The sequence below is a fragment of the Canis lupus genome, chromosome 9 (genome assembly GCF_048164855.1).
Source record: "Canis lupus baileyi chromosome 9, mCanLup2.hap1, whole genome shotgun sequence".
In the NCBI taxonomy this organism is placed as follows: domain Eukaryota; kingdom Metazoa; phylum Chordata; class Mammalia; order Carnivora; family Canidae; genus Canis; species Canis lupus.
The window spans coordinates 65,952,606-66,096,784 of NC_132846.1; the positions used below are offsets into that span (position 1 = coordinate 65,952,606).

Below are 144,179 nucleotides of genomic sequence, written 5' to 3' on the forward strand. Positions count from 1 at the left end.
CACCGTCCTGGTCCTGAACTGGCCCAGCTCCTCCTGCCCCTGCCCTGGGGTCTGCCTGTGCCTGCCCCCTGTGTTGGGCTGCCTCCCCCACCCCTGGGTGGGCTAGCCCCTTGTTGCCCGCCCCCCACCTGCAGCCCAGCCCACCCACCGGCCCCGCCCAGAGGGAATGGCCCCATTTAAGGCTGCCGGACACCAGGAGGCCTCACTTGTGTTTCGAGCCCCGCGTGGGATGAAGTCTTGCCATGGCCTCCGGGCCTTTTCCATGCCTTGGGTTGCCCCCACACCGTCTGTGGGCTCTGAGGCCTGGCGTCTATGAGGACGAGAGGGGGCGGACCTGGGTGATCGTGGTGGTGCGGCTCAGTCCCTCCTGGAGAGCTCAGGGCAGGGCCCCCCGCCACCATGCGGTGAGTTGTCGGGCATGGGGGTGGGGGGTGGGAGGACTGCGCATGGACCTCAGCCTGGATGCACCTGTCACATTCAGTGATAGGGCCCCGGACAGAGGTGAGAGGAGGCTGTTCTACTTGTTCTGAAAAACTCAGCCCATGCAGGGTCCAAGCACAGTGATGTCCATGCCTGATGCAGTCCCAGGAGGTCTTACCTGGAGGGGCCAGTGTCATGAGCTTATCTGCAGGAGAAGATGCGGCCCTCACTGGGAGGCTGAGGGGAAGGTAGGTCAGAGCCCAATCCTGCCCTCAGTACATGCTGGGAAGGCTTCACGGATGGGGCAGCTATTCAGCTGGGCCCTGCAGCATAAGTAAGAGTTTTCCAGGACCGCACAGGAGGCTTTGCAACCTAGAGGCAGCAGGTGAGACAATAGGGTAAAAGAAACGTTGGCATCCAGTTCCTTATCTGCGAAACAGGAATAATACAACTCTGTGGCAGGTGAGTCACAGATGCAGCTCCCCAGGTGAAAAGACTTGGAAGCGTTTGACAGATAACAACTCCTGGAATCCCACTTGGGAAACAGATTCCGGATTCCTTCGGAAACTAGGGTGGAGTCTAAGACCCTTTAGGATTTGAAAGCTCCTCAGGTGATAAAGATAATCACTCTGGTAGGAAACAGTGGCCACAGGTGGGGGGTTTAGATCCATCTTAGAGGGGTACAATAAATACCTCCGTGTAATATAGTAAAAGCTTGTCAAGGTATTGAAAATGCCATTATAAACAATTTGCTGACATTTTAAATGATACAAAATATTCTAGCAATCTTCAAAGAGATAATCCAGAAAATTTTTGGTGGAGAACACAAAGTATTTCCCACACCTGCACCAAATAAAGCTTGCAAAAAATTCTGGGCAAACTATTTTGGTAGGTTTTTTAAAAGCGTAAAATGCATTCAGTGGAGAAACTGAATTCAAATAATGTAGCTACGGATGCAGTGTGGGAACCTGGAGAATGAGCATTTCCCTCTATTTAAAATAATTACTACTTAGTAGCAGATCTGTATTTTCATATATAATCTTAGGATGGGAAGCAGCTTTCTGAGCCTGACCTAATATATAACGCCCAGCAAATTTTCTGTAAAGGGTCTAATAGTAAATGTTTTCAGCTTTGCAGGCCCAAAGGACCCTATAGTGACTGGTTGACTCTGTCTTGTCATGCAAAACCAGCCAAAGACAATATGTAAAGGAATGAGCATTTGCCTACAATAAAGCTTTATTTACCAAAAGAGCTAGCCGGCCAGATTCAGCCCACACTTGGCTGATACCTGATCTAAAGCCAGAATCTAAAGGGAAAGAGATTTTGCTGTGTAATTAAAAGACTTTCCTCTGTAAAATGAGCCCATAACAAAGTTAAGACAACAAATTGAGAAAAATTATTTGCCATATGTATGATTGATGAAAGACTAGGATCCTTACCTCTTAAAGATGCTCATCACAAAGAAAAGACAAATACTCAGATAAAAAAATGCTGTAAGGAGCTTTCCATTTTGTTGCATAACAAAGGGAGCTTTGATTATGGTTGATGGTGGTTTCCCCACTCACTTTTATACCTTTCTGTATTGGCCACATTTCATTTTATTGTATTTATTATGTTTGTAATAAGTATGTGAAGGCCAGAATCAAAACTACAATATACTGGGGATCCCTGGGTGGTCCAGGGCGTGATCCTAGAGACCCGGGACCAAGTCCTGCGTTGGGCTCCCTGCATGGAGCCTGCTTCTCCCTCTGCCTATGTCTCTGCCTACCTCTCTCTCTCTCTCTCTCTCTCTCTCTCTCTCTGTGTGTGTGTGTCTCACAAATGGATAAATAAAATCTTAAAAAATTACAATATATTTTGGGAGGAAACCCATCACTCCCAGGACCTAAGGTGTATAGGTACTTTATTTTTTACAAAGAAGATTAAAAATCTCTAGAAATGGCTAGGACAGAGAGGCCCAAGGCATAATCTGTGCAGGTCGAAGGTTGCTGATGGGTGGGAAGAGTGGCTACCTTTTCAGGGGTACAGTGGGGGTAAGGTGGGATGCAGATCAGTGAGAGGACCATACTTGGGGGAGCTGGGAGAGAATCAGTCATCCCAGGTCTAGACTAGACCCCCAAGAGATGGTGGGTCTGGGACTCTGAAAACATTCACATCTGAAGGGGCAGCTCCCCAGCGGGCCAGGCATCTAGGATGTTATGTGTTTGCATGCAGCCCAACTTTCATGGGAAGCCTGTCCCTGATGTGCCGCTTCCTCTCTGGTCCCTGCAGCATGAACCCAGCATCACAGTCCACATATGGCAGATGCCAGTGCACCCCCAGGTGCCCATGCTCCCCAGCGAGCTGACCCTCTCCCAGCTGCCCTTCACATGGCAGCTCCACCCTGGAGGAAGGTACAGAGCAATGGATTCCAGACTCTGGGAAATAGAGGACCACGGCCAGGCAAGTGTGTGGTGGTCCCAGGACAGGGTGATGAGGAGCAGGTGCTGATGGCATGTGTGCAAAGCAGAACAAGGGATGGAGTGGCTGGGCTACTGAACTCCACAGACCTGGGTTCCCATCTCCTTTGGGTGGATGGATATGCATTTCCTAGGAGCTCTGACTGCTGCCCCTCTCCTGCAGGTTGACTCCACAGAGCAGCTGATCCTGACACAGCTGCCACCGGGGAATGACTGACGATGGAGAGCCGCTCACAGGCTGGTATGGCAGGGTCTGTGTCCAGCAGTGTGGAGGTCAGACAAAAGTAGAGGGGCCTCCCCTCTTTACAGGGAGATGATACCGACTTCCTTTCCCTCCTGCTGTTCCCTGAGCTATTCTCACACAGCTACCCCATCAGCCTCCTTGGATGTGATTTTCACTGTGCATGAGAGCTCACCAAGTCCTAGTCATCATTTACTCTTTGCAAGGATTCTGTAAGGTGTATGTTTCAACATCCCACTTGACAGATGAGAAAGCTGAGGCTCTGTGGGTTGGAAGGATTGCCCCAAGATGTGGAGCCCAGACATAGTAGCAGTCCTGCTCACATCCGAGGAGGTCTGACCCTGGCACTAGGGTTCCTCAAGTCAAATCACTGGCAGTGGTCTTTGAGGACCGTGCATCCATCTGCAGATGCCTTCTCCCTGACACTGACCAGGGCAGGGCCCAGTGCATTGGGGGGACTTGAGCTAGGGTCTGCCCTCCCACCCCTTTGTCCTGCTTGGAGTAGGTGCCATGTTCCTCCATGGTGCTCTGTCTCCTTTTGCCTTCTCCTGGGTCTCGCTGGCCCTGTGGGTCCTCCTGAGGATCTTCGCACACCTACTCCTCTGTTTGCACACCCAGCATAGCCTCTGTGGCGGGGGGCGGGACGGGGGGAGGAGGCAGTGGGGCCCTTGCCAACTCTGCTTTCCTGTTGTCCTCAGGAGTCCTGCTGTACTCGGCTCTGCACTCAGAGTGACCTGCCTGGATGGGCCCCATCTGAGTGCTGGGCCCAGTTCCCCTGCTGGCCGCAAGCCAGGGTTTCTTTTTCCCTTTGGTGTCCCTGATCCCGATCTTCTGAGTACCCATCCCCAGATCCCTTCCAAGGCCCCCAGACCCTGCTCCAGCCAGACCCCTGGCCTCCATTACAGCCCGTGATCAAAACTTGTCATTGGCCTGCACCATATCAGGCAGGGAGTGGGTCACTTTAAGAGATGGCCTCAGAGGGAACCAGGTCTGGATTTGGGACTCTGACGGGCATCAGTTCTGCTGACCTGCTGGCCAGGAGGAGATGGAATGCTGGGCAGGCTGTCTGCTTTGGAGTCCCAGGCAGCCTGCCTGCATCAGGGGGGTGCGGTGGTGGCACAGGTGGACTTGGCCTGTGGTTCTCCTGCTGCTTCCATCCTTCAGCTTCTCAATGTGATGCTGGTCTGTGAAGGTTCCTCCAGGAACTGGTTAATTAAACTTTACTGCTTGTGGTCAACTCTTGTGCTGAATCAGTTTATTTTAAACTGGCTCTTAGTGCAGAAAAGCAGTGGCACTTAAGCTGGCACTTAAGGTTGAAGGTAAATTTTAATGACCCATCGAGAGTTTTCCACCCTGGGAGGAAGTTGTGATTGGCCCACTTCAGGAGCAGGATGCCAGGGGAAGGGAGGCAGGGGAGCCTCCTCTGGGGGCTCTGTGTGAAGCCTGGTGAAGGCACATAAGCCTGGCAGGAGCTGGGGGAGAGCCCTGTCTTGTGTCCAGATGACCCCTCCCCGCCGCGTGTCTTCATAGGATGGCAGAGGGAAGGGTCTGGAGCACCAGGCGGAGTCCAAGCTGCTAACCAGGACCACAAGGGAAGAAGAGGGCAGTGTGGACTCAGGGCAGGGTGACAGTTTAGTGGTGGGAAGAAGAGGGCAGTCCCTCCCCTACACCAGTCATGAGAAGAAATCACCAGTGGATTAAAGTCCTAATCTGAAGAAAGTGCAGGAAAATTTGTTTGTGATCTTGGGGTACGAGAAGCCTTAAGACACAGAAAACCAAAGATAGGGATGGATGGATGGATGGATGGCTCAGTGGTTGAGTGTCTGCCTTTGGCTCAGGTCATAATCCTGGGGTCCTGGGATTGAGTCCTGTATTGGGCTCCCTGCAAGGAGCCTGCTTCTCCCTCTGCCTGTGTCTCTGCCTCTCTCTGTGTGTCTCTCATGAATAAATTTTTAAAATCTAAAAAAAAAAAAAAAAAAGCCAAAGACAGTATAAACAGTTGTTCAAGTTAAACGTTTTCTGTAGGACAACATACCATACCAAAAGGCAAGGTGGAGGAGGCTGGGACTGTATACCTAAGCCCTACAATGTAGAATGGAGAGAGAACTTCTAGAAATCTCCAAGAAAAGAGGGAAATTGCCAGGAACTAGCAACTTAGAGAAGAGGATGTTGGAGGGAAGAGGTTCAGGTTTCAGGACTCAGAAATCTGCAACCTACAGAATGGGAGATTTTTGCAAATGACGTATCAGATAAAGGGCTAGTATCCAAGATCTATAAAGAACTTATTAAACTCAACACCAAAGAAGCAAACAATCCAATCATGAAATGGGCAAAATACATGAACAGAAATCTCACAGAGGAAGACATAGACATGGCCAACATGCACATGAGAAAATGCTCCGCATCACTTGCCATCAGGGAAATACAAATCAAAACCACGAGATACCACCTCACACTGGTGAGAATGGGGAACATTAACAAGGCAGGAAACCATAGATGTTGGAGAGGATGCGGAGAAAGGGGAACCCTCCTGCACTGTTGGTGGGAATGTGAATTGGTGCAGCCACTCTGGAAAACTGTGTGGAAGTTCCTCAAAGAGTTAAAAATAGACCTGCCCTATGACCCAGCAATTGCACTGTTGAGGATTTACTCCAAAGACACAGATGCAGTGAAACGCCGAGACACCTGCACCCCGATGTTGATAGCAGCAATGTCCATAATAGCCAAACTGTGGAAGGAGCCTCGGTGTCCATCGAAAGATGAATGGATAAAGAAGATGTGGTTTATGTATACAATGGAATATTACTCAGCCATTAGAAACGGCAAATACCCACCATTTGCTTCGACGTGGATGGAACTGGAGGGCATTATGCTGAGTGAAGTAAGTCCATTGGAGAAGGACAAACATTATGTGGTCTCATTCATTTGGGGAATATAAAAAAATAGTGAAAGGGAAAAAAGGGGAAGGGAGAGAAAATGAGTGGGAAATATCAGAGAGGGAGACAGAACATGAGAGACTCCTAACTCTGGGAAACGAACTAGGGGTGGTGGAAGGGGAGGTGGGCAGGGGGTGGGGGTGACTGGGTGACGGGCACTGAGGGGGGCACTTGATGGGATGAGCACTGGGTGTTATGCTATATGTTGGCAATTTGAACTCCAATAAAAACAACAACAAAAAAAAAAACAAAAAATAAGTCTGTATTCTTGGTGGAAGTAAAGGCTTGATGGGATCGTGTGGTGGGTGTGTCAATTGTTACAGCCACTTTGGAGGTTTGGGGACAATCATAAGATGGCATGTGGGGCCCTTACATGGAGTGCCTCCCTACAGCAGGGTTGCTGAGCTCCGTGCTGTGGACATTTGGGACCAGGTAATTCCTAACCACGAGGAGCCACCCTGAGCATGGCAGGGTGCTTGGCAAGCAGCATCCCTGGTCTCTACCCGCTAGGTGCCAGTGGCACCCTCTCTGCCCCTTCTAAGTTTTGACAACAGAAAAAGTTTTTCCAGGAAATGCCAACTGTCCCCCGGTGGGGGATGGTGCTGGCATGTGGAATATTGCCCCAGATGAGAACCACTGCCCAAGAAAATCGCTTGCCTGTGTGCAAGTCAGGAGAGGTCAGGAGAGCCAGGGTGACAACTGTGGTCCATCGAGGAACGGTTGAATGAAAGGAGACCCCATGAGCAGAGATTGGGCTGAGCCCCTTCCAATTAAAGGCTTCTGTGACCTGAGAAATAGGCTCTATAGAAAGCCCCCCTGCCCTCAGCATGCTCTCCCCTCCCACTGGCCTGAGATAGGGGCCCGGAGCGGGTATAGCCCGCATCCTGCATCCCAGTCACAAACCAGGAATGACCGCATGATGATACACAGGGCAAGAGTTAGGAAGCTGTCCTTTTAGTTGAGTGGAAAGTTTACAGAGCCAGGGACAGCAGGGAAAGGAGGCAGGCCAGGGGGTGTGGGGCTCTCCTGGACACCCGGTGCGTGTGTGATCCAGGGCAGGGGACTCAGCCTCCATACCTTCGCCTCTCCTACCTGGCAGCCATGAGAATGAGTGTAATGATCAAGAAATACACCTCTTGGGTGCCAGGCAGGCTGGTTTGGGGTGCCAGCTCTTTACAGATGCCAGGAGTGCCAGCTGTCCAGCCCCTGGACGCACCCCCAGGATGGGGGAAGGAAGCCACTAGTCTCGTAGGTAGCTGGGCTTGGGGGCAGCCTCTCCTCCTGAGAAACAGGGCCTCCAGTCGTTGCCCCCTGCAGGAAGTCTCCAGTGTCAGGTTGGGGTGGCTCTGCCGCTTGTGTCCCAGGGCCTGCTTGTCCTATGGCATTGGGAGGCTCCCTGTGCGCAGGCTGGTCCCTGGGGATGCGCCATTGGGATCTGCCGCCTTCTGGGCACCGCCCATGGTCTGCATGCCTGCACGGCCCCCACTGCACTGCCACATGTGTTCTGTGCCTGTGACGGCTTCACCTGAACTCCCATTGCCTGCTATGCCAAGGGTCCCCTGTGACTCCCCCTGCAGTTTCTGTCTGGGTGGTCTGTCCTTGGTATCTGGTGTGGGCTCAGCTTGCCCTGGCACCTGGCTGGTGCCACACGGGATATGGTGGTGGCTCATAGATGCTCCAAGAGCCCTCACCTCACCTCACCGTACTGTGCCTTTTGCTTTGGCTAGGCCCCCCAAATCACCAATCTGAACTCAGGAAGGGGGGAAGTGGGCCTGCTTGATTTTTCTCCTCCCTCCCTCCTTCACTCTGTCCACACTTCTCCTTTCTGAAGCAGGAAGAGCAGCAGACTCTCCTTTCACCTCCCTGAGGCCTTTGGGCTCAGTTGTTGATACGCTTAAGGACAAGAAGAGAGGGGGACCTGGTGGCTCTGTGGTTGAGCATCTGTCTTTGGCACAGGTCACAATCCCCTGGGCTCGAGTCCCATATCAGTTTCCCTGCATGGAGCCCGCTTCTCCCTCTGCCTATGTCTCTGCCTCTTTCTCTATGTCTCTCATGAATAAATAAATCTTAAAAAAAAAAAAAAAAAAAGGACCAGAAGAGAAATCTGGAAATCTTTTCACAGGATGGCAGCCTGGCTGGGAAGGGTGCTGTCCTGCCCAGTCCAGCTGCAAATGTCAAAAGCCTCTGATCCCGCCCTGCTTCCTCTTCCTCAGAATAAAGACCGAGCCTGTCCTTTCTGCTGGGATGTGACATCTAAGCTGGTCCAGGACAGAGGCTTGAGCAGGAGAGGGCAAAGAGAAAAGGACATCAAAATGTTTAAAATAATTCCCAGTGCATACCCAGGGTTGCCACAACGTGCTTACGCATGTGAGCTGGAGGTCATCCTGTGGCCGCCTTTGTCTTCTGGTTTCTAAATGTTTGCTCCAGGTGGACGGGGCGTGCATGTGCGGTGTGGCCTCCTCAAAGGCTGGACCTAAAAATTCATGATGGTTGGCTTCAGGGTACGGTGAGAAACCCTGCCTAAGCTCCACCTAACAGGTGCTGAAGACTTAAGACCAGTGACCAGGGACTGTGTTCATGATTTCTAATGAGGAACACAGGAAAGGTTGTCCAAGAAGATAGGGAAAATTAAGTTTTTTGTAAAGAATTATGGGTGGCACACAGGTGGTTTAATTATTTCACCTGGGAACCTTGGGGCCACTCTACATGGTGAAATCAGTGGCCACAAGCACGGTAAGTGTCCCTCCTCTGGGCCAGAATTAGGGCCAGTGTTTGAAACTCTGCACTCCCCATGTGGCCGGGGCCCTGGTCAATGGCAACAGACGTGGGTCACGCATCCCTGGAAGTCTGCATCCCAGGTGAGCCCAGCCCTGCTCTTTCCAGTTGGTATCACCCACTAGACATCTTCCTCCACGGGATCCAGCTCTCTTCTCCACGACAGCTCTGTCTGAACCATATCACTCATTTGTGTATTTGTTTTTCCTCAAGTATGGGAGCTTCCTGAGGGCATTTGGCCAGGTTCTACAAACATTTACAGAACCTCAACATTGTGCCAGGCCCGAAGCCGAGTGTCAGGGGAAGGGAGGTGAGTAGGAATCGCTCCCTACCTTCTTGGGGCTCAATCTGATCACAGAGCCAGGGGCTGTGATCAGGGCTGGATGCAACTGAGGCCAAAGTGCAGCAAGAGAGGGGGGTTGTCATTGCACCCGGGGGATCCAGGGAGGCTCCATGGAGGAAGAATCAGGGTAGAAGAATCCTCATCTTCACATGACACACGGCCATCTTCGCAGCACTTTATACTCAGACCATAAATGAAATACACCATCTGATGTAAAACTTTGACCCTGAAAGCAAGCCTGGGATGAAGGCAGGTCTGGGACTTCTGTCTCTGTCACCCCAGGTGAGGATCTGGGGCCCCAGCACGTGCGCTGGTCTGTAGTCAGAAGGGGCAAAGGCAAGTCCAGAGCCTGTGTCCCCCCCCGGGGTCTCCATTCCCACTCCCCTCCTCTGCGCAGCCAGACAGAGGCTGTGGGGTGGGAGAAATGAACAGGTGTGAGAGTGGCTGAGGAGAGACAATAGAGCTTAGTGACGAGCAAACATCAGCAGGATGGAGAGGTGGAGGCAATGGTGCTTCTCAGAGCCTTGGTTTGGCCAACTGGTCCTGAGTTGGGAGCATGCAGGGAGGCCAAGATCTAGGGTAAATAGAGTGACGAGTTTGATTTTTTAAAAAAGATTTTTATCTGTTTATTCATGATACACAGAGAGGCAAAGACATAGGCATTGGGAGAAGCAGGCTCCCTGCAGGGAGTCCCATGTGGACTTCACATTCCAGGACCCCGAGATCACACCCTGAGCCAAAGGCTCAACCACTGAGCCACTCAGGTGCCCTGATGAGTCTGATTTTGAGTGGCTTTTTGGATGCATGTGGAACATCTGAGCAGAGGCCTCCCATAAGCAGAGGGTCTAAAGAAACATCTGGGCTGAATTCATAGATGGGGAAAGTCAGCAGAGAAGTGGTCACTGCAGCCAGTGGAGTAGAGAGAACTATTTCAGCCTTTGCACTTCTGTAGAGGGCATAGAGTAAACCTTGGCTCTGCAGGCCATATGGTTTTGTGTTTTTTTTTAAGATTTTACTTATTTATTCATGAGACACACACACACACACACACACACACACACACACACACACACACACACAGAGGTAGAGACACAGGCAGAGGGAGAAGCAAGTCAGGAGAGGCTCCCATGCAGGGAGTCCAATGCGGAACTCGATCCTGGGTCTCCAGGATCATGCCCTGGGCTGAAGGCAGTGCTAAACCGCCGAGCCACCCGGGCTGCCCACCGTATAGTCTTTATTTATTTATTTTATTATTATTATTTTTTAATAATAAATTTATTTTTTATTGGTGTTCAATTTACCAACATACAGAATAACACCCAGTGCTCATCCCGTCAAGTGCCCCCCCTCAGTGCCCATCACCCATTCACCCCCACCCCCCGCCCTCCTCCCCTTCCACCACCCCTAGTTCGTTTCCCAGAGTTAGGAGTCTCTCATGTTCTGTCTCCCTTTCTGATATTTATAAGCAGCTGTGCTGTTGGAGCAGAAAGCAACCATGCCCAACATGTAACGATGGGCATGGCTGTGTCCCAATAAAACTCTGCTTAAAAAGAGTCAGTAGGCCAGACCTGGCTCACTGGCCATAGCTTACTGACCCCTGCTCAGGAGAACGGGGACAGAGCAGAAAGGAAAATGGCAGATTTTGAGCATGACAACAAACGAATCAGCAAAGGAAACAAAGTCAAAAAGATCTAGTTGGCAATGGCCACGATAGCCAAACTGTGGAAGGAGCCTCGGTGTCCAACGAAAGATGAATGGATAAAGAAGATGTGGTTTATGTATACAATGGAATATTACTCAGCTATTAGAAATGACAAATACCCACCATTTGCTTCAACGTGGATGGAACTGGAGGGTATTATGCTGAGTGAAGTAAGTCAGTCGGAGAAGGACAAACATTATATGTTCTCATTCATTTGGGGAATATAAATAATAGTGAAAGGGAATATAAGGGAAGGGAGAAGAAATGTGTGGGGAATATCAGAAAGGGAGACAGAACGTAAAGACTGCTAACTCTGGGAAACGAACTAGGGGTGGTAGAAGGGGAGGAGGGCGGGGGGTGGGAGTGAATGGGTGACGGGCACTGGGTGTTATTCTGTATGTTAGTAAATTGAACACCAATAAAAAATAAATTAAAAAAAAAAAAAAAGATCTAGTTGGAAAAACCCCAAGACAGAAGATGGCTAGTTGAAAGAGAGAGAGAGAAAAAAAAAAAAGAAAGAAAGAGAAAAAAATCTGATGTATGTGGAGAATGAGCGAGAGCTAAAAAAAGAAAAAGAAAAAAATATATATAATCTTTAATGATGGCAAGTGGCTGAGAAAACAAGGCATCACTTGTGGCTGCGGTCTGCACAAGCCCGGGGGCACCATCCATGCAGCCAGGACAGGCTGGTAGGCCAGAGCTGTGCATCATCCCGGCCACGATCCCCTCTGGTGATTAATAACCACACAGACTACAGAAAATAAAAGGCAAAGTCCACGCACTAGAAAACACCATCACAGACAGCTGAAAACCTGAGTGAATACTTCTCTCTGAAATCAAATACAGAACACAGAGTGTTGCCATCAGAGCCCACAGAGTCAGACAACAGAGAGAGAGAAACATTGGCTGGTGGAGCCTTGGGGAAAAGAAGAGAGAAAAGCCACTACAGATGCAAAAATCACTTTAGAAGCACTTGTAAAAAGAAGACCTTGCTGAACCAGTCAAGGTTATGGAGGATGGGCTTGATAAAATGGAGGCAGCTCTTTGGGGGGAAAAATAGAGGTTTACAAAGGATTAAAAGGAAAAAATGACAAGAGCAGAAGATGCTCCAAGTTTCAATTCTCTGCTTTTAAGAAATGATGCTAACTTTCTTATGAGATATTTGATACTAGTGATAGAAAAGTTATTAGGGGATATTGAAGCAACAAAGTTTTACTTAAGATTTGTTTAACCCCCATGCAAATAATAAGAAAATGCTGGTACCTATGTTATATTCAATAGCATTATCTCATTTTGGGAAAGGCAACTCCATGACACTTTGTAACATTGGAAATTATTAAATTATTATTGGTTTTTTTTTTTTTTTAAAGAAGAAGATGCTCCAAGGAGGTCCAACATTCATGGAAATCGTATCCTTAAAGAGGACTAAAACAGTGAAGTGTGAGGTGCCTGGCTGGCTCAGTCGGAGGAGCGTGTGACTCTTGATCTCGGGGTTGTGAGTTCGAGCCCCACGTTGGGTGCAGAGATTACTTAAAAGTAAATAAATAAGCTTTAAAAAAGAAAGGGAGATAAGATTTGAAACAGTTAACTGAAGAAAAATTGCCTGAAATAAATAAGGCGTCTTATTCTACAGCTGGGAGGGTACTGCTGTGTTGCAGGAAAAGCTGCTGTAGAATAGGTAATGCTGAGACCTAGCCTGGTTTAAAACTAGGGAGGTGGGCAGCGCGGGTGGCTCAGTGGTTTAGCACCCCCCTTCAGCCCAGGGCTGAAGACCCAGGATCAAGTCGCACGTCAGGCTTCCTGCATGGAGCCTGCTTCTCCCTCTGCCTATGCCTCTGCCTCTCTCCCTCTGTCTCTCATTAATAAATAAATAAAATCTTTAAAAAAATAAAAATAAAAAAAAAATAAAACCAGGGAGGCAAGATAAAGGAAGCCCACGGTGAGCATCCAGGCCTCCGGCACCTCCCATCCCCAAGCCAGGCCTTTCAGAGGGACACAAGACCAGCCTGATCTCTGACTTCTCCACAGAGGTTAGTGCAGTGCAGGAAGGCAGGGGAGCCCCAGGAAAAGAAAGTGAGACACAGTAATTTGATATCCAGAAGGTCTGTGAGCAAATATAAAGGCAAGACACATTTCCAAACATGTGACATTGAAGGGTATATGGCTCTCATGAGCCCGTCTTGAAAATGATTGCTAGTAAACCATGAACAGAGAAGTCATGGTAAAGAACAGACAGCGTTGGTGGGGTTGTGGGGATGAATGAGCTCCTGGGCGCTGGGCAGTTCTGCTGCTGATCGAGGTTGTGGTCACCTGGGCATATTTGCTTTGTCAAATTTGCCAATCTATCAACTTAGGATTTTTGTACATTTCTGTTTATATGTTGTATTTTAAAAAAAAAGTCTGGTGGAGAGTTGGAGAGTATTGAATTTACTTAGGACATCAGTCACTGTTTTAGGAATTCTTATGGCACAGAATATTAAACTTCTAAAGCATGACAATATAAAAATAATAACAGTGTTTGTTGGCGAACACTAGGAAGGGGAACAAGAGGGCAGCATAGAATAAGAACATAGGGGTCATGGAAAGGGCTTCAGAAAATATTGTTGAAAGGCCAAGTAACAGAGCTAGGATCATACTACATAAAGGGTAAAAGTAATTGCTAGAAAGAAATAAGACTCAAAAGCAGCCAAATGTGGTGGTGGAAGGCAAGAATGGGCAGTGGGAAGAAGCCCAAGGGCATAACTTCATCATCCTTCTTGGTGGAGGGCTGAGTTCTTACCTCAATCTCTCAATGGACCATATAGACTTTCCACATTATCATAAAGCAAACAGGTACCGCCCCAATATATTTGAACCAGTTAAGAGAAGTCAGGAAGGCAAAGGGTTATACATTTAACACACAAAACCAGTCTTCTGGGTGGCTCAGTCAGTTGAGTATCTGCCTTCAGCTCAGGTCATGATCTTGGGGTCTTGGGATCAAGGCCTGCATCAGGCTCTCTGCTAAAAGCCTGCTTCTCCCTCTCCCTCTGCTTGCTACTCTGCCTACTTATGCGTTCTCTCTCTCTCTCTCTCTCTCTGTCAAATAAATAAATAAATAAATAAGATCTTTGAAAAGAAAAAAAAAAGTTTTCTATGTGCAGGCATGAATCAGACCAAAATAATGAAATATTTTAACGTGACGTTAAAAATACCCATATAAAGCAGATTTTAAAATTCTACTGGAGGACAGTAGAACAGTCTTAAACACACGAAAAGGCATGCTCATTGTTAGAACCGTTCAGTGAGTTGAGCAATTGACCCATGTGCCTCCTTTTCCTTATCTGTAAGATGGAAATAATAAGAGCAGCCACCTCGTAGAGCTGCTGTGAGGATTAAAGTAAAGCTCTTGAGCACATAGGGCCACATAAATGTTGGTAAGCTAAATGGGAAGACCCAGTATTGTAAAGATGTAATATCTCCCCCAACTAACTTATAATAAATGAGATGTAATCACGGTTAGAAATATTTAAGGAAGAATTTTGTACCTGGTCAACTTGGTTCTAAAGTCTACATGGAAAATGGAACATGTCAGAGATGCTGGGGGACATCTGAGAGAGGAGGGTGGTCGGGGGCTCTCAGGATAGCTGTGTGAATAACCAGTGGGGGTCTCAGTGTTAGAGCCATGGAATGGACCAGGCTTTGGGAAGAGAGGAAGACACATCAGGGGGTTTAGTATATAATCAGGCTGGCATTTCAAAGTACCGGCAAAGCCAACAATAGCCAACTGGCTAGCCGTTTAGAAAAGAAATTTTTGGTTAGGTTGCTACCTCTTTTCTCATATGAAAATAAGTTTCAGTTGGATTAATGAGGTAAGCAGATTTTTTTTAAAAAAGATTATCTATTTATTTATTCATAAGAGATGGAGAGAGGGGCAGAGACACAGACAGAGGGAGAAGCAGGCTCCCCAAGGGGTATTGGATGTGGGACTCAATCCTAAGACCCATCATTAAGACCTGAGCCAAAGGCAGACGCTCAGCTACTGAGCCACCCAGGTGTCTTGTAAGCAGATTACAAGATGCCAGAAGAACACATGAGAAAATATGTGATTGTAGGGTAGAGAAGTCCTTTCTAAGAAAAACACATACCCCTGAATTCACAAAAGAAAAAAACAATAAATGCAATGACATAAAAAATGAAAAATTTCTGCATAGCAGAAACAAAAAACCTAAACCCTGAAACAACTTAGCAGGATAAAGACCAGCGTGGAGGGGAAATTTGGCAAAGGACCTATTTTCTGAATATATAAAGATCCCTTGTTACTGTTTCCTCTCTACTAATGCCTCACCAGCTTAGATTCCATGTCCCACCAAACACTCGTCTGCAAACTCACGACTCCTTGCCCCCTTCTGAATTATTTTCCAGGTAAAATGCCAAAGTTGGTTGAACCTGATTTGCCTCCTTCTCTTCTAAACCCAATACAAAAATATGCTGGACAAAATAATACTCATGCAAACAGGCTAAGTGTTCATTTTCTGTTCCTGGCCACAAACTTCAAAAGCTCAGAGGTCTACTCGGCCATTCTGTGAAATTTCTCTGGTACATCTGACTTCACTGGGTCTGAGATGGATTGTTTCATTGCAATTTTTTTCTTAAACTTAGGACTCCTTCCTCTCCTACTCTCAGCTCATGGCCTGGCCTCACACTTCCTGGAAAAACAGAAGACTTTAACTGGGAGTTCCACCTTCCTGCCCATTAAAATCCCATGGTCTCCTTCACAGGTCTTCTTCCTTTAAGTAGTTGTCCCATTGATACATATTTAATATACAGAACACTATATATACAGACATTGCAGTAACCATCAGTGCTAGACACTGTCCTAAGCCTCAGCGAGGTCCTTATTCTTTCAACCCCAGTAGGATCCCCCCAGAGTCCGTGATTTCCATGCTCTCTGAATTAGTTTACTGGGGCTCCCAAAACTGGGTGGCTTATATGACTGAAATTTATTTGCCTCATGGTTCTGGAGGCTGGAGGTCTGAGATCAAGGTGTCGGCAGGGTTGGTTTCTTCTGAGGTCTCTCTCCCGGGCTTGTAGATGGCCGTCTTCCCCTGTGTCCTCATGTGTTCTCCCCTTGGTACGTTTGTGTCCTCTCCTTGTATAGACACCAGGCACATTGGATTAGGGATATCCTGATGGCCTCATTGTTAACTTCTTTACCTCTTTAAAGGCATCCCATCTCCCAGTGTAGTCATATTCTGAGGTGCTGGAGGTGAGGACTTCAGCATGTGAATTTGATGAGGACACAATTCAGCTCATAACATTTTCTCTGATGACTGCATCAGACTTTGCCTCTCTCAACTCTACAATGACTCTATTTCCTCTTCCATCTTGGTAATAATCTCATCCCATAAATGACTGAGAAAACAGAAGTTCTCAAACTCTTCCACCTTCCCCCACCAGATCTCCAGTCTTGCCCATATCAGCAACATCTTCCCTTTTGTCCCTTCTATCACAATGGAATTGCAAGGTGCCCCCCCATCAAAGGCCATTCCTTCTCTTCTTCTGACTCCCCAGTACCACCTCATCCCCATTAACACATAACCTCCAGTAGCTCCAGTCTTAAGAATGCTCCACTGACACACATCTGCCCCTCCCACCATGCCCACTTCTTTGGCTTACCTTCAGCATCTACTCCCTGTAAGACCATCTATGCATATTCCCTGCCCCTACTGTTCTCTTCCACTCACTCCTAGGGGCTTTCATCCCCACAACTCTGAAATTGCTCTTGTCAAGGTCACCCTTGGCCTCTATGGGGACAAAGCCAATGCTCATTCTCTTTCCACTCCTTATTCAATGTCTCAATGCATCTGGTCTAATTGCTCATCCCCTTGTCCTTGCCACTTGACTTCCATGACATCACACACTCCTGAGTTTCCTTTTACTTTACCACCACTTCTCAGGGGCCTTGGCTGCTTCTTATCTGATCTCTAAATGTTGGAGCAGCCCAGGACTCTGTGTTGGGCATGCTTCCTCCCTCCCCTGACTTATCTCTCTCTAAGTCAACTCATCTAGTTGGGTAATGATTCCCAAATTCCTGTCTCTACTCCAGACCTTGCCTCTGAGTTTCAGGCTCCTTATATGATTGCCTTATTGGGGTGTGCAGGTAGGAAGGCAGAGCCCACACCAGTTAGTTCCAACAGAGGAACAATGGCACAGGGAATCAGTCCAGAGGTGCTGGGAGGACTAAAGACAAGTAACACAGAGAATAACAACTGCTGGAAGGTAGTACCTCCCCCAGCCTGGAGTGATGGAAGAAGGAGCCAATGTTGGCAGAACTCAGGGACCAGGACCATCTGGTAGGAGCTGGATCTAGAAAAAAAAATCAGTATCTCTAATATCTAGGAGGCCTCTCAAACATAACACATTTCTCTCCCAATACCACCAGCCCCTGCCTGGGCTTCCACATCTTGGCACTTGAAAGTACCATCTGTTAAGTTACCCAAGCCAGACACCCAGGTGTCCCTCTGACTGCTCTCCTTCCCTCCACACCATGCCATGCCAACCCAAAGTGACCGTGAAGTAGCCTGATCAGACATGCACCTGGAATCCTCCTAAATTCCTTGTCTTGTCAGTTCCATGCCATTCCCTAGACTACACCACTATCATCTCACCTGGAATCCAGAATTGTCAACTAACTGGACTCTGAGATTCCACTCTTGCCTAATCTGCTCCCTTTCCCACACAGTAGTCAGGTTGAACATTTAATGAAATCAGTCAAGACATGCTCCTGCTTAAGACTCTTCAATGGCTTTCTTTTGCTCCTAGACTAAAATGCAAACACTGGGCTGTAGCCCTAAATACGCTACCTAATCAGCCCCTGCTGTCCTTGCAAATGTCAGTGCTCACGACTGTGGTGAGGAAACACCATGCCTGAACTGGGAAGAGGTACTTTACATGGGGGAACACATCCCACAGTGATGGCCCCAAGGAAGGGCAATGGCATATAAAACAGAATAAAGGATAATATTGGTATGGAGACCCTAACCTGTGATTCTGAACTCAGTATTTTGCTAGGGACACCAGGAGTTGCTCCTAATGTTCTCTTAAAGGCTCCTTGAACTTGAATGTGCCAATGGCCTATGATCAATGAAACAGATGCTGGCACTTCCTTGCCATAGTGTAGAGGAAGCAGCCAGAGGCTCTATGAGGCCTAGAAGCCTCCCTTCACTAAGGCACAAATAACACACTGATGGAGGCTGCCCATGCCTTTGAAAGCTCTGGGTGGGCTTGTCCCTCCCTGTAGGCCATAACTCACTGAGGGATGCTGCAATGGAATTATCTGTGGGCAGGATGGGATTCTGAAATAGCAGAGGCCTATTGACAGGACCAAACTAGATGGATGTAGTTTCCACAGTAGGAAATCCAGGGACTTGATGGAAGGAGATATATGGCTATGGCTAATAGACCAGGATGCTTCTAGAAATGAGATCAATGAACAGCTGACTAGAGTGTTGCTAGACTTTTTTTTTTTAGAGTGTTGCTAGACTTAAAAAGAAGGAGGAGGAAGAGGAGGAGAGGAAGAAGAAGATGATGATGACAACGACAGGGATGAAGAGGAGAAGGAAAGAGGAGGAAGATGCTGGAGGAGATGGAAGAAAGAAGAAGAATCACCATTGAGCTGAAGTCTGACCTCAGTGCTCACAAAGGGAAATCATGATCCCTCACCCAGTTTCCAGACTGTTCATGGATCCAGAGCCCATTGACTAAAGGCCAAGTCCCCCGAGTCAAAGCCATTGCAAGTATATATTCTCCAGAATCTCTCCTAAGGGACCTTTACCCATTTCCAAGAGGAACTCTGCACCAGAGAAGGGAAATAAATACCCAGCCTTCTGGAAGACCACTGGGCATGGGATCCTAGCTGACATGGATGGCAGGGGATGTAAGACACCATCATGGCTCTTTAGTTGGAGCAGACACTTAGGGAAGCCAAGGGTCAAATGGAACCCTGGCCAAGTCTGTCTAGCTCTAAGAGTAAAATGGATCCTCCCTGTGGCTGTTTCTGATCCCTGAATGTAGAATTGGGAAATCGTTAACAGCTGGAAGAACCCTTGTGCTGGTGCCATGACCTGTGGAGTAGGAGCCACCATGGGAAGAAGGGCTGAGTGGAACCCCCTGAAGCAGTCCCTCCTATTCCTCCTCTCACCCTTACGCTCAGTTTAGATAATATAACAGAAGCAATGCTGTGTCTTGGGAGGTTTTGTTGAGATTCATGCCAGAAAATAAGATTTCAAGGAATGGTGGTTTCCATCCATAAGTGGTTCCTGGTCAATCCACCAGTTTGACTCTTGGGGTGGGGGGTGGGGGTGGGGTGAATGGCTGTCTTAACAAGATCCAACAGACCAGGTAGCTTAAACATTTATTTCTCATGGTTGTGGAGGCTGGGAAGTCCAAGACCAAGGCACAGCAGATCCAATGTTGGTACAAACCCCCCTCCTGGTTTGCAGATGACTCTCTTCTTGCTGTATCCCCACAAGGCAGAGACGGGAGAGAGGAAGCCAGCTCTATTGAGTTTCTTCTTATAAGAGCACTAATCCCAACACGAGGGCTCCACCCTCATGTCCTAAGTACCTCCAGAAGGCCCCACCTCCAAATGCCACCACACTGGGGACTGGGGTTTCAACAAATGAATTTCGGGGGGACACATTCAGTCCATGGTGGTGGCAGATGATGGTGGACTTCAACATGTAATCAGATGGTAGCCCAATCACAACTATCATACCATTATTTTCACTGGCACCAATCGGTTTCTCATTCTTGGTATATGCTCACTGGTCTGCTCAATGCATTCTTACTCTCCATGTGTAGAGAGGATGAAAAGTTTGCCTTTATCAGAAAGGCAAGCAGCACACATTCATTGTTTTGCCCCAGACCCCTCTCCTGGACCTTGAGCCTTGGCGTTTCACGGGGCATGATGCTGGGCCACCATATCTAGACTTCATGCTATTTGACCTGTTGAACAGGAAGTGGCAGGTCCCACGGCTGCCCCCGTGAGATACGTGTGTGTCAGAGAAGGGGAGACAACTCCCCCATGAAGGTTCAGGGCTGCCACTGGAGGGAAGTAGTTGGGGTCCTGTGGCTTGTGGCATGCCAAAACATCTCCTCTCAGCTGAAACACTGTTTGGAGTGGGGCCCAGAGGAAGTTTGGGATCTGCAACAAATCTGTCCTGCCCTTAGGGCCAAATGATTGGGCACATCTGAAAGGGGCCTTTCACATTACCCACTGCGTAGCTCAGAGCGGCTTTCCACGGGCAGCATGTGGAAAGCTAAGGAAGCCTATCGAGTGCCACATCTCCTTCGTGGCAGGAGGTGAAGGGCTGTGGAGGTAGGGGGGAAGGGGAGCAACCCTCCTGGGTTCAGCAGGCTGCAGTTTTTATATACCTCACCACCCCGCCAAAACTCATCAAATGGCACAACACAGCTCATCGGATTTTTACAAACACAGAAAACAAAGCCTATGATGACATGCTCTCAGAAATAAAAAAATAATAAATTTATTTTTATTGGTGTTCAATTTGCCAACATACAGAAAAAAAAGAGATATATTTGACAAGATATTCTTAGCTGATATATTAGCTGATATATGCATGGATTTATATCCAGGCTCCCATATCTGTCCCCTTGGTCTAGGTGTCTGTGTTTAGGCCAGTGCCATATTGTTTTGATTACTGTAGTTTTGTAATCTATTTTGAAATAAGGAAGTGTGGTATCTCCTGCTTTGTTCTCCTCATTGAAGATTGCTTTGGCTGTTGGTTGCTATGCCACAACCTTTATGAAAGGGAGCGTGACAATAATGAGCAAGATTACATGTATTTTCACCCTTTATTCAGCAATAGTGCATTTAGGGATCAATTTCAAAGATATATTGATAAATATTGCTAAAGATTATGTCACAATTTTATTCATTGTGGCTGTATTCGTAATAGCCAGAATAGAAACAACCAAAGTGTGCATCAATAGAAGAACTAGCTGACTAAATTATGGTACCTTCACACAATGGCATACTCTATAACTGTTGAAAGGAGTGGGAGATGTCTCTACATTGCACTATGGAGTGGTCTCATGGATACTGGGGTTTTTTTTTTTTTTCAGATTTACTGAGGTATAATTTGTACAAAAAAAAAAAACAAAACAAAACAAACCCTGCACATAGTAATGTATACGATTTCATGAGTTTGGGTATACGCACACATCCAGGTAACCATCTCCATGATCAAGGTAATAAACATATCCATCACCTCCAGGAAAAAAAAAAAAGATATAAAAAAAATAGGAGCCAGTACCCCCCGCAATGGGCTTCAGGCTTGGGGTGTGGTTAAAGGGATTTTATTTGTAATGTTTTCTTTTCTTTTTGAATTTTTTTTTAAAGTTCTTATCTATCCATTCACGAGAGATACAGAGAGAGAGAGAGAGAGGCAGAGACATAGGCAGAGGGAGAAGCAGGCTCCATGCAGGGAGCCTGATGTGGGACTCGATCCTGGACCCTGGGATCATGACCCGAGCCAAAGGCAAACACTCAACCACTGAGCCATCCAGGTGTCCCATGTAATGTTTTATTTTATTATAAGGAAAATGTACTTACAGCTCACTTGGTGCAGTAAAAGTTGGTATCAAGGAATTGAAAAACAAATATGCCCTACCAAGAAAGCAAGCTATCACAAATGGTTCTCCGTCCACTTACCTAAATAGCTACATAGCCAGTACCTCATACCTTAGTCCTTACCATGTAGGACAGCGGCCAGCAAACTCTAGTCCCTGGGGCCCAGCTTGGCCAGCCACCTGTTTTTATAAATAAGGTTTTGTTAGAACAGAGCCACACTCATCATTTACATGCTGTACATGGTTGCCCTCCATACAACAGAGGCAGAGTGGCTACAACAGCGACTGGTAATGGCCCTTAGAGCCAAAATATTTACTATTGGGCCCTTTAGAAAAAGTCTGCTCACCTCCGACTAGACTCCTTAACTGGTTTCTCTGGCACCTTCTGCTGGCTCTGGGCTCAGCGTGAGTGTCACCTCCCAAGATGGGCTTGCCTGAGGTCGGCCTGGTCCGCAGCCAGCCCTGTCCATGCTCCTGATTGCTGCCCTCCATCTACCCCATCACGGTGCTTCTTTCCGTGCTGGAATGGCCACCAAACTCAGGGCCAAAGATTGAGTTGAATACAGGAATACTGGATGCCAGAAGCAGGACAGGTTCTGGGAACATCTGGGCCACACCTTGTACTACAGGTAGCCTGTTTCCGAGGCTGGGAATGGGGGATAATGGAGGTACCCACTTCCTTTGAGGCTAAAAGGAGATAATCCACACTAGTCACATTATCACAGTAACTAGTGCGTTGTCACTACTGGTTAGTCTAACTCCCTTTCCTGACCGAGCTGGTGGCCGAGGTGCAGAGAGAGGGCTGGTGTGTCTCATTCCTACAGCAAAGTGAGTCAGTAGCTGGGACAGAAACACAGCCTGGATGCTCCGCTGCGTTCCAGACCTTCTGACCCATGCTGCCAACCGGGGTGGGGGGGATCCCCTGGAGCCTCTAGGAATCAAAGGAGCTACGAACATTAGAAAAAACTGGGGGCACCTGTGTGGCTCAGTGGTTGTGCACCTGCCTTCAGCTCAGGGTGTGATCCCAGGGTCCTGGGATCGAGTCCCACATCGGGTTCCCTGCATGGAGCCTGCTTCTCCCTCTGCCTGTGTCTCTGCCTCCTCTGTGTGTCTCTCATGAATAAAAAAAATCTAAAAAAAAAAGGAAAACCCAGGAATAATGAACGAAGTTCAGGATACAGTATTTATACATTTCTGTTTTGAAGAAAAAGGACTGTGCAAAAATATGAGAATAAAAATACGTAATATACAGATTTCATTCTCTTCTTTAAATATGCAAAGACCTTTGTTTTAAGCAGCCACAAAGCAAATAGTGTGGTGTTATTTCAACTTTACCTTTTCCTCCTGTGGCAGTAACACCTGGATAAATTCATTCCTAGGTAGCCTGGAGCCAATGGGGGCTGGGGGTGCTTGTCAGCCTGTTCTACAGTCTCCAAAGAAAGCAGAAATGTTGAAAAAAGGCAGTTGTAACTTGGAGCAAAAATCGACCTAATTATTTGTGATTATATGTCATGTTTTTAAAGGCGAGCCCTTCAATACGCCAATTGTGTGATTTTTTTTTACAGAGCAAATTGCATTGTTCTTGCAACATTTCTTCATTTCTAGCTACAAACCAACATTCTTTCCTTCCTGTTTAAATTATATTAATCAAAATAAAAGAGCAGCCAGACATTTGGTTTGTCCCTCAATGCCTTTTATGACTCTTTACAAAGTAAAATAATCTTAGAAAGTTTTTGATCTTTTCCTCCTTAAAAGCACACTCAATGACCCTTCCCACCAAATACAGAAAATATCATAAAGAAGGAATACTGATTTTTATTGAATCTACTATGTGCAAGGCTTCCCATCTGCTGGCTGATTTTTAAAAAAAATTATTTATTTATTCATGAGAGACACAGTGAGAGAGGCAGAGACATAGGCAGAGGGAGAAGCAGGCTCCCTGTGGGGAACCTGGTGAGGGACTTGATCCCGGGATCACCCCCTGAGCCGAAGGCAGACTCTCAACCACTAAGCCACCCAGGAGCCCCTGCTGGCTGATTTAATCTTTAAAACAACATCATGAGATAGGTTTCAGTGCCCCGGTCTCATTGTGGGTAAGGAAACGGAGGCACTGTGAGGTGAAGCACTTTACTGTGGGTTTGAGTCAGAGGGCTGACTGGCATTCTATCTAAGTATGTTTGTCTTCTGAGTTCACAGTGGTAGCAGCACTGTGACTGAGAGCATGGACTAGAGCCAGGAGCCTGCTGTACTCCACGTCTGCTGCTGACCAGCTCTGTTAACTTGGAGCCAAGTGTGGAGTCTAAGACTCAATTCTCATGTGTGTAAAAGAAGCATCAGTATAATAATATCTCCCCTTAGGGTAGGTTCTTACAATGCTTCCTTTATGGCCAGGTGGGCTTGCTTCATCCCTGAGCCTGGCTCAGGCCCCTTTCCTGGCCTCTACTTGCTCCTAGAGGACCCCAGGACTTCCCACAGCAGACCCACATCCCACCTGATTTCCAGTAATTGTTCCTTAATGGGCTCTCTCTCGCCCTTCTTCCTTCTCAACACTCTCAGTGTGTCTACTAGGAAGAAAGGAGACAGAAAAAGAAAGGAGAGTAAAGAGAGAACAGGTAATTGGCCACAGCAGCTCTGGCTTCTAGGAGAGACACACAGTTTCTTTTTGGAATCGTCTTTTATGTAGCAATACACAGGGATGCAGCATTGAATCGCTGAAAAGCTAGCCCCAGGCAAACAGAACCAAGTTGTTCTGCACACACAAAGTAAGAATGTTAGTTTTTGCAGGATTAGCTATATGAAGGAAGGAAGGGTCTGGGAGGGAGGGGGGAGCCCAGAAAGATGAGGCAATGGGCTTAGTGGGGAGTGGAGGGATGATGCTGTAACCATGACTGAGAGATTTGTTTCAAAACAAGTGTCTAATATCCACTTTTGGGCATCGTCTGAAGATTAACCCACAAACCTCCCCAAACCCTCAAACTTCACTCCAGACAAGCCCCCAAAGTCTGTCACCTGCATCCCAATGGTGAAGACATCCAAGCAGTGCCCAGTGTGAGGTGGAGTGATAGGTATGGAATAAGAATGAGAGATGTGAGAGAGCATCCATAAACCAAACTAGATCAGTAGATGCTGCAGCTCTGGAGTAAGGGGGGGATGATGATGATAAGTGTGAGACCCCACTGAAGTCTCTGGAGAGACAGTGAAAGGTGACATAGAGATGGCAGGAGTCAGGCTAAATTAAATCAGGTCTAAAGGATAGAGTTCCCCCACTGATGTATAGAGTACAGCAAATGCAGGGTATTTCATGATGAACCAGACATAATTATCAAATTATGAGCAGAGTCTATTATTTTTCTACAGGATAGGCTAAATTTGTGCGTGCCTTCCAAGATGAAGGTTTACTGTGATTGTCCATGACTCCCAAGGGTTGGAGGATCAGTAGAAATGAGACATTAAGATATTTAACCCAATACAATCCAACTGAGCAGGCAGTGAAGTGAACATGGCTTCTTGGTGTCCTTGGTTGGTAGGTGACTGTCAGGGGGAGGAATCATCAGGTCAGAGTTCCTGAGATTCCAGCTTTTTTGGCCCTCCAAGCCCAGAGGCCTATGTCATCAGCACCTCAACCAATGAACCTGCTGTGTAAGTACTGTGTCATCTTGACCAGTTTCCAAAAGCTGAGTTTGTGCAAAAAGCTCTTCCATATTGAAATGTTCAGTTTAATAGCTTCAAGTTTCAACTCTGAATGGCAATTGTAGTAAAGTATTTGTAAGAGCATTTTCTTGGAAAATACGTCACTAAATTTTGTAAATGGTATTTTCCATAGTAGGTTCACCTGCCAATACTAGGAGGATCCACTCACTGACAGTGATTTCACTGGACCAATTCACATGAACTTCTCTGGTGTAAAGAGTTGGGGAAGAATCTTTTAGAATTAGCATTCCTCTAAAGGTATTTACCCTTTGTAAAAAAAAGTTGTGTGAGCAAAATACAACAACACTAACAAAGCAACTTGAAAATCAGGGCAAGGTTGTGATAGTGGCATGGTTTTCTGGGATCTTCAAACACAAGCAGAGTAACTATGATAGAAGAAGAGAAATAGTATATAAAGTGAAAACATAAAAAGAAAATCAGAAGAAAAAGATCTAAAGGATTCAAGCAATAGCAATGGATACAGAAGAGAGGTAAAGATGATCCAACATATGCATAATAGCTCCGCCCCCCAACAAGAAGAAAGTAAAAATAAGGCAGTAGAGAGGAACAAATAAAAACAGCTATTAAAGAAAAACTTTCCTGAAAACATATACACACACTAACTTGAACCTGTCTGTTTAAAGGGAACATGCTGTGCCTGGACCAGAATAGTCAACTGCAAGACACAGTCTATTAAAGTTATTAGACTTCACAGAATAGAAATCCTTTTGGCATAAGGTAAAACCACCAAGTAACTTGCAAGGTAATACATCTTCACAGAACACTCTAAGGTTAAAACACAATGGAAAAGATGAAATAACATAATACAGATACCCGAGAAAGAAAATGTGAGCCAATTTTTTTTTTAATTTAGCCAAAGTGACCATCAAGTATAAAGGCTACAAACCATGGTGAAGTTGAGGTAATCAGGGAATAATGCTCCTGTGGGCCCTTCCTGAGTAATGTACTAACCAATATGCTTCAGACAATCAAGAAAATCTGAGAGAAGCTTTTCCTAAGAACAACTGATGAGCACTGAACATATTTAATGGTAGAATGAAGAGCAGTGGGCACAGTGTGAAAAATACTATGTATTTGTAACATCCTCTGATAACCAAGATGTAATTGAGCTATTGAAAATGGGCAGAGAAGGGAAATATTATAGAGAAAGTAAGTTTGCTGGTTGCCTTAAAGGTTTCATTTAGCACTGAATAGATAGCACATTAAATACTTCAGGGAGAAGGAAGAGAGGGGAAAGAAGAGGTTACTAATTTCAATATTGTTCATAGTAAGTGATTAAAAAAAGGTCTGCACCATCCTACATGGTAGCCACCAGCCATGTATGGCTATTTAAACTTAAGTTAATTGACTTAATTTTGAATTCAGTTTCTCAATTAGATTAGTCACCATTCACATTTCATTTCATATGCATCCAGTAGCTTCCATACTGGAGAACACAAATAAAGAACATTTTCATCATTCCAGGAAGTTCTTTGGACAGTGTTACAACCAACAGTATTTTTTAAAAATCTAGAATGCTTCAGGAATTTTCAGGTTATCCTTGTGCAGGGGCCATTCTAATATTCCCTATAATGTTCCAATTTTAGTATATGTGCTGCTGAAGTGAGCACAACCAATAGCATTTTTAAAAGGAGAAAGGACACCACCCTGAGATATTAGTATAAACATAACCATGGAAACAAAACATCCAATCTATGGTATTTGATTACAGCAGCCTGAGCAGATTAGAGATAGGAATTTTCTACACATTGGCCTATAGATTCAACACAATCTCTTCTCAAATCTCCCTGACTTCGTTGTAGAAACTGATAAGCTGACTTTGAAATTCATATGGAAATTCAAGGGACCCAGAATAATGAAAATAATCTTGAAAAAGAACAAGATTGGAACACTCACACTTCTCAATTTCAAAACTTATCACAAAGACATAGTAATCAAGACAGTGTAGTATTGACATAAGGATGGATGTGTATATATCAACAGAAGAGAACTGAGAATCCAAACATTAACCTTACTTTTACAGTCAATTTTTGACAAAAGTGCCAAGACAATTCAATGCGGTGGGGGGGGATAGTCCTTTCAACAAATGACACTGAGGCAACTTACTATATGCATGGATCTCTACCTCATACCATACATAAAAGTCAACTCAAAATGGACTACAGACTTTAATGTAAGAATTTAAACCATAAAACTCTTAGAAGAAAATGTAGAGCAAACCTTCATGACTTGGGTCAGGCAAAGCTTTCTTAGATATACTATTAAAGACACAAGTGATAAAAGAAAAAGTAAATTAGAATTCATCAAAATTAAGAAGTTTTGTGCTTAAAGGACACTATCAAACAAAAGAGAAGATGACACAGATTAGGAGAATATTGATAAATTACTTTTTTTTTTAAAGATTTTATTTATTCATGATAGTCACAGAGAGAGAGAGAGAGAGAGGCAGAGACACAGGCAGAGGGAGAAGCAGGCTCCATGCACCGGGAGCCCGACGTGGGATTCGATCCCGGGTCTCCAGAATCGCGCCCTGGGCCAAAGGCAGGCGCCAAACCGCTGCGCCACCCAGGGATCCCGATAAATTACTTTTGATAAGGGAGTTGAATCCAAATATATAAAGAACTCTTATAATTCAGTAATAAAAAGAGAAAATAATCCCATTTTTAAAAAATGAGCAATATATGAATCGCAGAGATGCAATGTACAGCATGGTGGCTATAGTTAGTAATACTGTATTGCATATTTAAAAGTTGCTAACAAAGTAATATTAAAAGTTCTCATAAGAAAAAATTTCATAACTGTTTATGGTAATGGGTGGTAACTAGACTTATTGTGGTGATCATCTGGCAATATGTACAAATATTTGATCATTTTGTCATATACCTGAAATACGTTATACATTGATTATACCTTCCTAACTCTGGGAAACGAACTAGGGGTGGTGGAAGGGGAGGTGGGCGGGGGGTGGGGGTGACTGGGTGGCGGGCACTGAGGTGGGCACTTGACGGGATGAGCACTGGGTGTTATTCTGTATGTTGACAAATTGAACACCAATAAAAAATAAATTTATTTAAAAAAATAGGCAATTCATCTTAACAGGCATTTCTCCAAAGAAGATACAAATGGCCAAAAATCACATGAAAATGTATAGATATCATTAGCTATCAGGGACGTTCAGATCAACACCACAATTCGATACCATTTTACACTGACTAGATGGCTAGAATCCGAGAGCCACATAATAAGTGTTGACAAGGATGTGGAGTTATTAGAATGCTCACATACTGCTGGTGGGAATGTGCAGCCACTTTGGAAAACAATCTGGTAATTCCTCACAAAGTCAAAAACAAGTTACCATATGACCCAATAATTCCACTCCCAGGTATATAACCAAGAGAAATAAAAACATATGTCCATGGGCCACCTAGGTAGCTCAGGGTCCTGGGATTGAACCCTGAGTTGGGTTCCCTGCTCAGTGAGGAATCTGCTTCTCCATCCCTCTTTGGGTTCTCTCTCTCAAATAAATAAAATCCTTTCAAAAAATCAACAGCAAAAAATATGTCCACACAAAAACTTACACGTGAATGTTTGCAGCAGTATTATTTATAATAGTAAAAGTGGAAATAACTCGAATGTCCATGAATTTATAAAATGTGGAATATTCATATGATGGAATATTATTTGATCATAAAAAGGAATGAAATACTGATACATGCTATAACACGTATGAACTTTGAAAATATTATACTAAAGAATCCAGTCACAGAAGACCATATTAAAGGATTCCATTTAGATGAAATATCTAGAATAAGCAAATCTATAGAGGTAGAAAGGAGACTAGTGATCGTCTGGTGCTGAGAAATTTGGTGGTATTATGGAGTAACTGCTAGTGATTACATAGTTTTTGTTTGTTTTTTGAGGTAATGAAAATGTTCTAAAATTGATCATGGTAATGGTGGTACAACTCTGTAAATATGCAAAAAACAACTGAATTGGACACTTTAAATATGTGAATTGTATGGTATGTCAATTATATTTAAATAAAACTCCTAGGGCAGCCAGGGTGGCTCAGCGGTTTAGCACCGCCTTCAGCCCAGGGCGTGATCTGGAGACCTGGGATCGAGTCCCACATCAGGCTCCCTGATGGAGCCTGCTTCTCCCTCCGCCTGTGTCTCTGCCTCTCTCTCTCTGTGTGTGTGTGTGTGTGACTATCATAAGTAAATAAAAAAAATTAAAAAAAATAAATAAAATAGCTAGAAAAAGAGAAAAGGAAAATGAGAGTACATAAATAAAGAAGGAAAGATAGAAACAGATGTCAGTGAGCTAGAAAAACAAAAAACAAAACAAAAAAAAATAGCATAAGTGAATCAGAAAGTTGGGTCTTTGGGAAATAAAGTAGACAAACTTAATTTTATGAAGTGCGATGAAACACAAAAAAGACAAAATAGGAAATGACAGGGGGCAATAATCACCCAGAGAATATTAAAACTTAAGAGACTATTGTGAATAACTATAAAAAGAAAATATAAAACCTAGATGAAACTGATGCTTTCCTAGGAAAATTGATTTAACTTAAATTGACCCCAGTAGAGAGAGAAAACTTAAACAGATCGATTTTTACAGAAATAGAAAATTCTACAAATGCTCTTTCTAAAAAGGGACCAGGCTTGAATGGATTCATAAAGGAATTCTATCAAGCTTAAAAAAAATTCTAATGTAACCTGCACTCTTACAGGATACAACACAAGAAGTCTTGAAATTATTGTTATAAAGTGAATATAACTTTGATGCTAAAACTTGACAAAAACTGAAGGGGGGGATCCAGAACACTTCCACTATGGTGCAAAAATGTTAAGTAAAGGGGCACCTGGGTGGTTCAGTGGTTGAGCATCTGCATTTGGCTAAGGTCACAATCCCAGAGTCCTGGGATCTAGTTCAGCATTGGGGTCCCTGCAGGGAGCCTGCTTCTCTCTCTGCCTATGTCTCTACCTCTCTCTGTGTGTCTCTTATGAATAAAATCTTTTAAATAAAATATCAGCAAAGAGATTCACCATCAACACCTTATATATCATGACCAACTGGTCTGGCATTCCAGGAATGCAAGAAACAGTCAATAACCTAATATTAATATGGTATTATGGGACGCCTGGGTGGCTCAGTGGTTGAGCATCTGCCTTCAGCTCAGGGCACGATCCCGAGTCCCACATCAGGCTCCCTGCATGGAGCCTGCTTCTCCCTCTGCCTCTCTCTCTGTCTCTCATGAATAAATAAAATCTTAAAAAAAAAATATGGTATTATTAGAGTTCAAGGCAATATCATATGATCATCTCCTTATGTGGTCTATGTATACAATGGAACATTCCTCAGCCATTAGAAACAACAAATATCCACCATTTGCTTCAACGTGGAGGGAACTGGAGGGTATTATGCTGAGTGAAGTAAGTCAATCGGAGAAGGACAAACATTACATGCTCTCATTCATTTGGGGAATATAAAAAATAGTGAAAGGGAATAAAGGGAAAAGGAGAAAAAATGAGTGGGAAATATCAGAAAGGGAGAGAGAACATGAGAGACTCCTAACTCTGTTATTCTATATGTTGGCAAATTGAACACCAATAAAAAATCAAAAAAAGAAAAGAAAAGAAAAAGGCATGCAAAAAACCCATTCACGTTAAACTTCTAAAAAAAGGAATTGAAAGATGCTTCTTTAATGTGATAAAATACAAATATTTAAGCTCCAAAGCCAGGATTATACTTAATGGGGAAACTCTAGAGGCTCTCCGGTTAAATTTAAGAAAATAAAAGAATGCCTAATACCTCCACTACTTACCATAGTGCTGGAGGTATCAGACAAGCGAAAGGAGTTACAACCACATAATTAGAGAAGAAGAGGTAATAATCTCTCTATTTGCAGATACTTCATTATACATCTGGAATACCCAAAGAGTAAATTAAAACTACTATAAACAATGAGATAATTTAGTAATAACAGACTAGGACATTGACATATTGGAAACAATAGGGATTTTATACGCACATAGGTACCACCCTCCAGGCAACGTCCTGTTAAAGATGACAAAAGGAAAGACAGCATTGCAATAACAAAAATAAATAAAATGCCTGAGAATAGTTTCGACAAGAATGTGCCAAACCTTTATGATTAAAACTATAAATTCCTGAAACATACAATGTAGACTTAAATAAAAACCAAGGCACAGATGACAAGAGACCTGAGACACATCAACCACACACCGTCTGTGCCTTGGTTTAGACCAACCGTGGAAAGACATTTGAGACCAGTGAGGACATCTGAAAACAGACTGGCTATCAGAGGGTATTAAGGCACGGAGGGGGGCACTTGGCTGGATGAGCACTGGGTGTTATGCTACGTGTTGGCAAATTGAACTCCAATAAATTTTTTTTTTTAAATAGGGAAAAAAAAAGGAATCACAATGAATTTTGTTAGTGTGATAATGTTATGGTGGTTATCAGGAATAAAAGTCTTATATGTAAAGATACGTAATAAAAGGCTTGTGGGCAAAATTACCAAATATTTAAAATACTTGGCACGGGATGCCTGGGTGGTTCAGTGATGGCGTATCTGTCATTGACTCAGGTCATGGTCCTGGGATCGAGCCTTGCATCGGGCTCCCCTGCAGGGAGCCTGCTTCTTCCTCCATGTCTCTGCCTCTCTCTCTGCGTCTCTCATGAATAAACAAAATCTTTTTAAAAAAGTTGAAATTTAAATTAATAAAATAAAATACTTTGGCAAAACAAAAGAAGTGGACCCCCGTTTTGTGTGTGGGAGGGGGAAGGAAGCAGGATCGGCATGGTATTGAAAACCACGGGAGCAGCTGCATCTGATGCCAGGCACCGCAGGTTTGCACCCCAGTTCATCTCTGTTAGCTTCAGGAATGTTCTTTGCACCCCCTGCCCCCCATTCTGCCTCATTGGTTTGTCCCTTTCTGCGGAGCTCTTCATTCTGTGCATACACCCAGGCTCGATACCCACTTTGCCCCCCAACACCCTGGAAGCCAGGCTTCTCTGAGCCCCGCCGATTAAGTCCAGAGCCATGTCATCCCTCCTTGCCTCCCCTTCTCGCTCGTTCACCCCTGTCACAGCACTAAACTCCCTGACGACACCATTAGTCTCTAGGGACCAGATCCCACTGTCACTCTTCTTTCCTCAGCCCCCAACAGTGTGTTCCATGGTCTTCATCTCTCTCTCTCTCTCTCTCTCTGTTTTTTAAAGGTTTATCTATTCATGAGAGACACACACACACAGAGGCAGAGGCAGAGGGAGAAGCAGGCTCCATGCAGGGAGCCCGAGGCTGGACTCGATCCCAGAACCCCAGGATCACGACCGGACCCAAAGGCAGATGCTCAACCAATGAACCACCCAGGTGTCCCTTATCTTTTTAGTCTTGACCTGTGTTCTGGATTCATGTTCAATCAACAGCCCATCAACACTCACAACTGGAGGAATCACAGGCCTCTCAAACTCGACACAGGCTGGAGCAGGGCTCTGGTACATTCCCCTTTGTCCAAGCCACATCCTCGCCTCAAGCGGGGGCCCCACTCTCCACCCAACTGTCTCAGCCAACGCTCAAAGTCCCTCTTGCCATGGAAAACAGTAGATTCTTCGATGTATTTAGTTATTTCATTAGGGCCACTTATTCTTATAAAACAGCCTTTCTTTTAACGAGCAGGAATCCTTTGGCTGTTTCTAATTTCAAATTAAACCTGCACCACAGGCATCATTTCCTTACCCTGGGACTCTCTTCCCTGGTTTAAGAAGCTAGCTCTCTCTCATTCTCAAGGTCCTATCTTCGTAGGCCACCCCCACTTCTTCCCCATTGGACCTAACCCCGTCAGATCACCCTGTTTGGTTTCCTCTGTAGCACTGTGCACATAAGCTTCTTGTTGGTCTTTTTTTCCCCCCAAACGAAAGCTACGTGATAGCAGGGCCTGTGCTCTGGTCACTGCTCTATCTGTGGCACCCAGCAGAGCTCCCAGTGTGGATCAGACGTTTCCGAAACAAGCATTTGGAACAAGACCAGTCAGTCTGCTTGGGCTTCTAGAACAAAATACCAGAGACTGGAAGGCTTAAACAACACACATTTATTTCTCAAGGTTCCAGAGGGTGCCAGCAGACTGGGCAGTTGGTGAGGACCTTCGAGAACTTTCTTCCTGGCCTATAGACAGCTGTTGGCTCCTTGTGTCCTCAACTTGGCCTTGCCTTGGGGCTTGTGCATGGAGAGCTGCTCTTTCTGTGTCTTCCTCTTCTTCTCAGGGCACTAATCCTATCATGGGGTCCCACCCTCGTGACCTCAGCTAATCCTAACCATTTCCCAAATGCCCCACATGGGGCCTGGATGTTAGGGCATCAACACATGAATGAGGGGTGGGAGTGAGAGGGACACAGTCTGCCCAAACTTTCCTCTTCCTGGGCCAGTTCCTAAAATGAAGCAATTGGCTGATCTCCGACGTTTCTCCTGTTCTGACATCCTGATGTTGTCCCTACCAAGAGGGGTCTGCCTACGGACAGCTCCCACACACCAGACTCTTACGCTGGCAAGCACCATGCAAGCCAATGGGGTTCCAATCACAAGAGGCACAAACCCTGTCACATGTGGTGTCCAACGTTCACCTGTCCTCGTAAGACTGGGATCAAGGAATATAAAATAGGAGAAGCGGTGCTTTCCTCCTATGATGCTCTTATTAGGTACCTAACAGTATACACATCATTACCCCCATACCTCTCTGTGACGAAGAAGCTACGGACTCTGGCCACACACAAGTGGGGAGGACCCATGCACCACACAGGATGGATTCCTTCTACTGGAAGCATCCCTCTGTGATACCTGAGGCCCTATTTACCGGCTCCTGGGGCGGGGGCGGGGGCAGCTAATCTTGTGATGGAAGCAGGCGGGGACAGGGCATGGGGTGGGCTGGGCTGTAGGAAAGGGACTCCCTCCAGCTGAGGCCTGGGGAGCTGGGGACAGCTGCGAGTGGGAACAGGGACTCCTGGTGGCCCTGGAACTACACATGTCAGGACAGAGCCCATGGGTGCCAGAGCAGGGAGGGGGGGACCAGAGGGTGTGACCTTGAATGCAAGGAGCTGCTGGCAAAGACTTTCTGAGGTCACTTACTCCCTCCAAGAACACTGGGGTTTTGAGATTTTGGATTATAGGAAAAAAAAAAATTCTAGCCTTATCACCAAAGTAAAAGAAACACAATGAATTCATGAGTATTCTTTCCCTTCCAAAATGTCTTCTCTGGGGCAGCCCCAGTGGTGCAGCGGTTTAGCGCTGCCTGCAGCCCAGGGCGTGATCCTGGAGACCCGGGATTGAGTCCCACATCGGGCTCCCTGCATGGAGCCTGCTTCTCCTCTGCCTGTGTCTCTGCCTTTCGCTCTCGCTCTGTGTCTCTCATGAATAAATAAAATAAAATCTTAAAAAAAAAATGTCTTCTCTGGTGACCGACGGCCTGTCCCTGATTCTCTCCTCTGGCATCTAGGTCACGAATAGAAGCTGGTTGGGCACTGAGGTAGACAAACTGTTTTACATTTAATTAATCAACATTACAAAGTGTTCACACTACATACAACTTCGTGACATCCGGGTGTGTGGGCAGCATTTAAAAGCAGCCCCTGCACCCTCTGTCCCTCTGTCCCTCCACAGATGGGTGACCGAGGGTGTCTGGTCTCGCCTGCTCAGCCCCCCGCTCGGTTGTGAGCTGGGGACTGTGGACTAGCGGGCTTCCAGGTCCTGGGCACAGATCTGGGCTCCTCTCGGGCCTTCCTGTGACCTGCACCTGTGCCCACCTGCGCAGGGGGGGCTTTTGCAGGCAGGGGCCTGTGCAGACATGCCGCCTGTCACACAGCTGGTGCAGGGGTTGGAAAGCCTGGCCCAGGCTCAAGTGAGCGGGCCTGCTCTCCCCTGCAGCCAGGGGCACAGGGAGCTGAGGGAACAGACTGAGAAGCAGCCACGGGTATGTGACAGGCGACACTAGTTACTGGGAGGGGCAGAATGGAGACAGAGGCCAAAAACCATCAGGGCGTGGGGAAAACCAGAGGCCAGGTGCTGCTGGGACACCCGGAGGATGCCGTACCAACCTCTCCAGTGCCAACCTGCCGGCGGGGGAGACTGGGGGGCCACAGGCAGGTCCAGCAGGCCCTGTGTAGGGCTCATCCTCGGCCCCCCAATCCCCCCCGGACTGGGGAGTACTGGAACAGGACACGCACAGCCGGTAAACGAAGGTGACCGCAAGCACGAACATCCCCTCTGCGGGCCAGCAGGACGTGGCCTCGGGGGATGCAGGAGGAGACAGGAGCGCGGGACCTGGGCTAAGAGAAGACAGAGTCAAAGGCAAAGGGGAGGATGTGGCACGGGCGAGGGCCGGGGTGGAGGGTGGGTGCGAGCGGAGCTGCTGGGGGGAGTCTGGACGGGGAGCTTGGGGGTCGGCCTGGGCCCCCAGGGCTGAGCCCCTGCGTCTGAGCCGGGGCAGATGACCAAGAGAGCGAGCGGCCTGGTGTCAGCGCACTGGGATTGGGAACCCGGCTCTGTGACCTGCCCCAGTTATGGTGCTTCCTCGAGGCTCGTTTTTGTAACCTAGGAAATCGAGTAATTCCCAGCTCAGTCGAGGTGATGATCAAGTGGGAGCACCCATAACGTGAGAGGCGCTGTACAGACGTGCACCCCTGCGGGGAAGGGGGCCGCGGACAACTGACTAGCCCCCAGTGTGGTAATGGGGAGAGCAGGGACCCTGAGACCCTCAGAGGACAGTTCCGTCGGGGTGGGAGTCAGCACTGCCTTCATGCGAGAAGGGTGGTCCTTCATCCCGACCTGGGCACTCTGGACCAACAGGTGCTGGGCCCCGAAGGTACTCACCTGGTCACTCATCCTCCAGGTCTGGCAGCTGCTCCAGGAGCATGTCCTCCATGCCACTGAGCTGCACGGGAGAAGCGGGTGAGAGGCCCGGGCCCTAGGAAGTCTCCTTCCATCCTTCTATTCCTGCCTCCCGGGCCTTCCAGGAGCTCGGAGCAGCAGGCAGGAACCTGCCTGGGGGCGGGGGATTCGAGGAGCCCCTCCTCCCACCAGCCTTCACCCCCTGACTGCCCATCCGAGAGGCCTCCCTGTGGCTGAGACCTCAGAAGGTGGCCCAGTCAATGTCTTCTGATGTCTCCCCAGTCCAATCCTTGAAAAACCTGCAGTTGTAAACTCCTTCTACTTGTTTAGCTTTTGGTGAGAGATGGAGGGAATGGATTGACCTCAGAGGCCAGACATGGGGGCCGGGGGAGGTGAGGAGGACAGGACAGGCCCACCCAAGATGACTCGACGGTGTCCAGGAGGAGGACACACTTGCCTCAATGTGGTACACTATGCGCCAGAAACTGGAGTCTGAGCCTCGGTATCTTCTTCCAGGGTAGAGCTGCCACATGGAAGGCAGCAGGCATGGGGCTAGCAGGCTGGGGCACATGGCCTCCCCTAGGGGGACATCTTCCTGACGCATGAGTACCTGGAGGCTGCTCTCCGTCTGAAGGGAAGGGAAGACCAGGGCATGCCTTCAGGGCCCAGGCTCCCCAGCACCCAAATACCCAGGGTCCTTCCTGCCACCCTCACGGCCCAGCTGACATCTGAAATGCTGGCGATCACTCTTCCCAGCAACTTCACCCCTTGCGCCATGCATGCCCCTCTCAGGCATCGGGCCAGGCGGAGATGACCGGCACTCACATGAGTCTAGACACCCAGACGGGGCCACACCAGGCCCACGTCTTCCTGACAAACTGAACATTCGTCCCTGAGCTTCCTTAGCTGCAGTTTCTTTGATTCTTCTTTATTTTGTCACAGAGCCCAGCCCCTTTTATTTATTCATTAAAAAAAATTTTTTTTTAAGTAATCTCTACACCCAACACGGGGCTTGAACCCACAACCCTGAGATCAGGAGTCGCTTGCCCCACCGACTGAGCCAGCCAGGTGCCCACAAATGCCCCATTGAAACAAATTTCCCCAGCACCCACAATCAGGTGAGAGACCACTTTTCCCCATCTCCACCAGTGCCCCTCTACTGCAGTAAGCTAACCTGCCACCTCGTTGGTCATGTGCCCCACGATCAGCTCACAGCACAGCAGCCAGGGTGTGCGTCTAAAAATCATGTCACCTCCTGTTTGACACCCTCCAGTGGCTTCTCATTGTGGGCAGAAGAAACTGCAGCCTTTACCATGGTCCACAGACCCACTAATGTGGGCCCGTGCCTCCCTCATCTCTTCAGTCCTCCACCTCCCACCCTGTTCCTCCACCTCCCACAAAGGCCTTCTTGCTCTTTCCAGGACATGCCACATCCCCAGTAATCTCTTGCATCTGTGGTCCTCTGCCTGGAACATTCTCGCTGAGATCTACACGCGGCTCACACCCTTCCTTAGATAGGTTTCTGCACAACTTTTTATCTACAGGGACAAATTTCTGCAAAATCCAGCTCTATGAAATACACATGAGGCCCGCATATCTAAAAGTGAGACTTACAAAGGTTTCAAATAAAATGATTGGACAAAAGCATGACAAACAAATGCAAATTAATTCTCTGACGGGGTCTTGCCTGTAGACCCCACGCCACTCGTTACTGCCTCTCATCCTTACACAACTTACCACCAGCTTCAATTATTTTATTGTTCTGCACCCCTCAGCAAGCATCAGCTTGCTGAGTAGCAGGATTTTATCACATTCCCCACAAAACCTCATAGCCTGGAAAGCAGGCTGGGTCTATAAACTAGGCATTCGTGTCTGCTCAAGAACTACTTTTCCAAAGTGGAAATCATTTTTTGTTTTTTGTTTTTAATTTGTTTTTTGTTTTTAATTTCCCATCTATGAGATAAATTAGAATTGTTAAATAATTCAGATCATCCTGCAAGATATGAGTGGAAATCACCATTCTTGCTGTGTTCGTTTATAGTTTTCTAGAGCCTCTAGACCACTTTTAGTCTGCGTGTTCATTTTTTTCTTATTTTTTTTTATTTTTTTTTTAAATTTATTTATGATAGTCACACAGAGAGAGAGAGAGAGGCAGAGACACAGGCAGAGGGAGAAGCAGGCTTCATGCACCGGGAGCCCGACGTGGGATTCGATTCCGGGACTCCAGGATCGCGCCCCGGGCCAAAGGCAGGTGCTAAACCGCTGAGCCACCCAGGGATCCCTTCTTATTGGTTTTAAGTCAATCTTTACATATTAAGGGCAGCCCCGGTGGCTCAGCGGTTTAGCACGGCCTGCAGCCCAGGGTGTGATCCTGGAGTCCCGGAATCGAGTCCCATGTAGGGCTCCCTGCATGGAGCCTGCTTCTCCCTCTGCCTCTCTCTCTCTGTCTTTTGTGAATAAATAAATAAAATCTTTAAAAAAAAACTTTACAGGGATCCCTGGGTGGCGCCGCGGTTTGGCGCCTGCCTTTGGCCCAGGGCGCGATCCTGGGGACCCCGGATCGAATCCCATGTCGGGCTCTCGGTGCATGGAGCCTGCTTCTCCCTCTGCCTGTGTCTCTGCCTCTCTCTCTCTCTCCCTCTGTTACTATCATAAATAAATAAAAATTAAAAAAAAAAAAAACTTTACATATTAAGAAAACAGGCCCTTTCAATCACATGGACACAAAGCCTGCCCCACATTGGGCTAGGGGTATGTTTCACGCAGGATCTATGAGGACAATGCAAAAACCTCCACTTTGTGGTCTTGGTGTCCTGTGCCCTAACCAGAGATTTAAATGCCAAGAGACACGGTGGTGGGGACCTGGGATTCCAGGCCTCTCACATCCTGCAGAGCTACCATGATATTTTTTTTTTACCTTTGTTCCTAATTCGGCGTCTGCACCGCTGCGTTCCGGGTGAAGCAGGCTCCGCTGCCCCCCACCCCCCCGCCCGCCCCTGGGAGTCGGGGCAGGTGGTCCCACCCCGGATGCCCACGCCGCGCGCCCGGCCCGCCCCGGGGCGGCTGTACCTCGATGGTTACGGGCAGCCAGGTGCGCTGGTTCTCGTCCACGTACACGGACGTCTCCCAGATCCACAGGTGGTCCGGGTGCAAGGCCGCGTGCGCCCTGAAGAACGGGAGCTCGCCCATGGCGCCCCGGGGCACGGGCGCGGGAGCCTCTGCAGCGCGGGAGCCCCTGCAGCGCGGGGTCGGGTGGGTCGCGGTGCAAGCGGGCGCCCCCGGGCGGCGGGGTGGGAGGGGCCGGGGGGGCGGGGCGGGGCGGGGCCGCGGGCGGGTCTGCAGCTGGACCTGCAGGGGGGCGCCCTGGCCAGGCCTAGGCTCCGGCTGTCCCCCCCTCCCCGCTCCCCGCTGCTGCTGGGGAGCCACCCCCTTGTCCGTGCCAAAGGCCTCTCGGCTCTCCGGGGCGCCCAGACCCCACTGTCCGAGCCCGCCACCGCGTGTGTGTGGCTGCTCACGTCCCACTAGAGACCGGGACGCCAGGCCGCTGCTGGGAACTCACAGTCGATGCCAGGCAACCCAGAGCCGGGCCCCCCTGCACATCTTCCCGGATCATGCGAGCCTGAACGAAGCCTGGACCCTCCCAGGTTCAAGCATCCCCTTCAGCCTCTGGATGGGGTGTCCGACTCGGTCTCCTTGGCCAAGTGCTACTCATGAAGCCCCGACACCCCACTCACCCCCACCCCCCTCCGCAAACACATTTTCCACGGCTTTGATGATGGTGTGGTCATCTAATAGCTATTGTGAAACACGATGGTGAAGAAACATGGGGTTTTTTTTCCCCTTTATAGGCTTTGAATTCATTGCTGAGCACATCCTTCAAAATGAATGCTTGAAAAGAATCCCTTCTCTCCGCCCCAAGATCAATGGAATTGAAAAGTCCCTGGGTTTCATGATCAAACCGGCTCTCTGTGAATTACAGCAAACAAGGAAAACAATGTCACTTCATTTTGCAGTACACCGCATGCCCATTAAGGCAATTAAGAAAATAAAGTACAATGAGAAACATGTAAAGCGAGGCCCGGCCTCGTTGCTCAAGCATCACCCCTGGCTGCAGTGTGGTGCTTCACCTTCCAGCTCCTTCCTGACTCTCTGCCCAGGCACTAAGAAAATACTCTGTGATCTTTCGAGATATCACAGAAATGAAAATGAGCTTAACCCTGATCCTCTGACAGCAAAGGTATGTATGTGCTGCTCTGCCCACTCCAGACAACCTAATTCCCAAGAAAGTGCTGAGGTGGCCTACAGTAATGGAGATAAATATATAATTGGATTTACCAGGAACACAAAAATAGGAGACAAAACCCAAGCCAAGGTGGAGTGGAGGAGGCAGACGGGAGCCCAGCAAACCTCCTTCCCGGAGCAGCCTCTGGTGGTGCTGGTATTTCATATTCAGACTCGTGGCATTCAGAGTGATTTCCCAGTGGTTGGTTCTTAATTCCAGACCCAGGTAGCCACTGGGAGCAAGATAGTATGGTAATGGCTGGGGAATCTCAGCCCTGTCCTGAGCTTTGAGGTCAGAAACGGTGGTAACAAGTCTGGCTTAGACAGTGTGGCAAGGGAAGGAGGTAGCTAGGAGCCCGCGTGGCCACTGACCCAGCCACATCGAGGACCCCAGGACCCAGAAGGCCGATTTCTGGGGTCTGCCGATTTCATTACCACTCCTTCTGCTCTTCAGAGAGGCCACAATAGTAACAAGTAACAGAACAAGAATCACACTCCTTTGCCTGAATATCCTTCTGAATGTCCTGGGAATACATATGATCCTTACATCCCCCAGAGTCCTTTGAAAGAACAATATATGTCTTCAGCGTTGCATGAGAGCTTCTTAATATTGAGCAAGAGTGTACATCATTCTTGTGTAGGATTTAGCGAATCACTTGAGAGGGGATTCCAAAACATGAAAGTGGCACAAGATGACTGAGGAGTTCATGGGGCAGCATCGGGGGAAGGGGGCTGGGGTCTTCTTTATGGAAATCCATGAGAAAGGAATAGCTTCTGTGTGGTCTAATGGACAGGCAAGCTCTCCAGCATAAAATCTACCCCATTTTAGGGGTCAGAGGTCATTGGACCTAGCTTTTTTTTAATTTTATTTTTATTTATTTATGATAGTCACACAGAGAGAGAGAGAGAGGCAGAGACATAGGCAGAGGGAGAAGCAGGCTCCATGCATCAGGAGCCCGACGTGGGATTCGATCCTAGGTCTCCAGGATCGCGCCCTGGGCCAAAGGCAGGCGCCAAACCGCTGCGCCACCGAGGGATCCCTGGACCTAGCTTTAAAGATTTTTTTTTTTAAGATTTTATTTTTTCAAGAGAGAGAGAGAGAGAGGCAGAGACACAGGCAGAGGGAGAAGCAGGCTCCATGCAGGGAGCCCGATATGGGGACTCGATCCCGGGTCTCCAGGATCATGCCCTGGGCTGAAGGCAGATGCTCAACCACTGAGCCAGCAGGGATCCCCTGGACCTAGCTTTAGAGTTATATACTCCTTTCTGGCTCTTTCCTTTATCTGTCTACAAGCGCCCTGAGGACAATCAAGTGGTGTTTCATTTAGAAAGTAACACAAAGCAATTATTTTGATTTTTTAAAAAAATACATAGAATCCTTAACTGATGCTTTCATGTTCTGGCTTTACATCCAGGTTCAGCTCTGCCTCTATCATCTGTGAACTTGGGAGCTCCTTTGCCCCCTTGACCTCGTTGTCACACTTGTGTAGTGAACGGGCCACACTTGGTACCCTTGAAGTCCATTCTAACTCAATGGTCCCTGGTCCTCTGATAAAGTTGTCTAGTGGGAGGTTAAGAATGGCTTTGGGCAGAGTGGTTCTGCATATGAAGGACCGCAATGGAATCTGTTCTTTAGGAGGATGGAGGACATCTTCTTGGTTGAGTCCCAAGGAAGAGCCTTGAGGGTGAGTCACAACCACTTAGTGTGTAGCTAAGTCTGTCCAGCTAAGTCTCAAGCCTTCCCCCAGATCAACTGGGTCAGAATCTGCATTGCAACAAGATCCCCAGAGAACTGGTGGGCATGTTAAGCACTGGTCTACATGGGGAGGAACAAGGGGAGAGATGATGGGTGTCAGCCTCATTCTAGCACTTCCCTCTAGATTTCTCTAACTCACACATACCTTGGATATGTGTCTCTGTATCATTTAATTTTAGGCTCTCTTATTTTCTGTCAACATCACTTCTAATATATAAAGCATTTTCCTCCTAAAACCCTGGTCATTAGTGTCATCCTAACCATTGGCAATGACCAGCAAGCTGTAAAGAAACCACTTAGGGCTCCATAGGTGTCCAGGCCTCTGGGCCTTACAATGAATCATCCCAAACCACTAAGACAGTAGATTGCAACCATCGCTGCTTATTAGAATCACCTGGGAAGCTTTTATAAATTACCTGTGCCTGGACTACACTCCAGACCGTTTAGCCCAGAATCTCTGATATTGAGGCTTTGGTGTCCTTTCTTCTTTTCTTTTCTTTTTTTTTTTTTTGAAAGGATTTTTCAGGTGATTCTAATGTGCAGTCAGGATTGAGAACTGCTTCTCTGAGATTTGAGTGACTGTTTTTAAGGTGCAAACAAGAATTATAAAACTAGATAACCATGAAAATGTTAAAGCTCTTCTTTCTACCATCAATTCTCATTGCAAACTTCACCCAAGCACACACTTCTCTCTCTATGCCCTGATATGTAGATGTTAAGACATCCATGCTAGTCACCTAGAGTGAATTTTGTTTGTTCTGACATCTGAATCACGTTTTAGATAATTAAACCTGATGATGAAGTGATCCCAGGGGGAAAGGGATGTTATGGCCTTTTTCCCAAGGGATGAAATTTTATCTGCGGATTGATGGGGAGTGTGGGACAGGTGGAGCTCAGAGACTGGTCATTGCCTTGCCTATTGCATGGCTACTATCTCTCTCTTCAAACTTTACAGAATTTTCTTTATGTTTTAAACATTTTTCAAACTTTTCAGTGTGTATGGGGATCTTGTTAAGATGATTCTAATTCAGTAGGATTGGGTTGAGACTCGGCATTTCTAACAAGGTCCAAGTTGAGCCTGAAGCTGATGGTCTGGAAACCACGTCTAAGTAGCAAGGCCTTGTACTAACCCCAATACACACACCACAAAAATGCAAAGGATACCCGTAGCCCGGACTCAAAATGCACCAAACAGTTGACGCTGACAAATTGGGGGCCTGTAGCAGCATGTAGTAGAATTGCAATAGACACTTTGAGCTAGAAATGAGGCATCAACTTGCCCTGATGAATTAAAGTTTACCTCAATTTGTATCAGAAATATTTCCCAACCCTGGGATTATTTCATACCTTGGGTATTATGCCCACAGTATTGCTGGTCCTACATACCGGTTTGTTTCTGGTTCTTCCACCCTCAATTCTTCTACAATGAATTCCGTTGCATTCATTTGACCTCAGAAAAATATTTCACATCTCTTTATTCCTTTCAGAAAACTGGCTCATAATCTTCATCCATCTCACAGATATAAACTAAGTAGATTAACTAGGTACTACTTTCAGCTTCTACACTGAAAATGTCCTTTATACCATTTATATGATAGCTCTTGACCTAGATTTTCAATTTTAGGATATTTTATTTTTTTCCCAAGAAAGTATTATTATTTCCTTCAGATGAATACCTACAAGTAGGATTGCTGGGTCATATGCTAATTGTATTTTCAATATTTTGAAATTATTAATTTTTTAGATTTTTTAGATTTATTTTTTAGATTTTTTATTTTTTAGATTTATATATGTTTTTAATTTCTGTATAAGTGTTATATTCGTTTTAAATGTAAAATATAGTGATTCAACAGTTCCATACATTACTCAGTGCTCATCACAATAAGTGGACTCTTCATCTCCATCACCTATTTCACCCATCCCCCTGCCCACCCCGTCCTCTGGTAACCATCAGTTTGTTCTCTAGAGTTAAGAGTCTGCTTGTTTCTTTGTTTCTTTGTTTTGTTTCTTAAATTCCATGTATAGGTATAATCATATTGTATTTGTCTTTCTATAACTGCATATTTCACTTAGCATTATACCCTCTAGTTCCAACCATGTTTTCACAAACTGCAAGATTTTATTCTTTTTTATGGCTGAGTAAAATTCCATTGTGTATATATACCATATCTTTATCCTTTCATTTATCTATGAACATTTGGGCTGCTTCCATACTTTGGCTGTTGTAAATAATGCTGCAATAAGCATTGGGGTGCATGTATTTTTTCAAATCAGTGTTTTCTTATTCTTTGGGTAAATAAGAAATCATAGTGTGATTACTAGATCATATCCTAGAATTCTAAAGAATTCTAAAGAATTCTTTAATTCTTTAATTCTTTAATTTTTTTGAGGAACCTACTTACTGTTTTCCACAGTAAGGCATCAGTTTGCCTTCCCACCAATAGTACATGAGGTTCTTTTTTCTCCGCACACTTGCCAACACTTGTTTCTTGTGTTTTTGACTTCAGTCGTTCTGACAGGTGTGAGGTGATATCTCATTATGGTTTTGGTTTGCATCTCCCTGATGATGAGTATGTTGAGCATCTTTTCATGTTTCTATTGGCCATTTGGCTGTCTGCTTTGGAGAAATGTCTGTTCATGTCTTCTGCCCATTTTTATTTGGATTATATGTTTTTTTATGTATGTTGAGCTGTATCGGTTCTCTATATATTTTGGATACCAATCCTTTATTAGATATGTCACTTGCAAGTGTTTCTCCCATCAGTAGGTTGTCTTTTAGTTTTGTTGATTGTTTCCTATGCTGTGTCGACTTTTTATTTTGATGTAGTCCCAATAGCTTATTTTTAATTTTGTTTCCCTTGCCTCAGGAGACATATCTAGAAAGATATTGCTATGGTTGATGTCAGAAAGATTACTGCCTCTGCTCTCTTCTAGGATGTTTATGGTTTCAGGTCTTACATTTAGGTCATTAATCCATTTTGAGTTTATTCTTTTGTATGGTGTAAGAAAGTGACCCAGTTTTATTTTTTCCCACATAGCTCTTCAGTTTTCCCAGCATCTTTTGTTAAAGAGACTATCTTTTTCCCGTAGGATAGCCTTACCTCCTTCGTAGAAGATTAATTGATCATATACTCACGAGTTTATTTCTGGATTTCAATTCTATTATTTTGATCTATGTGTCTATTTTTTATGCCTGTACCATGCTGTTTTGATAATATAGCTTTGTAGTATATTTTGAAATCTGGTATTGTGATACTTCCAGTTTTGTTTTTCTTTTTTCAGGGCTGCTTTGGCTATTTGGGGTCTTTTGTGGTTCCATACAAATTTTAGGATTGTTTGTTTTAGTCCTATGAAAAGTACTGTTGACAGTTTAATAGGCATTGCAATAAATGTATAGATTGCTTTGGGTAGCATGGATATTTTTATCAATACTTGTTCTCCTAGTACATGAGTATGGAATATGTTTCCATTTGTTTGTGTCCTCTTCAATTTCTTTCATCAATCTTTTTTTTTGAGATTTTATTTATTTATTCATGAGAGAGAGAGAGGCAGAGACATAGGCAGAGGGAGAAGCAGGCTCCATGCAGGAAGCCCAAAGTGGGACTCGCTCCCGGGACTCTGGGATCATACCCTGAGCCAAAGGCAGATGATCAAACTTTGAGCCACCCAGGTGTCCCACTTTCATCAATCTTTTATAGTTTTCAGAGTAGAGATATTTCACTTCCTTTGTTAAGTTTACTTCTAGGTATTTTTGGTGCAATAGTAAAGGAGACTGTTTTCCTAATCTCTCTTTTTGCTATTTTATTATTAGTGTATAGAAATGCAATGGATTTCTATACATTGATTTTGTATCCTATGACCTTACTGAATTTGTTTATCAGTTCTAATAGGTTTTTTTTTTTCTTTTTTGGTGGAATCTTTAGGCTTTTCTGTATATAGTCTCATATTATCTGCAAATAAGTTTTACATCTTCCTTCCTAATTTGGATGCCTTTTATTTCTTTTTGTTGTCTGATTGCTGTGGCTAGGACTTCTAGTACTATGTTGCATAAAAGTGGTGAGAGTGGACATCCTTGTCTTGTTCCTGAGTTAAGGGGAAAAGCTCTCTGTTTTTTACCATTGAATGTTAGCTGTGGGGTTTTCAAGTAAGGCCTTTATTATGTTGAGGTATGTTCCCTCTAAACCTACTTTGTTGAGGATTTTTTTTTTTATCATGAATGGATATTGTACTTCATTAAATGCTTTTTCTGCATCTACTGAAATGATTGTATAGTTTTTATCCTTTCTCTTGATGCGATGTATCACATTAATTGATTTGCAAATATTGAATCACCCTTGCATCCCAGGAATAAATCCCATTTGATCATGGTGAATGATTTTTTAAAAATATATTGTTGGATTTAGTTTGCTAATATCAATTTCAGGATATTTTTTAAAGGATTCTATCAGTATCATGTGGAACTTATTTTTATATATGAAGTATACAAATATTATATACTATATACTGAGATGTATATTTTGTATACTAGGGTCATAATCTAGTTGCATGAAATTTTTCCAAATATTTAACCAATTTCCTAAACAATACTGAATAATTTTTCCTTACACAAGGTTTCTTTCTCTTTTTTTTGTAGTTTTATGGTTTTATTAACACAAATATGACACACACAAGCTATCTTTACTCGCTTTATTCATTTTACTCGCTACACAGCCTGGCATTGGGATTGGTGACTCTGACGGCCAGCTGGGCTGCTCTTTCCACAATGGCTTTGTGGTTCTTGGAGGATACATTGTGAGCAATCTCTGCATAATAAGATTTGCTGCACATCAGCAGCACTTCAAGCTCCTTGAAGTTGTGGACTAGGAACTTCCAGAAGCCACTGGGCAGCATGTGCTTTGTTTTCTTGTTGCTTCTGTAACCAATGTTGGGCATCAAGATCTGGCCCTTGAATCTTCTGTGTACCGTATTGTCAATGCCTCTGGGTTTCCACCAGTTGCGCTTAATTTTGACATATCGGTCTGACTGGTGCTGGATGAACTTCTTGGTCCTCTTTTTAATGATCTTGGGCTTCACCAGAGGTCTGAGGATGGCCATGATGCCCAGCAATCGATGGCTGACACCCCCACGGGCAGCGCAGAGGAAGAGTTTACACAAGATTTCTGACACTGCCAATATTGAATATGAAGTTCCCATGTAGATACGAGTCTGTTTCTGGGCTTTATTCTGTTCTATTTACCTGTTACTATGGTAAAACCACACTGAAAAAGGTTATGAATTTGAACTTGAAATACTTGATGGAATATGTATGTCCTCCTTCTTTGTTCTTTTTCAAAATTGTACTTTTGTATCTCTGAATTTTTTTCTTAAAACTTTTGGGATTTCTATTGGTATTTCATTTCATTGAATTTATACAGTTGAGGTAAACCTCTTCTATTCTTTAATAACATTTTATGATAGCCCCCATAAAGTGTTAACATATGTTGTTTATCTTAAACTTCTGGGTATTTTCTACCTTTGTTGCTTTTGTGAATAGTATGTTTTAATGATACTTTCCAGCATAAAATTTTGATGTTGACTTTGCCTGTAGCAGCCTTGCTAAACTGTTATTAGTTTTGTTGGTTGGTTTATCTGCAAGTAATAGGTTTTTTCACCCCTCCTTTCCAATCCTTATGCTGCTATCCCATGTATGTCTATTCCTCTCTGTGTGTCTCTAATTCTTTTTGTCTCATTAATTTTTAGTGTTTGTTAAAATGTTAAATAATAGAAGTGGGCGATGGCAGGCATTTCTTTATTGTTCCTGTCTTTAATAAAACTCTTCTAAAGTTTAGCCAGTAATCAGGATGTCAAATGAAAGTTTGGGTAGATTTGCTTTACCGATTGAAAAGATCCTACCTTTCTTAGTTCTTAAGCTCTTTACTGTATATGTTGAATGGTGTCGGGTACCTCTTCTATTGAAATTATCTACATCTGTGGTGAAGCACATCCTGCAAGTTGCCTACCCTACTCTTCTTTCTTGCTGCAGAACCCTCACTTACTCTACCTCTAACCTTTGTATGTAACTGAGAATAAAGATGACCCAGCTAATGGATATATCCTGATTTCTCTAAGACAGTGCTTGGTTTGGAGTGGCCACATGCCTCAGTTCTGGCACATGAGACTTTAGTTGGTTTTTCTTTAGAGCTAGGAAGTCCTTAGCTATTATTTCTTCAAATATGATCTTTCATTCTCTCTTTTTTTTTTTTGCTTGTTTTATTGTTTTCTTTTTTTTTTCAAGCAAAGGAGAAAGAGCAGGGTAGCATGCTTGCAAGGCAGTACCATCTAAATGAGGTGGAGTAACAAGATGGGAATTCCCATGCCCAGAGATAGTTATTACTAGTGGGAGGAGAGAGTGGGAATGGACTGGTGGCTCTTCACAAAAGGATTAGCTAGAATTTTACAGCACAAGCATTTGTGAGCATTTTTCTAGCTGATGTGAAGAACTCCCCCCACTTACCCCCACACCCATCACCCCTGGTTGAGGGGGAAATGACATCTAATCTCTGGGGAAAAGGTAATCAGGATAGGGGTTGGGGCAGTGCCCTGGAGGGATAGCAGTAGAGGGAGGAACAGTGAGTCCATAAATAAGTAGAGAATTCCTACTCACTGGACACCCAGCCAAACTTCTTATCCCTGGAAAGGAGGAAAAACATGTCCAATAGAAGTTCTGCCCATCCCAACATCTTGGAAACAAACATAATACAATTGTTAAGACAAAAGACTTAGTAGATATGTTGAATATCCTGGAAACCTGGAATATTATCTGGGACTCTTCCTAAATGTGCCAGAGATGAGTAGAAAGGTAGATATTGTGAAGTTAAGAGATGTGGAGGATGAATGTACACTTACCAGGATCTATGTCAGAAGAATTCCAGCAGCAGAGAAAAGAGAATAAAAAAGGAGGAAACATTCAAATGAGTAACTGAAAAATTCCCAGAACTAAAGAAGATTGGTGTCATCAGAACAGAATAAATAAGGGGAAAGATATCTAAACACACCATTATAATAAAATATCAAGGATAAAAGTCTTTAAAAATTCTGTCAACAAAAAAGAAGAAAACAGATCAGAGAGTTCAATGCATACAGATTTCTCACTGACTGCAATAAAAAAGTCTCCATAATTCACTTGAACTAGAATTATATATCCAGCTAAACTATCATCCAAATGTGAAGATGAAATGTGAGAAACCCTCACTCCCTAGACCCTATATTGGTACACAGAGGTAGCTCTTTAGTAGGAAGTGAAAAAACTCCAGAAGAAATAAATGAGATTGAGATACAAGCCACAGTGGAAGATCATCGACAGCAATAACAACAACAGTATTGTCTAAAAGTAGTTCTGCATCTTTTCCTTAAAATACGTAAATAAAATTCTAGACATCAATATGGAGTGGAAATGGGGTCAAAAGAATGAAGCAATGTAAGTAAATTCCAAAGTTCTTTTCTTTTTTTCCTTAATCTTTTTACCTTTTTTAAAAAAATTAAGTAATCTCTACCCCCAGCATAGGATTCAAATCCATGACCCTGAGATCAAGAGTTGCACACTCTACGGACTGAGCCAGACAGGTGCCCCCACACCCTGCCAAGGTTCTTTTCTTTAAGAGGAGAATAAATAAATTGATTGAATTTAGATGTTATGTTATGGAAAAAAATGTCTTTAAATGAAAGTTTAGGGCAACCAACGGAAATCTAAAAACAGGATGTGAAGAGCTATCTGTTTTTGTAAATATAAAATGAAATAGATAGTCTGAACAATATTTCAGTGGAAAACACTGAAAATTCTAGATGAAACATGTCTCAAAAATCTTTTTAAATGCATCACTGAACTGACAAGAAAGTAATAAATCAGAGGCCAAAGCAAGTGAGAGCAGTAACCCAAAGAGGTAATGGACCAGCCGAGCAGTTTATACCCTGGGGACGTGTGCTAAAGCCTGGCAACCTTGACCTTCCAATTTACTTTTGGACATTTCTTAGACAGCAGTACATTTCATAAATGGTTATTTACTGTTACTTCTTATGTGTTTTTCTCCTTCCTGGTTTCACTTCTTGGTGGCATGATTCCTCTTAGAACACTTTTATAGAAGCCTCCGTATGGTAAATTTCCACGGATGTGCCACCCAAGATGTAGCCCCTATTCATATGCGATTATTGAGCACTTGAAGTGTGGCTAGTTTATACTGAGATGTGCTGTGATGTAAAGTACACATAGGATTTCAAAGACTCTACACACAGGTGCACACACACATGTGCACATAAACAGAATGCAGTGTTACCCTTGCCCCAAATCCACCAGCTTCCTTCGTTGCACTTTGCAAATGTTTGCTTTTAATCTTTGTCAATAGTCAGGAATTTCTTGGGACTCTGTGTGCGTGTGCTTTGCAAGCAGATGGGCTCTGAGTAGGGTCTGAGAGGCTTCTAAGAGCAAAAACCTGAGCTGTCACCTGTAGGTATTACATTATCCCAAACTCCAAAGAATACTTTTCACTGACTCTCTGGTTCTGGGAAATCTTCTGGGTAATTGAGGATGCTCAAGGGAGGGGCAGGGGGGATGTCACAGACCCTCTCCATAAAAAAGGACATTACTTTTACATTTAATAAAGAAGCTGCAATCAGGGTAAGTAGAAGGGAACTTGGGTACTAGCCACAGCTTGACTGCTTCATGAGTGGTATGGGTTTTACTCCGCATCTACCTTCTTATTTTTATTTTTATTCTATTTTTACATTCTTTCTCTTTCCTTTCATTTGTTTCCACTCAATCAAGCATTCCACCCATTACAAAAAAGAAAAACAACAACCTAAAAAGGTCCTTCAACCCCTGAAAACACCATTTGGTCAAATTAGGAAAACTTCTTTCCCAATCAGAGGAGAGTGATCCATCAAGTCAGCTCTTCCTTTGATTAATTCAGAGAAGGTAGCCCAGACAATCACCTGAAAAGTACATCAGGCTTGGCAATGGGCGGCAGGTGGGGGGGGCGGGCACCTCGGGGCTTGTTTGACTCCACTCAGGACCTGGGATGAATGCCAGAAGAAGTAAGTGTGGGACTGGGTTGGTGTGTTGGTTACCTTTATGTCTCAGTTTGACTGGGACAAGGGATGCCCAAAGAGCTATTTAAACATTATTTTTGAGTGTGTCTTGAGGATGTTTCCTAAAGAGATTAGCATTTGAGTTGGTGAGGTGTGTAAAGCAGATGGTCCTCCCCAAGGTGGATGGACATCATTTTATCTGTTGAGGATATGAATAGACCAAAAAAGTGGATGATGGTTGAATTTGCTCTCTGCCTGACAGCTTGGGCTGAGACACTGATCTCCTGCCTTCAGGTCTTAAGACCTAGACTAGAACCTACACTATTGACTCTCTGGCTTTCAAGCCTTCAAACTGTGTTGTTATCTTTCCTGGGTCTCCAGCCTGCAAACTGCTGCTCTTAGTGCCATAACAGTGTGAGTCAATTCCTCAAGATAAATCTCTTTATCTATCTCTATGTCTCTATGTCTCTATGTCTCTATGTCTCTATGTCTCTATGTATCTATCTATCTATCTATCTATCTATCTATCTATCTATCTATCATCTCCTATTGGCTCTATATATCTGAGAACCTTGGCTAACACAGATGCAAGGTTGTGGGGTGGGAGTGGGATGTAGGAGTTGAACACTCAGGTGCACCTGAACAGGAGGCACACTGGGATCTGGAAACAGAACTGCAAGGGTGGAAGCTGAGATGAGGCCAGATGTTTCCCGTAGGTGAGGCCACCAGGTGGTGCACTGAATAAATGCTATGAAATGGAGCTGGGAAGATCAGCCAAGATTACACTAGATACATAAACGTGGATTTTAAGCACGTTATTATTAAAGGGTGTAACTGCAGAGAGGGCTTCCTGGAAGGTTCATTAACTTTGGCAAAGTGGAATAAAAATAGCAACATTATTTATTTGCATTGCTGGGAAACGAGCTGGAGATAGCAACCTGAAATTCAAAGTTAGGCATCAGGGTCCTGGAATTGTCTGCAAAGTTGGGTTTATATGGAAATACATGACTTTCTTTTAGGGAGAGTGTCCAAAGGTCTAAAAATTACCTATCATGTGCTTTTTTTTTAGCTAATGTTTTTCCTTCTCTTTTATGACAACTTAGGAATATCATTTATGAAGGGAAAAATTATCTCCCTCCAGAGTGTGACATCTGTCCTTGAGTTTGTAAAGACAGTAAAAATCAACAAACCTCTTACTGACTCCATTAGGTTAAGGGATTGATTTTATTAAGATTTGGAAATGTTCACCCAGGCTAATTTCCCCTAATAGTTAAAGACTGTACTCCCCTTGCCCCCCCCACCATGCCTTTTTAGTTCCATTTACTTCCCAAGCATTTATTTGCTTTCACTTTTCTTCCTGTGAGCCACTACTTCCTGACAGTTTCTGTGTCTCTTAATTTTTCTAATCTTTTGTCTAATTTTGCATGATGTCACTTGGATAAGGATGACAAGGGCTGTGTAACAGCCATTTGTCTTAAAGCTTAGTGGTGTCACTAAGATCTTTTTCATTTTCTGGTCACTGTTTGTGCCAAAAAATGGACCACTGGATTATCTGAATATTGCTATATTTTGTTAAAGCCAAGCAAACCAGTTGTGAAATAACCTTTGGAGATTGGGATGTATTTCTAGAATATCAAGTCAAAGAGTTACTGTTTTTCCCTCATTCTAATTTATAACCCTCTGCCATTGGTTTTATCTCTTCTAGTGCTGCTAGAGAAAGTCATAGAATCCTTCTGACTTAATACATTCATCATGTCTGCACAGCACTTAGCTACCTTGCTAGCTTATTATATTACTCATATTGAAGATTTCAGACTTAATCCTTTTTTTAACTCCCCACTTGAATGTAAGCTCCATAAGGGCAGAGACTTCATCTTGTCTCTTGTATTCTGAGCATTTAGGATTAAAATCTGCAAAATATTACAGAAAGAAATAAAAGGAAACCTAAGTAAATGGAATGATAGTGTGTATCATGGATCAGAACACTCAGTATCATGAAGATGTCATTCAAAGAAATTCCAATCAAGATCCCAACAAGTTGTTTTTTGGTTTTGTTTTTGTTTTGTCAGAAATTGACAAGACAAGTTGATTTTAAAATTCATGTAGGACCAGAAGTACCGAGAGCAGCCAAGGCCATCTTGAAGAAGAACAAAGCAAGAGGACTACCAGATAGAGAACTACAATAATTAAGAAAGTTTGGTAGATTCAAAGATAGAAAAGCCCAAGAATGAGATAGCATAGAGAGTCCAGAAACTGATCCACAAAAAGGATACTACAACCAATGGAGGCAGAATGCTTTTCTCAACCAGTGGTGCTGGGTGAAGCAGATATACACATGAGCCAATATCATTCTTAATTATTACTTCATTACAATATCCAAAAATATTTCCAGATGGATTGGAGATTTAAGTGAGAACGATAGGGGCACCTGGCTGTTTTAGTCGGTAGAGCATGTGACTCTTGATCTTGGGGCTGTGAGTTTGAGCCCCATGTTGGGTGCCGAGATTACTAAAAAAAATAAATAAAAACTTTAAAAAATGAGAAAGGTAAAACAAGAAAGCTTTTAAAGGAAAATATAACAAAATCTTTGAGATCCTGAAGTAGGCAGTTTTATGAAGTAGAACATAAAATCACTAATCATAAAGGAAACAGTAATAAATCTGGACTATATTAAAATTTAAAAAGTCTTTTTATCATGATGCACTATGAAAAGGCAACTCGCAAAGTGGGAACAGATATTTTCAGTAAAAGTACCTGATAAAGGACCTTAACACAGCATATATAAAGAACTTCTACAAATCAATATGAAAAAGAGGCAACCCAGTAGATAAATGGGTAAAATACTTCAATGGGGACTTCATTGAAGAATAGTTATCCAAATGACCAATAGACATATGAAAATAAGTTCACCTTCGTGAGTCATCAGGGAAATGCAAATCGAAACCAATATGAGGCATCACTATATACTTACCAGAATAGATAAAAGGAAAAAAAGAGAGAAAATACCACATGCTTGTAAGATTGTGAACAACTGGATCTTCCTACCCTGTTGGGACAATTAGTGAATTCATTGACTTGGAAAGCAATCTGGTAATTCTACTAACGCTGGAAATATGTAATCCTATCACCCAACAATCCCGTTCTTAGGTGCAGACCCAACAGATACACGTACATATGTCCACCAGAAGGTGTGTACTAGAATGTTCACTGCAGCACTGTTTCAAACAGGCTCAAGCTGGAAACTACTCAAACACCTGCCAGTGGTTGAATGGTAGTCATTCCATTGTGGTGTATTAGGATAATGGAACACAACTTACCTTAGAATGAGCAAACTTCAGTTATACACAACACAACAAAGTGGATGAATCTCACAAACATAAGGCTGAGGGGGGGGAAATCATCCATGGATGAACTCGCAGACATTGTGTGGTCAGAAGAAGTTAAGCTCAAAGGAGTACATCCTCTATGACTCCATTTCTCCATTTACAGTTGCATTTATGAAAGGTACAAAAAGAGGAGAAGCTAATCTACAGTATTAGAAGTCAGGAGAGTGGTTACCCTTGTTAGGGAGGGATAGTGACTGGAAGGGGGCCCTTGGGGAAATGTTGGGGGTCTGGTCATGGTCTCCTTTTTGAGGTGGGTGCTATTTCCACAGATGTATTCAGTTTGTGCACGTTCAACATGCTCCATTTTCCCAATACTTGGCATTTTGCTCTACATATATTTGAATGAAAACTTTCCCTGTTATCAAGCGACCATCAAGTGTTGGATCTTAAGGAAAGAGAAGTTAATGAAATGCTGACAATTAGGAACCAAAGGATTGTCACAGGTTTAGATGCTATGGAGCTTGGAGGTAGGAGTAGTCCTCAGGGCCTTCCTGGAGGAAGGGGTGCTGGAGTGGCCTCAAACAGCAGACAAACTTTGGATGAAAAAGAATAGGCTCTTTGGCTCCAGCCAAAAAAACAAACAAAAAACAAAAACAAAACAAAACAAAAAAAAACAAAAAAAAAACAAAAAAAACCCAACCTTTGAAAAGTAGATCAATGGTTCTAACATATTCTTTTCTACCCACGAAGGTCTTTCTGACCAACCTAGAAGAATTCTTGAAGGAAAAGATGAAAAGGGAATTTTAGCAGGGAGTAGTGGGCATGGAGAAAGGCAGACATAACTAGAAGATCCTAGTAAAATTACTTTGCTTCTCTGAATCTCTGTTTCTTCATCTGTGAAATGGAAAAAAGTAATGCCCCTCAGAAGGTTGTGAGAGTTAACTATGTTGGTTAGCTTAAAAAAAAAAAGTTAGTTAAAAAAAAAGATGAGCCCTACTTGGCCTTTATTAGTTTTTAAATACTGTATTAGATTTGGGGTTTCTGGACTTCATCTCCTGGACGCTCCCCAAGTATCTGTGGGTGACGATGATAAATATATAAATAGCAGACTACAGCCTTCCTGTCCCTCAGGTTGGAATTGCTTGTTAATCAGCACAGAGGCTGAGGGTACTGGTGCTGGGATGATTCACAGAGCGCTGGAGTGGGTCCGGGCTCGTTATGCAGTTTATGAATTTAATTCCCTTTGGCTGCTCCATGCCCAGCCTGGAGATGAAGCAGCACTTTTATTTGAGGACAAGAAGCCAGTTCACAGTGGGTTCTCAAGTCCCCCAGTGGCAAATGTGCTTGGTTTGTCAGAGTCTTCAAGGTTGCTCCCTCCCACGGAAATCCTGGAGGTGCAATGTCATGAGTTGCAGGACTCCCAGGAAACGAGAGATGGAGAGTGAACTCAAATGTCTATCCCCAAGTCTGCTGCTTCTTGGGATTTTTACCACCTCTTGCCTGGGCCGCCGGTGACAGCCTTCTAAACTGTCCCCCTGCCTCCAGTGTGTCATCATCACACCCACTGTTGGAGTGAGGGTAAGGCTCCAGCTGCAGAGCAGGCTAGACACGAAGTTCAGCTCCGGCCTTGCTGAGTGCTGGAGTCCACGGAGGTGGTTGCTGCGTGCCGGGGCAGGGATGATGGTGGCACAGCACCAGTAGCTGGATGGGGGCAGATGAGCTGTTGGAAAAGCTATTAAGGAAGTAGAGTCAACAGAAAGTAAGTGGAAGCACCATGAAGTAGAGTCAACAGGAAGTCAAATTAAGCCAACAGAAAATAAAGCAGAGTCAACAGGAAGTAAGGTAGGACTTAGGAAACCACCGAAGGAAAACTATCTGGTTGGGTGCGTGTGTGAGGCGGGGAGAATAAAGAAGGGGAGGGAGGAGTGCAGGGCGTGCCTCACCAGGCTCTTTCCCAGAACTTCTGTGAATGGGGTTGCCATTGGTGGTGATGGGGAAATACAGGAAGAGGAGCAGTGAGGGCCCAGAGAGGAGAAAAGGAAATGGACAGAGCCCAAGGCCAGGAGGCGTTATGGAGTTGGCCACCACCGTGAGTGACTGCTTGCTCAATCCCATGGACCTTCTGAGTCATTTTATGAAATGCTTCCTAGGACTGTCCCTCTGCATGAAAAAAATGAGGGGCATCAGGTCCTATCCTGTTGGTCAAGAGCTGCCCTACAATCCCATTGGCAGAAGCAAGAGTGTCCAGGAGGGTGACACCCATGAGAGAAGCCCGGGCACAGGGGCAAGAAGATCATGGCCTGAAGCTGAGACTCCTACCCATTGGACTGAACATCTACTTCCTTTGATAAGTCTACAGGGGTTACAAGGGTGGCATCTTAGCTCTGCCACTTACTTACTAGCTTATGACTTCGGACGATGCCCCATTTTCTCATCTGTGAAGTGGGGATCATAAAAGCACCTCCCTGCAAGATTGCTGTGGAATTAAAGTGAGCAAATTCATGATAATGCACTTAATTTAGAGCAGCGTCTGACTCAAAGAGGTGCTGCTAGCGATTTGCAGTGGAGCACACACCAGCTTGCTAGCTAATTTGGCCGTTTGTCATTCCTTCGAGAGCGTGGGCCCCTGAGGACCGGAGCCAAGTCTGTCCTATTTTGATATATTCACCTTGACCTCAGAATGGGCTCCTCCCACCCATCTCCTCATGGTCTCACCTGTCTTCCAGCTGCTGCTGGGATAGCCACTCCCTGAGCTTTGACCAGCTTTGTGCGGGTGCTTTGTCTCAGCCAGTGGGAATGACACTGCTTTGTATTTTTGCAAAGGCACTTTCATGCGTGGTTTCATCAGTGCTGGAAATACAGGGCGGAACTCCCCACCATTATCTCCATTTTACTGAAGAGGAAACAGAGGCTGACAGAGGTGAAGTGTCTTTCCCCTGGTCACGCAGGGGATCCAGTGGGGCCACTGCAGAACTCAGGCGCCCTCTGCCCCCATGAGTGGGGGCACTCATTGCTCCAGGACAGGAATAACCAGCAGGGCCTGTCCCCAGGTGAGCCAGGTGCCTGTCCCCAAGTGAGCCAGGGCCACTAAAGACACTCAGTTTTATCTGTGGTAAAGTCCTCCCTCCACTAAGAGTTGGCTTGGGCGACAGAAAAGTTCGGATTCCTCAAGGCTGAAAGCCAATGCCACCTGTAACAGTGCCTGCTGATTCCAGATGTGGAGGGAAGTCCTTGTTCTCCTTCAGACCATATCTTCTGGGTCTTTCTCCCAGAAAGCCAGCTGCGGGCTGTGGGCCACAAAGCTTAGGGCAGCAGCCACACTTCAGATGACAGAAGACATTTGTGTGCCATTTGGTTTGAGTCAGAAAAGAGCGCTTTTCTGCTGAATACAGAAGCCAGCCTCCTCCTGGTTCCGAGGGCAGGTGGGCCAGCCCGGGTGAGCTGTGCAGCAGATGGGTGTGAGGTGCTTACCACGAGAGCCTGCAGGGACCAGGCCACGGACCAGCCTCCGAGAACCTGTGTGCGAGTTCTGCCTTCCGCTTACTCACTGCACAGTCCGGGGGACTCACTCCTCCCCAGGCTCTGAGCTCCAGTGCTCCTGCCAGCCTAGCGGTTGAGGGCATGGAGTGTGGAGCCAGCTTCGTGTGAGCTTGGGCAGCTGATCTACCCTCCTCTTGCTCAGTTTCCTCATCTGTAGGCAAGACGTGATAAAGAGGCAGTTGGGGGGATGCCTGGGTGGTTCCGTCAGTTAAGTGTCGGCTTTTGGCTCAGGTCATGATCTCAGGGTCCTGGGTTCAAGTCCAGTGTGGCGCTCCCTGCTCAGTGGGGAGCCTGCTTCCCCCTCTCCTCCCCGCTTGTGCTCTCTCTCAATAGCTCTCTCTCAAATGAATAAATACAATCTTTTTAAAAAGGAAGGGCAGCTGGGGGGATGGATGGGTTAACACTGGTGAAGTGATGGGGGCACTGGCACACGGGGGCACTGAGGAAGGCCTCCTCTGATAGTGATTCAAGTGGGGGTGTCGCTTGCCCACTTCTGAGACTTGTGGGATCAAACGGACACTCTGTAAAGTGTATGATGAGACACGGCATCCATCAGAGACAGACGCTCCCCTGCTCGGAGGCCTTCTTCCTTTAAAACCTGCTCTCTGGAGAGGCTCTGGCGCAGGGCTGTCAGCCGCGCTCCCCATGGCGCAGGGTGTCTGCTCACGTCCTCTGGCCTCCCACGCTTGTCACCACCCGTGCTTCTCCCTGTCCTGTGGCATGGGCTCCCTGTCCTGGCTCTTGACCCCCATTTATGGTCAGGCTCAGCGTGAGCTCCACCCATCCTTAGATGCTCATCTTAGTATCTTGACTCTCTGGGAACTTCTTGAGATCAGAGACCAAGTGCCATTCATCTTTGTATTCCCCTGAGTGCTGAGATCAGTGCCAGGCCCAGTGGAGATGGCCAAGGAGTAATAATGATAAATAAATCCATAAACACATACATATATACATATAGTGCTCTCATGCTATGCATTTATATATTCTCATATATATGTAGTAACGTATGTACTGCTACACATAGTATATTATATGATGTAAGAAACAAAGGTAAAAGAGAAATTATTACATTTCCTCACTACCTACAACCCATAGACAAGTCCTTGAAACACGCAGTGACATTCCTCTAAGAACTCAACTGCCTCAATGTTGATAATTTGCTAAGGGCAAGAGGCAATCTTAGCCCGCCTCCCCCAGGATGCTTTAAATCTACTAAAACATATAAAAATTCCTTTGGAACCTTCCTTTATCTCAACACCCCCCTTCCAAGATGCATATTGGCAATCATCCTCCAAGCATAAGCCCCACCGATCTACATCTGGAGGGTCTCATCTCAGGACTGAGGGTTTACTAAACAATAATAAATGACATTTTCCTAACAATAACGAGCCCCCTTAGGATCCTAGAAACCTTGTTGCCAAAATACCTGGGAGGCTTATGCTCTCCTTAACCCCCTCCCAACTTGAAAGTACAGGATGGGCCATTCCTCATGACCCCAGTGCAGATCTTTCTGCCCAAGAGTCCTGTCCTTGTGCTTTAATAAAATGATCTTTCTTGCACCAAAGACGTTTCAAGAATTCTTCCTTAGCTATCGGCTTCGGACCCCAACATCTGTCCTATATCACTATATATAGTATATGTACTCATATATATAGTATATAGTATACAGTATAACATAGTATACAGACAGTATAGTATGCAGGATAGATAGATAGATAGATAGATAGATAGATAGATAGATAGATAGATGATAGATGATAGGTGATAGATGATAGATAGATGATAGATGATACATGATAGATAGATAGATAGATAGATAGATAGATAGATAGACAGATAGACAGACACAGACAGACACATGGATACACTCAAACATATACAGAGTACCCAGGCTCCATGTAATCCTCTCAGCAGGTACTATTCATTTTGCCATTTTATAGAGAAAGAAACTGAGTCATGCAGATGCTAAGTGACTTGCCCACAGTCTCACAGGTAAGCAGTAGAATGGGGATTCAAGCCCAGACAGTCTGGCTCCAGAGTCCTGCTTCTGACTTCAAGTGGGTGCAGCTTCTCTAGATGAACGGACCCTGGGCTCGATGTGTATTGAAAAATTGGACAAGGGATCCCTCGGTGGCGCAGCGGTTTAGCGCCTGCCTTTGGCCCAGGGCGCGATCCTGGAGACCCGGGATCGAGTCCCACGTCGGGCTCCCGGTGCATGGAGCCTGCTTCTCCCTATGCCTGTGTCTCTGCCTCTCTCTCTCTCTCTGTGACTATCATAAATACATAAAAATTAAAAAAAAAAAGAAAAATTGGACAAGCTGCCCAGCTGTAGCTCATTGAACAAGATTTCCAATGTGCTGACCCCACCCCCACCCGCCATCCCCTGAGTTATTCTGTGGGTAATTTGGCCCCTCTGACAACCCCCCACTTTGCATGGGGAGGTAACACCCCTGACTAGTGTTTTTTTTTTTATGAGTATATAAGGTCATTTGCAATAATGAATTTATTTATTTATTTATACAGTGATATTATAGTTTCAAGTGTACAACATAATATATGTACGTAATTTATGTATACAGTCCCAAAATGATCACCACAATAAGTCTTGTTAGCATCCATCACCACATATAGTTACAAAAAATTTTTTTCTTGTGATGAGAACTTTTAAAATCTACTCTCTCAGCAACTTTAAAAGGGATTTTACAATTTAATAGATTCCCTTAAACATTACATACTGGATTTATACATTTAAATTAAAAAAAATAATCACCTTGTGATGCCAATTTCAAAATGTGTAGTCGAATAATTAACTTTGTGAAACTTTACCAAATTGCAAATACTTTTGGCACATAGAATTTAAGAATCATTAATTTAAAATCAGGTAATTGACACTCTGACTAGTCTTCTAGAGACCTGGAGGTGATTTTCCCTGGAAGCATCTGTGGTAAACTTTACTCAGCTCCTTGGCCCAGTCGTCTGCTAGTGTGACATCAAGTGCATTGGACTGGGATCAGGGTCTCTAGACACCCATGCCTGCCTCTGGAGGAGCCAGAATGAATTACTCTGCTAGCATTAGATCCTGGGACAGAGGGTGGAGGGAATCCTTACGAAGAGCCCTGGAGCTTTTCACCTGGACTCTTACAGAGGCCCTTAAGAGTGAAGCTTTTGAGTCACACCTGGGTTTCCCTCCTAATAACCTTGGGCAATTTCATTTCTCCCAAGTCCTCCGCTTCCTCCTCTAATAACTTGAGATGGTTCCTAAGGGCTTTCTTGTGTTAATAGCTCCTGAGCCCAACCATTGTCTTCCTTCCAGTGGCTTTTAGATCCCTGGGGCTGTCCTTGGTCTTTTTGCAAAAGCAGGTAACACAGCCAGCCCATTCTTCAATAGGACCTGCAGTGCTACAGTGAGGCTCCCGGTTAATAGACCTTGCCTTGCCAAACAAAATAGCATCAGAGGGTTTTTTGTTTGTTTGTTTTTTAAGAGGAGAATAAAAAAGGACAAGTACCCTGGTGGAATGTTGACTTTACCTTCCTAATTAAATCTAGGGGAGAATCTTTGCTGACAAAGAGTGCCAACAAAATGTATCTCTGAAATTAATTATGATCACTGAGTCAACAGTGAATGAGCATAGCTTTCTCCTGTGTTCCTCTGACTTGGATAATTCTTTTTATAAATTCAGTTATTCATGCTTTCAACAAACACTGTGCTTTTAGGCACCACGCAGGATGCTGGAGATTTGCAGAATAATAATGATAATGCCCAACATCAGGTACCAGGCCCTTGGATAAGGATCTTCTTGTGTCATTCTATTTAATCCTCAGAGGTAAGTGCTCTTGTTATCCTCATTTCAGAGAGGAAGAAGCAGACTGAACATGATTAATTGTTTAATGTCACAAATAGTCAACGGCAGAGCCTACGGTAAGCTGTTTTTATTCTAGTGTCTTTAAACCACTACAGTGGTCTGGTAGGTGAGCCCTGGCCCTTTCTTTGAAATGGACAGTGGACATTTCTCACTCTTACATGGTGTGTCTGAAAGCATCTTTAGAAACTTTATATTTTAGACCAGGAGGGAAACAGTGCATTTGGTGGCAATTTCAGCTTCAGGACAAGTCCCTATCCCTACCTATCGCCTGCTGTCCAGAAAGTCTGTGGCAACCACTGTAGGGACACAAAGAGATAAATATCTTCATGCAGCATTAGTACAGATGTTATGATAAGGGTCTTTATAAGGCATAATGGGGACACAAAGGAGAATCGGCTTCTCTTGAGGGGATGGCAGGGCACACATCTGGCTCTGACCTCCCTTTGCAGTTGGAGATGACACTTCTGACTAATCTTCCAGTGACCGGGAGGTGATTTGCACATCTGATATTTGTTAGGACAGGTAACACTAGCTACTGTAGTGAATAATGTCCCAAATTTCAGTAGCTTAACACAATACAGACTGATGACTCATTCCAATGTGGGCATTCTTGCTCAGGGGTGGTCTTTCCCCAGACCATTCAGAGACCTGCATCACTTCCATAGTGTGGTTATGCTCTCTGTAGGATCCCAGAATCTTCTGCTGGATCCTCTGTCTCTCGCTTGGAGACAGGGGAAAGGAGAGAGGCCAACCATGGGAGTGTTTCTTGTGGTGGGGTGTGAGCAGCCCTCATCGCTTGCAACTCACAGCCCGGAATGCAGAAACCCCGGCCCATCCAGCTGCAGAGGAAGCTGGGAAATGGAGTCCAGCTGTGTGGACAAGAGGAAAGGAACCAGGTTTGGAGTGGGTTAATGTCCTCCATGTGCCTCCACACCAAATCCACCCCGTTCCCCTGCACCTGCTTTTCCGCAGGTATGTTCCCATCAGAGTGTGAAGCTGCTTCTCATCCGCTCACGCAGGGGTGGAAGGTCTTGGGCATGAAAGGTGCTCTGCACATTTCTGTTGGAAGATCCATAAATGCATAAAAGGGGACTTGAGTTGGATCTTATTTGAAGTTAATATAAGTTTGAACGAACACCGAGATTTGCTCATGCGGTGCTTACTTGTGAATGTGAAGTTCTCATTTGAAAAAGAAAAAAAAAATCCTTTGAATGTGGAGACCCTTTATTCCTTGGAAGCCTACCTGTCCTGACCGTTACATCAAGCCTGAGCACCGTCGCTCATGGGATGGCCGGCAAGGTAGATGGCAGACAGGTTGCGCAGGATGCATAAAACTAGCCTGTAGGCTATTTTAGCAGGAGTCTCAGAAACCCAACCTAAAGCAGGTGGCAAACATCATCATTCTATGCAGAAGAGATAGCGTTTTCTTTGTCTAAGACTCTCATTATTGGGTTCATGGTGGGAACTATGGTTGGTCAGCATCTCCCCCTCACAGTGCCATGAGCCATCATAGAAAGACAGACGGGCACGGGCTGGTGAGGATAACGGCAGCTGCCAAATGTTAAGGGAAGCCCTGGAATATTAAGCACTCTTGACATCTTGAGTTGGATCATTCTTTGTTGTGGGGGGCCCATCTTGGGCATCATCGTGGGGTGCTTGGCAGCATCCGAGGCTTCTATCCGTACATGCCCCTTCCTAGCTATGACAACTTATGAGGTCTCCAGACATAGCTAGGTGCCCTGGGGGACAAAATCCCTCAGGATGAGAACCGATCTAGAGAGTTCCTGATGAAAAGTGAAGACCGGGGGGCCACATCTTCTAGTTTTCTGTCCCAGAGGAGTGACACACAAATCACGGGGCATGATCGCTTCTGACAAGGCATCTGCATGCACCTTAGTAATGTTTAAGGGAAACGTGGCTGCAAATGTTGTCTGAGCGGTCACCAGACCCCTCCCGCCCCCCAGCAGAAGGTTAGGCTGGAGGGATGGGGCGCGCGGTCCAGGCTGCCTTGCAGGGGCCATTCGAGCAAGATTGTTTCAGGCAACATGAAATGAGATGCATCCATAGCAGAGGGTTCTCTCCCAGGGGCCCAGGTCAGCTCCAGTCAAACACAGAAAGAACTCCCCCAGACCAGGAGGCACAGAAGCCTTGGTCACTGCAAGTGCTGGGGTTGGGGGGCTTGCCCAGCTCTCTGCACCCTCTCCCCTAACTCAAAGGAAGGGAGCCTCGCTTGCTGTGATTCCCCTATGTTAAATAACACAGCTTGTCCAGAGGTTTCTGTGTCATGACTCTTTACATCTGGTGTCTCCTTTCTTGTTTGAGTTCCCCCCAACAACCATGAAAGGTGATGAGTGCGGATCATTAGCCCCATTTTATAGATGAGGAAACTGAGGCCAAGGGAATTTGAGTCACTTTGCCAACAAAGACTTGAACCTCACGCCATTCAAATCTCAAATGATGGTCCACCTGAGTTTAGTATCAAGGGCTGTTTCTGCTCTTGAGTAGCTGCTGCTTAAGAGGCAAAGTTAGTGGGGACTTTGCTGTGGTGAGCTCTGGGGCACACAGGGTTTCACAGGGCATGTGTATCTCTCATTCCCCCTCCCTTCCTTAGGCAGGATACCTCCGGTGGGTGGGAGCCTGGGCTCTGAGATCAGATGGCCACCTTCACATTTCAGCTTCACCAGATCCAAGTCTTCCACAAATGGCTTAACCTTGTGAGCCTCAGTTTCCCCACGTGCAAAACAGGTATAATAATAGTCACTACTTCTCAGGCTTGTGAAGCTGGTGTGTGGAGCGGTCAGCACAGTGTCCTCCTGCTGTGGTCGTGCTCACTTCCCATGAGCCATGATCATCCCCTGTGTGCTTCGTTTTTCTGCCGCTCAACACAGCTGGCTCCGCTGTCCATAAACGAGGGTGAATCCCTCACAGAATAGGTCTGGTTTTGGTTTTGAGAAATGTAATTAAAATCTGGAAAGAGTTTACTAATTCTGAAAAGAAAATAAGTCCCTGCTACGTGGCTCACCCCCCCCCCCCCCGTTCCTATTATCTCAGACGCTTTTGAGTAGGCTGTTCTTTAAAGAATTCTTATTTTTTTCTTTTTTTTTCACAGTAATTAGTGTTTATGAGTTTGGCAGTCCTTAATGAGACAGGCAAGTAGGGCTCAGTAAGCTGGCAACATAACTAAGTAAACAGAGGGCACCGAGGGTGGGGTCCAGCTCAAAGGAAGGCTGGGGGGTCACCCACATCTGTCAGGTGCCCCAGAGGCTGGGGAGGAATGTCACGCTGGTACACGCAGATTATGTGGGAGAATGGGGCTAGAACGTGGCTCCCACCAGCCTGGAACTGAGCTGCCGCTGTTGCCTCCACGTTCATTCATGTTTAACCCCCACACTAACCTAATGATGAAAAAACATTCTCCAGAAAGCTCTGAAACCCCCAGTCTGTCTCCACTGAACTAATACATTTATGGTGTTTTGGGTGGGTGAGATCCTTTCATTTGATAATCACAAATTGTGTACCTTATATATCATTATTCCCATTTGACAGATGGGGAAATTGAGGCCTGACTAGTTCAGTGGCTTAAACTTAAGCAGCTGTTTACTGGCAGAGATTTATGGACACTCTGCTACGTCTCAACCTCTCAGGACAAAGTGGGTCTGGGCTAAAGGAGAGACAATGGCATTTTAATTTTAAGATTTTATTTATTTATTCATGAGGGACACAGAGAGAGAAAGAGACACAGGCAGAGGGAGACGCAGGATGCCCTTAGGGAGCCCAATGTGGGACTCGATCCCTGAACTCCAGAATCACTCCCTGAGCCAAAAGCAGGGCTTAACCACTAAGCCATCCAGGCATCCCAACAACGGCATTTTGCTGGGGAGACAGGTTGCTGATGCATTCAATGGGGAAACAGTTTCATGATACTTTGTATTTAGCATTTTGCTTTGGTCGTATTGTGGGAGGCCCAAGGTTAGGGAGATAGAGGCTCATTGGATTGATGGGAATTAAGAGAAGAGTGGAGGCGACAGGGAAAGGAAGCTGGTTTTGGAAGGAGGGAGTGACCCTCAGAGAGTGGACATCAAGTGGAATGGTAAGCAGCCGGAGACATTTTGAGACGAAGAAATAGAAGCTGAATGTGTTGGCCCAAGTGCCTTCCTCACGAGAAATGAGAAATGGGGAGGGGTGGTGACTTTTGTAGCCCAGACCATGGTAAAGTTCATCAAAGACTTTTGAAACCTGATCCTCTGAACACCCAAAAAAGGAGAGCATTTGGATGCTTATTTACTTTCTGTTTCTAGGCTCTGTTGCACCCTTCTTAGAACCACAAGGAGAAGTTCAGAAGGCATTCTGAACTGCATTAATCAGATCAGCAGGCCACAGCTTCTGTGTAACTCTTTTGATGCACTTAAATGGTCTGTTTCCCTGGTGTTATGAAGACTGAAGATTGTTTCATGTAGAGAAGAATTCATTTTCTTTCCTGACCAGGTTTTCTGCCTTGGTCTGTAAACTAGGAACTTTTGTTCTTTTGAAAAAATTGGGGTTTTCTACCCTTGAGTCTGCTCTTAGGAGTGCACTGCTCCTGGAAGTAGGAAGACTTACTGGATTGATGAGATGGGTAAAGGAACTGCACGTGGTTGTCTTGGAACCTCACCCTTTTTCTTGCATCTGCAGGCTACAGAGTGTACCTCCCCTCCTACTCCTGTCCTCCTTGGGACAAGCCAACCTGGATGGGACCCAGAACAGTCTGGGTGACCCAGTGGAAGATTTCTTGGCCCCTCTGTGATGGACAAGGGATGAGTTGGTCCCAATTCTCCTTTAGCTGTTTAAGTGTCTCTTTTGCAGGCCTGACTCCTATACGTTGTGTATATTCCATGATCAAGGCTTCTCAGAGAAGGTGAAAACTATGCTCAGTTGTGAGAAATGAATCAATTGGATTGGGATTGAATTCCAACTGGATTGGAAGAACAATCCAGAGAGCACAGCTTGAGCAACCATATGGAGGTAAGAGACAGGATGACAAGGGTAGGGATGTGTATGCGTCTGTCTATTTCCACAGTGGAGGAGGTGAGTCAAAGAGTGGTAGGAGCAAGACAAGAGTGGTCAGTTTAATGACATCATAGGATCTTTGATGCCCGGCTCTGGAGCTCTGACTTTATTATGTAGGCTAATGAGTTCTGAAACATATTTCCTAGAAAACTAATCCCGTGATATGCTCCTTAGGAAAAAGTCCTGAGGCCAAATATGTTTGGGTAGTGTTTTATGATTCCCAACAAACAGTAGCACATTAGGGACTGAGAAGTTTTGCAATGAAGAAAACTATTCAGTTTATTGACTTGGTAGCAATTTTTAATGCTCTGAAAATCAAGTACTTAAGAAATCTCTTTGGCAAACACTCTTTATGGGTAATTAAGGGTCTTTGAAATGTTCTGCAGAGGAGAGCGATTCTGTAGGATTTACCTTTAACTGAGGAGGATGGATTTGAAGGAAACAAAGCTGTTTGTCGGAAATTAGTGAGGAAAGGGTTATAGGAATTTAGGGAGAGATATTTAGGATGTATAAAACACTGGGTGATATTGAAAAAGGAAAAGATTTCAGAGGTATCCAGGAGGTAAAATAATCAGAACCTGGAGATCTATTGGTTGTGATGGGTAATGAGAGAAAGGTTTAACGAGGTAGATAGTCATGCCACCAACTAAGAAAGAGAGAACACTTTTGGACATGTTGAATTTGAGGAGCCAGTGATGTGTCATGGTGGAAAGAACTGGTATGCAGATAACTGTGAGTCTGGCTCACTGGAAGAAGTTTCTAGCTGATGTTTGGAGTTGTGGGTATTTGGCTGGTAATTTGAAAAATGGCACTGAACAAGAGCCCCTAGTCAAAGGTGTGTGTAAAATTAAAAGAACCACGGACTGAGAATAGAATATTAAGAAATAACATTTAAGTGATAGAAAGAAGAGAAGGAACCCAGGGGGAATTCTGGGAGGGAATAAAAGTGATATGAGATAAATTAGAAGCTGAAATGCCATGGGAACCATGTGAATAGGAGATTCAAGAAAAATCCAGTGATAAGCTGAGTCAAATCTAGGAGACAGGCATATTGAGATGAGGCATAGAAGAAATATATCACCAATAGTTCTTAGGAGTGGTTCCAGAAGGGTGGTAGAGATAAAGGCCAGTTTTAATGCGCTGAGAAATGCAGGGGAGTCAGCGAATGGCATTAAAGACAACTCCTTTGACATAACGGGAAAAGAAAAACCAGGGGAGAGGTTGCATGGTAGCTAAAGCTGAAAGAAGCATAAGCACACAGCCAGAAGAGAAGAGGAGGTTCCAGGTGCATGAACAAGAGGGGACAGTTCATGGAGGAAGGAGACAGAATGTGGAATGGGAAAGCATGCTGAGAAAGGACAGGTCAAAGGCTTTAACAATGACATGATGGCTTGATTAAGGAAGGGCTGAATTTTTAGCAGACATAATCAGTGCAGTCCCCTGGTTGCTTGGCTACTCAGCGATCTAGCCCAGGAGCAGAGAGGGAGATGGGGTTCTTTTGCTTTGGTGGAGTTTTGCCAGCTGCACACTATGCAGGCGTAGAGGTACAATGGACTCAGGAATGTTGACAAAAGAATGGCTTAGACAGTCCACCATGGAATAAAGGCTGGATAGGGACAGGAAATGGGCTCAAGGGAGCCCAAGACTGGGAAAAAATGGAGAGGCCGGGGGAGGAAGGGTGCCCCTGAAGCCTCCCTGGAACTGAGGGCATGAGAAATGGGAAGATTAGACCAGAGTGGGGAAATACTAGAGGTTGTGACTTCAAGAGGAAGATCCCAAAGAAAGGGAGTGGCTCTGTGTTGGGGGATGGGTGTTGGGAAGTCAATGATATGAAGAGGTTCCAAAATGAAGAGGTCTACTGCAGGGATAATGAGGCTGGGGTGGATCATCTTTAAGGCCTCCACTGGGTCTACAATAGGATGTGTTAAAACATGCTGCTAAACGGGCATTTCCAGGGCTTGATACACACAACCACCTGGCTATTGGGCATTCCACCTGGAAGCCTTTTGGGTACTTCAGACTCAACTGGTCTAAAACTGATCTCATTGTGGTTTTCCCCTCAAATAGTCTTTCCTCTCTTTTCCTCTCACGAGTCTACCATCTTCTTAATGACTCAGGCCAGAAATCTCTATCTCTCTGACATATCTCATATTCCAGTAATCTCCTCCTTTCCTCCTTATCCCATAATTGTTATCAAGAGCCTTTTCCCTGTGTGATGATTTTAGCCAACCTATAGCTATCCCCCCAACTTTAATTTAGCCTTCAAGATACTGCTAGAATGATTTTCTTAAACTGCTACTCAGAGCATGTCATTCCCCTCTCGATAACAGAAATTCAGATTCTTAACCAAGAACCTTGAATGTCTGTCTCTACCCTCATTTTCAGCTTCATTTTCTTTGCCTATGTGTCTTCTACTCATACATCCCCAGGTTCTAGTCAAATAAATATATCTCCCGTTCTTGGCTTTTGAGTGTCCCACCTCTTTTTCTCTCTTCAGGCTGTTCACTTTGCCTAGAATCCTCTTCGTCTCCCCCAATATGGCTCCCCCATCCCACTTTTTAGCAATCAGATCAAATGTCACCCCTTCCCTTAATCTTGTCCTACTTTGCCTCCCTTCAGCAGAAAGGACTATGCTAGAATTAAACGTCTTCTTACCATTTGCATTTTGTCTGGGCTTCTGGTTGATGCTGCACATACCTGACCAAACCTGTTAGACTGTACACAGTTGGAGAGTAAAGACCAAGTCTTTTTTTTTCCAATTATTTATTCATGAGAGACACAGAGAGAGAGGCAGAGACATAGACAGAGGGAGAAGCAGGCTCCCTGCGAGGAGTCTGCTGTGGGACTCTATCCCAGGACCCTGGGATCATGCCCTGAGCCGAAGGCAGACACTCAACCACTGAGCCACCCAGGTCCTCCAAAGGCCAAGTCTTAATCTTATTCCATGCTGTCCCTTCCAAGGTCCCTGGGCATAATTGGGACTTTGGAGTCTATTAGAGTCAAGTGGGAATCCAGTCTCTAAGTGAACACTGTGTGACTTGGGTACATTTCTGATCCTCTCTGAGCTTCTGTTTCCTTATCCCTAAATCAGGGATAATGAGACTGTCCTCGGAGTATCATCATGAGAGTTAATTGAAACAACAAAAGCAAAGCAATGAGCATGTGCCTGGCAGACTGTAGATGTTAAATAAAACTTCCCTTTCCTCTGAATTGTAGCTTTGAATTCAGATACTATGGGAGCAGTACTAGAGTGAGTCAGATACTACTGTTTCCAAGAAGACTCTTTTTTTTGGGGTAAGGGGGTAGGACCAAGGGGATTTCTCCTTCCTGCCTGATTTGCTTTCTTGCAAAATTTTCTTTAATGGAAATTTTATTTTTTAAGTTAGAAAGCATTGTTATAAGCAAATGCATATTATATTCATGTTGAGTAATGCTATTTTTTACTGACCATTCTGGAAATTTTCTGGGCTTGCTCTTAAGAGTTTCCATCCACAGACTGTTAGCTAAGCCAGCTGTAAAATGATCATCTCTCTGAACAATCCTGAAGTTACTTGGATCCCCCATGGAAGCCCTTCTCTCCCCCTCTATTCCACATTTAATTTCTTTTCATCTGTCTCCAGGGCAGCTCCTGAAATGAGAAGTTTTAATTGTTGTTCTCTGCCAGGATTTGAAAGGGCACACAGGGCATGTTTAATCATTTGTCTTTCCTGCTGGAGTAGGTGCTGGATGAGATACATTTAAGTAGAGTTTCTTCCCCGGATCATGTCGCAACAGCACAATGGCATGCTTGAGGTGGGGAGGGCCATCACACCCAGGATCCTGAGATATGCGGGGGCCACTCCCAGATCCCAGAGGATGACAGGTGCATGGCAGGCCAGCAGGCCAGCGTGATTCTAAAATGTGGGGTAGCAGAAAGAACACGGGATGTAGAGCCAGCCCCAGCTGTGCTGTGTCCTTGTTTTGTGACTTTAAGCAAATGCTTTGTTTTGTCTCTTTGGTCCTCAGCTTGGTCCTGGGGAACATGAGAATACAAATATCTTCTTCCTAGGGTTGTTGGCGGTTAAATGAAGGTCACTGAAGACTGCAGCCACATTATATGTGCATAATGCAAAGGCTCAATAGATGAAAATCCCCCCTTTGCATCTGTGATTTCTCATCTGCCTGGAGAAGATACCCTTTCAGACAAGGTTGACATTCATGTGACATTCAGTTTCTGAGCAAGGACCGATGATGTGTGCCCAGATGATAAGGAAATATCTGCCCTTGTCCTCCGGGAAGTGAGAGTCTAATGGAGCTTGGGAAAAGCGGATGAGTTAGTTAAGTCCTCAAGTCTAGTATTGTTGGTTGGCCAGAGGGAGATCCTACAGAAGACTCCAGAAAGCACCAAAAGCAGTCTGAGCCCAAGACCCAGCTCCAGATAGTACAACCTCAGTCCCTGAATGCTGACACCCTTCTTTCACAGATAAAGAAGCTGAAGCCCAGAGAGGTTCAAGTGCCCCATTCAGAGATGCGTAGCTGTTGCCTGATGTCGGAAACTCAACAACCAGTTCTCAGGTGAATGAGTCAACAGGGGACTGAAGATCATGGCTACTCACTAGTCTTCAGAAGACATCTGGGCCCCCCACCTGGTCACAATCTATCTTCCCAACTTGCCTATGCATCATTCATTCCAAGAAGCTGCTCCAATCAATGGATACCATGGGTTAAACATCCTTACCAGACTCCCATACCACCCGGAAGCTCTTGTCATAGATTCAGAACTCTACAAAGCCTAACTTGGGTTCACTGCACAACATCATCTCTGGTCACAGAATCCTTCCTGGTGATTCTAGGCTCTGGATCTCTATAACCTTTCTGGTCATAATCCTCATAGCTTCCTACATCCTTGTCTTTGTTTACCTTAATCCCTTTCCTCACTCCTCCCTTATCTCAGGGGGCTTTTCTTCAACATCCCTGCCTTCAGAATTCCAGTTAAACACGATCTCCTTGGAGGGAGTCATGTCCTGCCCTCCCAAAACACTGCTTATCCCTCCACAGTTGGCTCTTCTAAGCCAGCTTTGGAAGGAGTCATTTGAGTCTGTTACCCAGTTGGGTGAGCTTCTCAAGAGTAGGAGAAGACTGATACATCTCTGTAGTCCCTACTCACAGCCCAGGTTTGGTATGGAGCAGGTGGTTAGCATGTGCTTAGTGAATGAATGGATGTGTGAACAAATGAGCATAACCCCTGTTCATCTGCAAGGAGCTTGAGTCAAACATGCATCAGGTGGCTGGTTAGGGGAATTGAGAGCATGAGTGATGCTGAGCTGAGTGGGCTACAAGAGATGAGAAGAGGGCTGGGCCCAGATGGGGAGCTTTAGTGAGGATCCTGGCCTGCCTGGGGGCTGTGGACATCATGTGTGCCATGTGGAGGTGGTGGATAGACACTGTAATGCTTGTTGACGTGTAATGAAAGCTTTATGTGTCAGGACTCAAACTGAGTTTTTCCCATGCCTTACTTCATTTAATGCTTATGACAACCCTACAGAGCAGTTCCCACTACTACTCTCATATGTCATCAGACAGAAGGGTGAAGTAATTCACCCACAGACACCCAGCTAGTGCCAGGTGGAGGTCCAGTTAAACCACTTCTGTTTGGCCCCAGAGTCTATGCTCTTAACCACCTCACTACATTCACATGGCATCCAACAAATGGTGCCCTTACCTGTTACCAAGTCTTGCTCAGGGATAGTCCCAGAGCCAAGACTATAATGCAGACAATGATCTATGCAATGCTAAGAGAACAAATGTCATATTAATAGCTCGGGTCTCTATGTGGATGTGTGCATGTGTTTTCTAAGGACATGTTGCATGTGTACATGTTACCAAGGACATGTTACATGTCTTACCCCATTTGGGCTGCTGTAACAGAATACCATAGACTGAGTGGCTTATCAAGAGCAGAAATTTATTTCTTACAAGTCTGAAGGCTGGAACATCAAGATGAAGGTACCAATGGATTCAGTGTCTGGTGAGGACCTACATCCTGTCTTCTTGCTGGGTCCTTACATGGCAGAAGGGACAACGGAACTCTCTGGAGACTCATAAGGGCACTAATCTCATTTGTGGGAACTCTACATTCATGACCTAATCACTTCCCATAAACCCTGTCTTCTAAGGCCATCACATTGGGTATTAGCTTTCAACATAGGAACTTTGAAGGGAACACAAGTATTTAGTTTAGCAAATGTTTTTAGGCATGGCTCATATGTACAGAGGTTGTCACAGTTTTCTAAACTCTTTCCCCTCCATTATATCATTTAATGCTCACACCTGCAATGCTGGTATTGTTTTGCAGATGGATCTCAGAAAAGATTAAGTAGCAGGTGCATAGTCATATTCCAGCCAGGTGGTAAGATTGGAAATTCAGTGCATATCCAATGCTTTGTCTTATAAGGGGTCTTTGAGTATTATTCATTGATGACACCCCTCTTCTCTGTCCAAAAGAGAAGGGGGATGGAATATTTATTAATATATTTAAATTTTTTATTTATTTATTTTTGAGAGAGGGAGATAGCAGGGGAAGTGGCAGAGGGAGAGGGAGAAAGAGAATCTCAAGTCAATTCCATGCTGATTGGACCCTACCACATGGCTTAATCTCAGGACCTTGAGATCATGACCTGATCTGAAACCATAGTCAGCTGCCTAACTGACTGAGCTACCCAGTTGCCCCTGGATGGAATATTTAGATTGGAGAACATGGCTTATACCTTGGATAAGTGGACTTAATAAAGTTAAACCCTAGAATTAAGCTGATTTAACCACTTGCTCCTAGCAGCTGGAATGGGACTGTCTATATCGCAAGGAGTCCATCTGGGTCACTCCTAGGATATAGAAGAGCAGAGAATTCAGGCTTTGGTGGAGAGGCTAACTCTCAAGATGAAGACTAGAGAAGCTAACCTAAGCCAGCCTGGTTTATTTTTCCATATTTGCCAATCTCACCTCAGCCCCCAGTGAGATTGAGGGAAGAGGCTAGAGAGAGGCCATTAACAAAGTTCCTTCCTATGGTTTCACTCATATGTGAGATATAAGAAATAGGACCATAAAGGAAGGTGGGAAACTGAGTGGCAAAAAAGTTAGAGAGGAAGACAAGCCATGAGAGACTCCAAACTCTGGGAAACAAACAAAGGGTTGCAGAAGGGGAGGTCGGTGGGGGGATGGGGTAACTGGGTAATGGGCACTGAGTTGGGCACAGATGAGATGAGCACTGGGTGTTATACTATATGAAACAAAGTTCCTTCCATAAGGACAGAAATATGAAACAGAAAAGGTTTCACTAATTGTGTTCCTTCCCTAACAGTGGAAGTGTCAAGAGTAAGGAACCAGTGCTCTTGCATCACAAGAGGAATCACTGAATATGCTGGACCCCCCGTCAATACCAGATTGTTGCAAAGACAAGGTATATCATCCCTGACTTGAAAACTAATCGCTGGGAACTTTTACTGGAATACACTTTGCCTTCAGCGCTGTGGCAAACAATCTTTAAATTTCCTTTCTTAGCATCTGGCCAGTGAAGAATGTGGCAGAGATTCAGGTAGAATTTTCCACCTGATTAAATGTGTCAGAAAGTTAAAACAAGAGCTTTCTTGTGTCGGGAAGTGAGAATATCCTGTCCCCTTCAAGGTCCCCCTAGCTGGACTAACAATCAAAATGAGATAGATTAACAGCAGAAAATCAAATTGAGTAATGTACGAATGGAGAATCCACACAGACGTGGAAATTCCAAAGGCAGTCAGGCACAGTGAAGTATGTATGCCATCCTGAACTGAGGAGAAGGGGGCAGGGGATTGAGACTTCAGGGGGGAAGAAATGCACTTCATAGAAAGATGGGAAAAAGTGTTTGTCAAATAAATGTTTGCTGGGCCACTCGGACACAAGGGGGCATAGAAAGCTGAAAATCAAACAGGACTTACTAGGTCCCTCTCTGGCTCCCAGCCCTAGTTCTTATCATAACGTAGTGATCTATGGTGATAGCTCTCTACCTGGAGCATGTCCTCTATCTAAATTGTTTTTAGGCAGTTGTGGGAGAGGTAAAGAGCTTTTTCCGAGTCTGCTGGCTCTTGATTGCTTTATTTATTATTATTTTTTTATTTTTTAAAGTAGGCTCCACACCCCACATGGGGCTTGAACTCACAACCTCGAGATCAAGAGTCACAGACTCCACCAACTGAGCCAGTCATGCGCTGCTGATTCCTTTTTTTAAAAAATATTTAATTTATTTATTCATGAGAGACACACACACAGAAAGAGAGAGAGAGAGAGAGGCAGAGACATAGGCAGAGGGAGAAGCTGGCTCCATGCAGGGATTCCAGGACTCCAGGATCATGCCCTGAGCCAAAGGCAGATGCTTAACCATGCTGAGCCACCCAGATGTCCCCCCATTGCTTTTTTTTAAAATAATAAATTTATTTTTTATTGGTGTTCAATTTGCCAACATACAGAATAACACCCAGTGCTCATCCCGTCAAGTGCCCCCTTCAGTGCCCATCACCCATTCAACCCCACCCCTCGCCCTCCTCCCCTTCCACCACCCCCATTGCTTTTTTTTTTTTTTTTTTTTTTGGAACAGAATAGAGAATCCAGAGGTGGACCCTCAACTTTATTTTTTTTAATTTATTTTTTATTGGTGTTCAATTTACTAACATACAGAATAACCCCCAGTGCCCGTCACCCATTCACTCCCACCCCCCGCCCTCCTCCCCTTCTACCACCCCTAGTTCGTTTCCCAGAGTTAGCAGTCTTTACGTTCTGTCTCCCTTTCTGATATTTCCCACACATTTCTTCTCCCTTCCCTTATATTCCCTTTCACTATTATTTATATTCCCCAAATGAATGAGAACATATAATGTTTGTCCTTCACCGACTTACTTCACTCAGCATAATACCCTCCAGTTCCATCCACGTTGAAGCAAATGGCGGGTATTTGTCATTTCTAATGGCTGAGTAATATTCCATTGTATACATAAACCACATCTTCTTTATCCATTCATCTTTCGTTGGACACCGAGGCTCCTTCCACAGTTTGGCTATCGTGGCCATTGCTTCTATAAACATCGGGGTGCAGGTGTCCCGGCGTTTCATTGCATTTGTATCTTTGGGGTAAATCCCCAACAGTGCAATTGCTGGGTCGTAGGGCAGGTCTATTTTTAACTCTTTGAGGAACCTCCACACAGTTTTCCAGAGTGGCTGCACCAGTTCACATTCCCACCAACAGTGTAAGAGGGTTCCCTTTTCTCCGCATCCTCTCCAACATTTGTTGTTTCCTGCCTTGTTAATTTTCCCCATTCTCACTGGTGTGAGGTGGTATCTCATTGTGGTTTTGATTTGTATTTCCCTGATGGCAAGTGATGCAGAGCATTTTCTCATATGCATGTTGGCCATGTCTATGTCTTCCTCTGTGAGATTTCTGTTCATGTCTTTTGCCCATTTCATGATTGGATTGTTTGTTTCTTTGGTGTTGAGTTTAATAAGTTCTTTATAGATCTTGGAAACTAGCCCTTTATCTGATACGTCATTTGCAAATATCTTCTCCCATTCTGTAGGTTGTCTTTTAGTTTTGTTGACTGTATCCTTTGCTGTGCAAAAGCTTATTATCTTGATGAAGTCCCAATAGTTCATTCTTGCTTTTGTTTCTTTTGCCTTCGTGGATGTATCTTGCAAGAAGTTACTATGGCCGAGTTCCTCGACATCTTAAAAGCCATCTATGAAAAGCCTACAGCAAATATCATTCTCAATGGGGAAGCACTGGGAGCCTTTCCCCTAAGATCAGGAACAAGACAGGGATGTCCACTCTCACCACTGCTGTTCAACATAGTACTGGAAGTCCTAGCCTCAGCAATCAGACAACAAAAAGACATTAAAGGCATTCAAATTGGCAAAGAAGAAGTCAAACTCTCCCTCTCTCCCTCTTCGCCGATGACATGATACTCTACATAGAAAACCCAAAATCTCCACCCCAAGATTGCTAGAACTCATACAGCAATTCGGTAGCGTGGCAGGATACAAAATCAATGCCCAGAAATCAGTGGCATTTCTATACACTAACAATGAGACTGAAGAAAGAGAAATTAAGGAGTCAATCCCATTTACAATTGCACCCAAAAGCATAAGATACCTAGGAATAAACCTAACCAAAGATGTAAAGGATCTATACCCTCAAAACTATAGAACGCTTCTGAAAGAAATTGAGGAAGACACAAAGAGATGGAAAAATATTCCATGCTCATGGATTGGCAGAATTAATATTGTGAAAATGTCAATGTTATCCAGGGCAATATACACGTTTAATGCAATCCCTATCAAAATACCATGGACTTTCTTCAGAGAGTTAGAACAAATTATTTTAAGATTTGTGTGGAATCAGAAAAGACCCCGAATAGCCAGGGGAATTTTAAAAAAGAAAACCAAATCTGGGGGCATCACAATGCCAGATTTCAGGTTGTACTACAAAGCTGTGGTCATCAAGACAGTGTGGTACTGGCACAAAAACAGACACATAGATCAGTGGAACACAATAGAGAATCCAGAAGTGGACCCTCAACTTTATGCTTTTTAATTCAAAATAGTCTTCAGGCCAAAGTGGTCCATCTTGGGGTAGCCTGCCCTTGGCCCCTACACCTATAATTAGCACTATAATGGATTTTTTATTTGAAATACAAAGCAACAAAATATGAGAAAATTCTTAGAGGTTTTGATGGGAAGCTTATTCAAAGTTTTACAATGCTATTTCAGCTTTAGGTGTGTGTCCTAAAAATAAAATTTTAAATGACATATGAAGAAACATTCTGTATCTAGGAATATATTTGGTTAAATTTAACTAATAATAATTGTTTGAAAAAAATGCCATACTGTCCCCAGGTGTTCATTCCTTTGTAAAAAATCAGTTTTATTGTGGTATAAATACGCACTACAAAATGTACCAGTTTTAAGTGTATAATTTTATGGGTTTTGACAAAGGTAAATAGCCATGTAATCACTAGTAGTAGTTATTAGTTAGAAAAATATCAAATTCCTTATGTAGCAGTTTAGGCCTTTTATAAATCTTCAAGGGATCATTCTTTGTTCTTTAGAACTTACTACATTTACCTAATTTCATATAGAATTACATTTTTGACTAGGGAGGGGACAATTAAAACAATTTCCCTTGCAGGCAGCATGCACTTTTACATGGAAGCCATCCAGGAGTGACAGCACAGTTTGCTGCAAAGTCCCTTGAAAGGGGAGAAAAATATTCACTCAATAGCAAAATTGATAATCCTAAATTCATAAAGGAGCTGGAAACCCTTGAACAGACATTGCTGTTTTGCAGTTCTGGAGAGATGCTCCCTACACTCCCCTCACATCCTCTCAGGGCAGCTCACCCCCAGCTCATCTTATATTTACATAACACTTCATTGTGAGAAAGTGCTTTCACAACCATTTTACAGTTTAAAAAGTGCTATCTCGTCCATTAACTTATTTAATCTCTTCCTGCTTGCCCTGAAGCTAAACAGGCCCTCCATTGAATTTACTCAGAGTTGGATCATGAAAATACCCAGCTCTGTTTGCCCACATCTCTCTTGCCAGGCCTGGCTCTCTTAATGGCAAGGTGCATGGCTCCACTGCCATCGGGCTGCAAATCGATCAGGGACTATCTATCATTTTGGGGGTTCCATTGCCACTGAACACTGGATGTGGTGGGGCTGATGAACTGGGGAATCTGATCCAACAGTAATTTGGAACTCGGCTCCAGAGCCAAGTCCCTGGGATCAAGTCCTGCTTCAGGCTCCTTTCAGGGAGCCTGCTTCTCCCTTTGCCTGTGTCTCTGCCTCTTTCTGTGTGTCTCTCATGAATAAATAAATAAAAAAGAAATTTCTCAGCACCAGGAATGGGTTAAGTGTCCTCCTTGCTTCCTAATGCCTTTTCCAGACCATTTTCTCTCCTCATTTGATGTTCATCCTACCCAGTATACCTCCCCTTACCCTGATTAGTTATTGATCTGTTTTTCCCCCTTATTCGCTGAGGACTTGAACTCCTGGTTCACCATTTTCTCTACTGAAATCTCATTCTCAATGGCTACAGTGTTAGCCACAGTGTATGTGTGGATAACTCAGTCCCTTGGTCCATCAGTTCTTGACCTTTCTACATCCAACAACCTTCTTCATCCCAACAAAAACACCTATCTCCATTGTCACACCACAGACATTGTCACCATCAGTGATCATATCACCTTGGAAATGTCAGTTGCAAGAATTCCACAGGTCACTCACTCTAGCCCCCTGTCACCATTGCCATAGCAATGACTTTATTTCTTTTTTTAAGAAATTTCTTTTTTATTTATTTATTCATGAGAGACACACAGAAAGAGGCAGAGACACAGGCAAAGGGAGAAACAGGCTCCCTGCTTGCTATGGCGATATACAAGGCCAGGTATAGTAAATCCTAAGTGAGGTGGGAAAGGCCAGAGATGTCTGTAGAAGAGGCTCATGCAGAAATCCAGCATCTATGAGCCAACAGGACTTGAAGATGGAGAGGAAACTGGCAGTTGAACTGTGCCTCCTGGAAGACCAGAACCAGGTCCATGACTTCTCATCTCTGTGCCTAAACTCATGCCAGGCACAAGCAATGGTCTTAGGATGAAAGAGATCAGGAAGGGATGGATACGGCAGCTGCTTCAACTATATTCATGTGAGGCTTGCAGTCCTAAATATTCATGTGAAATCAGTTAGCCCACATGTGAGGTTCTCTCCAGCAATGGTCAGCTGCTTGGGTGCCAGCACCTAATGAGGGTAGTTGAAGAGGGTCATTGAGCTCAATCTGGTGGCATCTGGCCAAGTAAGAGAAATGGTAGATGAAGAGCAACAGCATGGTGCAATCTGCAAGAAATTGACTTTAAGGGTGAACCAAAGGAATCTAAAGTAAGACGAGGTTGTACTCTGAGAGAGTGCCAGCCTTTGGAATGGAGGGTATGGTGAGAGGGAGGGATGGTGACAAGGGGCTAGAGTGAGTGACCTGTGGAATTCTTGCAACTGACATTTCCAAGGTGATATGATCACTGATGGTGACAATGTCTGTGGTGTGACAATGGAGATAGGTGTTTTTGTTGGGATGAAGAAGGTTGTTGGATGTAGAAAGGTCAAGAACTGATGGACCAAGGGACTGAGTTATCCACACATACACTGTGGCTAACACTGTAGCCATTGAGAATGAGATTTCAGTAGAGAAAATGGTGAACCAGGAGTTCAAGTCCTCAGCGAATAAGGGGGAAAAACAGATCAATAACTAATCAGGGTAAGGGGAGGTATACTGGGTAGGATGAACATCAAATGAGGAGAGAAAATGGTCTGGAAAAGGCATTAGGAAGCAAGGAGGACACTTAACCCATTCCTGGTGCTGAGATAGGAAGGTACTTTAGTCATGGCTCTGATTAACGGGGCCTCAGATTTCCAACCAGCAGCTGATTAGATGTAGTAAACCAGGAAGGACAAAAGACACTGATAGCTGGCCCCACACATGGTGGTAATGCTAGGAGTGGTTGTCACACTGATGTCATAGGGGGTAAACTGATGGACTACACAAAGTGCACACACTCAAAACATAAAGTGGTCCTTGGGGAAATGGTGGATTCTAGTGCAGGAGAAGGGAATATATAAAATGAACCTGAAATATTTTGGAGATTCAGAAAGCAAGGAAATGCAACCAAGAAAATCCACAATGATGGGAGTATGCCAAAAGGATCCAAGAACCAACCGAAAGGCCTCCCAATGGCCAGAGTCAGAACAATTTGAACAATAAGATTAATCTAGTAGTATTAGATTATAACTTGAAGTATAAAATAAATATCCACACCGCTGTAGTGACATACACACATGATTGAATAAATAAATAAATAAGTGAGGGAGAATAGATAAATCCTACATGCAAAAGAATTCCAAATAATTATGTCAATCCTCCATCCTCTAGAAGGAGGAATACAACTCCCCTTCTCCAAGTGTGGGCTGTGCATAGTGACTTCTGAAGGATGGTGGAATAGGCCGCCCTAAAATATAGCACTTTGGCATAAGGATTATTTTGAGCTGAAGGCAATTGAGCAAGAAGCAGTTACAAGGAAAGTTTCTGACCTCCCTCTACCTGTCTAAAAGCAGTGCGTAAGTTCGTAAAGGTGTCTCTCCATCCCCTCTCTGCCTGAAAGGACAGAGTTAATCAATGAGACAGCACCCAAGGAATCTACATACCAAACAATACTAACTAGCCCTAATCTTTCATCATTCCCCCTAAAATTTGCTTTCCCCAGAAAGTCAAAATCTTTTTCCTTGGTCTTATCACTCCTGTTCAAAATGTAATTTTGTTTTGTTCAGATGGCATATAAGCCCATGTTTTAACCACCCCTTTGAGTTACTCATCACCAAGTTTTCCCACGTATATACACAAAGCACATGCCATTGAACTTCCTTGTTGTTCTCATACTAATCTGTCTGTTGTCAGCCAGACTCGCAGGGATCCAGCCAATGACCCTAAGATGGGTAGAAGTTTTCCTCCCCTACACATCCTTCCGAAGGACACAGTATGAAAAAGTGGGGAGAGGGAATGAATAACCTTACAGGGGATCACCCTAATAAGCATGGCCTCGGTCAGACAGTCAGAACCAAGGACAACAGTGATAAGTCATGTTGCTAGTATGTAATCCCCCTTCCTATGATACGGTGATTTGTCTGGTCTTCCTTCCCCAAACCCATAATCCCAGCCTAATCATGAGAAAAACACCAGACAAATCCCAACCGAGGGACTTTCTGCAAAATATCCGACTCGCCAAAACTGTCAAGGTCATCAAAACCAAGGAGAGTCTGAGAACCATCACAGCCAAGAGAAGCCTCAGGAGACATGGTGAGTAAATGGGATCCGTGCCCTGGATGGGGTCCTGGGGCAGAAAAAATCCTTGGGTGGGAAACTAAGGAAATCTAAACCAAGTTTGGTTCATTAGTGAGGAGAAATGTACCATAGTAATGTAAGGTGGCAACGGCAGGGGAAACCAGGTATGAGGGACTTGGGGAACTCCCTATACTATCATCACAATTTTTCTATAAATCTAAAACTTCTCTAAAATAAAATTAAAAGTTTATTTAAAGAATCCAGCAGACTTGTTTTTCTCAGTGAAAGGACAAACAACTCTGCATACTTTCTTAGAATCTATGGGTTTCCTTATATTCTAAAATAATAGATATTCATTATGGAGTTTATAATTTTGAAAAAATGATGTTTTCATCCACTTAACTTCAGAGGGCAGGGATGAATGTAATACCTTTAGAAAGATGCGGAAGACATCTTTAGCTCTAACAATGGTTAGAAAGTCCCTGCCACTAGAGATGTTGGTTACGGCCGTCACAAGCTCCCACTTGACTTTTAGACAGACCTGAGTTTAAATCTCATCTAGTAGTTGTGTGGCTTTGGCCAAGTGCACTCGACTTCTCAGGGTCTCAATTTCTCCATCAGCAAAATGGGAAGAAAGGTCCTGCTTGGCATTTAACACTTCTGTGAAATTTAAATGAGATAAAATACATGAAGTGTCTTGCAAAACTGTAGCGCTCCTAGCCCCTGGCATATGTCCCACAAATGATAACTCTGAAGCAAACTAGATCCAAGTCACCTCTGTCCCCTTTGGATGTGATTGGAGTCACCACACTGCTTAAACCTTCATGAGCACAAATCCTCTGAGAATCTTAATAAAATGCTGATTCTGATTCAGTAGGTCTGGGTTGGATGTAGACTCTACAATTCTCACGAGCAACCAGGTGATGCTGATGTGGCTGGTCTGGGGACTCCATGATGAGCAGTGAGAGTCTAGGCTACTGTGGACTGACTATGACCTGCCCATTTGGTGTCCTTGGGCAAATCACCTTCCCTTGCTGGGGCTTACTCTCCCAACTGTGAAATAAAATAGACCAAAGAAGTAAAAAAGGAAAGCACAAAAATTTCCTTCCCAAGAGCGATGGATTTGCCTCCCAAAGTGACAACACTGGTCTACCCTGATGTTGTCTGGTTGGTGCAGCTGCACACGCAGGCCCTGGAAGCCCAGACGGTGGCTTCACCTGCCAGTTTCTCAGGAGGTGACTCTGTTCTAGCCTCCCCAATTGCTTAAGGTTTGTAAGGATCATGGTGGGGACCTTTAAAAGGCTCAAGGGGGGGAAACCCCCTAATTTTACAGATAAAATTAAATAGAACAAATTGCATCATTTCCATCTGAATTCCCTTCCTCATGGCTCATTTTGACACGAAGGAAATAAATTGCCATCACCCCCCCACCCCAAACCAGCTGCTTCCAGTCAGAGCAAACGGATCATGATTTAATGAAGACAGCCATCTGGTACAGGGTAAAAACCCTAATTAAGCAATATATGAATCAGAACAGAATTAGCTATCAAGTCCTTAGAGCTCCATTCTCGTGAAGTTGTCACCACGTGGAGCATCCTCCCTTTACTCAAACTCAGACACAGGAGGAGCCTGCCCCGCACCTGGGATCTTGCAACCCCAACAGGAGGGCTTGGATTCTGGGGCATTAACTGAAATAAACAACTACTTCCAGAGAAACGTTGGTGTCCTCAGTAACGAATGCCCCCTCTGCACATGGGGACATGTCACAGTTTGCCAAACACTTTCACACCAGGAATACCTTGAACCCTCTGCCACTCACCACTATGGGTAGGGCTGATGGCCACAGCCACAGGGTTAGTGACTCACTCAAGAACCCACAGCCAGAAAGGAGCCAGGTCAAGCCCAGATTCCAGGTCATTGGCTTCCAAATCCTGCCACAGTTGACTGCCCACTCCTTAGGGGAATATTCCTAAGGTATTCATGCCATCCTAAATTACTGAGATACTAATTGCCTGGGCTCCAGGCTCTGCATGGTCAGTGCATTTTGCCTCTTTCAGATGTTGCAGGGAAGATTCTATGGCCCCACCAGGCTGCTTGAAGTTCTCTGTACAGCATTCTAGTTGGACAGAGGACCAGCTAGCTGGGAGATCATGACCACTGTTTCATGGCTGTATCAACAGAGCCTGTAGTTCTGGGTCTTGCATATAGCAGGTACTAAATGAATAATTATTGAATAGGGTGAAATAATAAATGAATGACCTTGAGAAGTCCTTGCATCTCTCATGGCTTAGCCCCGAAACTCTAGAGAAACATTCAGTTGCTACTTCTTGCCATTATTTAAAGCTCTCAATATATTATGTGTTTATCAAAGGCCTTAAAAAAAAAAAAACCCTTGTACCACCAGATGATGCACTACCACTGACAAAGGTACAGAAAGCTTTATGCTCCATCTCTTGCAGCCTGGAATTGTCCTGCTTTAACAGCACGGCTAGATGTGGATGGTAGCTCATCCTTGTCTCAGCTTCCGTGTCCTTTGTTACTACAGAGGAGAAGTGCATTTTCCCATATGTTTCCCTACTAATTGTGTTTTTTTTTCTCATTTGGGAATCATGTCTTTTATTCATTGAACAGAAGAGTGTTTTTCTTATTAATGGGTATGAATTCTTTATATAGTATAGTAACTTTTTGCTGCAAACATTTTCCCATGTGTTTTCTACCCTCCACGCTTCACACTCTCATGTGTAGAAATTTCAAATTTTGCTAGAGGCCCGGGGTGCCTGGGTGGCTCAGTTGGTTGAGCATCCAACTTTTGATTTTGGCTCAGGTCGTGAGATCAAGTGCTATGTCAGGCTCTCCTCTCAGGGTAGAGTCTGCTTGAGATTCTCTCCCTCTTCCTCTGTCCCTCCCCCACTCATGCTCCAAATAAATAAATAAAAAAAATCTTTTTTTTTTTTTTTTCCTGGAGTCCCTTCTGCCCATTGTTTTCTCTTGGGCTTTTTTCTATTATTGCTCTACTTAGCAAGACTTTTCCCCAGATATATGATAAATATTCATTTCTACTTCTTCTAGTGTCCTATTGATTGTCTCACATTTACATTACCTCTGTAATCCATCTGGAATGTATTTTGATATTGGAGTGAGCAGCTTTCCTTCTGGCTTCTTGCTTCTGCATTCTCCATGTGGCCGCAGAGACCCACACAAGTCCAGGTTCAAACAGAGGCAACTAGACATCCGTGTGAGCCTGAGTGGATCCTGGGCTTGTATCAAGCACATTGAGTGTCTAAAAATTAGATCGCTGTGGGAAAAGCAGTCTTGGTCATCTTAACACAAATGGAAGAAGAAGCAGGACAAGGAGCTAAATGCACTGTTTTTAGGTCGTATACTTCTACTCACTGTGGAGATTTGGATCTAAGGCCATTTCTCCTGAGAGATGTCTCCTGTTACTGTAGTCCCAGCCTGGGCTTGGCAGCCATACTCTTCCCCACAGTAGGCCTTTTACCAGCCATATTATTAGCCATATGGGATAGCTGTTGAGTATTGACTTAGCTGGCTCTGCATTGTCACTGGGAGCTCTCAGCGGGGAGTCTTGACTTATCCTTTGTTTGCTGTTTTTTTCCCCAGGCCCCAGCATAGCCCTTGCTCACAGGAGCCCCTCAGGAAATGCATGTCTAATGAGTGTACAGATCTATGAGTAAGTGACACCTATAAAATTCCACTGGGCACCTGCCAGGAGTGCTGAGCATCTTTGTGATGCTATCTCATGAATATTCACAACAAATTGTGAAGGCAGTGACGACTATCATTTCATTTGCCCACAAGGAAATCGAGGCTCAGAGAAGTAAGGGACCCTACTACAGTGTTTTGGGCTTCAGATTCTAGTGATGTTGTACATCCTGATCTTGTTTGGAGCCTTCTTTTTCAAATGAGGACATCAAGGTTCAGAGAGAGGCTCAAGGTCACATTGTCAACCTGTTCTGAGGTAGACTGGTGCTGCCATGGAATCAGGATGCTTTAGAGATCCCAAAGCCATCATCATTTCTCTTCAGCTTCTAGTGGATGGGTCAGAGTCTTGCCTGTGATGAATTCTCAGAAAATGATTAATCTGAGCCAATTTGAACTTGAACTTGTTATAAAGTTTGATACCAATGCCACTAGACCTGTCTATGGCACTGTCCACTTTTCCAAACACTCATACTTTGTTGCCTTGACCCCACTGCTTCTACCCTCCCTGAGAGTAATAAAGTCCAAGGCTATAGAGGGACACAGTGCCCGGCAGGGTTGTGCAAATGACTATGATTCTCATCTCAATGCACAAAGGAGAGGAAATTATTGACCTTGGAGATTCTGTATCCTCAGTTGTGATAGTTAATTTTATGTGTCAACTTGATTGGGCTTTGGGGGGCCCAGACATTTCGTCAAACACGATTCTGGGTGGGTCAGCGAGGGTGTTCCTGGATGAGAGTAACACTCGAATCAGCAGACTGAGCAAAGCAGATTGCTCCCCCAGTGTGGATGGGACTCACCTCACACATCAAGGACCTGAGAAGAACAAAAAAGCTGGATAAGAGGGGACTCCTCCTGTCTGACCACTGAGCTGAGATATTTCTCTTTCCCTGACTTCAGATTCAAAATGAATCATTGACTCTTCTTGGGCCTTGAGCCTATGGGTTTCAGACCAGAACTGCACATAGATTGGTTCTGTTTCTCTGCAGACGCCTAATTAATGCAACTGTATAGGGAGATAATGTCTCTCCAGCATCCATTAGGGGACATGTGTCCTTCCAAGTGAAAAATGACTCTTTGTATTTTGTGCTAGCTGCTTACAAAATGCTTCTGAGATATCCAGTTTGATTTCCACAAAAACCCTGGGAAGGAAGAATTGATGGGGAAACTGAGGTCCCAAAAGATAATGATTTGCTTCTGGCCACACCAGTTCCCAACTCCCATCCCAGCTCTCTTCCTAGTATCTCCTTCCCAGGGTGCAGGCCAGATTTGCTGGTCCTACTCAGGTGTGGTGCACAGAGCCAAATCAATGCTCCTGGTTAGAAAGTCATCCCAGGACCCCGGACTTAGAAGCATACTTTTGTGCTTTATCCAGTGGACCCAGTTCAGCAGGACAGGAAGTTAGAAGGCTGTGACCAGAGGAGCATTGGCTTCAGGGCTTCAAGGGTTCTGGGTGACAACATGGCTCAGGATACGGCTGCATCAGGTGGCCAAAGCGGACAAGCAAGAGGATCATGTAGAGTGGTAGATATGCCAATGACCTCGATAGGAAGCAGAAAGAAACAGGGGTGGGCAGAGACTGTGGCAAACAAGAATGCTTAAAGCATTCACACTCTGCTGTGGACTGAACGTGTGTGTGTCCCCAGATTCATGTGTTGAAGCCCAACCTCCAGTGTGGCTTTATTTGGAGTTGAGCCTTCTGAGAGAGTAAGTTACTGGGGTCATAAGAATGAGGCTCTGGTCCAATAGGATCTGTGTCCTTCTAGGAACAGAGTGAGTGCTTTCCATCCCTCTCCTGCTCCCTTTCTTCCCCAAGCACACACATAAAGGCCATGTGAGCGCTCAGCAGGAAGGCGGCCACCCGCACACCAGGAAGAGAGCTCTCAGCAGACACTGACCGTGCTGGCACCTTGGTCTCGGACTTCCAGCCTCCAGAACTGTGAGAACATAGAAGTCTGTTACCTAAGCCACCTGTTTTATCATACAGACATTCCTATTTTAAAACAAACAAACACACATGTGCAGGCTGGTTCAGCCTGTGGCCCACTAGCTTGCAATCCGATGTCAAAATCATTCATGGTGTGGAGTCCAAATTCTCCATGAATAAAGGGAGATATCCAGGGGCTTGGGGAAAAAATGATAGGAAGAAAATGCCATGGGAGTATAGATCCCAAAGATGTGGTGCTTGAAGAACCAGGTTTTACCTTGATGCTGGAGAAATAATGGTCCAGAAGTGGCAGAGAGGATGGAGAAGAAGGCTTGGCCTGTCTCTGACCCTGACATGACAACAAGCAGCTCCCAACACAGGGGCCTGTCGGGGAAGTGGCAGCCCAGGGAAGTGGGGGAGCCAAGCCTCAGGTAGGGCAAGATGTGGAAAGCAGACAGTCCAGACTGACACTCTGCTCTGGAGGATGGGGTTCCAGAACGCCCAGCATGGGGGTGGGGAGGTTAGGAGAGCAGGGAATCTGGTGGGAAGGTGGGGACACTATGAAACCAGAAGGGTCTACATGGGGGATGGTGGCCAAGAAGTCAAGGAAGACAGGCTCAGAGGGTTACCTACCCCAAGGTAGGTGGATGATCCTGAGCCCACCCACTCGGAGCACCCAGTTGGGTGCAAGTTCTGGCCCCTCCAGCCCCAGAACAGTATCCAAAGCAGAAGGTCATATAGAGGGACTGGACCAGGATGGGGCAGGAGGTAGCAGAGTGATTGAATCCAGTGACCATGCAGACAGCAGACCCCATCTCTGCAGCACCAGTCAGACTCAGGAAAGTGCATGGTGGGGATAGATCAGGGGTCTGGGAGAAAGAGCCGCTTGCAGACCTGAGGCTGTCTGTGGGAGCAGGGACGGGGCGGGCGGGCAACCCCGCTGGGCCAGAGGCTGAGCCGTCTTTAGGAAAGAGCTCTAGTTTTACGACTGCTGACAATTTCTGTTTTTATATTTTACTGCTAAATTATGAAACACAACACATACAGGAAAATAAGAAACACAATGGCGTATTTGTGTCAAAAAAAATATGACAGATGACCACAAACCCTTTGCCTCCTTCTTCCCAGACGTTCCTTCTGCCTTGAAGTTGGCATAGAACCTTCCTGCCCATATTTTTGTACCTTTGTGACTTAGCAATAAATACCTAAGCAATTTATAGGAGCCTCCTGTATGCTTTTAGGATGTACACAGAGTACGGTGCTTCATATACCCCATGGCAAGCTTTAAAAATACACACACGCATACACACACTGCCAAGCCCAGGTGGTTTTATAGGCGATGATTCCAATAGTCAATATATGGGAGGAATAGGGAATCCCTGGTTTGTACAGGTCCTGCCAGCCTCATCTCTGCACCAGCAAGACCTCTTCCACACTCTGTCTCCTCTGACATCAGAGGAGTCTCCAGCTACTGAAAAAGCTACTCTCAAACCCTGTCCCAGCCCCACAGCATCAGGTCCCTGTGGCTCCCGACCTGGGGCATTACTGACGTTGCTCCTTTCTCAGGAGCAGTTGTCCTGTCCTCTCTACCTGGTAAACCAGCCTATTAAGGACCACGTTCCCCTTCCAGACTCCCCCTTCACCTCCACCCTGCCTCGTGAGCACAACCAAGCCTTCCTGAGTGTGGGCATGTGGGGTGGGGAATATGGATCATTTTTTTCTTCCCAATCCTTTGGTACAACAAGGGCAGGTAGGTTCCAGAAAGGCCCTATCAGCCAGGACTGTTTTCTGGAAGCAGCTAAAGCCATGGGCTCTGCGGAAAATCCGGGCTGACTCCACTCAAGCTTCTCCGTCTGAGTCCTTTCACCTTTGGACACTTTGTTGGGGTAAAGTCGCCCCAGCAGGACGCCTGTCAAGCAAGGTGAGTGACATTTCCCATTTTCGATTGTCTCCTCTGGACTTTTCTTAACTGGATCCGAAGATAGGTGCTGACACCAGCTCCTTGACACCCCGTCAGACTCACTGAAGACATGTGGGATGGGCAGGCCCAGTGAAATCATGGTATTTTTAGACCCCAGCTGGAGGAAACCTTTTTTCCCTCCGGATTGTGATATGTTTCTGATAACCTCTGTTCACTCTGAAGGAAGCAAGCATTATCTATCTCTGGAGAAAACATGATTTCAGAGCCCGGAGGGAACTTAAAGGCCACGATCTTCCAGCCTTGAACAATTTCAGGTGGGAAAGGTCTCACCTTCCAGGGGAGAGAGGTCTCCTGATGCCAGCTTTGGCCCCAGCCCGCCTCCTCCCCAGTCTGTGTGCCACGTGCTCAAGGGTGATCTTGAAAAGTTTGCTCAATGCGTATAGTAAGTGAGGGAATGAATGAGAGAACAAGGGAAGCCTCTTGTCCAAAGTTTCATACAAGTGAGCTCAGAGCTAGGATCTCCACACCAGTGTGAGTCCCACCACCTTCAATGCCCGACTCAAAAATGATAAAGTTACCCCATCAAATGTCCCATCAAATGCAAAGGGGTTGAACCTTTATCTTCAAAACACAGCAATGGTTTTTTATTTTTTATTTTTATTTTTTTATAAATTTATTTTTTATTGGTGTTCAATTTGCCAACATATAGAATATCACCCAGTGCTCATCCCATCAAGTGCCCACTGAGGTCACCCATCACCCCCCGCCCACCTCCCCTTCCACCACCCCTAGTTCGTTTCCCAGAGTTAGGAGTCTTTCATGTTCTGTCTCCCTTTCTGATATCTCCCACAAAAAAAAAAAAAAAAAAAATGAGCAATGGTTTTTTAGTCCTGATTGGGCTGCCTTACTGCCCCAGCCTTGCCGGGGGCGCGGGGGGGCGGGGTCAGCTGTGGGGCATGGGCAGCTTCAAATGGGACTGGCAAGATAGGGCATTGCCGACAGCAACATGCTTTATAGCATGAGCCACTCAAGGACGTTCCAAGTTCTTTTGCTGTGCAGAAGCTTTTTATCTTGATGACGTCCCAATAATTCATTTTTGCTTTTGTTTCCCTTGCCTTCATGGATGTGTCTTGCAAGAAGTTGCTGTGGCCAAGTTCAAAAAGGGTGTTGTTGCCTGTGTTCTCCTCTAGGATATTGATGGAATCTTGTCTCACATTTAGATCTTTCATCCATTTTGACTTTATCTTTGTGTCTGGTGTAAGAGAGTGGTCTAGTTTCATTCCTCTGCACGTGAATGTCCAATTTTCCCAGCACCAAAGTTCTGCAAAACGCAAAGCCCATGGTCTTTACAGGCTGCAGAGCAGCGCGCCCTCTGTCGGACAGGTTTGGGATTGCACACCTTCGTTTCCTCCTCCACCCTCCGCAGGTCCCTGGGGTGAGGGCCATAGTCATGCACCTTGCCAAGGCTGGGGGCAAGTGGGGACCAGGGAAGACGCAGACCTCCGCTAGCGGTGTTGACAACCTGGCAGGGAAAGCAAACACTTCAGCAATCTGTTACAAGGGTGGCAAGTGCTTTTCCAAGTGCTAAGCCAGCAAGTGGCCTGGAGAGCTTGCCTGAGCTGCATGGGCAGGGGGAGGCGGAGAGGAAGGAAATACAAACCTACCCACTTCACCTGATATTCACCGCGAGGCTGTTATGGCCCACACACTGTGATAGTCCTGGGAACACGAAAGGAAGACACGGAACATCCTCTCTGAAGCAGTTCAGAGCCTCACGAGGGAAGCAGGGCAGGGGACCCCGAAGCAGTGACAACCACCGCCACCACCACCAAACGATGGCTAGCAGACATTTCACATAGACAGTATAGTCCTAATAATCCTACACTGTAGATGTGCATCTACATGATGCAGATCACATTCCTTTTGAAGTGTGAGGAATTTGGGTCTCCTGGTTGAGTCTAGCTCTTGCTCCTTCCACTACATCATCCAATCTCCCCCCAACTTGGTTGAGTTCAAAATAAAAGTATTTCTGGTGCACAATCTTCACCCAAACGGGTGTGGACAGGTATTCCTGTGACCGTCTTTCTACAGATGAGAGCCACGGCTCCAGTGGTCCTGAGCCTTGCCTCGGGTCCCACGGCTGTAAAGAGAGAGCGGGTCTTGGAAGCAAGCGCTTCAGAACACCTGCCACCCACAAGGTGAGTGACCTTGAGGCCAGTGACCTCTTCTCAGTTTCTCCATCATCCAACCTCACCAAATTGTCTGGAAGAGTCAAGATAATATGCTTTCAGAGCCTAGCAATTAAATAATAAATATATGCTATATATTAATTATTACATCATCATTATTAATTATCATCATGATTATTACTGGCTGTCGGAGGGATCATTGTCTCCACTCCTCGTATTTCCACATGGAGGGACCCCCTCACTCTCTGCCTCTTGCTTACTCATTCATGCCTCCTTAGGGAAGAAGGCAGCATTTGCCTGACTGGGGGCCTGGAGAAGGAACCGGGCATGCTGGTCTCAGTCAGCCCCTTCTGGGTCCTCTTTGAGAGCTAGCTCCCAGGGAGGCACAGTTATCTAAGTCAGAGGTAAAATTTCTGGGACCCTGCACAACTGAGCCCCTACCTTGACCTTGTTTTTCTTGGTTGAGGTTTGCTTGGACCTTCCCCCTGCCTGGCTCCCAGGTCTTTACCCTGTAACATGTTCTGAACTTGGGTGGGGAAGAAAAGAATATTATTTCTCATCCAAGCCCAACATTAGCCAAAAGTGAAATCCAATCTTCTTCCTGCAATTTCCTACTCTGCTTTTGTTGGCTCTTTAGGTTTTCTGTCTGAAGATCTATAGAAGCCTGGATCTGCGCTTAGAATCACCACACAATGCGGGAGCCTGGACCAGTAACCAGCCCAAGGGCGTCATTCCTTAGAAGAGGGGAACTCGACCAGGGAAGAGCTGTGATCCTAGGAAGGCAGCTGGTCAAGGGTGGAGCAGGACCTCGTTGTCAGGCCCTGAGTGCCGAGAGAGGGGATCCTCTGTCCCATAGGTACTGCCTCCCAGCACCTGGGTGGGCTGCAGGCTTTTCCAGGCTGAAGTTGGAGAATGGCTTTCCTGGGTGTCAGGCATCCCATCAAAAGAATTAGGTCATTAATGGTGAGGCGTGCTAGATGTGAGAAAGAATAAAATGGGCGAAGGCAGGTGTCCAAGTCCCCAAGGGGCCAGCTCCTCCAGCCCAGGTCTCTGCGTGCAGGTCAGCCTTGCCTGCTGAGAACAAAGAGAGGCAAGGTCTTCGTTGGTATGCAGGTCATGTTCGTCTGTCTTCACAGTGAAATCCCTTTATAGAAAGTGAAATGGATCTTTGGCTGATCTGAGGCTCTCGGCCCAGGCCTGCTTGAGCCTGACATCAATCTCGGGAGTGTGAGGGCAGTGCAATTAACAGCAGAACTCTCCTGAGGCTGGCTTCCACCTACCTTTGAGCGGCATGCTTGGCTCCTATGCACCTACCCACTGCCCAGCAGTTGTGGCCACTCTTAGAACTCTGGACCTTTGCTTATGCTGTTCTCTCTGTAGTGCCTTTCCTCCCAACTGGCTGGATAATTTATATTTAACCTTTGAGCCTTATACGGATAGTTATTTCCTGTGAAGACACTCTCCAGCCTTTCTGTGCATGTGTGTGGTTCTGTAGCATGCCACTAGTACATTTCATTTTGTTGAAAAGTCTAGGCCTCTTGGCCATCTAGGGCTACAGGTCTGCGATTTTCGAAAAGTTGCACTTGAATGTCTTTAGGTGGGGTTTGTGCACTGTAGTTTGCCACAGACCCCACCACAGCCCCATTGCATTACACCCTGCCCCATAATTCCTTGCCCTGACCTAAAGGCGTTTTCAGTTTGCAACCCCTGGTGGAAGGTCTGGTTCCAGTGGACAGTGAGCTCTCAGAAGCAATACGTTCAAAGATGTTCTCCTGTATTTATTAGGGTCCTCCAGAGAAACAGAACCCATACGATGTGTGTGTGTATATAGAAAGAAACATATCATAAGGACTTGGCTCACACAGTTATAGGGGCTGACAAGTCTCAAGATCTACTGATCCAGGAGAACTGATGGTATGGTTCTAGTCTGAATGCCAGCAGGCAAATTCGAGAGCTAGGAAGAGCTAATATGTCACTTCAAGTCTGAAAGTAGGAAAAAAACCAACATCTCATCTCAAAGACAATCAAGCAGGAAGAATTCTCTTATTCATGGGAGGGACAGCCCTTTTGTTCTATTCAGGCCTTCAACTGATTGGACAAGACCCACCCCACACTGGGGAGAGCAATCTGCTTTATTCAGGCTAATTCAAGTGTTAATCTCATCCAGAAACACTGTCACAGACACACCCAGAACCATGTTTGACCAAATATCTAGGCACCCTGTAGCCCAGTCAACCTGAAACGTAAGACTAACCATCTCCTGGTTGTTTAATCACACGTGAATCTAGGTATTGCCGTGAAGAGATTTTGCAGATGTATCCGAGATTAGGGATTTTAAAATAGATTATCTTGGAATATCTGTGTGGCTCCAGTCTAATCACATGAGCCCTTAAAAGCAGAGAAATGTCTCTGGCTGGATCCAGAGAAATATGGCAGAGGAAGAAGTTAAAGAGAGTCCAAGTAGAGAAGGATTGGGCATGCTGTTGCTGGGATGTTTTGTTACTGTTGTTGTTTTTTCACCTTTTCTTCCATCATGAAAAGTGTACTCTTTAATTCCCCTCCCCTATTTCCCCCATTCCCCCAACTCCATCCCTTCTGTTAACCATCAGTGTGTTCTCTGTAAGTAAGAGTCTGTTCCTTGGTTTGTCTCTCTTTTTCTGTCTCCTCATTTGTGTTGCTTCTTTTTTAAAGATTTTATTTATTTGAGAGAGAATGAGAGAGAATGCATGAGTGGGGTGAGGGGGGCATGAATGGGGTGGGGGGGGCAGAGGGAGAAACAGACTCCCTGCTGGGCAGGGAGCCCAGTGCAGAGCTCAATCCTGGGACTCTGGGATCATGACCCGAGCCTAAGACAGATGTTTAACCAGCTGAGCCACCCAGCTACCCTCGTTTGTTTTGTTTCTTAAATTCCATATATGAGTGAGATCATATGGCATTTGCCTTTCTCTGACTGACTTATTTTGCTTAGCATGATACTCTCTACCTCCATCCATGTTATTGCAAATGGCAAGATTTCATTCTTTTGATGACTGAATAATATTCCATGGTGTGTATATACCACACCTTTTTTATCCATTCATCAGTAGATGGACACTTGGGCTCTTTACATAATTTGGCTGCTGTAAATAATGCTACAAACAAACATAGGGGTGCATATACCCCTTTGAACAAGTCTTTTTTGTTGTTGTTGTTGTTGTTAAATAGTAGTGTGATTCTGAGATCATAGGGTAGTTCTACTTTTAACTTTTTGAGGAATCTCCGTATTGTTTCCCACAGTGGCTGCACAGTTTGCATTCCCACCAACAGTGCATGAGGGTTCCTTTTTCTCCATATCCTTGCCAGTACCTGTTGTTTCTTGTGTTTGTGATTTTTGCCATTTGGACAGGTGTGAGGTGATATCTCATTGTGGTTTTGATTTGCATTTCCCTGATGATGAGTGATGTTGAGCATCTTTTCATATGTCTGTTGGCCATCTTGTATGTCTTCTTTGGAAAAATGTCTGTTCATGTTTTCTTCCCATTTTTTAATTGAATTATTTGTTTTTTGGGGTGTTGAGTTGTATAAATTCTTTTTTTAAATAAATTTATATTTTATTGGTGTTCAATTTGCCAACATATAGAATAACACCCAGTGCTCATCCCATCAAGTGCCCCCCTCAGTGTCCATCACCCAGTCACCCCCACCCCCCGCCCACCTCCCCTTCCACCACCCCTAGTTCATTTCCCAGAGTTAGGAGTCTCATGTTCTGTCTCCCTTTCTGATATTTCCCACTCATTTTCTCTCCTTTCCCCTTTATTCCCTTTCATTATTTTTTATATTCCCCAAATGAATGAGATCATATAATGTTTGTCCTTCTCCGATTGACTTATTTCACTCAGCATAATACCCTCCAGTTCCATCCACGTCGAAGCAAATGGTGGGAATTTGTCGTTTCTAATGGCTGAGGAATATTCCATTGTATACATAGACCTCAGCTTCTTTATCCATTCATCTTTCGATGGACACCGAGGCTCCTTCCACAGTTTGGCTATTGTGGACGTTGCTGCTATCAACATCAGGGTGCAGGTGTCCCGGCGTTTCACTGCATCTGTGTCTTTGGGGTAAATCCCCAGCAGTGCAATTGCTGGGTCATAGGGCAGGTCTATTTTTAACTCTTTGAGGAACCTCCACAGGGTTTTCCAGAGTGGCTGCACCAGTTCACATTCCCACCAACAGTGCAAGAGGGTTCCCTTTTCTCCACATCCTCTCCAACATTTGTGGTTTCCTGCCTTGTTAGTTTTCTCCATTCTCACTGGTGTGAGGTGGTATCTCATGGTGGTTTTGATTTGTATTTCCCTGATGGCAAGTGATGCAGAGCATTTTCTCATGTGCTTGTTGGCCATGTCTAGGTCTTCTTTGGTAAAATTTCTGTTCATGTCTTTTGCCCATTTCATGATTGGATTGTTTGTTTCTTTGCTGTCGAGTATAATAAATTCTTTATATATTTTGGGTACTAATTGTTTATCAGATACGTCATTTGCAAATATCTTCTCCCATTCAGTAAGCTGCTTTTTGGGTTTGTTTATTGTTTCCTTCACTGTGCAGGAGCTTTTTATTTTGATGTAGTCCCCATAGTTTATTTTTGTTTGTGTTTCCCTTGCCTCAGGAGACATCTAGAAGAATGTTGCTATGGCTGATGTCAGAGAAATTACTGCCTGTGCTCTTTTCTAGGATTTTTATGGTTTCAAGTATTAAATTTAGGTCCTTAGTCCTTTTTAAGTTTATTTTTGTGTGTGGTACAAGAAAGTGGTCTAGTATCATTCTTTCGCATGTGGCTGTCCAGTTTTCCCAACATCATTTGTTGAAGGGACTGTCTTTTTCCCATAGCATATTCTTTCCTGCTTTGTTGAAGATTAATTGACCATATAGTTGTGAGTTTATTTCTGAGTTTTCTTTTCTATTCCATAGATATTTTTATGCTGTTTTGATTACTACATCTTTGTAATATAACTTGAAATCTGGGATTGTGATACCTCTAGTTGTTTATCTTTTTCATAGTTGCTCTGGCTATTCAGGGTCTTTTGTGGATCCACACAAATTTTAGGATTACTTGTTCTAGTTCTGTGAAAAATGCTGTTGGTATTTTGATAGGGATTTGTTGGTATTTTGATTTGCATTAAATCTGTGAATTGCTTTAGGTAGTGTAGACATTTTAACAATATTTGTTCTTGTAACCCATGAGCATGGACTGTCTTTCCATTTCTTTGTGTAATCTTGAATTTCTTTCATCGATGTTTTATATTTTCAGAATACAGGTCTTTTACCTGTCTGGTTAAGTTTATTCCTAGATGTTTTATTATTTTTGGTGCAACTGTAAATGGGATTGTTTTCTTAAATTCTCTTTCTGGTGCTTCATTATTAGTGTATATAAATACAACAGATTTCTGTACATTGACTTTTGTAACCTGTAACTTTTCTGAATTCACTTACTAGTTCTAGTAGTTTTTTGGTGGAGTCATTAGGTTTTTCTACATATAGTATCATGTCATCCACAAATAGTGAGAATTTTACTTCTTCCTTACTGATTTGGATCAATTTATTTCTATGCTGTTGCTGGTTCTGAGATGTAGGGGGCCACATGCAAAGTTCAGAGAAGCGTTAGGAGCAAAGGGGGGACCCTAGTTGATGTTCAGCAAGGAAATGGGAACCTCAGTCCCACAACCACAAGGGACCAAGTAGGCCAATAACCTGAATAAGTGCAGAAGTGGATTCTTCCCCAGAGCCTCTGTAGGAATGCATCCCTGCTGACTTTTGATTTTACCCCAGTGTTCAACTTCTGGCCTTAGAAACTGTGAGATAATAAATATGTGTTGTTTTAGGCCACCAAGTTTGTGATAATTTCTTCTGAAAACAATGGAAAATTAATGCAGAGGGTCCAGCTTTCCTCATCACTACTCTACCCACACCCTCCACAGTGTCTGATACACAGTGGGTTCTTGCTGCATGTTTGACAACTGACTGAATTAAAAGCACAGCCTAGGTGACAAAACCTAGCCCTGTTCACCTTTGAAGAGAAGATGTTTTGATAGTATTGCAGACTCTGCATGTGGGGGCTCAGAATAGGAGAAGTTGGTTGACATCAAAGTGATAGCCCAATTTAAATTTCTGGTGAGGAAAACTTGGGAGAATCATTGTTTTCTACAGATTATGACATCTCAGTACGTATTTTCCATAATTTGTGGAGACAGGTTTCAGTTTAGGGAGTTTCTCACTAAAGGAAAAGAAGCTATGATTTATCTTCATAAAGTTTCCTTTTTTTTTTTTTTCTGGTGACGATAAATGTCTGTGGCACCATCAGAGGATGGCAGGAGGAACCTGCACCACAGGTTGTTGTGGTAGAAGAGTTCTGACCCTCCAGGATCTTATAGTTTGGATAGAATGATATGATGCCCATGCGTAATTATGATGCAGAGAAGAGATGTTATAGGATGGAAAAGGGCAAGGCAAGGAGCATGGCATAGCAGAGCATTGTAACTGGGAGCCTGTACCACTCTGTTGCATTACCTCAGCCTCAGTTTTTGTTTTAAAGGAATCTCTTCTGGTTTCTTCCAGCTCCAATCTAACAATATTTGTCCATCCCAAAGAATTTTGGCATTGACACTTAGGAGGCCCTAGAGAAACTCATATGACAATATGGTACCACTTCATGGATTATTTTAGCCAGCAAAAATACATGTATTTCACTTTTTTCTATTTTATTTTAAAAATATTTTATTTAAATTCAATTTGCCAGTGTATAGTCTAACACTCAGTGCTCATCCCATCAAGTGCCCTCCTTAATGTCCATCACCCAGTTACCCCAAACCCCCACCCACCTCCCCTTCTGCAGTCCTTTGTTTGTTTCCCAGGGTTAGGAGTCTCTCATGGTTTGTCTTCCTCTCTAATTTTTCCCCACTCAGTTTCCTTCCTTTCCCTTATAGTCCCTTTCACTATTTCTTACATTCCCCATATGATTAAAACCGTATAATTGCCTTTCTCCAACTGACTTATTTCACTTAGCATTATTTCACAATTTTTAAAAGTTGAATTATAAATTTTAAAAAATTTTTAATTAAAAAATCATTAAACTTTTTTCCATAATTTCCAAAACCTACATAGCTGGAAAAATCTCTATAGCTCAACCAGCCTAGTGGTTTACTGATAAAAATATGTAATGCTGAGGGGTGAGTGGGTGGCTCAGCCACTTAGCCTCTGACTTCATTTTGGCTCTGGTCATGATCTCAGGGTTCTGAGATTGAGCCCTGCACCAGGCTATTTGCTTAGCACTGAGTCTGCTTGAGGCTCTCCCTTTCCCTCTGCTCCTCCCACTCATACTCTCTCTCTCTCTCTTTCTCTAAAATAAATAAATAAATCTTTAAAAAAATATATATGTAATGCTGAGAAGCCCTTTCACTGAGTTATCACCCAACAGCATCCCCACAGGCATCAAGGAAGAAATGGCTAGAGCTCTACGGTGCACATTTTGATAATTGCTGGTCTGGTCTATTATGAAAACAAAGGAATGGAGGCCCAGAGAGGATCAAGTGATTTGTTTAAGGTGAATAATAGCCACAGCTTGAACCTCACATACTTGACCCCAAGACCAGGGGTCAATCCGTTACACTGTGCACTCCCCTACCACACAACCAGGAAGGTAAAGTCTTGAGTAGGAAGCAACTTCATTCTCACTTTCCTACTCTTTTTATTCACAGGCAGAGAGAGACAGATGAAAATGTGGATGAGGTCCATTATCCCTCAGCATATGTTGGTGTTAATAAGTGTGTTCTTTGCAGATTCATTAATGCACCACAAGGAACTGAAAATGAGTATTTCAGATGCTTAATGTGATATCCTAGATGCTCTGAGAACCAAGTCCCCCTGGACAGAGTGTTTTTTAATCTTTCTAAATGGTCTGTAATGGAACCTCCGGGTCTGTAATAGAGAACAGAGTCTTTATGACTTATTGACAAGATATTCTAAAAAAAGCTTCATTAAAAAAGTGTCCCAAATTACATAATTGAAGCTTATTGTCTCTATTTCATGGTGATGTTTTGAAATGTAATTTTAGATGGTTCTCCCTCTGTAAAAAAGTCTTATAAAAGAAGCATTTTTGACAAAAGTAGTAATGGTCAGATTTTATTTTTAGTTATTTGTTTAATTTATTTGAACAAGATTGGGGGTAGGGGCAGAAGAAGAGGGAGAGAGAGCCTCTCAAGCAAGTTCCCTGCCCAGTGCACAGCCAGATGTGGGGTTCCATCTTTTGACCTTGAGAGCATGACCTGAGCTGAAATCAAGAGTCAGACGCTTCACTGACTGAGCCGCCCGGCACCCCCATAATGGTTCATATGAAATATGATACCCTGTTAAAGTCACACTGAACTTTAGATACTATCTAGTTTGCATCTGTTTCCAGAAGAGAAAATTGAGAGTGTAAGTGACTTTTCGAAGATTATACTGCAAGTTTGGGGCATAACTGAATCAAAGATCCAGCTCTCTTCATATGCACATCAAAGTGCTATTCACAAAGCTATGTCTCAGAACCTGAGGCCCAATGCAATTCTGAGTTCACTGTAATAAAATTACAGAGTTTTTAGTAGTAATCATAAAAGGGAAATTATTTATAAGAGGCATGTAAGAGAATGGTTAAGAGCACAGCCTTTGTAAGCAGACAATGTTATCTTGGGCAGGTTATCTACCTCTCATTCTTACCTTTCTCACCTATATAATGAGGATAATAAATACACCAACATTGTAGGACTATTGTGAGAATAAGTGATATAAAGCAGATGAACATAGAGTTCTTGGCATAACAAATGGTATTTATGACTGTTGTTATTATTAACTTGTTGATTTTGACATATGGTCAACATGAAGTTTACAGAGAAACTTGTTTCTGTCTGCTCCACTAGATGGTAAATTCCTATTTCTTAACCTGTCAACTGACAGATTCTGTAACATCTAAGAAAAGCATACAGTCCCTTATCTTCCAAGATTAACACCTTCTTGGTGAATTATTTTCTATATTTGATATTAGAGGCTAAAAGCTATTTCTAAAGGAGCAGAAGAGTTGGCCAATTGCCTTCAGCAAACATTTGCTGAGCATCTTCTCTGTTCAGGTAGGCTGTGTGAAATGCAAAGGCAGAAACAGACCCAGTTCCCACCCTCTTGGGACCTGTAATAGTGGTAAAGACATTCATTGATATGGGCATGTGTTCCTCCAGAAAGGCAAATAAAGCAATTGGGAGATGGTCTTATAAAATGAGACGGAATTGTGTAACACAACATGTGGAAAGGTCCCCAAGAGGCAGGATTTGGTTCAAGTTTTGAAGGGAGGTAGATTTTCAACAAGTATTGTAATAGGAAGTTTCCAAGATAATTCCTAATGCTCCCCACCCTCTGGTAATCATGGTTTTATGTAATCCCCTCCCCTTGAGTAGCTTGATTCTAGTGAATAGAGTACCATAACGTTAAGAGAAAGTTGCTTCTAAAAAAAAAAAAAGAAAGAAAAAAAAGAAAGTTGCTTCTAATATCAGATTACAAAATATTCTGACTTTCATATTGCTGATTCCCTTCAGTGATGATATTGATGAAATGTTGTTATATTGGGGAGACCAATGTGGCAAAGAACTGGAGGCAACCTCTGGTAGACAGGCAGCTAGCAGCTGAAGCTCTCAATCCAACATCGTTAAAGTAACTGAATCCTGCCAACAAGTATGTAAACAGGCTTGGAAGTGGACTTTTCCTCAGTTGAACCTTCAGACTAGACTCCAGCCGGGGTTAACATCTTAACTGCAGTCTTGTGGGAGATCCTTAATAAAGGTCTCAGAATAGTGCTGATTCTGGACCCACAGAAACTGAGGTAGTAAATATGTATTGTTTTAAGCTGCTAAGTTTGTGTTAATTTGTTATGCAGCAAAAAAAAATTTGTTATGCAGCAATAGATAACTAATACGTGTCTATATGGGCAGAGGACATTACAATAATGAACATCCTGAGCAGTGGTCCAGGAAGCTATTGTCTTATCCATCACTAGCCTTATGGGATTGTCTTGACAAGGAGATGAGGCTAAGGCAATTTGCACTTCCTAAGCAATAACCTTGTAGAATAGCAATAAGACTCATGTGGCTAGGCCATAATGTTTGTGGAGGGAGCCAGCAGGATTTGAGGTTAGAATGACAGGCTATGGCTAAACTGTGATGGTCCCGCCACACCCAGCTAAGTACTGTGAACTATATTGGGAGGGAGTAGGGAGCCATTGAGGATCTTGAAGCAAGGGAGTAACTTCATTAGAGTTACTCTACCAAATATCAGTCTGATGCTGTGTGCAGAAGAGATTGAAGGGAGAAAACTTAGAGACAGCTGCAAAATCCCAGGATTGGGTAGTGAGGACCTGAACTTTGACCAAAGAAACAGTGTTCAGAAACGTGTCATAATAGAATCTTCATTTGTGTTGAAACTTCTCTGAACACCCCTCAACCTCTTTGTGAGGCAGGAACTTTATCAGGTATTTATTTGACATTCAACCTATTTCCACTCTACACACAGTGACAAGTTCATACTGGAACTGAAAATACTAAACAGGCTTGAATTGTGGAAATGGAAGGAAATGTACCCAAGATGGGTAAAGGAAGTGATAGGGCTGAGTATTTTCCCAGCTTCCAGAGAATACTAATTTATAAACCTTGACAAATGTCAATGTTCCCATGCCATACCTTCTTCACCTTCCAATGTCCTGGTTCTCAACCTAAGGACCTCAGTTCCCTATGGGTCCTTGACAGAGGGTTGATGTTTAAATCTATCCCAACATTAAAAAAAACCCACATAGAAATCTCTGCAGTTACTCACAATAAAGCAATTCAGGTAGCAAGGAATGCCAACTTTCTTTAGTTGGGGCTAGAACTATAAGCAGTGCAGTGTGGCAGTTCTGGATGACCAATTAGAATTCCTGGCCAGAGCTCTATTTTTTTTAATTAACAAAAAAAGGCAAAACAAATTATAGTTTAAAATTGGAGAATAGGGCAGCCTGTGGGCTGAGAATAGGGTGGCTCAGTGGTTTAGCGCTGCCTTCAGCCCAGGGTGTGATCCTGAAGACCCAGGATCGAGTCCCATGTCAGGCTCCCTGCATGGAGCCTGCTTCTCCCTCTGCCAGTGTCTCTGCCTCTCTCTCTCCCTCTCTCTCTCTCTCTCTGTGTGTGTGTGTGTGTATCTCTCATGAGTAAATAAATCTTTTTTTTAAAAGTAACTATAAAAAAATAATAATAAAATAAAATTGGAGAATATTTGGTGGAGTAACTTACTGTGATGGTCAATAGAAAGATGACGTTCTGGTGGTGTTGCTTGTCAGTTGTGTGACCCTGGATGAGTGATTCCTCAGTGAGACATAATTTTTTTTTTTTTTACCAGCATGATAGGGTCAATAACTGCTGCCTTTCAGAACTATTATTTGGACTTAAAAGACATAATATATATGCAATTTTCCTGACACTCTATAAATGGTAGCTATTTTTAAAACAATTGGATAAAATATTTATAAAATATCCTGGCAGTAGAGGATTGAAATAAAAGGAACTGTCCGTGGTTCTGAAAGGTTGTTCACCAAAGTTCTTGCCTCCTCATGCCAGGGGCACTGGTTCAACTGTCTTAATTTCTCTCATGGACTCTTTCTTCAGCCTCCCAGCCAAGTTTCCTTATGATTTTCTCGCTTTGATGTAATTATCCCTCTGTTCTTTTTGCTGAAGTGATGTCTTAAAGGCATAAATATAGGCATCTCATGCTCTCGTCAAGCTCCAAATCCCTTCCATAGAATGCAGGACTCCTCAAAATAGAGTACTTCCCTGTCTCTTCATCATCATCTCCCCTTGAGTCTTACCATGCTTTCTGTGTTCTAATCTCATTGAACCAGTCACCACTTGTTTCCCGGATCCTGCCCTTTAAAACTTCCCATGCCCTTGTCATGCTATTACTTCTACTGAGAATGCCCTCTCTCCTTCTTTATGTGGTAACCTCCAACCAATTATCAAATGTCAACTCAAATTTTCTCCATCCCCCACAAAAAAGATTTAGCTGTCTCTCTCTCTCTCTCTTTAAAGATTTTATTTATTCATTAGACACACACACAGAGAGGCAGAGACACAGGCAGAGGGAGAAGCAGGCTCCATGCAGGGAGCCTGATGTGGGACTCAATCCCAGGTCTCCAGGATCATGCCCTGGGCCGAAGGCGGTGCTAAACTGCTGAGCCACCTGGGCTGCCCATCTCTTTCTCTTTTTTTACATTCTAGCTACTTCAGACTTGATCATATTTATGATAGCACTTCTCTTTAACAGTTCTGCTTCTTGTGACAGACTGAGAACTCTTTGAAGGCCAAAGGTGATGTCTTATACATCTTTTTGTCTTGTACAGGGTGGTGTTTAGTATTACTTAATGGACGAATGGGTGAAGTTACCTCTTTCCTTGGCCAAGCCCCATTTTTGCACACTAGAGCTTAAAGAACTCTTCCTGGCTTCCTTCAGTCTCCAAATAAATCAGCCATTCCCTGAGCACTTATTGTATTTTGGCTCACTACATACCCGTTTATGTCATGCACGCATCTTCTCTCCCATACATCATTCTTTACACTATATTCTTTATAAATGTGCATAAAAAGAAGAAAGTTATTTACAACCAACTTCTAATAGAAGTATAGCTACTTAGAGCTGAGATGCTGTCATTTCACAGGTGAGGAAAATGAAATCAAAGTACAGATGACTAAAAAAAAAAAACAAAAAACAAACAAACAAAAAAAAAACAAAGTACAGATGACTCTCCCAAGTCACACTGTAGTAGGTGGCAGAGGCAGATGTTCTTCCTTCAGGGTAACAGAACAGGAATTGATGCCTTAGCTTAACTGTTTATACTATTTTCATATAATTTTATTATTATTAACAACATTTTAAAGTTACTGATCTTTTTAGAACCAATGACATGACCCCTGGAGAGCAATGTTTCTTTCAGCTGAAATTCAACAGCAGAAGTCAATATGATTTGCTATTTTTGAAAGGATCCATGATTAATGGAGAGAGTCAATTATGTTGACTTAGCTGGACACTCATGCTGTATATGGTCAATCACAACAAAGCGGGCATAAAGCAACAAAACAAAATGAACAACATTCAGGCTTGGAAAAGAGCACAGGATTTGAAGTCAGAAGATCCACATTTAGGCTTCATTCTGCCAATTCCTAGGTGTGTGACTAGGGGCAAACACTTAACTCTCCCAAACCTATTTCCAAATGTGAAGACTTGTAATAAAAGTTCATTTTCTAGAGTGCTTGGGTGGCTCAGTTGGCTAAGCATCTCACTTTGGCTCAGGTCATGATTTTAAGGTCCTGGAATTGAGCCCTGTGTTGGGCTCCATGCTCAACAGGGAGTCTGCTTCTCCCTCTTCCTCTGTCTCTCTCCCCACTTGTTCTCTCTCTCAAATAAATAAATAAAAATCTTTTTAAAATCCTTTTCTGATTATACCAGCATGAAGACATTTGTGTAGAGGAATACATGAAAGTCACAAAAAAATAATCAGTATAAGGTTCTGTGCAAAAATAGTTGAATTAAAGAACAAAACTCATCAGCCTTCCTCCCTGCCCACACACACCTGCAGACAGAGATACCATCCCAGGGCCCAAATAAGAAATGTGTTCTCAACTCTCTTCTCTTAACCCCCATCCTTGTAATCTCTTGATTTTGCTCCCATTTGGTTCCTACAATTCCAACTCTCTGCTCTCCTGCCTGGGCTGGAGTAGTCTGCATTGCGTAGTCTTCCAGTCCAGCCCTTCTCGAGATTTCACCCATGCAGGCATCATGGATCTTGTTAAAATGCAGACTCTCAATGGCAGTAGCACAGGGTATATGCTCAGATTTTGCCTTTCTAACAAGAGGGGTCAAGACTGCTGGTCCATGGGCCACATGTTTGGTAGAAAGGCTCTAATCAGTCTCCCTGAATCCAGTCTTGCACCTGCGACAACCCATTCTTCACACTGCCCCAGGGTGATTTTTTAAAGGCATAAATCTGACCGTGTCATTCCCATGTTTAAAACATTTAATGAGTAGTCGGGATTCACATGCACGTTTCTATTACCTGAGAAGTTTTAAAATAAGAACAAATGAATAAACAAACAAAAACAATGCCCCAGTCCAGATGAATTAAACGAAACTATCCAGAGATGGGGCCCCAGAGAAGATGTTTTTAAATAGCTCCCTAGGTAAGTCTGACATACAGGCAGGGTTAAAGACCCCTAGCTACAAAGATTCTCCCAGTACAAAAACTTAAAATTCACCATATCATTTCACCCTCATAATAAACCCAGACACATTTCTTATTCCCAAGGGAAAGAAACTGAGGTCTCAGTGGGTAAAGTGCCTCATTGAAGGTCATTCCGTCTGTCAGGGGTCCACCCCCACATGAGACTGAAGAAAGGGAAAAAGTGTGATCTGCAGGAGTCCCAATCCTATGATTTCATGAATATATTTGCGGTTGGGTTCAGCATCTCTTCTGTTTATTCCCTAAACCCCCATAGTCTTTGATGAATTCTGGAGGAGGAAATTGTTTGGCATTTTCAACCAAAGGCTCTAATACTTGAGCAGGGCAGCGGATGGAGGGTGACAGCACCTTATCAGTCATGGCCTCCCCACTGCTGTCACTCCTCTCTGCCCCCAGCTTGGGCAGAGCTCCATCTCTCAGAGCAGAGAGTGTTGCTTCCACAAGGAGATGCGACATCTCAAAATGTCAGACTGCCAGTTGCTGCTGTCAGCTTTTATGGCCCATGATATTTATCAGAGGGAAACAATTAAGTCCCCCAGAACCTGGGATTTCCTTCAGAGCCCAAGTGGGTGGTGACAAAATGTTCACTACCAAGGTGTCTTATAGCACAGATTGGACTGGGGCCCAGCATTGGGATCTTCTCCCATGAGAAGGGCACTTACACTTGTGGTTCTGTTTACTACTGAATACCATGAGCTTTGTACTGGGCCCTCATTCTAGTTGTGAGAGGGCTGGGGCTCAGAACAATGACATGACTTTCCCAAGGACACACAGCTGGGAGAGGCAGGGCCAGAATTAGCCTGCAGTCTGATGCAAACCCACGGCCTTTCAGGCTATGCAGCTTCAGGAACCCAGAATAGTGCCCACCACAGGGAAGATGCTCAATCAACGCTGCTGGATGAATGAATGAGTGAATGAATGTGTCATGTCATGCTGCCTTGAAGATAGGCTCCATCAGAGTTAGGTACAGCATGTTGTAACTTCACTTTGCCTCGTGAAGGTGAAACCAGTTCTTTATAACTGGTGTTGGAATGGCTGATAAAATGGTTTTAATTGGCTGATTTTGGGTTCACATTAAAGAGAAATATTCAGATCCCAGGAGACAGTGGCCCAAAGGCTCTGCTTCTCTGAGCCTTCAGTTCCTTACCTTAGAATGGGAGAGGGAGAAGATGGACATTGAAATTCTATGCTTTATGGATACTCTAGGATCCAAGACACCCAGTAATGCTTACTCATGTGCAAGCAAGCAATAAAGGTGATGAGGGCTTTCTCCCATGGCCCTGGTTCATCCTCATCAGAGCACCTTTGCTTGAATGAGCCCTGGGTGAAACAAAAGGCAGGTAGGGCTGCTGTCTGCTTCTTTCCGAGGCCCTCTGGGCACCATCTGCTTCCTGCTCTGGGCATTATGTTCCCTCCCCCATGCCAAAATTGTTTGTCAAGCTCCCAGCCTGGCATTCAAGGTCCCGTGTGCCTGGACCCAGCTGGTCCTTCCAGCACTGTTTCCCACTGCTCCCCTTTCTGTTCCAATCAGCCTGAGCCACTTGCTCCTCACACACGCATGTTCCCGTCTCACTGTGTCTACCTTGAGCCTGGAGTACCATTTCCCCAGCTCAACTTTGTAAAACTTTGCCCATCAAATACCACCCCTCCACTGAGCTCCCCAAATCCTCCATGTCCCTCAAGTGCTGTGTACCACATGTTAGAGTTCATTCATTCATTCACTCATCTCTTCACGTATTCATCCTCTCCATGAGTCTCTGAGCACTTGCTGTGTGTCAGGCACTGTGCTATGCACTATTCAAGAGTCAACTCATTTAATCCTTGCAGTGATCCTATGAGCCAGGTGTCATGATTATGTGGATTTGCACATAGGTCAACCAAGGCACAGAGATACCAAAGTCTCCCGGTTCCTATGTGACAGATTTCGTACTTAGATCATGCAGTCTGGCCCAAGCTAGTATCTCTTCCGCCAGACCCTAGGCTGCCTCAGGACAGGGACTGTCATTCATGCACCCAATATTTATTCAACAAGCATCCACTGAGCACATAGCTTGTGCCAGCCCCCATAATGGGTGCTGCCATCTCAGTAGGTACAATATGGTCTCCCACTCTTTCGGGGTGCTCAGTGGCTTCAGAGAGGATGCTTCGAGACTCTGCTGAATGGCCTGGCTGGTAACACTATGCAATAGACAGAGTTCAAAGCCCGTATCAAAGATAGATTCTCTGATGTCTGCAGGAGCAGGAGTGATAAATGAGAGCTGTGTTGCCCACCCATTTGTTCCAGGTGCTGGAAATAGAAGCTGATGGTGGCAGATGGGTGCTGAGAGATGGGAGGCAGGCACTTGCTGGCTGGTGGGGAAAGCCAAGTTAAGAGTGCAAGAAGATGGGCAGCCCGGGTGGCTCAGCGGTTTAGTGCCAACTTCAGCCCAGGGCCTGATCCTGGAGACCCAGGATCAAGTCCCACATCAGGCTCCCTGCATGGAGCCTGCTTCTCCCTCTGCCTGTGTCTCCACCTCTCTCTCTCTCTCTCTGTCTGTCTCTCATGAATAAATAAATAAAATATTTTCAAAGAAGAGTGCAAGAAGACAAGCCTCACTGCTCCAGACTGGCCCAGGGCTTCCCCTGATGCCTGGATCCAGACTGCGAATTGCATTTGCCCCAGAAATACAGCTAAGACTCTGTACATGGTGGCCAAAGCCAGCTGCCTGTCACCTTCATTTAGGGACTAGTCCCTTTCACAGTGAAGCCCTTGGAGGAAGACAATTTGGAGAGGTGGACATGGAGCGATGCTCCTCCTCCAGGTGTAGTTCAGTTTGTGCCTCAGAGAAAGGAGTTACTAATGTCTGGCTCTTCTATCTAACAAATTGGTGTCTTCTATAAACTTCAGATGAGGGCTCCAGAAACTTCTGCTGCTTCTTGGCATAGCTAAGCAGAAGCCCTGCAGTTTGCTTTAATACAACACCCATTTACTCATCCTATTATGTGGTGGGTGTGGCACTGGGCACAGGAGGGGCGTGAGGAGAGGAGAGAAACAGCCAGGAACCTAGAGCCAGACCATCTCCATGTGTGGTTTGCCTGGTTCGCAGGCAGGTGAGGACACGTGCTAGTGTTGGCAAATAACCAGAGCACCAGGAAGACCGCAAATGGGGAAAGACAGGTCCCATTGGGCTTAAAGGAGGTGTCCCAGAGAACAAGGAATTTGAGGTAGACTCAGAATGAGTGAGTTTCTATGGGTTGAGATAGGAATAATGAGGTAATTTCCAATCATGATGTGGACTTTATTCAGATAAATGTGCTTGATCTGAGATGGGCTTAGGAAGCAAGCAGCACAAAGCCCTCCTGCTGCTCCCCAGTCTTCCCTCTGCTGGGTTTGCCATCCCTGACTGCACTGCCCCCACCTCCACCTCCAACAAGTCTTCAAGGACGAAGCCCACCTTCTTAATGACTCACATTTTCTACTTCTCTCCATTGCCAGCTCCACAGACTGCTCAGGCTGCCAGCATTTCTCCACCAGACCACTGCAACAGCCTCTGAGCCCCAGGCAGAGTTATTTTTGCTTTTGTCTGGGTTCTCATAACACTTGGAACTTATTTCTATTATCGACTTTATCCTATTGCATCTAGTAGTTTTCCGAGTCTGTGAGGTCCTCATCCCTTTGTCTCAAAAGTAGCATCTGACATATAATAGATGTTCAGTGCCTGTCAAAATGTGGGGTTGGATATACCCCCGGTGTCTTTTTCTTTATATCAAGTCCCATGGTGTTGGCTTTCAGGATTGGACAGATGGTGACCCAGCTAAAAGTTAGGGCCAATAACCAAGGAGATTGTCCAACTGATCTGACCCCCAAAGTACCTCCTTTTGGCCATAAAAGTGGGCCTTTCCAGGACAAAAAGGACAGAGCAGAAGCATTATAAAAGGGGCTAGTGGAAGTCTACATCATATGAACCCCAGGTGTAGGTAAGAAGGAGTGAGTGATGATGATGGCAAGGGGCACAGCGAGTATAGTGTCCTGGCCTAGGAATGCAGGATCTATAACCGCAGGGATCCCATCCCATTCACTGCCTAGAGACCCTGCTATGTTGCAAAACTGAGGAAGAATCAGCTAGGGTTAGGAGATTCAGCCAGCTTCCAAGACCTTTGGAATAGAGGACAGCATGGCACCCTAAAAAGAATATTCTATTGGGAATCAAGAAACCCAAGCAGGGATTCCAGTTCTGCTGTGAACTGGCTGTGTGATCACAGTCCCATTACGGCAGGGCACTGACTCCAGCCTCCTGCGCTCACTAAAGGATCCCCAAATATGTGGCTCAGTCTTGTTTGCAAGAACTGCATTTCTGTGGTCTCACACACCCAGGTAACAGCTGATGAGAACAGAAGTGATGGTCAAGCCAGCCTGGGTTTGATACCAGAAAAGTGGTAAGCAGATGCTATGACATGTGGTTGTGACATAACCATCCATTCTCTACTCTGGCACTTCCCTGCTCCCCAGCTCCCCCACACCCCACCTCACAGCCTGCCCTCATCTTTCCTGCCATGACCTCTGAGGATTCCCTGCTCCCTCCCCACCTGTCCTTTTTAAACTCTCAGCATTCTTCAGATATATATCCCTTTGGTGTTTTTGGCGAATGGCCTTACATTCTTGGCAGAGTCTAACACTACACACCTCAAACAGTGGAAATTTTCACCTGCAGGAGGACTTTGGCCCCCTGCCCCTCCTCTCTCCCAGGTGTGCTGTGAGAGCCCGCAGTGCCCAGGGAGCATTTGCTGCTGAAGAGCGGCAATCACCTGCTGAGGCCAGACCGTGGTGCAAAGCCAGGCCTGGCCGGTAGCAATTGTGCATAGTCCACATGGGGTATGGCAGCTCCTGTCCCATCTCAGCGAGTCATTAAAGTCTTAGGAAGAAGAGCAATTTTTAAACATTTTGTGACACTCAGCATTTGCTTATATCCCTCAGCAAGAGTCTCTGAGTGGAGTTCTGCTGAAGAGAGTCATGCCATCTGAGAGCCTCCCCAAGAGACTCACAAAAGGGTTGTGTGTCTCCTTGCCTATCAACTTCAAGTGTGAACAGGAAGGCAGAGAGACCATGTCACTTTCTGGGATGAGAGATAGAGACAGAGGCAGAGTCAGGCAAATAGGCTGACCTAATTGTGCCTTGGAATTGTTGCAAAAGAGCATAGAACTTGGAACTGAAGTGGCTTTAGGTACTGGTTCTACGGCCCATTGGCAGTGTGACCAGAGGTAAGTTATACACCCCCTCTCCAATCTATAAAATGAGAAAAGGAGTACCTCTCTCAGCATTGCTGGAAGAATTAGTTAAGAGGAGGTGATGCTTGGTAGACGACTGGAAAGTACTAAACACTCAGAGGCTAGTCCAGGGCGGCAGGGGGAGGGGAGCAGATAGATATTAGCATGGCTGATGGGGACTCAGGACATCAGCTTGATCCTGAGCCCATATAATTTCTCTGCAAGGAGAAAGAAGTCCAGGACAGGAGATGAGATGAGAAGTCAGAGGTTGATGGCATGGGACAGAAGCCCTAGGATGCTCATGCCAGGGTACAATCAGAGGCCTGGATTCATGGCTCCCACCATCTCTGCAAAGGATGGACCCTCAGGGTAGTTTTGATGCTGTTCCAGCGGCACCAAAGGACTAAGCAGAGATGAGCCAAAGGGTGTTCAGAACAAGCCCCCAGGGAGAACTGAAGACCAGGCAGTGAGCCTCAAAGTCTCAGGTTCCCAGGGGTTGACCATGCTTCCCTTCCTGTGCCTACATGTTTGCCTCTTCTTCCTGATTCCCTCTGCCAGCCTGGCTGGGTGAAGGGTCCATCCTCCATCACCCTGGCCATCACTGGTATCCCAGCCTGCAGCCTCTACTTCTCCAGTTTCTTCCCAACAGTTTTTGATTGGATCAATTCAAAATAGATATCTTGGGACACCTGGGTGGCTCAGAGGTGGAGTGTCTGCCTTTGGCTCAGGGCGTGATCCTGGCTGGGGTCCTGGGATGGAGTCCTGCATTGAGCTCCCCACAGGGAGCCTTGCTTCTCCCTCTGTTTGTGTCTCTGCCTCTCTCTGTGTCTCTCATGAATAAATAAATAAAATCTTAAAAAAAATAGACATCTCAGTAAGTCTCTACAGGGTTGAAAACCTTCAACTAGGTCTCCTCACAGAACAGTTTCCCAAATGGTGGCCCGGGACATCCTAGTTCTTGCAAGATGTTAATGGTGCTTCTTGGAAAAAAAGGCTTTGTGCCCATTATACTGGGAATGCTGCGAAGAACAATACAAAGCAAGCACCCATGCAGCTGGACTTCCCGGAGCCCCTATAGGACAAAACCATTCTTCTGCAGCTTGTCTGGAAAGCTGTCTTCCCCTCTATTTGGGGGAAATGGTTTTCCATAGAACACAGTGTGGGGAAAGGTGACCTAAAGAATGAAGCCAGAGCCTCTGGCCCAGCATGCCACATCTGTGACTGGATCCCAAGATCATGGAGAATGAAGGTAATTGTATCAAAATGGACTTTCTACAAAAGTTTCCAATGGGAATAAATGAAATTAAATTAAAGCTGAAGTGATCTTGTACCACAGCTTCCCAGAGGACGCGAGTGCATGTGATCCTTGCAGCACGCTGTGATAGACATTGATCCAACAGCACCCTTTGTTTTCCAAGGATGATAGAACTGAGATCCAACAGGAGCGGGATACACAGATGTGGCCCAGCCCTGTGCCCACACAGACCCCCCTCACTCCCAAAGTGGAGCTCCCTCCACCTCACCATGGTTGTCCCTGGAGAAACTCATCACAGAGAGATAGGGAGCAAGTTCCACCCATTGGAGGGATGACCTGGAAGTGTAATGAGATAAACACAGGAAGCACCTATGGAGGAGCCTATGGTGGCATCGGCCCACATGATTTTCTTTGGCTGGTTAGACTGATAGGAAGCATTCCAGGGCAAGAGGATTATGCTAAGCCAAGGAATAAAGCCTCCCATTGAGAAAGGATGGTGACAAAATGCTTTTGGGGAGGTCCAGCTCTAGAAGCTCTCTTTTAGACTATTTGAAGAACCAGCCAATATACCTACAAGTATTTTTTTTTAAGCATCTGTGCCTCAGTTCTGGTTTCCTGGAAGCAAAACAAGTGTTTTGAGGGAGTTGTCTCAGGAGCAATGGACCAAAGGAAGAAGAATAGGTCAGGGGAGGAGCTAAGCAGGGATGTGGCCTCCACTGATGTCTGACACCCACCTGATGCCACAGGGGACTCAGGATGGAAACTGTGCCACAAAGCTGGTTCCAGCCTGAGGCAAGTGCTAGGCTTTTGCTCTCCTTATCGGTTTGTTTTTGGCTGCTCCCACCCCTGGAAAGGGGAGTGGCTGAGATACTACTTTCCAGAAGGGGTGGCTTCCTGCATGCTCCCCAGAGAGGGGTAGCTGGGGTCGGTAGCAGTTGACACTTGGAGCAGGTGGGAGACAGAGTTGTGGCAGAAGTAGAGGGGACCTGGTGGGGTGCACACAGGAAGCCTGACTCCCACCTACTACAGGGAGGGAAACTGACTATAGTCCTATAGCCTGACTCCCACCTACTACAGGGAGGGAAACTGAGGTCCAGAGAAAGTCAATGACTTGCTGAAGTTCACACAGCTCAGTCCTTGAGCTTGGGGCACTACTGTTAACATGTCTCACACTTTCGTCCATACAACCTCAAAGCCAGAGGGCTTCCTCTGGTGGAATCTGGTTTTTGTCCTTGCTCAGCAGAGCCAACCAACTGCTGAACTTTAGGGCATGAGGCAAGGCATATCTCTTTAAAACTGGTACCATATTGATTGTTTTCAGGACCTTGACATTGCCGCATCTGTAGCATAGACTGCAATGAATCACTCTCCCTTTCTGCTGGTGCCTGGGGGTGACTTCTTCATGAAAGAGGCTATTTTAAAAAGCAAAAAGACAGTGATATCCTCTCCAATACATTTCTCAGATGGCTAAAAACATATTCTCAAATGATGTGAACGTTGACATCAGAATTTACAGTTGGGAAGGGAATTTCGGAGACCATCTGCGGAGTAGGGATACAAGCAACATTTTCAGCACCAGTAATGAATGAGGCACCACATACTTTCTCCACCCACCTTTTCCTTTCACAGATTTTGATTGTAAGGCTGCAGGTACAAAATAGTTAATTCCTTCCTTTTGACTCATGAATCAGGCATGCATAGGCAATAAACTAATATCCAGGATTCCTCTGACTTCACATCAGAGCTTTTAATCTGTGTGAGAGCATCTAAGCTACCACCTGAGTTGGTTATCATTCCATCCCAAAGCAAAGAAGCTTGACATTTAATTAACTTGGGTGGCCTCATTGTGGACAAATGTACTCTTTCCAGGAGGCATTTTGAAATATGGAAACAGCTCTTGGATCTCAATTTCAACCTTAAAATATCTCTGGGAGTCTGGGAGTGCCAGTCCAATGGGACTCAGCGAAGATTTTCATATTACAGATGAAGAAACTGAGGATCAGAGTGAGGAAGGAGTTTTCCCAAGGTCACAAGTTGAAGAAGACACAAAACTAAGACTTAAGGTCAGATGTTTCCTCAGGACTCAGCGATACTCTGCATCAAGAGTGAGGCTCAACAAAATCATGAGTGACCATATGCCTTGTAAACTATAGAGTCTTCTACATTTTAATAGTTCCTCTCCAGTCCATCCTTTTGAAAGATTGCCCTGATAAGCAGCAGGACGCGAAAAGTCAGCAGGAACATGGAAATGCTCAGGACTTACGATTTTTAATGAGGAGAACCAGGACATTTTTCTGGCTTCTCTTGAAGGTGATCCCTGTAGCACTGACTGATGATCCTTTCCCATTTTAATAGCAGTCTGGTGGTGATATCATAGCAAATAAATTTAAGTGACACATGGAGTGCAATTGCAGAATTTAAACTCTAACCAAGTGCTGTACTTTTTTTCTAAAGATGTGACATGCAGCTGATTGACCTGCATTCTTGAGTCATATTTATAGGACAAGAGCTTTCTTGGCAGCAACGTGAATCAGTTCGTGATCTTCAAGACTAATAGGATAAGCCAGCAAGAAAAGCTGGGTACATGTGGCTCTTTACATCTAGAAGGGCTGTGGTCATTATTATACTTTCTCCTAACCACTGAGCTCATGGCCATTTGGGCTTATTAGTCTGCCCACCTAACATGCTGTTCTCACTAATAAGAGTTGCTTCTACAGGTGCCAAGACTATGAGGAGGATATGGCGTCGTTTGAAGAGTCCTGCTGAATTGCTTCCTTAGGACCTCTCATCCTGCTGATCTTGAAATTCCATTAAAATGGCTCAATTCAATTTCATTCATTGACATTCAAGCTGGAAGGGACCAAAGAGAATATCTTAACCTGCATCTTCATTATACAAATTGGAAAACAGAGACTCACACCAGGGTATATCCTGCCTGTGGTTGCAGTTAACAACAGAGCCAGAGGTAGGACCTAGGACTGTTGAAGCTTCCTGAAGAGCTGATTTTGCCAAGTCCTATGGTCTTCCCAACTGAGCAAAAATAAAGTGGGTATCATCAAGCTCAGCTGTGAATGATAGGGCTACACATTCATTCTTTCAACAAATACTTTACCAAATCCTTACCTTATATACGACACTATTCTAAGCAGTGGGAACATAGTGATGAATAAAATAAAGGTTAGCTTTCATAGGCTTCTGTTCTAGAGAGAGGGATGAACTGATAAACCAATAAACAAATAAATAGGTAACATCAAAGAGTTAGAAGCACTATAAGAAAAAAAAAATTAAGCCAGGAAAGGATTTAGGGGAAGAATGATGGCTTTAGGGAGGTGTTTTGAAGAAATTGCCCAGGAAAGGTATTTCTGTAGAGGTGACTTTTGAGCAGAGACAAAGGAATAGTGCAAGTCACAAAAAGAGCACTCCAGGCAGAGTGAACAGTAGATGTAAAAAGGTCCTGGGGTGAGAATTAGCTTGATGTATTCAAGGAACAGAAAAGAGAGTGGTCTTTATGTTCTGTCTCCCTTTCTGATATTCCCCACACATTTCTTAAAGACTCCTAACTCTGGGAAACGAACTAGGGGTGGTGAAAGGGGAGGAGGGCGGGGGGTGGGGGTGAATGGGTGACGGGCACTGAGGGGGGCACTTGACGGGATGAGCACTGGGTGTTATTCTGTATGTTGGTAAATTGAACACCAATAAAAAATAAATTTATTTTTTAAAAAAAGAAAAGAGAGTGGAAGGAACAAGATGAGAGAGTCTTAGGGCCATGAGGTTGCAGAGTTAGATATGACTGGATCTTTCAACATGGAATCTGTGGAATTACTTCCCTCAGAATAATCAGATTGAGATGATCTGATTAAAGATTTTAAAGGTCACTCCGCTTGTTGCATGGAGACGTGCGTATAAGGGGTAAGGGAGGAGGTTTTTGCAGGAGCCTAGGTGACCACTGTGGCAACAGAGAACTTAATGTGTTCAGATTCTGGGTGTGTTTTGAGAGTAGAGCTATCAGTATTGCTAATGGATTAGATGAGAGTATGGGAGAAGGAAAGGTGGTAAGTAAGGATGGCCATCTTCCATAACTGGGTAAATGGTGATACCATTTACTGAGATGAAATGACATGAAGACAGAATGGTTTTTTTTTTTTGTTGGGAGGGAGGTAGATGGATACAAGTGTTCTGTTTTGTATGTGTTAAGTTTGATAAGCCCAGCAAACCACCAAACGAAGACAAAAAATGGGCAATTGATATATGGGTCTGATATTCAGACTCATAGAGAGGTTAGACTAACACATATCAAGCTTAGAGTCATTAGTATAGCTCAGGGTTTAGCAAACTATAACCTATGGGCCAAATCCAGCTACTGCCAGACTTCTGTAAATAAAGTTTTATTGGAACATGGCCACGCTCATCCATTTGCGCGTTGTCTGCAGCTGCTTTTGTGCTGTAACAGCAGGAGTTACAACAGACTGCCTGGCTTTAAAAACCTAAAATATTTACTATCTAGCCCTTTATGGCAAGTTTGCCATTCTCTGGCATGGTTGATATTTAAAGCCCTGGAAGTAGATAGTAGTTTCTAAGGAGTGAGAGTATAGAGAACAAAAGTGGGTAAAGGATTGAAGCACTGAAGCATTTCAACACTTTGAGGGTTGGAAGAGAGAAGGGGACAGCAAAGGAGACCAGAAGGAATGGGCAGCTGGGTGGGGAAAAACAAGGAGAGTGTGGTGTCCTGGAATGATTGACTACATCGGATGCTATCAATAACTAGACTGAGATGAGGTCTAAAGTTCAGTCCTTGGATTTGGCAAGATGGCAGACACCAAAGAGGGCTGGCACACTGCAGGGGGTGGAGTATAACAGTATAACTTGAATAACATCAGAAAATAAAATGAAGAGTAAGAGAGGGGAGATAGTGGGAGCAGATCACTCTCGAGTGATTTTGCTATAAAGGGAAGGAGAGAAATGGAGATGTGGTTGGAAGAGGTCGTGGTGTCTAGAGAGCTGTCCTTCATCTGAGGGATCCTCTAGCAAGGTTGTGTGCTGATGGGAATGGTCCAATAGAGGGACAAAGTGGTGATGTAGCAGAAACAATGGAAGTTGGAAGAAACAAAATCCTTGAGTAAGAAAGTGTGTGGGACCCTAGCATGGGCTGGAGAGAACAGTATTAGCTGGGACTGGAGGCAAATCCTCCACTGAAACAGGATGATTGCAGATACTTGGTTGATTTTCCAGATGGGAAGTTTCTGTAGATTTTAATTGCTTCTATGTTGATTTCTCAGGGAAACAGGACATATATGCTTTTAGTTATATACTCAAGAGAAAGAAAAACATATGCTTACTCAAAAACTCATATGGGAATGTTCGAGCATTATTCATAAGAGCCAAAAAAGTGGAAACATCCTAAATGTCCATCAGCTGATGAGAGGAAAAATAACATGTGGTATGTCTATACAAGGGACAATTCTTCAACAATAAAAAGAAGTACTGACTCATGCCACATCAGGGACTAACCCTGAAAACATTATGCTAAGTGAAAGAAGCCAGTCACCATGAAATATCACATATTGTATGACTCTACTTATATGAAATGTCAAGAATAGGAAAATCTAGAGAGACAGCAAGTCAGTTAGTGGTTGCCTAAGGCTGAGATAGGTTTGGGGGACTTGGGATGTGACTATTGATGGGTATGAGTTTCTTTCGGATGATGAACATGTTCTAAGATTGATTGTGGTGATGATTGTGCAACTCTGAATATGCCATGAAACATTGCATGTTAGACTTCAAATGGGTGGATTGTATGGCATGTGAATTATATCTCAATAAAGCTGTTAAAAAAGAAGTAAGAGGAGAGATCTCCATTGCCATTGCCATTTTAGTCTGCTTGGGCTGCCATAACAAAATATTATAGCCTGGGTGACTTAAACAACAGAAATGTATTTAAACGTATTTCTCATGGTTCTGGAGACAGGAAGTTCATGATCCAGGTATCAGCTGATTGGATCTCTGGTGAGGCTCTCCTCCTGGCTTGCAGACAGCTGCCTGTTTGCTATGCACACAGACAGTCTCTGGTGTCTCTCCTTACAAGGGCACTAATCCCATCACAAAGGCCCTGCTCTCATGACCTCATACAGGCGTGATTACCTCCCAAGGGCCTCATCTCCAAATAGCATAATATTAAGGGTTAGGGCTTCAATGTGTGGATTTGGCTGAGGAACACATATATTCTGTGTATCACAGATGTAGAAAAGGTGTTGAAGAAGGAGGGGAAGACCTGAAATGGCCATCTTGGAAGGGGCCACGGGTTGTCTGTGGACCTATTCGAATTGCTGGGTAGCACTGAAGGCAGCCTTGCAGTTTATGATCAAAGTTTAAAGAGATGCCCCTCGGCACAGTGGTTTGTTGTAGCTGTTGTTTTCAGCTGTGTTTTCTAATAATGTGTAGATTGGGGGTAGGCAGAGACTTGTGCCATTAAAGCAGGGTTGGAGTTTTAGCAGGGCATGAAAAGCAGAGGGCATTAAGAGTATATCCAAAGCAATCATCATGGAACCTTGGAATCTAATATGGGGAGGGAGACTATGATGATGGTAGGGGGATGGACAAGGAAAGATGGGAAGGGCGATAGAATTTTTTTCCATCTTTGTGGGGTCAGTGAGGTGCTAGAGTGATGGCAGCAGAGCAAGTTAGCTGGAAACAAAGGTGTGGGTGGTTCAAGTAGGGTTCTCCACAGATAGATAGAAGTATGCATGTATGTATATATACATATGTAAACCTATAGAATATATATACAATATCTGTTATAGTATAATATACATGTCATATTCGTCATATTATGTCATATTTGTTTCATATCATATCATGTTATAATAAGTTGGCTCACCTAGTCTCAAGAGCTACAGCCAGCAAGCTGGAGACCTGGGAGAGCCAACAGTAGAGTTCCAGGCTGAGTCTGAAGGCAGAACTCTGACTTCCCATCTCAAAGGCAGTCAGGCAGAGGGAGGCCTCCCTTACCTCAGGAGGATCAGCCTTTGTGTTCTGTGTAGGCCTTCAGTGGGTTAGCAGAGGCGTCCCCACACTGGGTGGGCAATCTGCTTCCCTCAGTCTCTGATTCAGATGCTCATCTCATCCAGAAACACCCTCATAGACACACCCAGAATAGCACTTGACTCAATGTCTGGACTCCCCATGGCCCCCGTCAAGCTGACACGTAAAGTTAACCACACATGGTAAGCTCAGACCTGAGATTTGGGGAGTGGAATATTTATTGAAGCTGGAAAAAAAGGGACATAGGGTGTGATTTGGATTTTGCTACTGGATTTTTGGTAGAGAGAGATGAGAGAAGCGTGCACATGGTGCTAACTGGAGGCCAAACATGTTAAGACTCAGAAATCCATCAAAGATTTTGTTATGGATTGATTGTGCCCCCTTCAAAATTCATATGGTGAAGCCCAATCCCCAGGACCAGAGAATGTGACTGTATTTGGAAATAGGGCCTTCAAAGGAATCATTAAGTTAAAATGAAATCGTTAGAGTGGACCCTAATCCAATGTGGCTAGTGTCCTTAAAAGAAGAGGAAATTTCAACACACAGAGAGGCAGTAGGGATGTGGGGGTTCAGTGAAAAGGCCATTGAAGACACAAGGCAAGTCAGCAAGCCAAGCAGAGAAACCTCAGAAGAAACCAACCCTGCCACCACCTTGACCTTGGAGTTACAGCTTCCAGAATAGTGAGAAAATAAATTTCTGTTGTTTAAACTATCTGCCTGCAGTATTTCCTTATGGTAGCCCTAGCAAGCTAACACAGGTTACAAGGAGAATGACATTTCATCTGACTGAGGCGAGTGGATAATTTTTTCCTTAAGTCTTTCTGGCACTTGGACCCATGGGGATAGGGGACTAAAAGGTGTGTGACTTCCTCAGTGTTCAAAAGATATCAACCACCATGCTGGTTGGGTGTCACAGAGGCCAGAGGAGCCTTGGAGGCAGAGGTTGGAGATTTCTCAGGTACATGTGTGCATGTACATTTGCAAGGCAGCACCTAACAAGATGGAAGGCACAGAGACTGGAGGGCCTGGGGTGGGTTAGGGGCAGTGAGAATTTGTGCTTAGTGGCTCCACCTGCAAGTGACAGACTGAGGCTGGTGAGGTAAGATGTGAGCTCTGCGAGCATGGCTGTGATGAGTGGCCCTGCTTGTTTGGGGCTAGATGAAGATAAAACAGGTGGGAGGCAGTGTTTCCCTAGAAGTTACTTGGAGGGGAGGGTGAACCAATGGGTGGTCATCTTGGAAGTGACAGTGAACCTAGAGCCCATGTGTGACATACAGACAGGAAATGTCACGGGAGGCAGTTGGGAAGTTGACAAGGAAGGAGTCTCCCATCCCCAGAGAGCGTGGGAAACTCATAGGAGGTTGAGTCTAGGCAGAGTCCCTCCCTGAGTTTGGGGGTCCCTTATGAAGGAACAGAATGGGGACATAAACTAATGGAAAATATATGTGCTGAACAGCTTCTTGGTCTCCAACACTCGACAAGGCCGTCTATGCCCGCAGGCTCAGCTCGTGCCCTCAAAGGCCCAATGAAGATGGCACCATCACCCCTAATTGTCCATGAAGAAACAGGCTCAGGGAGGGGTAGTCACATGCCCAAAATCACAGACTGAGCTCTGACCCCAAATCTCTCTGCCCTGTCCCTCCATCCCACCCCACGTTGGCTGTAATTTTGTAAGGACAGATTGCCTGGCCAGATGGACCTTCGGCCCCGTCCTGCTTGACAAGATTCCACCCACCCTCTGGCAGGATCGTGCATCGTTCACCAGACTGGAGGAGTTTATCAGGTTCCAGCCAGGCCTCCCTGAGTTCTTAAGGCCGTGGGACTAGGAATCAGAGGTTGCATGAGGGCATTTTGGTGAAGGGAATATGGGACTCGGTGACCCAGAGAGGACGTGACAGGTGTGCTTATCATGTTCTTCGATTCTAGCAGAGGCTGACCTTTCAGGGCACACCTGATGAGTTAGGGGACAATTCTGTTCAGTCAGGCCCTTCCAAGCAGAGATGCGCTGTAAACCCCATCTGCTCTGCAACCCGAACTAGTTCACTTTAGCCTCCTGCTGCAGAAGGTCTCAGGAAACTGTAAAGATTTCTGGTTTCTACGCATCGAATGCTTACTAAGTAGCAGGTGCTCCACACATATAATCTTGCGGCTTAGAATAACAGAGATGACCCATTGTCAGGCAGGGAAATCAGCTCAGGAGGAAGGCCAGTGCTCTTGGGCCGTGGGGAGCAACCGGAGCTGTCACCCCCAGAGGACGCCGGGTGGACAGCAATGAGCAGAACGTCTGAGCTTCCTTCCTGTCTCCTCCCCGCCGCTGCCAAGCCTCTCTGAGAGTTTCTGCTTTTCCGGCAATTTCAAGCCTTCTCCCCAGGGCTCTGGGGTTGCCTTTCTCCATTCTGAGAGGCTTTTTGACTGTGAATTCAGCACAAAAATCAAGGCTATTTTCAGTTTTTCTCCTTCCTCTGCTAGGGAATTCTGTTTCATTAGAGCATATTTGAGCAACGGGTACTCCTTACCAGGAAGATTTCATGTGCACAGGGATCCCACGGGGCCACCCCTCCAGATAGCCCTTATTTTCCGAGCTAGTGGTTCACTGGGAGGTGAATTCAAGGAAATTGATTAGCGTGTAACCACACGTATTAAAGCCAGTCGGCGCCTCTCCCGCTAGGTTAGAGCACAGCCCTGTTGGCCCCCCTGGACACAGAGTGGACTGCCTCGCTCCCTTCCCTCCCTGTCATTCACTGGAAAGGCTCAGTGAGCCTGGATCAGGAATACATGAGGGGCCACTGCAGAGGTCAGGAATAAATGTGAGAAGGGGCCCAGGGTGCCAAGGAGGGGGACATAAGCGCAGGGCCAAGGGGAGGGGCCAGAGGTAGCAGATGAACTCCTTTGCTGAGAATGTTCTGGAAGTCAGCCTCTGCCTGGAGCCTTGTAAGCTCAACACCACAGGGGATCCTCCTAAAGCATAGCTCTGACCTCACCTCTTCTGCTTGAAACCTTCTGAGGGTAGCTTGGAACCCACAGAATGAAGATGCAGATCACTTCTTATGCCCTGGAAGATGCCCCAGCTCTAGCCCCTGCCCAACCTGTAAGGTCTTCTTTCCCCAGAGCTGTGCTCATCCATGACTCTGAGCCACCACACATGCTGATCCCTTCACCCAGATACACTTCCTTTGTCTGTCACATAATACCTATTTGTTCTTTAAGTGTTTCCTCCCAGGCTAAGACAGATATCCTTTGTCTGGGTTCTCACATGCCCCACCCCAACCCCTGCCCACAAACCCCATCCTAAATAGAGTCCACTGCATGATAGCAGTCTCTTGTCTCCTCTGCTGGGAGGTGAGCTTCTTGAGAACCAGACCTGGGTCTTTTATCTCTGAAACCCCCGGCACCCTGTCTGGTGCTAAGCAGGTGGCTGGCCCTCTGAAAATGCATGCGTCAAAGCTTGAGCCTGTTTGCAGATAGGCTGGCAGGATCCCAAATTCCTTTCAAAGAGAGATGGTGTTAGAAAGCCCCTGGTAGCCAGTTACTTGTTGGTACTCAGGGAGGCCGCTGGAGCACTTTGGGCATCTCCTGAAGCCAGGATTGGCCAGGGCATTAGTGGATGCAGGTGTGGAAGGACCCACATTTCCAGCAGGGGCAGCAAAGAGAATCACTGGATGATCCAGCTTCTGAGCCATTCGTGCTTGGCCAATTCAGAAGGCAGGAGAATGGGCAGCTAAGCCAGTTTATTTATCCCACCCCTCTCACGCTATCACTAATGATAGAAGGGCTTCAGAATGGCTGGCTTGGCCTTCTTCACTAGTGCAAGTTCAAGGTGCCTCGCCTTCCAACATACAGACTTTGTTTTGTTTGTTTGTTTGTTTGTTTGTTTTTTTAAGATTTTATTTGTTTATTCATGAGAGACACAGAGAGAGGCAGAGACACAGGAGGAGGGAGAAGCAGGCTCCTCACAGGGAGCCTGATGTGGGACTAGATCCCCGGATCTGGGATCAGGCCCTGAGCCAAAGGCAGATGTTCAACCACTGAGCCACCCAGGCATCCCCCAACATATAGACTTTGAATGAAAATTCATTTACTCACAACTCATTCATTCATTCCACACTTACCCCACTGAGCTCTCTAGAGAAGCAGAATCAATAGGAGATAGATAGATAGATAGATAGATAGATAGATAGATAGATAGATAGATAGATAGATAATAAGGAACTGGCTCATACAGTCATACAGTTATGGAGGTCAGCGAGTCTTAGATCTGCAGCTGGTAAGCTGGGGACCCAGGGGAGTCAATAGTGTTCTAGTCTAAAGGCCAACAGGCTCAAGACCCAGGAAGGACCATATTTCAGTTCGACGTAGAAAGCAGGAAAAATTGACATCCCAGCTCAAAAGCAATCAAGAAAGAGGATTTCCCTCTCACTTAGCCATTTGTTCTATTCAGGCCCTCAACTGGTTGATTGAGGCCCACCCACATGGAGCAGAAAAAGAGGGGGCAATCTGTTTTACTCTTTCTGCTGATTCAAATGCTAATATCTTCCAGAAACCCCCTCACAGACACACCCAGAATAATGCCTCACCAAATATCTGGGCACCCATGGCCCAGTCAAGTTGATACATCAAATTGACCATCGTAGGGAGACTCCTACAGCAGACCTCTTTGTAGTAAGCCTCACCACCCTGAAGAGCTCTTCTCTGTTTGACAAGGAGAGTGTAGCAGAGAGCCATGCTTTCAACACTCGTACCCTGGATGTTTTCTCTATGTGTAAACTTGGATACTTTGTGTGATCACCTGTGTCTGACTTATCTCATCAGGAAGATGGAGTGATTAGTAGAAACCGTGCTGTGGTGTCATGGACATTGGAGAGTAGCCATGTGAAACCCTTAGCTCTTTGTCTAGTGGTAATAAATACCAAAAATTGAGTTATCATCCTTGACGTGATTACAAACCTCTCTCCCTGCCCCTATGCTCCAGACTATGGTCTAACTCAGTATGGAGAGAAGTGCATGGGGCTTGGATTCAGAGAGACCAAAGCTGGCTCCATCCTTTGCAGCTGCACATTGAGAGCAAACAACCCACATCCTCTGTGCCTTGTGCATCTACACATCTGTAGATAGGGATTATGTGACCTCACTAGAATGCTTTTGAGGATTAGAGACAATGTCCATACAGTGTTCAACCCATGCAAGCCACACAACCACTACTGGCTCCTTCTCCACCCAAAAATGGCCGAGACCACGTCTGTCTTTCGTTAGCATCCCAGGGAACACCTACCACTTAGTAAGCACTCATAAAGATAGGTTGAATTCGGTGACTTTGCATGATGAGAAAATGTGACTCTATTCATCCTCAGAAACCATTTCTAGAAATTAGGCCCAATAGGTGCCGAGTACCACATCGGAGCCACAAAGTCTCTGGGAGGATGGCCAGGGCTATAAGCCGTGGTTCAGCTCTTACTCACACCAGGTCTAAGTGAGCTGAGGGAAGGCGGGCTGGATGTGTAGGAGAAGAGGGCCATCCCTTAATTCTGGGGCAGTTGGAAGTAGACACGCAGAATCAGTTGCATTTGGGAGTGATTGAGAACAAAGTAGCAGAACATTCCAGACCCCCTAAGCCTGACCATCTCCTGTCCTGGAGGAGAATGAGGCCTGGGTGGTGGTACCATGTCCCCATGCAGTTGGTCTACTGAGCCCATGAGCCATCGCCCCACTGACCAATGGCTTATGTCAACCTGGCGATCTCAGTCTGTAAATACCTGACTCTCATCACATCCCCGAGAGGCAGGCCAGATAGGAGCCATCACTTCCATTTGTCAGAAGAGGACACGGAGGCTCAGAGAACACTGGGATTTGCTGAAGTTTACACAGCTAATAAGAAGCAGCTCTTCTCATTCTCTCGTTGGTGTTTTCCTCCATGAAGACAAACCCGGAGTCCTTTCTGAGCATCCCTGGTGGCCGGCCAGGCAGAAAGCACAGCCCCGCAGCTGTGTTCTGGGCTGGCACACATCCCCAAGTGACTGAGGGTGGTGGATTTCTTCAACAGCGCATTGAGTCTAAGCCACTGTGACAGGAGCCATGCTTCCGACTCCCCAGTCAGCCCAGGTTGTCAGGACACGTGTCTGTTCTCCAAGTCTTGTCTTCCTGATACTTGTCAGCGTGAACCATGGCTCTCCCTTCCTCCTTCCCTTCCCCTTCTTCCTTCTTTATGATCTCCCTCTTTCTCTTCCTTCTTCCTCCACAATCTCTTTTCCCGATCAGATTGCAACGCAAAGCCTCATGTTTTAACGGACTAGCCTTGGTAGAAACTCACCAATACTTTTAAAAATCATCCAGGGGTTTTTTTTTTCAGTCCCATTTTAAGTCAGGGGTTCTTAACCTGATGGCATTAACAGTGATTGGCTCAGGAAAACAGAGACTACCTGAAGTTATAATAAATTTTTTATGGTTCTGTTTTTATGTGAATTGGGAGTGGAGGGCATACCCTACATCAAATTCTCAAAATGGAATAAATCCAGAAAGGCGAAGACCTTTATCAAAGTTTTATTCACTCTTAGTTAACACACAGTGATAGCAAAGGGGGTATGAGGTGACGTCCTGGTCCATAGCAAAGGGACCAGAAATGAAGCAAGGGAGCAGGTGCACACAGGAGGGCCCAGACACAAGTAGGCTGACGTCTGTGAGACTGGACAATGAAAAGAGTTGTTGTTTTCTTCCCTAATCATTTGGTTCAAGATGAGTGACTCTTTCCCATTCGGGAAGCAACATTAGGAAGAATCCACTGTTGCACTTGATCATCTTGCCAGGGGAAGGTGATCAACGTCCTTCTTGCAGACATGTCATATATCCAGAAAAGAAGCATAGAAAAGGCTTACTTTTTTTTTTTTTTTAACCTAAAGAGCCTGGTCATAAAGAATGGGATGAACTGAAGTTGGTGAGAATGTAGTTGGATGAAGAGGAGAAGCTCGAGGACACAATGCAGCTGGACTGGCATCTGGAATCCAGAGACCTATCTTTGGACTGAGCCAATGGCTGAAGAGCTTAAGAGCCATGTGTCTGCCTAGAGCCCAGCTTCTGGGCTGATGGCCTGATGGGATCATTTTCCCATTGTCACATCCAGTCTATCCACTCAAGGAGCCATTAGAATGATTACCAGGTCATACCTACATGTAGGTTGGTGGATTTATTTATTGAAACTCATGTGTTCTAGTGGAAAGAAATCAGGCTTCAATGTAATAATATTTAGGTTCAAATCTTGGCCATACTACTCATAGGCTGTGAGCAAGCCTATGAGTAGTACAATTTGGGGCAAGTTTCTTCACTCTGTGATGTTCTCCTTTATTGAACATAAAATAGGCCTGAAAACACTTATTATTTAGTTATCATGATTTAATGAGATAGTGTACAAAAAAGTACTCCGCCTGAGGCTTGACACGTGAATGCCCTTCCTCCCCCATGAACACCTGCTTATCTAAAGGCTTTAGGGGCCCTCTGCTTTCTAGAACAGGAATCTGAAAGTAAGAGGGAAAAGTCTGGGTATAAGATAAATATTGTTACACACTCAGGCATTAAACCCCACTCAGAATTTTATCGGTACCTATTTTATCTGTATGCCTAGCAAGCTTGATTATTTAGATTTTCCATCCCTAGTCGATAAGAAGTTGAATTACAATTGGATTAATAAAGGGAGAAAGTATTATATTCGGGCATAAAATTACTAAGAATAGGCACCGAATGAAAATTTTAAATACTGAGCCCTACATATAGAATGAGAGAGGGAACAGCGTATCAGTTTGCTGGGGCTGCCATAACAAAGTACTGCAAACTGAGCATCTTAATAGAAATGTGTTGTCCATAGTTCTGGAGGCTGGAAGTCCAGACTCAAGGTGGCAGGAGGATTGGTTCCTTCTGAAGGCTCCGAGAGAGAGAGTCCATTCCGTATCTCTCCCCTGGCTTCCGGTGGCTGGTTAGCAATGGTGGATGTTCCTTGGTGTAGGAGCATCATGCTCATCTTCACCTTGATCTCCACGTGGTGCTCTCCCTGAGTGCATGTCTGTCTCTACATTCCCCCCCTTACTAGAAGGACACTTGTCATATTGGATTTGGGGCTCTCTGTACTCCAGCATGGCCTCATCTCGACTAATGACATCCGCAGCAGCCCTTTTTCCAAATAAGGTCACATTCTGAGATACTAGGAGTTGGGACTTCAGCATATGAAGGTGGGGGGGTGGGGCACAGATCCCACCCTCACAAGAGGAATGTGGAGTTATTTAGTTCAAGGGCAAGCAGCCTCTACTTTCTGAAAGAGATACTATATTCAGCCCCAAAACAACAAATGGTGGTCAGAATGACAATCTCAGTGAGAAGAGGCGATTCTTTTTTCCACATCTGTACACTTTAGGAAAATTCTATTTAAAAAATAACTAATATGGAGGTGCCTGAGTGGCTCAGTCAGTTAAGCATCTGACTCTTGATTTCAGCTCAGGTCGTGATCGCAGGGTCGTGAGATCGAGCCCCATGTTGGGCTCTGTGCTCAGCGTGGAGTCTACTTGTCCCTTTCTCTCTGGTCCTTCCGCTCCCCCACTCTTGGGCACTCTCTCTCTCTCTCTCTCTCTCTCCCTTTAAAATAAATAAACAAAATCTTTTTTAAAAAATGAGTAATGTGTACAAAAGCTGGAGGCTCAAAGTTCACACATAGGGACCCACTGTTCCTCAGGCACACGAGGGCCACCACGAATGTGCTCTGCAAACTGCATCTCCGGGAAATGCCTGATGAAATTGTGCCTCTGCCAGGATAGCCGCTGTGGTGCAATGCAAGCCCCAGAGCTCCCCGGGGATCCGGCTGAGACTGGACTCCTCCCCAACCACATCTTTGCCTGGCGTCTCCCCCTTCCCCACTGCACATTCCTCCCCTCCTACAGGTTTCTGCTGAGCACATCCCCCCCCCTTTTTTTTGTATATATATATTTTTATTGGAGTTCGATTTGCTAACCTATGGCATAACACCCAGTGCTCATCCCGTCAAGTGCCCCCCTCAGTGCCTGTCACCCAGGCATCCCAACCCCCCGCCCACCTCCCTTTCCACCACCCTTTGTTTGTTTCCCAGAGTTAGGAGTCATCCCCTCTTTAACTGACTTCCACAGGGGTCCCCATCTCAGAGAGCTCCACTTCTATGGAACGTGACCCAGGACAACACACTCTGCAAGAGTCTCTGGCTGGTGTCCCCATCTCGCATTATTTCCTCTTTCGGGGATGACACCACACCTGATTTGGCCCTAAGATCTTCGTGCTTATTGTTCACGCTGCCCCCCAGGGCTCTTCTCAGAGACCATCAGCAGCCTCGCTCCCTCTTGTCATTCACATCCCAGCTTAACTGTCACCTGTGTAGAGACACTGTCCTAACTACGTGATGCCAAGTGGCCATTTAAATTCCCCGCATAGCTCTCAGCGCGTTCTGCTTCTTGGACATCCCTTCATTATGTCCTCCCTCCCCATCCCTGCTGGTACGTGGGTTTCAGTTTTCATCTCTGCGACAGCACATTTGGGCCGAGTGGTCTCCGAGGGCCTTTCCGGCTTTGCTGTTCCACTTTCTATATGTTGGGATCAGATACAAGGCAGCAAACACTCCAATAAAAACAGCACACAAATGATAGTGTGACAATCCTGTGGCCCCCTGACCGTGTGACCTGCACAGACTCCTTTCCCCTCAGGGTCTGTTTCCCCACCTGTAACCCCGGAGGCAGGGCAGGGGGACCCCCGCTCTCAGGCCTGTGTTCCTGATGACATTTCATAGGCATTGTTCCTGGCACCCCGGGGACACTTGGCTCCTGCAGATTGGCTCGTGTCAGACCTTCTTTGTTTCCTGCACTCTCGTTCTGGCTGTGGCAGCGGGCCCGGGAATGCCTTTTTATTATCTCGGTGAGTATGCCAGGCTTGGTTTTATCACTGTGAGCCCCGTGTCCCTCAAACCTCATCCCCTCCGGTCACAGATGCTGAAAAGAAACTCGTTTCTCCCAGTCATCCACAGGCTCACAGGACAAATGAGTCATATCCATCAAACCAGGGAGCTTCGTCCACAGAGTCCTCAAGTGACTATAATGACAGCATATTGCATTCATTCATTCATTCATTCATTCATTCATTCATTCCTGCATTAACTCATACATTTATTCAGCAAGTATTGGTGACTGCCTATTATCCAGACTCTGAAGATACAACAGTGAACAAAAGTATCTTCCTTGGTGGGTCTGTTTTTTGTTTTGTTTTGTTTTTAAGATTTTATTCATTTATTTGTCAGAGAGAGAGAGAGAGCACAGGGAGTGGGAGAGGGAGAAGCAGGCTCCCCACTGAGCAGGGAGCCCAGAGTGGGGCTCAATCCCAGGATGCTAGGATCATGACCTGAGCCAAAGACAGATGCTTAACTGACTGAGCCACCCAGGTGTCCCCATATGGCATTTGTTCTTGGGTTATCTGCTATCACTGGGTACTTCAGGGCACTTTCGAGCACTGGAGAGCAGCTCACTCTCTCTGTCTAGGTAGATCTTTGAAGCCTTTCCTGAGGAGAGAACATTTGGGTGGGGTTTTGAAGCATGAATAGGAATTCCCTGGGCAAGGGAGGCATGGCAAAGGATTTTGTAGCTGTGCAGGGTGGCCTGTGGCTGGGAGGGCTGGGGAGGCCAGAGGGGTGGGCGGGGCAGGACCAGATCATAAAGGCCTCGTGAGCCATGCTAGACAGCTGCGGTCGATCTGGATGGTAAGGGGGAGGCACCGAAGGGCTTCCAGCGAGAGAGCGAGAAACATGATGCAAGCTGTTTGTTTTAGCACGCTGGCAGCACGACTAAGTGTATTTGTTTCCTACAGCAGCTGTAGCAAATCACCACAAACTGGGTGACTTAAAACAACAGAAATATATTGTCTCACCGTTCCCGAAGCTAGCAGCCAGTCTGAAACCGAGGTGTTGGGAGGGCTGGTTCCTTCTGGAGGGCTCTGAAGGACAGTCTGCTCCATACACCTCTCCTCGACTCTGGAGGTTAGCTGCAACCCTGGGTGCTCCTTGGCTTGCAGCTGTGTCCCTCCAATTCCGCCTCCACCGTCACATAGCCCTTCTCCCCGTGGGTCTGTCTACACGTGGCATTCTCCTCTGTATGTCCCTTCTCTTCTTCTTTTTTTTTTTTCCCCCTTCTCCTCTTCTTATTTGAATTACGGCCCACCGTACTCAGGTATGACCTCTTCTTAACTAATTACCTCTGCAACGATCCTATTTCCAAATTAGGCCATATTCTGCAGTGCTGGGGGTTAGGACTTCAGCATGGCATTTGGGGACCGGGGGATGACGCAGTTCGGTCCATAATGCTAAGCAACTGTCCTAAGAGCACACAGCCGGCATGAGTGTCTGCTGCAGGGGTGAAGGTAGGACGCGCCAGGCAGACACCTCATTTATAACTACGCCAGGAGGGAGTGGATGAGGGGTTTGTGGGTGTGGCTGTGGAACTGGGGCATTTCCATAGCACATTATATGGGGCTGAAAACCATCAACTGTCTATGACCAGGAATGGGGGAAATAGCTGATGGAATTATGGGAGATTAAATCCCACTCTCTGGTCACTCCTGGAGGCCATCGCCATCTCCCCAGTGGACTGCTCCTCCCCTCTGATAATGCCTGTAGCCACTGGGAACAACCTGGAGTGCATCTTTGCACCTTTGGGTTCTAAACTGGGTGGGATGCAGGAGAAGACAGCCAAGCCCACTCTGAAGACACCTGCCAAGGAAAGCTGGCTGGGGCAGCACCCGGTGGGCCCCCTGCATATCCAGAGCTGTGCCTCCCACAGGATCTGCTCAAAAGGCGGCCCTGTGATGGCTCAGTGTCCCTCTGAGTGCAGAGTGGGACAACTTCAGAGCCCTGGGCCTGCAACAGCTCCAGCATCCAGAAGATCTGACTTCACAGCCAATTTGGTCACCTGGAGTAGGTCGCTTACACTCCAATTCTGCTCGCTCCCCCGTGAATGGAGAGGATGCTGCTATGTCCTGCCTCTGGGAAGTGTGGAAAGGCTAGGAGGAAGACACAGCTCCTGATTAGGAAGGCTGGCCTAGCCTTGCAGGGGAGCTCCCACAGTGCTTCCATGATGGAAGAAGGCACCTGGGTGCTGCAGTCAGATGCAACAGGTGCAAAGGGATCTCACAGCCAAAGCCTCTGTTGAGCTGCTCGGAAGGAAGGAATGAAGTATCAGATGCATGAAAGTGTTCTGTAAACCCAACAGCACACCACGCGATGTGTGCACTCACTGTGACTGTGAACAACGCTGAGATCGTGTACCCCCAGGGAGGGGGCCATCTGAGTGCCCACATCCAGGTCATGGAAGCTGCAACCTCCCCATTTTATTGAGTCCAAGGGAAATTCTGGAATTGGAAAGCAATATTAAACTGGCTTCAGAGTGGTAGGTTTTTAAGAGGACTTTCCTTCCCCTTCCAATCTCCTTCCTCATTACCTCTTTGGCAATGAAATTGCAACATGCAAATGGTTCTACCAAGAGGTGGCTTTGGAGGGAGGTGGTGCTGCCTTAGGCTGAGCCCACTTTTGGTCTGGGAGGGAAGAGGTGGTTTAGAGCATGAGTAATTTGGTACTCTAGTGGTTCCCGGTTCTGGGAAGCAGCCTCTCTCCGACACCTTCCATGGCCCAGGGTCTGTGTTGACATTTCTGCTTGGTTCCTTGACACTCTGCTTCTTTGAACGGGAGTTTCATGAAATAGGCTTTCTTTTAGGAACCTTCTTTGGGGTCCCTAGGCAATTCCCTAAAGCTGCACATAGCCTACGCCCAACCTTTGGGTTAACAGAACCTTTCGTCAGATCCAGCAATCTGGGAGACAAACAGAGCAAAGCGAGGGACCTCTTACTGTAGGAGGAACCTAAAGATCCATCTGGAGAAATTTTGATAACAAAGCAGATTTATATGGAGAACAGATTTCTAAGTCTCTGCCCTCCAGCCATGAAGCAGACAGACCTGGGGTTTCCCTATTCCCTTCTCTCCTATGGTGTGTATGGGATCTCCTCCATCAAGATCCCCTGTGATGCCTCCAGAGGTCCGACTTCCACCTGCCTACCTGGTCCTGGAACAGACCATAGAGCCTGTTAGGAGGTTTTAGAGATTTTTACTGCCAGAATCAGAAGGAATTAATACAGATTCTTCTCTTTTCCTTTCACTGATCCCAAATTAGGAGAAAAATCTTTCCTGCCTTGGAACTTCCATAGCTCTTGATTCTCATGTTCATTCATGTATCCATTCACTCATGCACTCACTCATTCTGTACATTCAACAAATATGTAATGAGCACTTCCTCACTGCCAGGCATATTCTAGACACTGAAGAACTAGCTGTCCCAAAGAGCTAATAGAGGACAATTACGTGATGAGCATCTTCCCCCTGCCCCTCGCTCCTGGCAAGAAGCATTCCAACAGTTAAGAGATTGGTGTGTGGAATCCCACAGCCAGGTTTCAAATCCACACTCAGAATCTCAAAAGCTAGACTAGTTCTGACCATGCGTTATAGCCTGTTTTTCTCTATAAACTAAAGACAATATCTTCTCTATGGAGTGATCATGAGATCAAGTGAACCATGCCTGAAAAGGGTGCCACACAGTCATTAGCACACACAGACTCCATGAACATTCATCCTTGCTTTAATTGCTCCTACTGTTACTAAGCATCACCTCTGTGAGAGTTGGGTATTATCGCCTTCCACCAAGTTGCATCCACACATCAGTTTATAAACACACATCTCCAGAGTTCAAGGAGCTTACAGCAAAAACATGGGTGAAATAATACTGCAATACTTCAAACAATAAAAAGGAGAGAGAGAGATTTAAAAAAAAATAGTGGGAGAGGAGAGAGGAAAATAATTCAAAGACTGTTGCCATAGCGGATCATCAGGTAGCCTGACCACGGCCCTGGTTGAAAGAGGGCAGCACAGGCTCTGATGTTGTTTTTAGAGAGAGAGTGTGCACAAAGTAGGGGAAGGGGCAGAGGGAGAGGGATTGAGAATCTTAACCATGCTCCATGCATTCTCGGTGCAGAGCTGACATGGGGCTCAATCCCACCACTCTGAGATCATGACCTGACAGGTTCTGATGTTTTCAAAGGAAGCAAAGGCTATTGGACAGGTGTCAAATGCTTCTGACTCTAGGATCAGAGTGGGGTGGGTTCCTCAGGTCTTTGTAAGCGACTCCCGCACAGCATGGGGGATGATGTCCTTCAAAGCATTTGCACCAAAAACCCACAGAACTACTCCTTTGGGAAGCTGAAGGACCCTATCTCACCAGCTCTGCTCCCCCCCACATCCGGAGGTATGTAACTGATGGAGAACCCACATGGTGCTAGGTGAGGCTCAGGCTCACTGTTCTGGATGAAGCCACCCTGGGGAGGTTCCTCAGGCTGCTGCCACCGTCGTTGGGAGTCTGAGGCAAGGTAGGGTCCCCCCAATCAGGGAACGCTGGTATAGGATTCATCCCAGACAGTCCCACAGCAGTCACACTGGCAGGACTGGAGTGGCAAGAGGACCATCTGTCCTACCGCCTCACACTCAGTGTTACACACAAATAGTATGTATTAGTCCTCTTGGGCTGTCATGACAAGCACCACAGTCTAGGCAGGCTTATACAGCAGGAAATGATCTGCTCAGGGTCCTGAAGGCCCAAAATCTGAGATCTAAGTGTCAGCAAGGCTGGTTTCTCCCGAGACCTCTCTTTCTGGCTTGCAGATGTCTAACGTCTCTCTCTTTGTCCTCACACGGTCTTCCTCCTGTATTTGTCTGGGTCCTACTCTCCTCTACTTGTAGGGACACCAGTCAGATTGGATTAGGACCCATTCCAATGACCTTATTTTGACTTCATAGCCTCTTTATAGACCCATCTCCAAATACAGTCGCATCCTGAGGGGCTGGGGGTGAGGACTTGCACTAACGAATTCTGGAGGAACACAATACAGCACAGAGCACATAACACAGACTGTTAGGCAGACAGTCACAAAGACATCCTCAGAGAATGGAAAAGGTATTCATCATGACACATTCTTTTAAAAAATTATTTATTTATTCTTTTGAATATGTGACCATTGCACATGGCACACATCTGAAATGGTATAAAAGAATATACGTCTCCTCCCCTCTCTGACCCCAGCACCCATAGTGTCGATGTTATCAGTGTTTTGTGGTTGACCATCCAGAGATAGTCTGTGTACATATACATGCAAACACACACACACACACACACACACACACACACACACACACACACAGTCTTTAATTCTGTTATGTATCTTTTTTCCCCCAATTATAGATATAGCTTTAGGGGGATTTACACTTCTGAAGAGAAGGGTCATACATGGTTTTCCCTATTCCTGCTTAAGTACTACTAAAACCTCTCTCTCTCTCTCTATATATATATATATTTTTTTTTAAGATGTTATTCATTTCTTCATGGGACACACACACAGAGAGGCAGAGACACAGACAGAGGGAGAAGCAGGCTTCTCATAGGGAGCCTGACATTGGACTTGATCCCAGGACCCCAGAATCATGACCTGAGCCAAAGGCAGTTGCTCAATCACTGAACCACTCAGGTGCCCCAAAACTCTAAATATATTTTTAAAAATTTATGTATTGACTTGAGAGAGAGAGAGCATGTGAGCAAAGGGAAGGGCAGAGAGAGAAGCAAACTCCCTGCTGAGCAGGAAGCCCAATGTGGGGCTCGATCCCAGGACCCTGGGATCATGACTTGAGCCAAAGGCAGACGCTTAAGCGAATGAGCCACCCCAGCACCCCTAAAGTCTAGATATTATATATAAAAGAAAAATAATGAAGACTCTATGAGGTGGAAAGAAGAAGGTAAACCGGTCAGAGACCTCAGGACCTGAGGAATGACGGGGTGGTAAGTTCCCTAGGTTTGCATGTATCTTAGACTTGAACTTGGGAGAAGCCAGCACCAACCAGCACCTGCCAACAGGAACAGACATAATCAACAAGCCCCAACAAAGCTTGCTTCCTTTAGCCAATGGGCCAGGGAAGAGGCAGCCTAGTAAGATAGAACATTGTTAAACATTAACCACTTCACTCTAAGCCAGATACCACAGAAAAAAGTGAGGTTCCCACCTTGACCCAGATCAGCAAAGGCCAAGTGGGAAGCCTAGAATTTCATCCTTGTGATGTTGTAAGAAAGCTCCCCAGTATGCCCACTGGGGCTGGTCAGACAAGTCCAAGTCTGAAGCAATGTCATCCCCACCAGCTGGTAATGAGGTTTTTTCCCATTACCCATTCTGTCAACAGAAACCAGGTGGGGAGTCTGACCTTCCACACCCACCCAGAAGTGATGAGGAGCCCCCCTTCCTAAGAATAAACAAAAGCTAAGTGGGGAATCTGGACAACTATTTCTACCTCCTCCTGGGGCAGTGTCCCCACTTCCCCTGCTGGAACACTGGGATCAAAGCCAGCTAAAACATTGAGTTTAAGTAAAACCTATAGCCTGATTGTATAATCTTAAAATGTCCAGATTTCACCTAGAACTGCTCAAGTAGCTCACAGGAAGGCAGGGGGAAAAACAGAGAGGGCAATCAGAAAAAAAATTAATTAAATGGTAGACTTAAGCCCTATCATATAAATAGTTACATTAAATGCAAATGGTCTAAATACATCAGTCAGTTGAAGTAAATAATTACCAGGACTCAACTATATGGGGTCTTCAAGAAATCCACTCAGCATGCCACGGGCAGATTGAGAGTGAGGGATAAGAGAGGTGGTCCAGGATTGTGGCATAGGACTATCCTGAGCTCACCACCTCCCATGGGCACAATGGACCCACCGAATCTACAGCCACCGAGGGAGCAGTGCCCTCCAAGAGGGTCCAAAAACTAGCAGAACAGCTGCTTCACGTCAACTGAGAAAAAGACCAAGGCAGGTGGGAGAGGCTGAGTATTGCCAAAAACCCCATCCCCAACATGGTGACCCAAAGTTGGAAGGGATCTCCCAAATTTGGAGCTCCTCCCTCAGGAGCAAAGGGGTTCATAGCTCACATCAGGCAGCCCGACTCATGACCTGCACCTGAGAGGCAAGTCCCAAAGCAACTGGCTTTAGAGGCCAATGGGCTCATGTCCGTGAGACCCAGGGGGCTGTAGTAAAGTGGGACACCCCGCTTGAAGGGGTCACCCACACACTTACTCACCCCAGAGCCCAGCACAGGAATGGTTTGGAGAGCGCCAGACTCATGCGAAGGAGATTCGACTGCCCATCTTCAAGTGTGTGCTGGAGGAGCAGGGGCTGTTGGGATTCTCCCCAGAGATGGAGGAGCTGGTGGGCACCATGTTTGCACTCTTCTCTCTACACTGCTGAAGCCCACAGGCGGGCACCATCTAGAACTCTCCCTCTGCCCCTGCTCTAGTGCCAGTGTCCCCCAGAGGGAAGCTTTTACACACACGTCTGGTGTCCTGTTCTTGTTTTTGTTTGGTGTCTGGTACTCTAGTTTTTGTAGTGGCAGCCCAGGGGGATACCCCTTACACCCCTTGAGCATCTGTCTGGCTCTGGTGGCCAGGAGGCTTGGCATTCCTGGTCTCCCAGGACTGTAGCAATCTGAGAGGCGGTGCATGGCAGGCTATCACCTCTGGAACACTTTGGAGACCACAGACTGGAATGCACACCCAGTCTGCCTGTGAAAGAGGACTGTGTCTCTGCAGAGCTTCCTCCTGAGGGGCAGGTTTCAGGTTCCCTCCACTGGTAGCGGCTGTGCAGGTGCTCTGGGGAGCGTGTGCCAGGGGACATCATCTTTGCACTCTCACTCCTCCCTATTGTGGCTCATCAGTACCTCCCAGAAAAGAGCTTATACACTTATCTGGAAGGTTGGTCTTTGCAACCATTGGGCAAAGGACACCTCCAGATCACCCAGTCTAATGGCCAGAAGGTTCCCAACTGTGGCCCCACTGGACTGTACATATTTGCAGACTTTAAAAGCTGCTCCCTGAGGGTGTGGCTTCCAGTCAGCCTGAAACCGGGTGCTGAGATCCCTCCCTCTGGTCTTGGCAGGCCCTCAACAACTTGAGCTCTTAAAAATAAACCAGGTGCTGAGAGATCACAGGTTTTAGGAGGCAACAACATTGTTCATCTCCTACATGAAACCACTCTTTCAAGACTGGGAGAGGCAGGCTCCAACCAATACCCCCAATAGCAAGGGTGGCCCCTGACAACTAGAACTTTCTGTTCTTCATTGGTCTATCCTGTGCACTTAGAACTGAATGTGGCACATAGTGGATGCTTAATAAATTTGTTCTGATGAATGTACTTCGCCCAGGGAAGGAGTAAGTCCTGGACAAGAGATTAGGCAGTGTGCCCCCTGCCCCCACAGCACAGCACTTTCACTAGGGAGAGAACTATAGGTAGAACTTCTTCCTTTTCATCAAAATGGGAGGCGTTATCTTGGTTCCCCTCCTAATTCCCAGATGGGCTTTCTCACTTGATCTGAAGACCCGATTTCACCTCATCTCCTGATGGGTCCTGGTACATTCAGGGCAATTTTTCAGAGTGTATGGGGAAAGTTGAAACAAGGATTGGACTTGTTCTCACTCTATGGCTTGCCACTGATCTCACTGGGGAGGGATAAAGCTTGCAGGATGCAGGTTTTGGGAAGCAGTGTGCAACATAAAAAAAAAAAAAGGGATATTTGGTTTTGAAACTACTTTCAGCCACTTCACCTCTACTTTTAGCTTTTTGAACTTCACCTCTATCTCTTACCCTCCCTGAGTCTTTGTTTGTTCTTTTGGGAGAAAAAAAAGAGAAGAAAAAAGATAGCAACTCAATCTGCCATCTCAGCCTACTCTGAGAATGGAATGATTTCCTGTATGCAAAATGTTTACATACTTAGTAGTTACTCAATAAATGCTTGTTAAATTATTTATTGAAACTGACAAGAAATCTTATCTCATTCAGGTACCGATCTGAAAGGGCTTGAGTTTGAAGTCAGATTAATCTGCTTTTATCTCCTGTCTGCCATTTATTAACTGTGACCATCAGGATGATTCAAATAGTGTTGAACTGGGTTGAAAAATGAGAAAATTGGGCAGCCCGGGTGGCTCAGTGGTTTAGTGCCGCCTTCAGCCCAGGGCCTGATCTCGGAGTCCCGGGATCAAGTCCCACATCAGGCTCCCTGCATGGAACCTGCTTCTCCCTCTGCCTGTGTCTCTGCCTCTCTCTCTCTTTGTGTGTCTGTCATGAATAAATAGATTAAATCTTAAAAAAAAAGAAAGAAAAATGAGAAAATTGATTATCTGATAAAACAGGAAGCCAGGAGTGAGAGCAGGCTCAAGAATGGCCAACAGGATAATTTGATGCTGATGTCAGAGACACAGCTTCTTCTGTCTCTGCTCAAACTGTCTCCACCCCGAGCAGACGTCTCTGATGCTCACTAGGTGGCCGTCAGGAGAAGCTAGGGCCACACGCTGAGCAATGCCATCAGCTCAGGAGAACTTCACCCCACAAGAGCCACGGGCCACCACTGAGCACTGGCATTGCCTTGAACACCATGTGCTGCTTGGCTTAGAGATGATGGGACTAAAGCTCTGCATCCGGAGACATGGCCACCGTGCCCCGAGACATGCAGGGACAGAGGGTCACCTGGGTCAACTTGTGGTTCTATGAGGAAGGGAGGAAGAGAGAGATGGATGCTGAGTGGATGCCCAAAAGTGTAGCCAACTGTCACTGTAAGCAACTTTAATTTAACCTCCCTGAGATTTAGTTTCCTCTTTGTAAAACAAAGAGTGAATCGATCCTACAGTCTCTCATGGGGTGTTTGCAATGATTACATGAGATGGTATATAGAAAGCAATTTTCCCTGGATCTAAGATATAGAAGGTGGTGAATAAATTCATAGTTATTTTAATTATTATTTAGAGTACTGAATTATGGCTCCCACAGCCCGTAGAGTTCTTAATTTTCTACATGGAGAAATTGAGGCTCAGAGAAACTGTGTGGAGGCTGCACAACTGACAGGATGCATCTGATGCCAGACTCCTAGACCCCTGGCTCCTGATCTGTGTCCCCCCAGCTCCTCTTCCTTTCTGGGATGCCAGTAGAGGTCTAGAGGATGGGGGAGCACTGCTGAAGGGGGCAGGGAAGCCACAGGGCTTCCACTTCCTGCTTTGGTCCCATGGAGGGTCCAGCGATGGCAGAGGCACCGACGGGCCCACTTGGCAGCTCCGAGCAGCTCAGCCCCAGGAGTCCCAGGCTGCCCAGACCTGCTTACTCAGACCAGCCTCCATCCCTTCCAACACTGCCCAAGAAGGAAAACCTCCACATAAGCATCTTGCACTGCCTCCGTGTTCTGCTCAGGAAGTGGCCCCTGGGGAGCAAACTCCAATAAACCACCTTCAAAAACATGTGCTGGCAGCTGCGGGGAGGCCTCGGCACCTCGGGAGGACATGCTGATGCAAGGTGTCCTCTGTTCACCAGACATTCCGACGAGAGGGAGCTGGACCTGTCTAATTAAAGATTCCCCTCGGAGGGTCACCTTCCCCTTTCAGGCCAAGCCTGTGATTTCATGAACTTGACTTCTTCCTCATTCTTGCAACTCTTTCCATTGCTGTCCATGATGTGCTTAGGTTGCCATCTCCCAACCCCGAGGCATGCAGCCGGGAGGGAAAAATGTGGGAACTCGAGTCTCAGACGGGGGTCCGGTCTTAGTTCTACTATTTCCTAGCTGTGAACTTGGGCAAGTCACTTCACCTCTCTAGCCCCCACTTCCCTATCTCCACAATGAAGGCAAGTCTACTGACTTCAGGTGTTGTTATGGACTGAGCTGTGTCCCCCATTCCCCAAACTCATATGTTGAAGCTCTAAACTCTAACGTGATAGTATTTAAAGGTGCAGCCCTCGGGAGGTGATTAGCTTTAGATGAGGTCTTGAGGGTGGCGCCCCGATGGTGAGATGAGTGCCCCTAAAAGAAGAGATACCACAAAGAAGCTTGCCCTCTCCCTGTGTCTCTCTCTCTTGGCACCATGTGAGGATATGGCGAGAAGGTAGCTGTCTACAAGGCACAAAGCGGGCTTCACCAGAACCTGACCCTGCTGACACCCTAATCTTGGACTCCCAGCCTCCAGAAGTGGGAAAACATACATTTCAGTTGTTTAACAACCCCCGCCCCAGCCTATGGAGGCAGAACAAACAGACTGAGACAGATGTATAGAAGTTGTTTCAGGGGGCACCTGGCATTTCCTCGGTGTTCAGCACAGGGTTGATTGTTTAAGAAGGAAATCCTACATTTGGCCGACAGTTCCTCTGTGTTAGGGACAGGAAAAATCTGTGATCAGGTTAACAGGTATGCACTAAATGCCCCTAGGGGCCAAGCATTGTATTAGTCATTGGACAATGTGAGCAGACAAATATGGAGCCTAACCTCATGGAGCTTACAGCCATGTCGGGGAGACAAGAATTATTCCAAGAACACAAAGGTGAGAATTTTATTAAGCAAATACTTACATAGCTCTTGCTATGAGCCAAGAGCCTAAGTGCTTAACTCATCCTATCCTCAGAAAAATCCCATGAGGTGGACACTATTCATTCTGCACTTCGGGGCGCTGGAGTGGCTCAGTCGGTTAAGCATCCAACTCTTGATTTCAGCTCAGTCATCATCTCAGGGTCATGAGATCGAGCCCTGCATTGGGCTCCGCACTCAGGTGCAGAATCTGTTTGAGATTCTCTCTCTTCCTCTCCCTCTGCCTCTCCCCTCCTGCCCCCACCAAATAAACAAATAAATAAAATCTTTAAAATAAAATTCCCCATTTTACAAATGGGAAAGAGAGACACAGAAAGTTAAAGCAACTTGAGCAAGGTTGCCTGAATCTGTTAGCCATAGCTACATAATAAACCAACCCCAAATCCAGTGGCTTACAACAATCATGTATTGTTCCCCAGGGGCGGCTGGCTGGGTGTTGGCTCTGACCTAGGCTGGGCTTGGCCTGGCAGTTGGGCTGTTAACTCACATGCCTGTGGCCAGCTGGGCTTAGCTCTGTTCCACATGTCTCTCCTCCTCTTCTGGGACCAGTAGGCCAGCCCATTCCTACAGCGATGACAGAAGCACAAGACAGCAAGCACCAGGTGGATGACTTATCAGGTTGGCCTATTTTACCCGTGGATGCTTCACAAGCAAAGCAAGGGAGTCTCCCTCTGTCCCCAGCCCTGTGGCCCCTGACTGCCCTCAGGAGAGCTGTGGCTGGCCTCCACTTCCCGTCCTGCCTGAGGGAGTCTCAGGAGCAGACACTGAGAAACAAGCCTGTGTGCAGCCAGTTCCAACAGCTTGATCTGGGGACCCACCAGCAATCTAAGCAAGAATACCTGGGCCTCATGGCCATTGGATCTTTGCAGTTCCAACCCCAGCCTTATGGAAGCAAATGGCCAGGCCTGACAGCCTTGTCCCTAATGAAGGGAAATGCCTGGAAAATCAGAGCCACATGCTTGGGCGGAGATCTCAGGGAGGTCATCCATGCACCTGTGCAGCCCCGTGAATCATCCCATCACTATTAGGGAACATGTCCTGCGTGAGGGAGATACATATGCAAGCACTCTGTTCCCTGCCCCAGGAACAGGACCTATGGGGTGTCATCCAAACATTCATTCATTCATCAAACATGCCAAGCACATCTCCTCTGTGCTGAGGACTGAGACGGTGGAGGCCACACCAGGCAGTGGTTAGAGCACACTTTGGTGCTGGGTCAGGGTCACAGCTCGGTTCTGCTGTGAGAGCCTGAGGTTTCGATAAAATGAAGATAATAAAGCATCTGCTGCCTCTGCAGGTGGAGTGGGGGTAGTTGCTTGACCCCCCTGGCTCAGTTATCGCTCCCTCCCCCCAGCCAAGGTTCCTGCCAGGGTGGTTTGCACACAGAATGCTGAGACAAATGAGGCAAATATTAGCTTCATTACTTTAGAAGGCACAGGATTTTCTTGGCAAACTTTGGGAGAAAGTGCTTCAGTCCCCAGGTGAAAGGAAATCCACCCCATGAGCTGAAGACGCAGGATGTACAGGGCACCTTCCTGCCTCCCTGCCTGGCTGCTGGTAGAGTGCTTGGGACCAAGCACCCCTGGAGCAGGAAAGCAGGTGTTCTTATTCCAAAGCAGGCTCTGTGTGGCCTTGGATAAGTTACTTAACCTCTCTGATCCTCCGCTTTCTCACCACCAAAAAGAAGCCAGTTACACTGTCCTGGCTGTGTGTCTCTATAGATGAAAACAGAAGGGAGCCTGCTGATGCCACCGAGGGCCTGTCCATTCCTATCCCCCACCCCTGTTCCCATCCCCCACCCCAAGACCAAGTCCAACCACAGACTCTGTCTCAGGCTGGTGGAGGAAAGGTGCTCCCATAACTCTCTTTCCATCCAATGCAAAAATGAAAGCCCTAATGGGTCCACAGACTCCCTGAAGCAGGCACACTTACAAAACAAGAAAATGTTTATGAGGGGGGCCTGGAGCTCTCATCACTCGGGGGCATCATCTGGATTTAGCAAACAGGCTTGGGCGCCGCTCACAGCCTTAATCAGGGATAGGGTGGAAACCCAGCAAGCAGGGGCTTTGGTCGATGGGGAAATGGGGGGGTGGGTGCAGAGGTGTGTATATACTTGCTTGGGCACCTCACTCATGGCTCTGTGACTCAGTGTGCCCACCTGGGAAATGGAGACACTCTCCTCCACTCTGCTGGGTTGCTAGGAGGCTTATGCCACATGCTTGATAAATCCTTGAGAGCCCTTAGCATCAGCAAGATCCCTCTGTCTGGACAGTGACTGTCTCAGGTCGTGGGGTCCTCGTAAGGCTGGGGAGGCAGGAAACCTGTGTTTGGGCCCCACTCCCTGGCCTGCGGCCTTTGCCTTGGGACTGGGCTTCTAGGAAGGCACATCCCTGCCTTTTCCTTTAGGGCAGCCTCTCTGCCTCCCCAAGGACCAGAGCTCTCCCCAGCCCAGGGCCGGCAGAAGCCCCTCTGTGTCACCTTGGGATGGTCCTCTAGTGCCTATGTTGGAGAAGCCAGGGGGATGGCCTCTTCTGTCCTCTCTCCATGGAGCCGCCCCCTCCCCCATGTACCTGCCAGAAAGTCCTGGTCTTCCTCCCACGGCCCTCAGCCTCCTGTGTGCATCTGTCAGTAAATGGACCTTGTCTGCGGTCACTCAAATTCCAGCCAGGAAAGTTAGTCCTCCCCGTGGCACCACAGTCCCTTGGCCAGAGGCCCTTGGGAAGTCAGTCCCAGCATGGGGCGGTAAGGAGGGATGGCACCTCTCCGCTGTAAACTGTCATCTCTCCCTCTGGCACCGGCCCTGGCTGCCCCCACCATCTCTGGCCGGCTTTGAACTACTTCTGGGGGATCTGCTCCTTCTGTTTCTGGTCCAAATATGGATCAGAAGCACCACAAACACAGCCACCTCAAGGCTGTTGGATTTAAAGAGATTCTCCTGAGGTCTGGGGACACCTAAGAGGGACGTCTAAGTATCAGTATCCAATCCGTGCTCCTTCTCGAGTTTGTCTGCTGTACTGGAAACAAAAGAACCATTTCCAAATGCAATAAACATGACATGCAAATTAGTGCAAATAACTTGCGGGTAATCATTTCAGAGAAACAAAACAGCTCAGAATACCAATGCCAAGTGGGAAGGTTAGCATGAGCAAAAGTCTTCCCCGGAGGCCCCCGTACTAGTT

At 45.5% G+C, this 144,179-nt stretch overlaps 3 protein-coding genes and 1 non-coding gene across 4 annotated transcripts; 1 reads left to right on the forward strand and 3 right to left on the reverse strand.

The window, feature by feature from the left end:
* The first annotated feature begins 242 nt into the window (after nucleotides 1-242).
* TCL1B (TCL1 family AKT coactivator B) lies at nucleotides 243-3,096 on the forward strand. Its single transcript, XM_072837750.1, has 3 exons — nucleotides 243-404; nucleotides 2,692-2,862; nucleotides 3,043-3,096. The coding sequence occupies exons 1-3, from the start codon at nucleotides 243-245 to the stop codon at nucleotides 3,094-3,096; spliced, it is 387 nt and encodes a 128-aa protein (XP_072693851.1).
* A 23,626-nt stretch (nucleotides 3,097-26,722) lies between these two features.
* On the reverse strand, nucleotides 26,723-26,829 carry LOC140640690 (U6 spliceosomal RNA). Its single transcript, XR_012037334.1, has one exon. It is a non-coding gene; the product is annotated as a U6 spliceosomal RNA (small nuclear RNA).
* Nucleotides 26,830-33,343: 6,514 nt separating this feature from the next.
* Nucleotides 33,344-39,317, reverse strand: TCL1A (TCL1 family AKT coactivator A). Its single transcript, XM_072837751.1, has 4 exons — nucleotides 39,198-39,317; nucleotides 36,586-36,756; nucleotides 36,111-36,171; nucleotides 33,344-35,566 (listed from the first exon to the last, which is right to left on the reverse strand). The coding sequence occupies exons 1-3, from the start codon at nucleotides 39,315-39,317 to the stop codon at nucleotides 36,115-36,117; spliced, it is 348 nt and encodes a 115-aa protein (XP_072693852.1). The 3' UTR covers nucleotides 33,344-35,566; nucleotides 36,111-36,114.
* A 7,543-nt stretch (nucleotides 39,318-46,860) lies between these two features.
* On the reverse strand, nucleotides 46,861-47,259 carry LOC140639561 (large ribosomal subunit protein eL32-like). Its single transcript, XM_072837762.1, has one exon. It carries the CDS (start codon nucleotides 47,257-47,259, stop codon nucleotides 46,861-46,863), a length of 399 nt encoding a protein of 132 aa, XP_072693863.1.
* Between the last annotated feature and the right edge of the window lie 96,920 nt (nucleotides 47,260-144,179).

Bases quoted from the DNA above. Each gene is read 5' to 3' on its own strand.
- TCL1A (XM_072837751.1), bottom strand. From the start codon at position 39,317: ATGGGCGAGCTCCCGTTCTTCAGGGCGCACGCGGCCTTGCACCCGGAC. The intron at 36,757-39,197 runs GTACAGCCGCCC...CCTTCCCTTCAG, and splicing joins GGCTGCCCGTAACCATCGAG to ACGGAGAGCAGCCTCCAGGT. The intron at 36,172-36,585 runs GCAAGTGTGTCC...TCTCCCGTGCAG, and splicing joins GCATAGTGTACCACATTGAG to CTCAGTGGCATGGAGGACAT.
- LOC140639561 (XM_072837762.1), bottom strand. From the start codon at position 47,259: ATGGCCATCCTCAGACCTCTGGTGAAGCCCAAGATCATTAAAAAGAGG.
- TCL1B (XM_072837750.1), top strand. From the start codon at position 243: ATGGCCTCCGGGCCTTTTCCATGCCTTGGGTTGCCCCCACACCGTCTG. The intron at 405-2,691 runs GTGAGTTGTCGG...TGGTCCCTGCAG, and splicing joins GGGCCCCCCGCCACCATGCG to CATGAACCCAGCATCACAGT. The intron at 2,863-3,042 runs GCAAGTGTGTGG...CCTCTCCTGCAG, and splicing joins AAATAGAGGACCACGGCCAG to GTTGACTCCACAGAGCAGCT.